The following is a 144179-nucleotide window of genomic DNA, read 5'->3' on the forward strand; positions in this document are numbered from 1 at the left end:
CTAGAGCCCGCGTGCTGCAAACTACAGATCCCACACACTCTGGAGCCCATGGGCCACAACTACAGAGCCCACGTGCCCTGGAGCCTGCCTTCCACAACTAGAGAAGAGAAAACCCACACACCACACAACTAGAGAGAAGCCCGCGCACTACAACGAAGAGCCCGCAAGCCGCAAAGACCCAACGCAGCCAAAAATAAATAAATAAATAATAAACCAAAAAGAAAAAAAGAGAGAGAGTAAAAGGGTTCCTGTTTTCTAGAAATCGGAAAGATGCCATTTTCCGTATCTTCAAAGGCTATGGGTTTTATATATGGAGAATTCCCTTTATTTATTTTAATTTATTTTATTTAACTTATTTATTTTTGGCTGCGTTGGGTCTTCGTTGCTGCGTGTGGGCTTTCTCTAGTTGTGGCGAGTGGGGGATACTCTTCCTTACAGTGCGCGGGCTTCTCAATGCAGTGGCTTCTCTTGTTGCAGAGCATGGGCTCTAGGCGCGCCAGCTTCAGTAGCTGTGGCTTGTGGTTCAGTAGTTGTGGCGCACGGGCTTAGTTGCTCCACAGCATGTGAGATCTTCCCGGACCAGGGCTTGAACCCATGTCCCCTGCACTGGCAGGTGGATTCTTTTTTTTTTTTTTTTTTTTTTTTGCACTACGCGGGCCTCTCACTGTTGTGGCCTCTCCCGTTGCAGAGCACAGGCTCCGGACACGCAGGCCCAGCAACCATGGCTCATGGGCCCAGCCACTCCGTGGCATGTGGGATCTTCCCAGACCGGGGCACGAACCCGTGTCCCCTGCATTGGCAGGCGGACTTTCAACCACTGCGCCACCAGGGAAGCCTGAGAATTCCCTTTAGATGTAAGCTATCAAGTATTAAAGCGGAAGAAGAATCTGTTTTGTTAACCACACATAGTTCTGCAGAAAACAAAAGGAGTTTTAAAGAATAAAGCCCTCTAGCAGACAAGTCTTAACATTAAAGATGCAAAGGGTTAAAACACTGGAATTAGAACACATCAGAAGAAACTTGCCACTGAGGACTTCAAGGCTACAAAATATGCTGACAAAACTGTCTGCGATATGTAGACTAAGACTTTTGCTAATTTGTTGTTGTTGTTGTTGTTGTTGTTGTTGTGGTACGCGGGCCTCTCACCGCTACGGCCTCTCCCGTTGCTGAGCACAGTCTCTGGACGCGCAGGCTCAGCGGCCATGGCTCACGGGTCCAGCCGCTCTGCGGCACGTGGGATCCTCCCGGACTGGGGCACGAACCCGCGTCCCCTGCATTGGCAGGCGGACTCCCAACCACTGCGCCACCAGGGAAGCCCTTCTGCTAATTTTTTGACATTTACATACTCATGTTACAGCATCAACTTTGGCAGAATCATTACTAATAAACTCAGAGCATTCCTGGCCCAATGGTTCCATCACAGTGGCCAGTGCACAGAATTCTCTAAAGACACTGTGTAAACTAGAACATCGAGGTCAGACACCCAAGGACCAGTGCTTGAATTTAGTAGTAGAATGCTGAAGAAGCTAGAGCCATGTCAGTTTATTCTTCTAGGGATTGTGCTTTTGTTATTGTATCTAAAAAGTCTTTCTCTAGGCCTTGTTTTCCTTTTCTATAAAATTGGGATAAAAATAGATGCTAGTAAATTGGGAATTTGGGATTAACAGATACACACAACTTTATATAAAATAGATAAACAACAAGGTCCTACTGTATAGCACAGGGAACTATATTCAATATCTTGTAATAACCTATAATGGAAATGAATCTGAAAAAGAATATATAAAAAGAATATGTATATATATATATATATATATATATATATATATAGCTGAATCACTTTGCTGTACACCTGAAACTAACACAACATTGTGACAAGACCTCGCTCAGTGGGACACTCACCCCGGAAACCCTGAGCTTCTGTAATAGAGGGGCCATGTGGAGAGGTCCTGAACATTTATAATGATGGATGGAGAGACAGACAGATACGTAGACAGATGGTAGATGATAGATAGATAGATGGATGGATAGATAGACAGATAGATGGTAGATGATGAATAGATAGATAGCTGGATGGATGGACAAATAGATAGAAATCCAGAGAGCTCCAACTATTCATATCATCCCATCCAAGGAACCAGACACGTGTGTGAAGTCCTCTCTAGATGATTCTACCCTCAGACCCTTAGAGTCACTCCAGCCATCCAGGTCTTCCCAGCTGAGATTTCAGACATCGTGAAGCTGACACAAACAACCTCTGCTGTACCTTGTCTGAATTCCAGACCCATGTAATCTGTGAGCATAGTAAAATGGTCGTTGTTTACACAACTACATTTTGGAATCATTTGTAAAGCAGCAGTGGATAACTGGAGCATATACCATTATTACCATATGAAAAAATGTGCCTATTCAAATTAATGAAATACACTGTATTTTGAAAGTAGAGCCAGTAAGATGTGCTGATGGCTTGGATGAGAGAATGATAAAAATCAAGAGATGGGAGTGGGGATGATTCCAAAATTTTTGGCCTGGGCAGTTGGATACATGGTGATACCATTTCTTGAGCTACAGAATGCTGGGGGATTGAATGAGTTTATTCTGATCATGGCACTAAAAATGTGCAACTTACGTGTAGGACAGAAAACAATTCCTGGAGAAGTCCTGACCGGGCTGCTTTGGGACCTGTGTGCCCTCAGATCTGTTCCCTGCCCTTCCCAGCTCCGTTCTGAGTCTCAGAGGGCCTGATCCTTGCAGCCCTACTGCCCAGGTTCCTGAGTCAGCTGTCTTCTGGCTGGGTTTGGCCAATAGGAGGCGGGCAGCTGATTAGAGAACTGGAAGAAGGGAAAGGCCAGGGGTTTCTCCCCATCACCCTCTCTGCCTTGGGTGGCAACTCCAGTCTCCAGCCATGATTGCATCTCTTCCTGGCTCCATCTCCAGGCCTGCCGTGATTTCAGCTTCCAGCAGGGGACTCCTGGGTTCTGATAACTCCATCCTCTCCTTTGATCCTCCACCCAGCCGAGATGTGGTAGCAGCTTCCCGCTCTAGCTGACCTCTGGGTTCTATCACCTGTCCAATCAAAACTCTCCATTTAATTCCCTCTGTTATAAATATGTAAAGCCATTTCTGTTTTGCTGGATTGCCCCTGACCGTGGCACTCTAGGCTGAGGACTCAAGTGCAAGTGTGCAGGCTCCAGTGAGTGGCAAACACCTTGCCCAGCCCCACCTGGGGCAGACTCCCAGGCTCCAAGGTGTTTACCAGACCTTCACCTTGGGATTTGCTCATTCCTGACCTCTGCACTTTTGTACCAGACATTCCCTCCATCTGTGTGCAAAATGTGGTTTCTGCATATCCAAGGCAATCCCTGCTCCAACCCCAGCTCAGAACCCGTGGCCTCCTCTAAACCTGTCACCAATGACTCACCTGTCCAGCCTCCAGCCTGTGGCCTTGGCTCAATAAAAAATCACTTGCTGACAAATCGCTCAGTATTGTATCCTGTCTCCCACCTCTGTGCTCAGCAGACTGGCCCCTCTACCATCGCTCACAACTTCCCTTTACTGAAAAATTCCTACTCAGTCTTCAAAACCTACTTCAAGTGTCCCACCTGGGGAGTAAGTAATTTCTGGCTGGTTTCCTCCCCAGACCGAGAAGCAAACTCCCATATCCCTGCTGCTGTCCCGGTTCTTGGCAAACCACACTGCAGTCATTTTACATGTCTGTCTCCCATATACAACTGCTAGCTCCTTGGAGGCGGGACTAAGACATCAGCTGTGGTCTGGGCACTGGTGGCCCTCAGGGACTCTTGGTTGGATGCTGGCTCTGGACGCATGGATGACCATGGATTTTCAGTGACTGTAGGCAAATGCCTTCAGTCTTCCCAGTGTAGTTACAAGCCTCTCTTAGGAGGTTCCTATTTCTTGTGCAGCCTGTTGGTACCTATTTTAGGGCTTTTTTCAGGCAGGAGGAAACCAATAAAATGTTGCCATCAGACATGAACATTGTGTCTATTTCCTTTAGTACCACACCTTTTCTTCCTTCCTTCCTTCTTTTCCTCTCTGCCTTCCTTTTTCCTTCCTTCCTTCCTTCCTTCCTTAGCTTTTATCTCTTCTTAATTTATTTAGTTTTACTGATTTTTATTTTTGCTAAGTTTGTATTTTGAAATAATTTTAAATGTAGAGAAAAATTACAATAATATAAAGAACTCCCATCTGTTCTTCACCCAGAATACCTAAAGGTTAACCTTTTCCCCATTTTCATTATCACTCCCTCTCTTCCTCCCCATATATATGTATTATTATATACATATAATATGTACATAGTATATAATATATATGTATTGTATGTGTATATATGTTGTATGTGTAGCTATGTATAAAATACGGATATCTTTTTTTTTTTTTTGCGGTGCGTGGGCCTCTCACTGTTGTGGCCTCTCCCGTTGCAGAGCACAGGCTCCGGACACACAGGCTCAGCGGCCATGGCTTACGGGCCCAGCCGCTCCGCGGCACGTGGGATCTTCCTGGACCAGGGCATGAACCCGTGTCCCCTGCATCGGCAGGCGGACTCTCAACCACTGCGCCACCAGGGAAGCCCCAGATATCTATTAAATAAAATACGTATATAGATTAAAAATTGTTTTTCTGAACCATTTGGGAGGGGGTACAATGCCCTTCTCTATTCCTAATCACTTCCTGTGCCTTTCCTAAGAATACAAACATTATCTTATGTAACCAAAGTACAGTATCTAAATCAGGAAGTTTAGCATTGCTACAAGACTACTATCTAATCCACAGACTGTATTCACATTTCACCAGTTGTCTCAATTATGTCCTTTCCAGGCACATTTGTTTTTCCCTTCCCAGGACCCAGTCTGGGATCACAGGCCGCCGTCCATGGTCCTGTCTCTCCAATCCTCTTTAATCAGGGCAGTCCCCTAGCCCTCCTTTGTTTTTCAGGACCTGACTTTTTTTCTTTTTCTTTTTTTTTGGCCACGCCGTGCAGCATGGGGGATCTTAGTTCCCAGACCAGGGATCGAACCCATACCCCCTGCAATGGAAACCCGGAGTCCTAACCAATGGACTGCCAGGTATTCCTAGGACCTGACATTTTTGAAGCATTCAGGCCAGTTGTTTGGTTTCCTCACAGGTTTCAAAATGCCCCCTAAGATTTCACCTCTCACCACATTGTTACCAAACCCTCTTCTTGTCCAGACTCAGGGGAGGACTCTTTGCAGGGCCTTGTAAAACCTTAAATAAACGACACGAACAAATTCCACTTTGACCGCTATCTTGTTAAAATTCCTCAAAAATGTTAACTCATTGGCCCCAAAGTATCTTAACAAAAGCCAGGCTGTACTTGTATTCCCCCTTCCTCAAAGGGTTTTATGTGCTGTTTAATGATTTTTCACAAATCGTCTTTCTTGCCCTTAAAGTTGGATTAATTGAATTTTAATTCAGTAGGATCACCCTCTAAAAAGAGCGACACTGGCTCTGCAGGTCAAGTTAGGGCCGCTCGACCTAATTAAGGCCTTTCTTGAGCAGAGTGGGATTCTGAAGGTTAGAAAGTCCAGCCATGCAGCACCCTAAACTCATCTCTATTTTGGATCATAATGAAGAAACTCCTTAAGAATTCCCGGGCGGTCCAGTGTTTAGGACTCCGTGCTTCCACAGCTGGGGGGGCATGGGTTGGATCCCTGGTTGGGGAAACAAGATCCTGTATGCTGTGCAGCGCGGCCAAGAAAAAAAAAAGGAAAGACAAAGAAAATGAAATTCCCTTTTCCTTCTCAGCTAAGGAAAACCTGGATGGCCTACGAAGGGAAGCCAACCACCAGGGCTTTCTGGGCTCCATCTGGTTGCCTCTCATATTTAAGGCTCCTGCCTTCAGTGGGCAGGGGGGCTCCTCTTATTTGTCCCCTTGCTTCCTTTAAAAATTTTTTTGAACAACTAAACATAGTTGAAATTCCCAAAATACAAAAGACTATAACAAGAAAAGTCTAGACTTTCTCTCCCGAATTCTGGCCTCAATCCCCACCGTCCATAGCTGTTTCTGGCTCAAGCCGGTTTCCAGAGGACTTGAACCCGTTTACTGTATGAATTTTACTGCATGAATCCATGAATGAGGGACCAAAGCTTGTTATTTCCTCCCAGAAGAATCCTGCCCACTATTTTCCTCATCAGCCTGGTCTGGACTTGAGTTAAAGATAGACAGATACATAGATAGATGAATAGACAGACAGACAGATGGGTAAGACAACCCATACTCAGAGTTCTATAAAACATTGTGACATCAAGTGGAGAGGACAATTATCACAGAAGTACCAGGCTAGCCTACAGCCACTCCGCTTCTAAGGCCTCTGAGAGGCTGACTGAGGCCAAATGAGGGGCTGCTAGTGACCTCAGATTCCTGATCCACAAAGCCACTCTATTCTTTTTGTTTTTTGCCATGCCACGCAGCTTGTGGGATCTTAGGTCCCTGACCAGGGATCCAAACCGGGGAACAGCAGTGAAAGCACTGAGCCCTAACCACTGGACCACCAGGGAATTCCTAGCCACTGTTGGGTTTTTCAGGGGTTTTCACACTGTTCTTGGGAAAGGCCAGAAAGGAAGAAAACACCTATTTCCTTCTCTGAGAGAGAAGGCCTGGAAAAGTCAGAGGCTCCAAGCAAGGGGCAGCCAGGTGAGGCCCTTTCCCTGAAAGGAAGGTCCTAAACCAGAGCAGGACCCTATGATCCTTGCCCCCCATGTCCTCAGCCTGCCTTTTTTTTTTTTTTTTGGCTGCACTGCACAGCGTGTGGGATCTTAGTTCCCCGACCAGTGACTGAACCTGCGCCCCCTGCATTGGAAGCATGGAGTCCTAACCACTGGACTGCCAGGGAATTCCCCAGCCTGCCTTTTGTCTATGGAAAAACTTTAGCCAAAGAATAAGTTTAATCTGAGAAGTGAGAAAATGCAGAAACAAAGGAAAACAGTCCAGCAAGACTAAATAATAATAGATTAGTCAGTAAGCAGAGTCAAGGACCTTTAGTTCCTTCTCAAGGGACTATAGATAATATTCTGAGCCATATCTATAAGCTATGGCTCAGAATATTATCTACAGCTGCCTTATAGATACTGAAACCCCCACCAGGTGGAAGAAGCTAACTACATGATGACCAGACTGTAGCCATGACATAAGCTGCCACAATTCCAAGAACTGGCCTCAAGGAAATTGTTACAAACCGACCCTGGAGCTGAAAATTAACTGTACTTAAAACAATCAAGATGATGGTGGTCAACGCACCTTATGGTCAACTAATCTATGACAAAGGAGGCAAGGATATACAATGGAGAAAAGACAGTCTCTTCAGTAAGTGGTGCTGGGAAAACTGGACAGCTACATGTAAAAGAATGAAATTAGAACATTCCCTAACACCATACACAAAAATAAACTCAAAATGGATTCGAGACCTAAATGTAAGATCGGTCACTATAAAACTCTTAGAGGAAAACATAGGAAGAACACTCTTTGGCAAATCACAGCAAGATCTTTTTTGACCCACCTCCTAGAGTAATGGAAATAAAAACAAAAATAAACAAATGGGACCTAATGAAACTTAAAAGCTTTTGCACAGCAAAGGAAACTATAATAAAGACGAAAAGACAACCTTCAGAATAGGAGAAAATATTTGCAAACGAATCAACGGACAAAGGATTAATCTCCAAAATATATAAACAGCTCATGCAGCTCAATATTAAAAAAACAAACAACCCAATCCAAAAATGGGCAGAAGACCTAAATAGACATTTCTCCTAAGAAGACATACAGATGGCCAAGAAGCACATGAAAAGCTGCTCAACATCACTAATTATTCGAGAAATGCAAATCAAAATTACAATGAGGTATCACCTCACATCAGTTAGAATGGGCATCATCAGAAAATCTACAAACAACAAATGCTGGAGAGGGTGTGGAGAAAAGGGAACCCTCTTGCACTGTTGGTGGGAATGTAAATTGATACAGCCACTATGGAGAACAGTATGGAGGTTCCTTAAAAAACTACAAATAGAATTACCATATGATCCAGCAATCCCACTACTGGGCATATACCCTGAGAAAACCATAATTCAAAAAGACACATGCACCCCAATATTCATTGCAGCACGATTTACAATAGCCAGGTCGTGGAAGCAACCTAAATGCCCATCAACAGATGAATGGATAAAGAAGATGTGGTACATATATACAATGGAATATTACTCAGCCATAAAAGGAACGAAACAGTCATTTGTAGAGACGTGGATGGATCTAGAGACTGTCATACAGAGTGAAGTAAGTCAGAAAGAGAAAAACAAATATCGTATATTAATGCATATATGTGGAACCTAGAAAAATGGTACAGATGAACCGGTTTGCAGGGCAGAAATAGAGACACAGGTGTAGAGAACAAATGTATGGACACCAAGGGGGGAGAGTGCTGGTGGTGGGGTGGTGGTGGTTGTGGTGGGATGAATTGGGAGATTGGGATTGACATATAAACACTAATATATATAAAATAGATAACTAATAAGAACCTGCTGCATTAAAAATAAATAAAATTCAAAAATTCAAAAAAAAAAAAAAAGATGATGGTGTCCAGACCACCGATGACCAATTTCAAGATGACTGTCAGAGCTGACTGTGCTGTTTCTGCATGTAGCCCCCTCCCTCACTCTATAAAAGCTCTTGCCCACTGATTGTCAGTGGGGGGAGTGGCCTTTGGACAGGAGTCTGCCTATCCCCCTAGGTTTCCGGCCTCCAAAATAAAGCAAGCTTTCCTTTCCACCAGCCTTGTCTCTTTATTGGCTTTTGAGCAGCGGGCAGCTGGACCTACTTTTGCTAACAGATTTTGGTTCCCAGCGTGTGGCTGGGCTCTCGCGATATCTGGCTCCCGCGATATCTGGCTCCCGGGTTTTGCTGAGCAGGGCAGCCGGCACGAAGACGCGTTGGGATGGCTGCGAGGAGCCTTCTGGTCGTGGCTCACTGGCCCTGCCCTGAGAGGGGTTTGGCGGGGGCATTCCTAGCGGCTGCCCAAACCAGTTGTTTCGGGGCTCCTCCCTGTTTCTCCCCTGCTTGGCACTGGCTGCCAATGTACGCTTTTCCTTGGTGAAACGGAAAGATGCCTCCGAACGAGCTGAGGAGCTCCAAGATCAAGTAAGTCCAGTGGTGCGCACCCGGCACACTTCTCTTTTGAGCGCGAAGTGCTATTGGGGCATTTTGCCAGTTGGTTCTGATGTGTGTCTGACGTCGAGGACCGTTTGTGTTGGGAAGTACACTTAGAGAAAGCTAGTTTGATAAAATACTGTTTTCAGAATTCTGACCCCGAGAGAACAAAAATATGCCTAGGAGAAAGCTTGAAGTTAACTCTCATCATGTCCTTAAAATATAAACAAAGCCCACTTTGCCTGACTGAGACTTCAGCCTTGGGTTAATTAGTAGAATTTCAAAAGGTATTTGGGTTTATTAAATATGTATCCTGTACCACATTAAAGAGAAATTATGATATGAGAAAAATGTAAGTTTTTAGAGGTTATAGAATATATTCATAAGTTTGCCAGTCAGTGAATGCTGGTATAATAGTTCAATTACTTGTTTCTTGGTTTTGTTAAGGCTTTTAAGGGTTAAAAATTGTAATATGTAATTAAAGCTACTAAAAATGATAAGGGAAGCATTTCAGTGTGTAAAGCAAGTAGGATATTTGTCGTCGGCGAGGGAAGGTATAAAGAATGGAGATATTTTTGCTGAGGAAAAATGATTATAATAATTTTGTCCTAGAGCTGTTTGTTTCTGGATGGGGGGAAAATAAGGGATAAATCATACGGATACAAAAAGTGATAAAACGTTTGTTGAAAAAGGGAACTTTGAGAGAAGAATTTTGTAAGTTGTCAGGAGCGATTAAGATTAGATTGGATTTAATTAGGTAAATAAACTTTGTTACTAATAGTAAGCTGGTACAAGACTGGAATTTGTGTTTGTTTGTTTGTTTTTTCTTGTCCACGCAGGCCCCTTGGCCCTACTACTGACTGTGGCAACGGGAGCCACGAGGTCCAAGGACTGAAAGGAGGCTTCTTTCTTTCTGCCCCTCCCACTCATGCCAGTTCTAAAAGCCCTATGTGAGTGGAGGTCCCCAAAGACCTGTTCCCACCTGCAGATGGATTAACCCCCAACTCAGGACTGCTGTCCACCCTGTGTTTCACCATATGCGGGTCAGGCATGAACAGACATGGCCGACCCCTTCTTCTTTTTTTTTTTCTCTTTTCAACTCATTTATTTATTTGTTTGTTTGTTTATTTATTTATTAATTATTTTTGGCCTCGTTGGGTCTTTGTTGCTGCATGTGGGCTTTCTCTAGTTGCGGCAAGCAGGGGCTACCCTTCGTCGTGGTGCGCGGGCTTCTCATTGCAGTGGCTTCTTGTTGTGGAGCACGGGCTCTAGAGCACAGGCTCAGTAGTTGTGGCTCATGGGCTTAGTTGCTCCGCGGCATGTGGGATCTTCCTGGACCAGGGCTCGAACCTGTGTCCCCTGCACTGGCAGGCGGATTCTTAACCACTGTGGGAAGCCGGGCCAACCCCTTCTTACCACCGTGGTACTTCTTCTGATTCCAGTAGGTTTCCTCCAACCAGCATCTTGGCCACGGCCCTGGGTCTGCAACCACTTCCCATACCTCCCAGATCCTTCCCTTTCCAGTGCTCAGTGCTAATGAAAGCCACAATCATTAAACAGCAATACAAAGTTGAGTTTCTCAATCCAGGAAGAGTTCCATTTTTAGAAAGGGAAACTTGGATGTCTTGGTGCTTTCCTTTTTGGGTTGTTTTGGGCGTGGTGTAAGGATAGGGGTATTGGAATCTCAACAGACAGGGTAGCAAGAGCAGAACATTTAAGAAACCAGGGTCTAGGCTTCTGAGGAGAGGTCCTTCAGCTGGGGGGAGGAGGTGTCAGGAACGGAAGCAATGGGCCCCCTCCTCATAAAGATGCATGTAGTCATCAAAAAATAATCAGATAAATCCAGATGGAGGAAACTTCTCCAAGACCATGGCCTGGAACCCTCAAAGCCATCAATGTCATGAGTGACCATAAAGGTTGGGGGAATGTTCTGAATTAAAGAGGACTTAGGACAACCAAATGAAATGCAGGATCCTGACGTGGAAAAACAGCAACAAAGGGCATTTTGAGGACAACTGAGAAAATTGAAATATGTACTGTGTCTTATTAAAGACAATTATTATAATAAAATTATTATGGTTTTGCAGAGAATGGCCCTCTTCTTAGAGATACAGGCTTAAGTATTCAGTGGTGAAGTATCATCCTGTCTGCAGTTTACTCTCAAAAGTTCATTTGAAAAATAGAGAGAGAAGGAGACAGAGAGAGAGAGAGAGAGAGAGAGAGAGGAGAGGTGTATGTGTGTGTAGTGTGTGTAGGGGAGAGAGAGAGAGAAAGAGAGGAAGCTAAAGCAAATGTTAGCAAAGTGCTAACTGGTGGATCTAGGGTATAAAGGTGTTCACTAAACCACTTTTTCATATTTTCCATAAATTTAATCTTTTTCAGAATAAAAGGTTGAGGGATGATAAGGTGAAAATTCAGAAATGCAATTCATAGTACTTTCCAGACAATTAATAGCAAATAAATAGTGACTCATTCTCCCTTCCTCTGAAATTACTTACACCATATGTACAGGGTCTTTGGGGGTGGGTGGGTCACAAGCGCTATGGCCTCCATGGAACCCAAAGAACCATAGTGTCTGAGAGCTGAGACTTCCCTGGCAATGACCCCTTGCCTACCTCAAATTACAGACCACTCTCCCTCTAGCAGTTGAGACCCACCGCAGTGTGACAGGAAAAAAAAAAAAACAAAACACCACAGGAACTTCTTTCCTAGTTTTATCTGTAACATGCCCCCTATGGTCCAGTCACCTGTAGTTGTCTCCTGCCCCCTCCCTCTACCTGCCCACCTGAAGTGACACTTCCTCCATGAAGTTTGTTTGAATTCTTGGGTCCTTGTCTCCCATCCTCATGTTGGCTTGGAGCTCTAGAGGCAGCTATCCAGAGAAGGTACCTTGATGGAGTTTAAATATCTGATTGACTGGACATGCAACGAGCGTTTCACATTGTGTCAGCTGGAGAAATATTTATTAATGGCTTTTGGTGAACACATTTCCCTGGTCCAATTATGACATCAAACCTTGTCCCTGACTTTCAGGTGCTTCCAATTTAGTTGTGGAGATTAGACAAACACCCTGAATAATTAGCTGAGATTGTATTCATTTTCACTATTTCTCAAAACTCAGAGGCAGGAAAATACATAAACCTTAGAATAGGATGAAAAAGATATCCATCTTTTCCCTTCAGTCACAAAGTAAAATAAGAGAAAATAAAAACAAATGAAATGAATCAATGAGATGAAATGAATCAATGGGATAAAATGAATAAAATAAAATAATAGAGAATATAAAAACAAAGCAAAATAAACGAAATTAAGTAATGAAATAAAAGTAGTAAAACAAAATGAATATGAAATGAAATAATCAAGTAAAATAACGAAGTGGAATAAGCGAAATAAAAACGAAATAAAAGGAAATAACTAAAATAATAAATAAAGCTAATACAATAAATATAAGAAAATTAGTAAAATGAAAAGGAATGTAATTAAAGAAACACTGTGGCGATCGGAGGAAACAGTATGTTGAGCCGGATCTCGTTTTTCCTCCTGCATCTCTGGGGCCCCGGGTGTCGGCCAGAGCTAACGCGTGGTGCCCTCGGATGGGGTGGCTTTCCGAGCTGGTAAACGTGGAGTCTCGCCGGGAACGAGGGGTCCCCCGGGTCGGCACTGTCTCAGGTCCTCGGGGGCTGGTTCACTGCGCCGACACTGCTACCGGCAGGTGGCGCTCTGGGCCCCCGAGGCCCGCCCGCGGGACCACCGGCCCCGCCTAACCCTTTGGACTCTTCCCTCCCCCCCGCCACCTGAGGGCTCTCGGCGGCTCCCTCGGAGGATGAGCCGCACAATGGTTACTTTGGAGCCCATGCAGTGTCACATCAAAAGCAGGGTTCTTGCCACAAGAACAGTAGTGTGAAACGGGACTGCAGGATGGTTCATACAACACCTTGATCTTCCTCGATGGAATAAATTGGGTCATATAACTTAAAGTGTAAAATAACATCTTGAAATTGGAGTAAAAAAATTCACCTGCCTGGTGCCTCAGGGGAAAGGATATTCATTCAGAGAATTCCAGAATAGCTACCTGTGGCTTTAGCGGGGACTCAGTGATGGCAGAGGACATTTGCAGGCGGCCTTCCCTCACCCAGTCTCAGAAGCCCCCAGGAAAGCCGTGCTGGGGGGAGGGGAGGGGAGCGTTGGGGGTGGGGGTGGGGACGGGGACGGGGCGCCCACATGCAAATGCAGCAGTGACAATCCGGTCGGGCGCCTCCGTACCTCCGGGAGGCCGAGGCTGGAACAAAGCGTTAGCATTTTCTACATGTGAAAAGCCCGCATTCCTGGGCGGGGAGGCCGCGAGGGCGCCGCCCCCCCTCTCTCCATTCACCCTCCGGACCACACAGAGCGGCTCTCGCGCCAATTGCTCGAAGGTTCGCTCCAGCTTTTCTTTTGACTAGAGCGATGCATACGAAATGTAGATATTTCCCTAAACGCTGGCTTTGACATTTAATGCGATCCTAAGTAGCCAGAAATGTGGACGGGATTAGGACGAGGCTTGGGGCCCACAGGGACACTTGGCCAAATCCGCCTAAATCCTCCAGGACGATTGTTTGTCACCACACGGATCCCCTTTGCCCCAAATGAGGGGACTAATGAACTTCGCTGCCTCCCCTCCCCCCCGGGCACTCCCACTCCCACCCCAGGGCCTGCACTTCGGCCCGGTTCTTCCCAGGGAGGAAGGGAAGCCGAGTGTGCAAACTGCTTGCTGTGTGTAGGTATAGGTTTGGTTACTTTAGGCTGGGCCAGCTGAGTCTGACCAGTAACCCACCCATCCTGGGTCAGTATTTAACTCACTTGATGAGGCTCAGAGGGTCAAGGATGCTGAGGCCCCGTGAACCCTGGGATTATGTTAATAAGCCATCCCCACCTTGAAAGAAGTAGTTCCTGTGACACTGCCAGACCTAGAAAGAAAGCACCCAAAGTTCTGTTCTGCAGACTTTATTGTTTATCTAGAACAATCCACACACTGTATAATGCACAGCCCTGTCTTCAAAGTATTCACAATCCAGGAAGGGGAAGGAAACAGATGACAAAGAACAGAACATAGACTGAGCCTGAAGATCTGCCAGGTTACCACGGGGCTCTGTGAAAAGCTCATCAACCCGGAACACGCCTCCAGTAAGCACATGTGGAATGAATGAAGACTTGGTTTGTAACAGGTATCTCCTTGGGAGTTAGTGTGAGACAGCCAGGATGTGTACACACTGAAACTGGAATGAAGTTCTAGGGAGTGGAGGAGACTGAAGCAAAGTCCTAGGGATGGGAAATGGTGACCATTTTTGGGAGACAGCAGATGCCAGTTTGGATAACACATGGGGTGTAAGGGAGGGATCAACAGAAGCTCAGTAGGAAAAGGGGAGCAGTTACCATGAAGAGGCCCCCAGCGGGAGTCAGGGCTGTGCTGCAGGCAGTCACAGGCCACAGGCTGAGGTGAGGAGGAGAGGGTGGGGAAGAGACCTCTTGTCATCCAAGGATGAGGGCCTGGGTGAGGCAGGTAAGAATGGGATGAGAACACAGGATGCCAGTATCTACCGAACAACTCCTACAGCCCAGACACTGGACGTATCCAGAGTGAAGGAGACAGCCGTTTACCTGGAGGAGTCCCCCTGCTCTCTACCACCCAACTCTACAGTGTCAGTGGCTCAGAAAACAGTTTCTGCTTTGGTTATCCCTTATATTATCCTGTAAAAAATTATAGAGTTCCCCTTTGTATATTTGGAGTTCATATACAGCAACAACAATGTCCAGGACCTTAAACCTCCTTCCAAGCCTGTGAGGTAGGTACTGTCAGTGTCCTCCTTTTACAGATGAAGAAACTGAGGCACAAAGGAGCAAAATAACTTGTTCCGGATCAAGCTTGTCCCAGTGAGAGAGCTGAGATTTGAAGCCAGTCCAAGAATCTGGCTCCAGGGTCCACAATGTCGTCGGTCACCTTTCTCCAGGTGGCTTCCAAGAAGGGGGCTGGATGGGAGCCTGAGAGAGGCAAGGCTGAAAGGAAGGCAGTGTCGAGGGTGACTGGGCTGAGCAGGTCCTCTGGGCAACAGGAGGGTACGTGAACTCACCTGTAGTGAATGCCCACCCGGTGCCCTTTGCATTCATCATCTCATCTTAATCTTCACACGAGGCCCTGAGGAAAGTTAGCCTCATTGTGCAAACCCATCAGAAGCCTCGAGAGCGATCAAGTCATTTGGGTTGGGTAAGGGGCAGAGCTCCCAGCTTTAGTCGATAAGGGGTTCTGCGTGGTGGGATCAGCAGTTGTGTTGTTCCGAGAGTGGGGTTGGGGTGCAGGCGGGGCAGGAGAGGCCCCTGAAGGCGCTGGCTCCGCAGGGGCATCATCTTGTGGGGTAAGGGCCTGGGCAAAATGAAAGACTACTCCAGCTCTTCTGAGGGTTCATGCCTTGCAGTTCTGGGGACACTCACAATCACGTTCTCTCTGGGTCTGTGAAGGGACCCATGTAGTGAATTTTGCCCCATTTTGCTGGTGATGGAGCCTGAACAGAAGCTAACGAGGCTCGTCTCAGAATTCACAACCCCATCAGATATGACACCACCCTTTGAGCACCTGCACCTGTTAAACTACAGAATACCATATACCATAGAAGAAAAGGTATGATCAAGGGACACAAAGGCGGGGGAGAAACTGGGACAGCTAGGAAAAACTTCAGGGACGTGGAACCTAAACCTTCTCAGTACAGTTAGGATTATCTCTGTTAGCAGACGTGGTGCTAACGGATTGGGGCAGGAAAAACAGGTGGGAGAAGCCATCTGGCTGATGGACTCCATATGACAAGTCACAGAGGTGAAGAGCTTACATGTATTGTGCCCAGATCTGCCAAGGGCCACTGTGGAAGGCAAAGCTGGGCTGCTGGGATCATAATTTGACAACACATCATATATAGAGTTCTCCATTTGGGAAAACACATCACTGGCTTCCCCGTAAGATGTGCAGGGCTGTCCCAGCACCGGCAGCTAAGGATAGCTACATGACTTGCCCTACAAAGGAGAGGGAAGCCGAGGTCTGCTGGGGGTTTCTGGGAAAACTTTGTTCCTGATGGTCTCCTGTCACGATAGGCTGCCTTTGCCCTCTTCTTGCCTTCAGTGCAGATGCAATGCTGGGACATCCTGTGACCACGGGGACAAAAGCCCAAATGCTAAAGACAGTGGTGTGAGAAAAACAGAGCTGAGTCCCTGATGGCATCACTGAGCACTAGAGCAAAGGCCACCAGCTGCCTACGTACCACCTTCTCAAGTGAGAGAAAAACTACCTTTGTTTAAATCACGGATCCATTTTGTGCTGCGTGCAGCCAAGAGTATTATTTAACACAGCAACGTGGGGCCTAATCTGCCTCATAGCTATTCCTGCTTTGCCACCAAACCAACCCGCAAGCAGGGAAAGTTCTAATTTTTTTGAGATTTCTCCAAAGATGTACTGCCCTCGAGTACAATTACAGGCCTTCTACCACCATACACTGCCCAAGACCCTGTGGGTTCCCAGCAGTTTATGAAGCATGTGGACACTGTCCAGGAAATGCCCTGGCTAAGCAATGCTGCCACCCTGCAGCACACAAGGGGGTCCCACGGTGCCGCTGCTTGTCTGGAACTTGGGAAAGCAGCACCTGCAGACTTGGACCAGCACCAATGCAGCTTACGGGTCCCACTCCCATCCCATTTGGAAAAGCCTTCGAGAGGCCCAAGGGAGCTAGGCCACCTCTGTTTCCTGTATCCTCCTGGGAAGAATCTACTCTGTATATAAAACAACTGCAACGTGGCAAAAGAGCAGTCGAGCCCTTGTGCACATCCATTCCGTGTTCAAGTGAAAGGAGAATTGCTCCCTTTCTCTGAGTCATCTGTGGGCAATGTCTAGTCACATCACAAATACTCAGTTCTTGTGTAGATCCCTAACTAAACTGTTTGATATCAGCAACAGAATGATTCAGATAAAGTTTCAGATAAATTCATGTGCTTATCCAAACACTCCCCTCTCCAGTTGTGAAACCGAGTAACCATGTAGATTCAGCGAGTGTGTTTCCCTATCTGAACTTGTTCTCCAAAGTTGGGAACTGAAGAGATGTTGACAGCAAGGGATGATCCTAAACGGCAAGCTCTGATGAATCTACCAAATGTGCTCTTGACTAGGAGTCACCCAGTTTTTCTAAAGCAAGCCTGTAGTGTGTTTTGTTTTTCCTACTTACAGTTAGTGTATCGACCCTATGGACAAATTTTGGCCATGTCAATCCTGCAACACATACCTGTCTTGGAAAGAAGCTTTTAAGTTCCTGTTTGCATTTCCAAAGGGGTTAGCAACGAACCTTGAACTCTCTGCTAACAGGGTCCAGAACCTGTGCTTCTGCCTATGGGTACAGGAGGGTGAACGAGACCAGTGCCCTCAACTCTGTTTGTCTTCATCTGTAATTTTTAAGCAAATGATTGATTCCTATCAGATCAGTCATCTCTTCTTAACTCCATTTGACTAGCCCTATGGGTTTTATTACGCATTTTCTGGCCCTTTTAGTCCTAACTAGGCGTTCAACACACCAACCTCCCCTCCCCTCCCCTCCCCTCTGATCGGCTTCTGGATTGGCTACTCATCTCCTGCTCATACCGTTCTCTCCATTTTTAAAACTTTAATACTAAATCTCAGATGCCAAAATACTCTAACCGTTGCAAGAAAGACAAAATGTATTATACAAGACTGTTCTGGTAAGAGTGTGTTTTAATTGCCTATGACATAGATATATCACATAATGGCTCAAAAATAATAGTCTAGCAAAGATGAAAGGAAAACCGATGAAAATGAGCTGTGAATCCTTAATTTGATGTAAGCTTCCGGCAAAAAAAACCAGGGATTAGAATCACTTCAAAATTGTGTCTTCAAAACTAGTATCCTTTACCATCTATCTTTTATTCATTTTGCTGTGATACAACTAAAAAGGCCTGCAAATACTCCCCTGGGTCTCAGGTAACAGTTTTCCAAGAGCAAAATATCACTTCCTCTGTACAGTGAACGCCGGCATTTGGATGGGCTGGATCGGGTGGACAGGCTGGAACACTGGCTTCTTTCTCATTTCAGAGAGTGTTTTCACTGCAGGGAGCAGCTGATTCCTTTTGATGATCTGTAAGGCCAGCTGGGTATTACCTATAAAAACACTTCCCATCACAAAAAAAGCATATAACAATACCACCACATACAAAGCAAGCCGTTAGAATCCCGCAAGGGGGTAAAAGGTGATGGAGAAAAGCAGTGGTCTGCAACCTTTGCTGTACACTGGAACCATGTAATGCCCGCTGCACCATCCCCAGAAATTCTGATATAAGAAATTTCGTGTGTGACCTGGGTGACGGGATTTTTAAAAGCTTTACACTGATTCTAAGGTGGAGCCCAGTTTGAGAACTTGTCTACAGGTGGACTGTGCAAAAGAAGGGCTCTAAGACCATGCACTAACCCTACCACACCTTTTAGGAGGACAAGGCCTGCTGGGTGCCAGGCACTTAATGCTCCTTCTTCAGCTATAAAAAGAGGGGAGCCTTGGAAGGATTTCAGCAAGGGGGTATGACTAAGAAACTCTTAAAACTTCTGTCCCCTCTCATTTCCCCCATTCAGCTCTCCTTTTCTACTGCACGCCTTCTCTTATGTAGGGCCCACAGCCTTTCTTCCAGTAAGCTACATCCTGGAGGTTGTAAATGCCCCAGAGGCATGACCTGGATTTAGGTCTGAATAAAAAATTCTCAGCAGGAACTGGCTTACTGTAAAACTCATTAACGACACCTATGTTTAAAACACTAAGGTATACAACTCAAACCCACAGCATTCTGACTCAGGTTCTCAATTAGAGTCATTTGGATGCCTAAGAGAAAGGTTAATTAGTAGAGATTAATTATAATTGTCAGAAGTTATGCTATTCTCCATTTTCACAGATAAAAGGAAATATGCTTAACCTGCAAGAAGTAGGAATTTGCAAGATACCAAAAACTCCCTCGCTACATTTTTGTTTAGCAGAACTTGATGGGTAATACCTCTTAAATTTCAAAGAGAAAAAGCAGACACCAAAAATCTCGGGCTCTTTGCAGGGCTCCAGTCCTAACTCAAGAGAAGAATCACTCACCATTCTGCAGCTCAAGGTAGACGGCCAGCAGGATGGCTTCAGGGGGCACCTCTTTAGGATGGATCATTGAGGCCGCCTTCGCTCAGAACAAAAGAGAGACCCATGAAAAACTGATAGCTTAAGATACAAACTCCAAGTAATGTCAAAAAAAAAAAAAAAGGAATGTCAACCTACCAATGACAAATTAGCAAACTTACTCAACTTCACTGGGACACTACAGTTCTGCTCAGATGGTCCTCAGCTGTCTTTGTCGTTTTTGTTTTTTTTTAAGCTACTTCATTATAACTCTTTTATTTTTTATTTAATCTAATTTAAATATTTATGTTTTTGGCTGCGCTGGGTTTTCATTGCTGCAAGCGGTCTTTCTCTGGTTGTGGCGAGTGAGGGCTACTCTTTGTTGCAGAGCATGGGCTTCTCATTGCGGTGGCTTCTCTTGTGGCAGAGCATGGGCTGTAGGCACACGAGCTTCAGTAGTTGCGGAACGCGGGCCTTAGAGCGCAGGCTCAGTAGTTGTGGCGCAGGCTCAGTAGTTGCTCTGCGGCATGTGGGATCTTCCTAGACCAGGGGTCGAACCCGTATCTCCTGCACTAGCAGGTGGATTCTTAACCACTAGACCACCACGGAAGTCCAGCTGTCTTTGTCTTGATCCCTCTCGATTAAACTAGACATGTTATTTTTAGTTAAATATTTATCTTCCCTTGCCTAATCCATAATGAGTTCTTAATAGTAGAAAGCTTTCCTTCCCTCTTGGTTTTCTTCTATCTCTTGGCTGTATTTGGTTTTGAGATGGGTGATCAGACACTCCTGACTCTACACTCCAGTCAGCCATCCAGGTCTGCTGGTAGTTCTTCACCAGACACAGTTGCACCTCTATCCAAATCTGCATGTTTATTTTTTTTTCCTAAGTAACAGTTTAGTATTGTAAGCTGCAAATTCCCAATGTCAGGAATAAGAATTCAAACTTAAAAGGCTGGAAATATAAAAAAAATATACCACTAAGCATGTTCAGGACTTCCCTGGTGGCACAGTAGTTAAGAATCCACCTGCCAATGCAGGGGACGTGGGTTCGATCCCTGGTCTGGAAAGATCCCACATGCCGCAGAGCAGCTGAGCCCACGCACCACAACTATTGAAGCCCGCGTGCCCTAGGGCCCATGCGCTGCAACCACTGAGCCCACGTTCCGCAACTACTGAAGCCTGTGTGCTGCAACTAATGAAGCCCGCGTGCCTAGAGCCCGTGCTCCGCAACAAGAGAAGCCACCATAATGAGAAGCCCGCGCACCACAACCAAGAGTAGCCCAGCTCTCCACAATTAGAGAAAGCCCGCGTGCAGCAACGAAGACCCATCGCAGCCACAAAAAAAAAAAAAAAAAAAGCATGTTCAATGTCTCCATTCTTAAGGACTGAAATAGTACAATTTAGTCAAATAAAATTGTTTAGGCAACATGCTGTCATTTCCTAGATCTGAGAGCCATAACACCAGCCTGCAGTTTTCTGATTTAGTCCTGTTCTGGTTGAAGGTGCTGAGATTGTAGGTTTATTCCCTCAGTCTGGGCCCCTCTGGGCCGCAGCCTCTTCCGCGTCTTACCATCAACTTGTATTCCCTCATCCAGGTTCAGGTGCTCATGCTTCCAGACTGCTTTGTGTCTTCCCTTAATCTAATCAGAAAGTGTCCTTTACAAATATTTATTGACCAAAGGTGGGTGTAAGACAGGGACTTACCCTGATATAAACAGCATCCAAATAACTAACAGTAATCCAAACAAATTTACTGTTAGGGAGAGAGGAAAGTGAACGTAGTATGAATACGAAGAGAGAGAAGACTTTCTTCGAATGCAGAGCTTTTGGGCAAGGGAAGCCTGTCTCTGTCCTCCAAGGGGTGGATACCTGAGAGGCAGAAAGCGGGGAGGCAAGGCAGTGCAGGCCACGGGGTGAGTGTGGGAGACATCTGGGGGACCAGAAACGGGCACAAGGTCGGGTCCGGGCAGCATTAGAAGAAATCTCAGACTAGTGGTGGTTCTCGTCCAGAGCACATGCTCCCAGGTTCCTCGTGAATGAAGCAAGGAGGCTTTTTGTTCCTCCTACCACATCACTGATATACCACAGCTCAGTTCAAAAAATGAGATTTTATACTTTTGGGCTAGCTTTAAATAGGCAAGACCACCTTTACATCATTTTGTGGATATTAAAATCTCCATTTTCCTTCCAACTGGCTAGTTAACACAGGTCATCTATTGTTCTTTGCACTGACTGCAGCCTTTTCTAAAATACAAGAACTAATGGCAACAACTTTATGAGAGAATGGTATTTTGCTTACTGGCTGTTCATAATGGTTAGTGGTGGGTAGGCAACCTAGGAAACCTCTACTTGAGCCCTTTCCAACTCTTCACACATCATTGTTCTCCCTCCCAGGCACGGTGGGCCTCCCCATTAACAAGGTCCAGCCACTGGATTAACCTAAAAACCAAGGGACCAAAACAAAACCCCCTTCAGACCCCAAACCAGGCCTGACCCCATCTGTTTCTCCCAGCGTGGCTGCCGCCATGGCCACCTGCTGCACAAGAACCTGAGCTACAGTGTACACACTGCAACTTCACATCCAAAGCCTATGTGCTGCAGGCCTTGAGGTCCAGGGGCACTTTCCAAAGGGCTGTTCAACAGCCCAGCCTTGCCACGGAGAACAGTGCAACATTTTAACTCTTCCCGTTTAACTCCTGCACTCAACTCCTAGATAAGATCAAACGTGTTCCCTGGACAGTCCATCACTTCACTTTGCTGATTTTGGATCAGAAATGCTGACCAGATGCCACTAAGTCGACTAAATATCACTCATGGTTATTTTCCACGTGGTAAATCTTCACTTCTAGACACAACAAGGTCACCTTCATAGGAAGCTGCCTTACCTCCTGAGAATAGGTTTAATTTCAGTTTCAGTTACTCTGGCAAACATATGGGGATGTGGGTTCTCTTATGTGCTGCTGGTGAATACACCATCTGGCACAAACTTTTTTTTTTCTTTTTTAATAAATTTATTTATTTATGGCTGCATTGGGTCTTAGTTGCTGCACGCGGGCTTTCTCTAGTTATGGCAAGTGGGGGCTACTCTTCGTTGCGGTGCGCAGGCTTCTTACTGCGGTGGCTTCTCTTGTGGCGGAGCACAGGCTCTAGGCACATGGGCTTCAGTGGCTCACGGGCTCTAGAGCGCAGGCTTAGCAGTTGTGGCGCATGAACTTAGTTGCTCCGCAGCATGTGGGATCTTCCCAGACCAGGGCTCGAACCTGTGTCCCCTGCATTGGCAGGCGGATTCTTAACCATTGTGCCACCAGGGAAGTCCCTGGCACAAACTTACTATATTAGAAGTCTGAAAATTCTGCATAACCCCTGACCGTGCAATTCCCTTTTTAGGAAGACATCTAACTGTAAGGTCCATGGGGGCAAGGTTGTATCATGTCCACTTATTTACTACTGTCTTATTCCCTTGGCTTAGCCCAGAAGTACATGCGCTGAATTAATACCCTTTTCTTCCCCCTAATTTTTTTTTTTTTAAACTCTTTTGGCCGTGCTGCACGGCATGGGGGATCTTAGTTCCCTGACCAGGGATCGAGCCCACGCCCCTTGCATTGGAAGCGTGGAGTCTTAACCACTGGACTGCCAGGGAAGTCCTGAATTAATATCCTTCTGAGGAATTATCCCTTTCCAATTCTGGGAAACTCCTCTGGGGCTGCCAATGGCAGTACCTGTTCTCCTACTACAGGTATGGGTCCCTGCCCATGAGCAGTCCAGGGATGGGCCGGTGACCTAAAGAGGCCCAATCAGAACCTTCCTTGAGACCTGCTGATGAGGCCCCTCTCAGTGGTAGAAATCAGAGGTCTATTTTAGTTACACATTGCCAGGAGCTTTCTTTATTGTATATGGAGTTTCTTTGGTACTGACTTTGTGAACCCTTCTTCTTAAAAGATGTATTTGTAATTTAACTTTTTGAGTGGACAGAGATTCATACGATTCAAAGCTAAAAAGCATATGAGTATCCAGTGAAAATTCTCCCATTTCAGTGCTCCATCTACACAGTACTTATCTTGCCAGCCCTACAGCCAATGTTAACAGTTTGTGGTGTGTTCATTTGGAGATCTTTTCTGCATATACAGGATTATATAAAAACTGTTTTGCATCTTGTTCTTTTCACTTAATATGTCTTGGATATGTTACCATTTTAGTATATAGGGTTTACAGCTGCATTGTGTTCAACTATATGGACACACCATTATTAATTTTTGTGAGCCCTTATTTAGATGGTTTCCAATCTTTTGAAATTTCAATGATTAAAATCTTCAGGAAAACTCTCCATTAGATGCCTAGATTCATTTGCAACAACAATCAGTTGTGTACCTTCCAAGAATATGTCTGGAGGAGTAATATTCCAATGTTTAACAAACTGATCAGAAGCCTCAAACAAAATAACAGAGCCTAGAAACTCCAAACCCTCTGCTGGCTGCCTCGCAAGATGGTCTGGCACTGGCCCAGCCTCACCTGGTGGAGACACTTCCGGGCTTTGTCATACTCGCTCCTCAGGCAGTAGGCGCTGCCCAGGTTGAACAGCATCACGGTCCGGGCTGAGTTGACGGAACTGGGGTAGCACTGAGGGGCCCGCTTCCCAGCTGGGGAGAAGACCAAACACATGTGAAGAGGCCAGGCCACGGGCCAGGGAGCAACCAACCCCCTCTACTGCCCGAAAAGCTGCCCAGAATAAAGCCTAGCTCTACTCCTCAGGCGGACAAAGGAAGGACACAGAGGCTCGAGGGTGAGTCTTTGGGAAGCCAGCCAGGCTACTTAAGTCTTTACAAAACGTCTTACTTACAGGATTCCATTGCTTCATTTTCACCTTTGTCTGATCCTACAAAGAAATGAAAATAAATCTGAAGGGGTCGGACAACAGAGTTTATTTTCTAAAAACCTAATTTTCTTTATGAAATGGAAATCTTAATATTAAAGCAATCTACCACAGTATTTCCTTTTCATGTAGTAGAGGTTCTAATAAAAGATATGAGAATGCTACCTACCACCACCACCATGGCCTGAGAAATAACCCTGAATAAAGTGAAAACTAGTCTCACTCCCTCAAAAACTTAGCCATGATTTAAAACTGACTTTTGAATGCGATACTTTTACTCTCCCCTGGATTGTGGAATCCCTCTGAAGAGAAAAATATAAGAATCAAAAACAAACTGTTCTAACACTATCAGCCTTTCAAAAGTTAGAATTTAGACCATGTGATAATCAACTCCTAGGTCTCCTCAGCAAACAATTAGTATAAAGTAAGTACAGCCAAAACCGTACAGTGCCGACCTAAAACTCCCTTCCCTTTACAACCGTGCTCTTAAATGTCCACACATCCTGAGTTACAACGGAAAGGCAGTGGAAATGGTGAATAGTTCTGATCAAATGTGTCCTCATTAACCTTGGTCCTGCTCATTTGAAGAGATCCCTAAGGAGACATCAGTGACATTCTCCGGGTTCAAATGGGTAATAGCATCAGAGATTCTGTCCAGAGAGATGAGGGCTTCTGCAGCATATAAATGGCCCAGAAACCTAAAATGAAAAAAAAAAACCAACCAGATTCCAAACTGAAAAGTAGGTCATCACAAAAATACCCAAGTATAATAGAATTTGGTGTATGTGTGTTTCACATATTTCAAGTCTTTGAATTGAAATCTAAGTTTATAACTGGATTGATTAAGAGTCATTTAAATTTTATCTCTTCAAAAATATCTTAAATATACAATAATTTTATGTTCGCTAAGTAAGAACAAATGACATATCAATTAAGAGAGCAGTTTAGGGGCTTCCCTAGTGGCACAGCAGTTAAGAATCTGCCTGCCAATGCAAGGGACACAGGTTCAAGCCCTGGCCTGGGAAGATCCCACATGCTGTGGAGCAACTAAGCCCATGCGCCACAACTACTGAGCCTGAGCTCTAGAGCCCACAAGCCACAACTACTGAGCCCACGTGCCACAACTACTGAAGCCTGCGCGCCTAGAGCCTGTGCTCCGCAACAAGAGAAGCCACGACAATGAGAAGCCCACGCACCGCAACGAAGAGTAGCCCCCACTCGCCGCAACTAGAGAAAGCCCACGCACAGCAACAAAGAAGCCTGCGCGCCTAGAGCCTGTGCTCCGCAACAAGAGAAGCCACGACAATGAGAAGCCCACGCACCGCAACGAAGAGTAGCCCCCACTCGCCGCAACTAGAGAAAGCCCACGCACAGCAACAAAGACCCAACACAGCCAAAAGAAATAAATTAAAAAAAAGAGAGAGCAGTTTAAAGTTGGCAGTAAATCAACTATATTTCAATAAAAATTTAAAATTAAAAATAAAGTTGGCAAATTTACGCTGTTCTGTTTATACAGAAAATAACATAAGAAGGTAATGAAGTTCTAAAATAAGAGGCAGATCTGAGCACGGATTCCCCGGGAGTGGAGGATCAGAATTAGGGTCCTCCAGGGAGTTCCCTGGTGGCCTAGTGGTTAGGATTCTGGGCTTTGACTGCTATACCAGGGTTCAATCCCTGGTCGGCAAACTGAGATCCCGAAAGCTGCTCAGCACAGCAAAAGAAAAGAAAGAGAGAAAGAAAGAAAAAAAAGAATTAGGGTCCTCCAGCCTCTGCTGCTGGAACAGTCAAAAGGCACCAGGACGCCAGACCAGATCTGGGTTGGATCAGCTTTACTTCTATTCCAAAGGTGTCCTCCTTTTCACATCGTCTATTTTATGTCCACTGATGTTGGGCAGATGTGCTTTCCCCAGGTTTACAACAGCCTGCTTCTTCCAGTGTCTTCCTTTGAGCCATTTTCCCCATGATCATCTGATTGATTTTTCAAATTTAAAACAGCCTCAGCCATATTACACCCTTGCTCAAAATCTTAATGACTTTTTCTACTTGAGAACAAAATAAGACAAACAAAGCTAAACTTATAGATTTAAAGCTCTCCACAATTTGGTCCCACTTTCCTGTACTTAGTCAACATTCTCACTCCCCCAAAGATTCTTCTGTTCCCACCAGACACAGTGTCCTGGGTGGGACACCCCACTGTGCTCCCTGTGGCCTTGCCTCCTGGGGTGCAAAGCCAGGCCAAAATCCAACTCCTTTTAAAGGCCAGCTCAGTTCTCACCTCCTTTAGTTGGCCTGTCCCAACTGAGTCTGTCCACATGGATCTTGGGTCCTCAAATCTTAGGCTCTTTTCAGTTTGACCATTTTCTGGGATTTATGCACATTAATCACTCAAGAGCTATTTCTTTATTAAGCAATTTCTTTCTTCTAACTAGCAGGAGCTGTAATGCCCTTCTATTTTGCTTCCCCACCAAATACCCTAAAAGAAATGACAGCTTTAAAAAAAAATCAGTAACCTCAAATGTATTTTGAAATAAGATATTTTTAAAAACTTCATTAAAGCAGTATCTATAAGCCAATAATCATTATAAAACACAAACACACAAATTCAAAGAACTACTTCAAATTGTTTTCTGTGAATTTACTTAAAAATTTTTTTAAACCAAATTAAATGCCTTCATGACACTCAGAGCCCAGAACTCCAGATGAGGTGTTCGGAAGGCAACAAGCAGCTGGGTAAAGCTGCTGTGGTATCTGGGCTGCCACGGGCAGAAAATGCTCATCCTCACTGGAAAGATAGTGGTGTGGCCAGTAATTAGAAACCAATGCTTAGGATAGAATAGTTAAGAGAATTAAAGATGAAGTTATCAGACATGGCTTGGCCAACCCCTCAGGGTTGGCTAAGAAATCATAAAATCTAAGAATTTTATTGTTTTGACGTTCAGAGGGAAGACGTTGATAAATGAGGTTAAAAACCCTCCAATAAATGCCAAGTAAAGAATCTAACTGGGATTATTTGATAATAGTGATCACAATGTCAGCCAGAGGATTAAAAAAAGCAGCAGGCTGATGTTCCTGACTGGTATTTCACGGGGCTGGGCCACGGGAAGGAGGGAAGGTGCCTGAGAGGTAACGCGACCACCCTGACCTCCAGCTCAGGACCCTCCAGGCCTGGATATTAGACAAGGTTTTCTCACAGGCAAGCAGGAGCGCTCACACTTGAATTGTGACAAAGTCTCCTATGTTCCTGGATGCTCTTTTAATTTTGTTTTTTTTTTTAACACAAAGCATGAAAAAAACAAAAAATAATAAAACACAAGGCATGTTTGGGGAACACTGACCTGAAACAACCTTAATCAATGTTAATTTTAGATGCTTGTATAAAGCAATACTTTTTTAAACAACAAAAATAATTAAACATTTATAGAATTGTTCCTCAGAGTATGATCTCACAGTTCTAAATGTTGCATGTTACAAACAAAGGGTGCTAAAAGGCAAAAGAATATATTTTGGAAATTATAACTATATACCCCCAGGATGAATGAAAAAACAACTGTCCTAATGCTATGCAGAGTACTTGTGGTCTTGGGTAAAATTTCTAGCATCAGCATCATACAAAGATTCAAAGAATGCTGCATCTTCCTCAATTTCCATAAAAGAAAAGATGATGTGTTTTAGAAAAATTTTAGAATGACAATGACACTTATATTGAAAAGGCATCTGAAGAGTTTAAATAAAACTCATGTACTCAGGAAATGGTGCAGTAGTCTGGAAAAATATTTTAAAATTCTTATTTGTCTACTTTAATTTCATTCTTCAAAGCAGATTTATCCTGTTGACCAAACTCCTTTTTGTGTGGGTCTTCTCCCTGAGGACTCGGCTTGTTTGGGAGCTAATATGTGATAACATGCTCCAGTCAGACCCAGCAGTGGACACTACAGAGCCCAAAGATTCTGCTTCCCAATGCTCAGAACGGCAAATGCCATTTCCAATAACCCTTGAGGTGCAACAAGTGAAAAAAATTTCACTACCAAACACACAATTACCAAATTAAGAAAAACTTTTTGCTTTCCCTAAGATAATTTTCCACTGGGGGAGTAAAAGAAGCAATATGCACCACAAACTAACTGAAACCCTCCAAAGAAAACAAACCAGGGACACACAGGGCAAGTCACACTTACTTCAGGGATCCTGACAGCTTGGGCTGCTGAAGAAGTTTATCTGCATGATTCAAAGCCATAAGGTTATCACCCAAAGCCAGAGCCACGTAAGCACTACAGGCAAGTATGGAGCACCTGGAACACAAAAGGCAAGGGCTGAAGACCTGAGTTACAAAGTGACAATGATGATATTTGTTAAACAGGAAAGAACTCCCTAATTATAGCTGTGGCAATCTGGACACCAGGAAAGGAGAGAGGAAGCCATGGTACTAATGGTAAGAATTAGAATGATGTGTAAACTACCATCTGAGGCTCAGTTTAGCTCTTTACCTAAATCATCTTTAGCTTCCATCCCATCTCCAACAAAATAACCAAACAGAGTTACAATATATATTTAGCCTGTAAAAAAATAATATAGTTAATGGCCTAGTGAGAACTTACTTCCATAGAACATTTCTTTCAACATCCTAGAAATGCTATGGAAGCACATTTGCGACTCTAAGAAACACAATTAACTTACTAAAAAATCCATTTAGCTCAGCTTACTGTAAAGTGTTCTCTGAAACTATTAAGAAGTCTATAGGTCTTGCTAAGCAACAGTATCAAGAGTAACTAAAAGAATTTCATTCACATAGGTACTATTATCCTAAATGAGTATTCAAGAAAAAAAAACAGGCTGAATAAATACATGTGAAGATAAAAAATTTTAAGTTACACCGATTTTGCTAGGTTGGGTTGGAAACCTAAATTTCTGTTTTGTTTTCTACTTAAGGGGCAGCTCATTTAAAACAAGTCTAGCCAAAGACTTGACACTAATAGATCATTTGAATGTTAAACAACCGCTCCACAAAGCAATCTTAAAATAAACCCTTGTCAAATAGAAATGAGGTCTGAATGGCCGACCACAAATGACCTGACTTAGATGCAGGGTTTTGAGTTATGTTTACAAATTACAATACATATGTATATCATGAAGTGCACTTGGGTTGTAATTTCAGTCTAAGGAAGAATGTAACCATCCTGGCAACAAACACAGAGTTTTCTAACACTCTGAAATCCTCTGACCAGAAATGCCCCTCTGGTAAAAGCACAGCCAGGCAAAATCAGAAGCAGCCTGCTGTTTCCTCCTTACTGGCTCACTCCTGGTTGCTGGAACCTTAGAAAATTATCTACTAAACGAAAAGCAGCCCCTCAACTCCTAACAACAAAGAAAAGTAGACGGGCACAAGGAAATTGGTATTTATGGCCTTAGGTTATGATGATAAGGGCTAGAAGATGGCCCACTGTGGGTCCTTGTTTTATATCAGTGTAGAAACTGAGATCCAAAGTGATTAAATATATTCACTCGCTTAGAGTATGTAATTAAAGTCTGGACTAACAGGCAACACTGTGGACTCTCAGTTCACAGTTCTTCCCATCCTATCACACTGCTTCTCTGTCAATTCATAAGACTGCCCTAAAAATAAAGTAGAAAGAAAAGATTACATTATGATTTCCCTAATGCATACATAACTATGCACGCATATGTAATCTGTCTTTTTAAAAAGGAAGAAAACAATTTAATTGAAACATTACAAGTTTAAATTTTGTTACTGAGCACCTAATGTAAAATCTGAACCCTGTTCATAGAAGAGAGTAATTTAAGAGCAGGCAAGTAGTGTTATTTCCAAAGGGATTTTCCTGACAAGACGACTGTCATCCTTGTGTCTCCAAGAGCTGTCTTCACTTAGCAAAGCTACCCTGTAGCCACGGCCCCGGGGGGGAGTCCTCTCCCTGATGGAAGACTCCAGGGCCCACAGAACGGAGGCACTGGCTAATTATCTCCCATTTTCAGGAGCACTTTAGTGGTTAGCTCTGTGTGGTGAGATTAGGTGACTTAATTTCCTCTTTTGGTTTATTTGTAGTTTTATTTTTAAATGGCAATAAACATTCATTCATCAGCCAGATATGCATTATGAAGACAAAGAATGACGTTTAAAGGCCTAAGTCTCCAGAGGCCCAAGACCACCACCAGCTCATGGCAGTCATACAATTTAATATCCGTTTTCATCTGTGACTTTGCCAAAGGCCAGGGTAAAACATAGCTCCTTAAAAGCAGAAGCCTGCATCTTTTGTTTCCTACACAAAGACGAGAGCAATTTCTCACCATCTGCAGTAGGTGTTTAATAGGTAATCACTGAAGACCACAGCTTTCAACATTTTAGATTTACTTCTCCAGGCACCCAGACCCCCACCTGTCCTGCTGGCAGGCCACCCTGCTGACCAGGCCAGCTCCTTCCCGGCTCCCAAACACAGGGGAGTCACCCTGCACGCTCTAGGTCCTAGAGTCTAGGACAGGCCTCACCTCGGGCAGGCTTGCTGGGAAAAGCCTGCCCCGGCCTCTCCTGACAGTAGGGGGGCTATTACTGCTCCATCCCACTGTCAAGCCCACTTTGGGTCCAGAAATCAGTCATGTAAGATTTGCAGCAGGATTCTGTTTCCCAACTATAATTATGTATAAGGTAAAAATCTTGTTTTCCTTAGCTTTTACCTCTTTCCCCATAAGATACCATAACAAATTAGAACAGGGTGAAAGATTTATACTAGTAATACAAGCCTCCTATTAAAAAATACTTGAATATGTGAATGCAAAACTTCACCACCCTCTCACTCATCCTCCTTTTCCTCTTAGAAAACAACACTCCACTCTACATAATTCCTGCAGACCAGTCACACTAGAAACACGCACGGCTCTCTCTACTGAGCCTCTGGAGAAATCACTTTACTTCTGATAGCTGCTACTTAAAATATTGACCCCCACCCACCAGCTTGCCCCACTACTTTCTTATCCTTGAGTCACTGTCCAATCTGCTTTACCAGCCACTCAGTGGATTTGACAGTTCATCAGACTGGAAGAACTATACCTCAAGGGAAAGGACATGCTAGCTTCTCCCCACCACTGCGGCGGATCTGACACAGCCCCACCCTCTCCTCCACATGCTGGAGGAGCTGGCTTTAGGTCCACAGAATGCCAACCCTTGGAAAAGAAAGGAACAAAAAGATGAAGAAGAAGAAAGAGAAATGGGGAAATAATTTTCCTTAAAGGACCAAACTACAGCAACAAGCTATGTTAAGACTGGGCATTAAAATTTGTCAAGCCATATATTCTGTGAGTGAAATGAACCAAGTGTCTGAAATAGCTCAACCCATATCAAAAGAGGCTAAAATGGGGGTAAATCCAGTCAGTCACCATCGGTCAAAGGAAAATAAATTCAAAGTAACTTCATGGCAAATGTTATTTGAAAAACTGGCTTAAAAATCCTATAAAGAATTTCTTCCAATAAACTGAACATGGTACTGGATTTTAAAATTTAAAAAAATATACAAGCTGTTCCCATTTAGCTACAAAAATCTAGAAAATGTTAAACCTGTCAACTTCCAATTCAAGAAAATTAAAAAGTTAAATTAGATAAGTTTTTCACTTCATGTCTTCTGTAAACACTTTGCTTTTTTTTTTTTTTTTTAACATTTTGCTTTCTAATAACAGTTCTGTGCAAAAAGAATCTTACTGACAAACACACCCCAAGTCCAACAGTAATATAAGCCCAGCTCAAAGAAGCTGAAGAAGTTTTCCTCCTCAACCAAATTTAGCATCTCAAGGAACCCAGTCTTACCCCTGGTGGCAAATAAAATGCAACAGTCACAGACATTGCATTTTATACATGGACAGGACCTTAAGATCATGCAATCCAATTTGACAGAAGAGGAATGAAAGGCCCAAAGGGGTTAAATGATTTGTTCAATGTCAGCAGGAGCCCTGTGGGGTTTTTCCAGAGTGGGAGACCACTGAAGAATTATTCTAACCCTGGCTTGTGATCAATGTGATCATCAGTTCAGCTGAATAGGGTCCTGGGACTCAGGTGTGAATCATGCCGATGTGAACCCAAACTGCTGATAAAGCGAAGGATATGTCACACGGGCAGGTTCCCGCTTTGGCAGAGTTTATTAGATAAAAAAGTTTCAGTAGGACCAGACCCAGCTGTAAGACTGAAATGGGGTCAAGTCTCTAGCAAGAGCAATATGAGATTCAAAAGATTATTAGCTATAAACCTGTTTTAGGAATGTCTCATGAGCTATAACAGAACCACTTGTGTAAGACCAAAAGAAATATGATTCCTTAAGTACACTAAAACTGCCTGTAATATTAATGTTATCAACCCTTTGTTTGACTCATCTTCTTTTATAAACACTGGCCCAAGGGAGGTCCCTTTTAACTGAATGGGAAATAATTCACTGAGTGTCACATCAGAGTCTAAAAGAACTAATTAAGGTTCCATAGTTTATACCTGTGGAATAACTGGGCCTAATTAAATTTGGTCTGAACATTTCCTTTTATCCATTTTGAGCCTCTTATTTAAAAAAAAGACAAACTGAAATTTCATTTTTATCTTGTATGCTTTAAGTCTGGCCCCAGTGTTATTTCCTACCCTTTTCTAGTTGTTATACTCTTTTCCAGGTTCTAGAGAAGCCTCCAATTTAGTTTTAGAAACTAAAAGTTTGCTAATATCACAATCTCAGAATGAATAACAAAGATGTCCTATATTATGCAACATATAAGACTTCGTACATATCCATGACAGTTATTAAAACACTATGCGACAATGAAAAAATTTTTTTTGGTTGCGCCACTTGGCTTTCAGGGTCATAGTTCCCCAACTGGGGATTGAACCCGGGCCACGCAGTGAAAGCACCGAGTCCTAAGCACTGGACCACCAGGGAATTCCCTAAAATGTTAATATGTGACTAATCCTATGAACTTATTTCTTTATCATAAGATACCACTAGTATGCAAAAGAATAAGTTGAATTCTTACCTCATACTGTATACAAAAATTAACTCAAAATGAATCAAAGACCTCAACTTAAGTGCTAAAATTATAAAACTCTTAGACGAAAATATAGGGGTAAACCTCACGACCTTGAATTTGGAAGAGGATTCTCAGATATGACACGAAAAGCACGACCAATAAAAGAATAAAACATAAATTGAACTTCATCAAAATGAAAAATATTTGCGATTCAAGGACACCTCCAAAAAAGTGAAAAGACAACCGACAGAATGGGAGAAAATATTTGCAAGTCATATATCTGATAAGGGTCTTGGATCTCAATACACATTTCTCTAAAGGAAGAGATACAAATGTCCAATAAGCACAGGAAAAGATGCTTGACATCATTAGTCTTCAGGGAAATGCAAATCAAAGCCACAGTGAGATACCACTTCATATCCACTACAATGTATATTCAAAAAGATGAATAACAAGTGTTGGTGAGGATGTGAAGAAACTGCAACCCTCCTACACTGCTGGTAGGATTGTAATATGGTGCAGCCACTTTACAAAACAGCCTGGTAATTCCTCAAATGATTAAACAGTTACCATAGGACCCAGCAATTCTACTTCTAGGTATACACCCAAGAAAAAGAAAAACGTATGTCTACACAAAAACTTGTACATGAATGTTTACAGCAGCATTATTCTTAATAGCCTAAAGATGGAAACAATCCAAATGTCTATCAATGAATGGACAGACAAAATGTAGTATATACATACAATGGAATATTATTCAGCAATAAAAAGGAATGAAGTACTGATACAGACTACAACTTGGATAAATCTTGAAAACACTATCCTAAGTGGAAGAGGTCAGTCATAAAAGCCCATGTATTATATGATCTCATTCATAGGAAGGTCCCAAACAGTGAAATCTATAAAGAAAGTAAGTAGATTAAGGCTGGGGAGTAGACTGGAGATAAAGGGGTCACAGCTAAAGGGTGCAAGGTTTCATTTTGAGGTGATGAAAATGTTCTAAAATTGACTGTGCTGATGACTGCATAATGCTGTGAATATACTAAAAAACACTGGATGGGGGGCTTCCCTGGTGGTGCAGTGGTTGAGAGCCCGCCTGCCGATGCAGGGGACACGGGTTCGTGCCCCGGTCCAGGAGGATCCCACGTGCCGCGGAGCGGCTGGGCCCGTGAGCCATGGCCGTTGAGCCTGCGCGTCCGGAGCCTGTGCTCCGCAACGGGAGAGGCCACAACAGCGCGAGGCCCACATACCGCAAAAAAAAAAAAAAAAAAAAACACTGGATGGTACACTTTAAATGGGTGAATTGTATGGTATGTGTGAATTATATCTCAATAAAGCTGTTTTAAAAATATAAGATATGAGTGACAGTCAATAAATGTTTGACTTAAAAAAATATATTAAAAGTACATCCTTGGGACTTCCCTGGTGGCACAGTGGTTAAGAAGCCACCTGCCAATTCAGGGGACATGGGTTTGATCCCTGGTCCGGGAAGATCCCACATGCCGTGGAACAACTAAAGCCCGTGCGCCACAACTACTGAGCCTGCGCTCTAGAGCCCGTGAGCCACAACTACTGAAGCCCACGTGCCTAGAGCCCGTGCTCCACAACAGAAGCCACTGCAACGAGAAGCCTGCGCACCGCAACAAAGAGTAGCCCCTGCTCGCCGGAACTAGAGAAAGCCCGGGCGCAGCAACGAAGACCCAATGTAGCCAAAAATAAATAAATAAATTTATTAAAAAAAAAAAAAGTACATCCTTATAACCAATCACTATATGACAATCATTATCTCCCAAATGCATGTGGCAACATTAATATTTAAATCAAAGCAAATGGCCAACATATCAATCCCACACATGCTTCTACATTCTAAGATTCATTTGGACCTTAGGCCTTTTAAAGACAAATTTTTCAGAAGAGATATTCAGCTAAATTTTGTGGCATGTGAGAAAACTGGCATAGGAACAATATTACACATTTGTAGAAACCATGTATCAACAAATACAAACACTTCAAACAGTTCTAAAACCTTAGAGGCAGCATTGTCCAACAGAAATATAATTGGGGCCATGAGTGTAATTTTATATTTTCTAGTAGACACATTAAAAAAAGCAGAAACAGGTGAAATTAATTTTAATAGATTTAAATTAATCCAATATATCATTTCAACATACAGTCAATATAAAAAATTACTGACATATATTACATTTTTTAAAGTTTTGAAATACAGTGTGTGTCCTACATCTGACCTTTCACCAGCCACGTCTCATGTGCTCAGGGGCCACATGTGATGAGTGGTTCTGGTACCGGACACTGCGGCCTTAGGGTCTAAGGAATACATGTAAAATACAAAGAAAGGTTTTTTTTGTTGTTGTCAAGAAACCAAGTTTTCCATGTCATATCACCCCATAAGTGATATATATGTAAGAGAAACTGACCATTTATCAATCATTAGTGGTTAAATTATATTTCCCCAAATAATATATTTAAAATTATATTAATTTTGAAAAATTTCAAAGTACCTTAAAATTTTTAAGTTAGGTATAATTTTTATACCTTAAAATACATCATTTTAACTGTACAGTTTGATAAGTTTGAATATACACAAGTAGCCACCAGCCCAATTAAGATACAGAATATTTCTTTCACCCGAGAAAGATTCCTTCCAGTCAGTTCCCCAACCACTGTTCACCTGATTTCTATGAACGTAAGTTAGTTTTGTATAGTTTTGCCTGTCGTATAAATAGTATAAATAAAATCATACAGCATGTACCTTATATTGAGTAAAAGAAGAAACACGAAATGTTTTGAGTTTCCTATCATGTTGACTTGTGCATCAGCAGCTTGTTCCTATTTACAGCTGAGTAGCATTCCAATACATGGAGTTGCCTGCAATATATTTTTTATTCTTTATTTTTTTTAACTTTTAAAAAAATTTTGGTTGCACTGCGGGGCATGTGGGATTTAGTTCCCTGACCAGGGATCGAACTCGTGCCTCCTGCAGTGGAAGCGTGAATTCCTGACCACTGGACTGCCAGGGAATTCCTGGCCTGTAATTTAGTTATCCATTCTCCCACTGATGCATGACTGGGCTATTTCTACTTTTTGTCTATAACAAGTAAAGCTGCTATGAAAGTTTTGTATGGACAAGTTCTCATTTCTCTTAGACAAAACCTAGAAATAGAATCTTCTATTTTAAAAATTTAAAGTCATTGCATTTATTTAACTCAAGGCTACAGAGTGTGTGTGTGTGTGTTTTCTTTTTTTTTTTTTAAAAATAAATAAATTTATTTATTTATTTTATTTTTGGTTGTGTTGGGTCTTCGTTGCTGTGCACAGCCTTTAGTTATGGTGCGCGGGGGCTACTCTTCGTTGTAGTGCGTGGGCTTCTCATTGCAGTGGCTTCTCTTGTTGCAGAGCACAGGCTCTAGGCACGTGGGCTCCCGTAGTTGTGGCACGCGAGCTCAGTAGTTGTGGCACACGGGCTTAGTTGCTCCGCGGCATGTGGGATCTTCCTGGACCAGGGCTCGAACCCGTGTCCCCTGCACTAGCAGGCGGATTCTTAACCACTGCGCCACCAGGGAAGTCCCTGTGTGTGTTTTCTTAATTGAATGAAACCAATGGCTTTGCAGAGCTTTAGCTGGTTCAGGAACTGAAGCAATATTCTCACAGTGTCATTATACATATGCTTTCCTTCATCCATTATATCGGTATCTCTAAGTTCATCTGAGCCTCACAATTAAACTATTTAGTTGATTTCTGAGACATTTTCCTGTTTGGAGGACAAATTTCTGTTTTAATTGTGAGAATATTTTTCTGAAAGCTACCTTTATTTTATTTTATTTTTTAAATTAATTAATTAGTTTATTTATTTTTGGCTGTGTTGGGTCTTTGTTGCTGCATGCAGGCCCCCTCTAGTTGCGGCGAGCAGGGGCTACTCTTCGCTGTGGTGCACGGGCTTCTCATTGCGGCGGCCCCTCTCGTTGTGGAGCATGGGCTCCAGGCGCTTGGGCTTCAGTAGTTGTGGTGCCTGGGCTCAGCAGTTGTGGCACACGGGCTCAGGTTGCTCCGCGGCATGTGGGATCCTCCCGGACTAGGGCCCGAACCCATGTCCCTTGCATGGGCAGGCAGACCCTCAACCACAGCGCCACCAGGGGAGTCCCTGTGTGTGTTTTCTTAATTGAATGAAACCAATGGCTTTGCAGAGCTTTAGGTGGTTCGGGAACTGAAGCAATATTCTCACAGTGTCATTATATATATGCTTTTCTTCGTCCATTGTATCGGTATCTCTAAGTTCATCTGAGCCTCACAATTAAACTATTCAGTTGATTTCTGAGACATTTTCCTGTTTGGAGGACACATTTCTGTTTTAATTGTGAGAATATTTTTCTGAAAGCTACCTTGATTTTAATACAGAATCTCATAATTGCTTCAGGTGTCCTATGCCTTCTGAAAACATACTTGTAACTCAGAATGAATTTTTTTGGCCCCATCTTCTTTTACATACAAATGAAAAAAAAATAGTCAAGAAGCTCTGAACCATATGCTAAGAAGTGGCCATTAGAACAGTCATGATAATTTACAGCATATTAGTTATGCTGGAAATAGGAAATGAGGTTTTGCACTGGTGTCTTGGGTATTATAGAGCAGAGGGGTCAAATATAATAGTCCATAAAAACTAAACTATACACTAGTCACACACATTTCCAGTCACATAAAAGAATTCAGGTCAGAAATGGATGAAATCTCTAAGAATTCCAGGATCTCAACGGAGAACCACTGTGCTCAGACCCCTTTCTGTAGAAGACAGCTGGCTCCTGCCAGGGAACTGCCCTTTAACACACCCAACTGCGCTGGGAGCTTTTATAGCTTTGAAAATTACGACACAAATCTTTTACGACTCCTTCCCCCACACCATTTGTCTCCACATTACCGTTACTACTGTCCTGTGGAGCGGTTCTTTTTATAAATCTACCCTAAGGCTCCTTCTGTCTTGTTCCATTTCCCTTCTCCCATCTGCTCCATAAGAAAAAAAGGTTAATATATATCAGCAAACCCATCTTTACCTCACTTTATGATGACGGAATTCCCTATGGAGACCCTTTGCCCCTTTCCACAAAAATAGGGAAGTAGTTTTATTTTCTCTGAAAACCACCAATCCTCCTACTAGGGTGTGTGGAAAGAAAACAGTTGTGAAAGGCACAAAACTCTTTGAGAGGAGGTATGCCACCCTGCACATACCCTTCTCTTTAATGCCACTTACAGAAGGTAAAGTTAAATTACACAACTCTGCAGTTGTTCAACCAGTGTGGAATCATAAACTTCTTAAATTGCATATGCATACATAAAGCAACCCTAAGATTAGTATTCATTTAAATATATTTGTAAAAATTAAGTTAACCTTAAATATCGTTTCAAATACCTTCATCATTAAGGATTCCCCTTAAAAACTGTGCACAGTGATATTCACTGCAGCATTATTTGTAATAGCCGAGACTGAAAACATTATAAATAGCTAAATATAAATCAGTGTTAAATAAACTGTCATATCCATATAATGCAATTCTATGCACCCATTAGAAAGAATGAAACAGAGCTCTGAAATAGAACAATCTCTAAAGACATATTGTCAAATGCAAAAAGTAAGGTATAGAGCAGTGTGGAACTCTGCAGCTGTAGTGTAAAATTCCCATATATACATATACTGGGATGATAATGAGAAATCTCACTGGAAGGACACATAGGAAACTGGTCAGCAGTTGCCCCTCAAGGGAGAGGAAGCAGAGGACTGGGACTGGCCAATATTCACTTCACACTGCAGAACCTTTTGTCTTCCTTGTATTTTTACCATATAAAATAACCTATTAAAGATAGATGAACCCGGAGATAGCTATAAAATGCAGGTGGCTCCATAAACAGAGAAATGCATAGAAAATATCAGGCATATTGGGGAAGAAATGGTACATTTTTTTGGGCAAATTAAAGCATTTTCCCAAATATGGTCCTGGCTGAAATTTACAATCCACCCCTTCCCATCAGCTCACTTTATACCAAACCCAGTTTAGCTTTACTTAACTTGCTCTGTTTTTACACATTTCCACTCGGATGAAAATCTAGCATAGTGAGTTTATTTTAGTTATATGGTTGGAATTTGATTTTTTTTTTTTTTTTTTGGCCGTGCCATGTGGGATGTTAGTTCCGTGACCAGGGATCGAACCTGTGCCCCTTGCAGTGGTAGGGCAGATTCCTAATCACTGGACAGCCAGGGAATCCCCAAATTTGACTGTTTTTTTTTTTTTTTTTTTTAAATTCCATTTTAGGGACTTCCCCTGTGGCGCAGTGGTTAAGAATCCTCCTGCCAATGCAGGGGACACGGGTTCAAGCTATGGTCTGGGAAGATCCCACATGCCTCAGGGCAACTAAGCTCGTGCACCACAACTACTGAGCCTGTGCTCTAGAGCCCACGAGCCACAGCTACTGAGCGTACGCGCCACAACTACTGAAGCCTGTGCACCCTAGAGCCCTCATGCCACAACTACTGAAGCCTGCACACCTAAAGCCCACGCTCCGCAACAAGAGAAGCTACCATGAGAAGCCTGCGCACCACAACGAAGAGTAGCCCCGCTCGCCACAACTAGAGAAAGCCTGTGGGCAGCAATGAAGACCCAACGCAGCCAAAAAAAAAAAAGAAGAAAAAAAATATTGCTGTGGAGTGAAATAAAATGGAATTAAGAAAAATTTTTTTAAATTATTTCTGGCTGCATTGGGTCTTCGTTGCTGTACGTGGGCTTTCTCTAGTTGTGGCGAGCGGGAGCTACTCTTTGTTGCCGTGCGCAAGCTTCTCATTGTGGTGGCTTCTCTTGTTGCGGAGCACCGGCTCTAGGCACTCAGGCTTCAGTAGTTGCAGCATGCAGGCTCAGCAGTTGCGGTGCGCAGGCTCTAGGGCGTGGGGGCTTCAGTAATTGTGGCATGTGGGCTCAGTAGCTGTGGCTTGCGGGCTCTAGAATGCAGGCTCAGTAGTTGTGGTGCATGGGCTTAGTTGCTCTGTGGCATGTGGGATCTTCCTGGACCAGGGATTGAACCTGCGTCCCCTGCATTGGCAGGCAGATTCTTAACCATTGCGTCACCAGGGAAGTCCCACAATATTCTTTTGTATGTTTTGTTTTTGCCATTGTTTCACCAGTAATTTGTCATAGTATTTTTTTATTTTCTTGCTATCTTATGACTCATACAAGAAATAAGAATTCAAGAAATTTTAATATAACTGAAGATTATTGAAAAAAACAATTACTATTGTCAAGTTTTAAAAAATCAAAACACCGCTTTCAAAACCTTATATGACCAACTCCTCCTCATTTCTAACTAAATTTGAGATTTTAGATTTTCCTCCTTATAATCAGAAGATTAATGCTTTCCTCCTGACAATAGGATACAGTGGGAATATACACATACATAAAACCCAGGAAAGAAAGGTTATTACTGCAAAGTAGGAATCTGACAGAATAAAATAGCTAAAAGGCTGCTGTTTTGCTGAACAGGGTGCCTGGAGCCCTGAGCTCATTGACAGCAATGCAGTGCCATGAACACACTGACCTGACAATACATGACCAGAAAAGGGCACATCTGCTGGCCAGTCTTTCCTCCAAAGGGATTCACTAAGATTAATGAAGTAACTTCATTTTTTAAAAGTTGGAAGAAACAGATATCCAGTAAGAAGATAAAAATCATCAGTTATCCCACTACTAGGAAGGTTCTGACATCGATCCCTCCAGACTTTTTTTTTTATGCCAACAGACATATATGTACATTATTTTATGAAAATGTAATTTTAAACTGTTTAGACACAAATCTTAGCATTTTATAGCTCTGTTCCAAGATTTATTTGGAAAGTTAAATGACGTTAATCAAATGAACTATACTATGAAAAATTACACAATTATGGATAGAGCCATACCTTATTTGTTTATATAAAATAAATTCTAGATAAAACAAAAATTTAGATGGGTGGTTGTGATAGTGTATCAGTAAAAGTGCTAGAAAACATGGCTAAATTATTTTTTAAATCTTGGAGGCAAGAAGGCCTTTCCAAACATTGCACAAAATGGAAAAAAAAAGTAAAGAAGATTGATAAATATGATACTTAATAAATGAAACTCTGCTTTACAAAATACCGGAGGGACTTCCCTGGTGGTCCAGAGGTTAAGACTCCGTGCTCCCAATGCGGGGGGCCCAGGTTCGATTCCTGGTCGGGGAACTAAGATCCTGTATACTGCAACTAAGCCTGTGCACCGCAACTACTGAGCCCGTGCACCGCAATGAAGATCCAGTGCAGCCAAAACAAAACAAAACTAAACTAAATACCAGAAACAATGTTACAAGACAAATGATAAAGGCCAATTTCTTTAATATAGAAAAACTCGTATAAAAACAAAAAGGATGAAAAACCCAATACGAAAATGGTAAATCCTACAAACAGGAGGTTCACAGAAAAAGTAATAATAGGTGATCAATAAACCTTGGCATCAGACTAAGCACCTTGAATGGACTGAAAGAAATGCAAAATTTTAAAGTGAGGTCATTTTCCACTTATCAGGGTGATCAAATTATCATAAGAAGAAAAGATGCCCCGAATCTCACCACCTAGTAGCTAATCTACTAAGTAATATAATTTTCTCCTAAGTGTTTGCCATCTGCTTTTGAGGGCAGTGCTTTTTCTTTTACCTCTGAATCCCCTGCAACTAGCACAAGAATGTTTGTTGGAAAAAACGTGAATAAACTACCTGCAATGCTACCTGCAATATATAAATGTCTTAACTATATACTCTTGTCACTTTTTGCAACTTAATAGGTGAAAAAATAAGCAACGATGGTTTTCTTTCCATTTTAATTTGCAGTCCTATTATTGAAATCATTCTTAAAAGTAATGCTGAACCATTAATCAATCCTACTTCCAAAATATGAAAAAATCATGGTCAAAATATCCCAAATTTGTTGAAAGATAAATTTACAGACTTAAGAAAGTCAGATAACCCCAAGGAAGATTAAAAACAAAGAAAATCACACTTAGGGCTTCCCTGGTGGCGCAGTGGTTGAGAGTCCGCCTGCCGATGCAGGGGACACGGGTTCGTGCCCCGGTCCGGGAAGATCCCACATGCCGCGGAGCGGCTGGGCCCGTGTGCCATGGCCGCTGAGCCTGCGCATCCGGAGCCTGTGCTCCGCAAGGGGAGAGGCCACAACAGTGAGAGGCCCACGTACGGAAAAAAAAAGAAAATCACACTTAGACTCATCATAGTCTAACTGCTGAAAAACAAAGACAATCTATGTTGACAGAAAAATGGCGCCTACAATACAATGGCTGTGATCAGACAGTGGAGGCCAGAAGATAATGCAGGGACATCCTGAAAGAGCTGACTGAAAAGAAAACAAAAACAAAACCTAAAATACTGTATTCAGTGAAAACATCCTCTAAGAATGAAGATGAGATAAAGACAATTCTAGATTTAAAAAAGAAAAAACAAACAAAAAAACACAAAACCTTAGGAAAACAAAGACCTGTACTATTAGAAATGCAGAAGGGAGATCTTCAGACGGAAGGGAAATGCTTGCTATCTTATATAAAAACTAGAATCATGAGGAAATGGTACTCATGTGGCTAAACATAAAAGACTACTCTGTTCCTTTTAACATATATATGACTGTTCAAAGCAAAAATAATGGGGCTTATAATCTACACAGACAAAAATATAACTTAACCAAACTGACACAGATGAAATAGAAAATCTGAAGAGCACTCATCGATTGAAGAACTTGAATTCATTATCGAAACTTTCCCGCAAAGAAAACCTAGGCCAGATGGTTTCACTGGTGAATTCTATCAAACGTTTGAGGAAGGAGCAATACCTATCTTATATAAACTCTTTCAGAGAACAGAGGAAGAAGCATTTCCCAACTCACTCATATGTTCAGCATAACTCTGAAACTAAAACCTAACCAAGACACCTTCAGAAAGAAAAGCATGGACCACCCTTCCTCGTGAACACAGAAGCAAATATTCCTCACAAAATATTAACAGATCCAATCCAACAATTTATAAAAAAGGAAATAAATCCTGACTAGTATGGTTTAGTCACAAGATTGAAAGGTTGGTTTAATATTTGACATTTAATCAACATAATTCATAACATTAACAAAATAAAGGAGATAAACAATGTGCTTACTTAATAGATACAATGCTAATTTTGTTCAGATACTCACTTTAAGTTTTCTAATTCCTGTTTTCTCAATGGGGAAGAAGGTGGAGCTGGAATGCATTTATCTCCATCGTGGCTTTTACTGCTAAAATAAAGACAGACTGCTAATTATGAAGCACACGAATAAACAATTAAATGTAAAATTTTGTTTCCCTATACCCACTCCCATGCAACTTTTTATGAAAAAAGTGTAAAAGAACCAAAACACTGAAAAATGCGTAGTAACTTGGTATCACTAACATGTTAAAGCTACACTGCATATGAGTTTCTTTTTCCCAGTACATGATACCGCTTTAAAAAGTCTCTAACAGAAAAAATATCTCTACTATACAAAGGAAACCACTCTAGTATTTTCACACATTTCTCATTCTTCTGTCTTTTACTAAGTAGAGTAAAGCATAACCCCTTGATGGAGGAAAAAACATTCCACAATTTTGTTTCAAATTTTCTATAATAAACATGTTTTTCTACTATAATCAAGAAAAAATGCTGAGATGGAAGACTTGAGTTTAAAGGTGCCATGTGTAAAAAGAACTCTCTACATATAATGGTGTTTGTTTTATTACTAGATAAACTCTCCCAATTTCTATAGATTGGCATAATATTTAATTGATAGTAGGAAACCAGAAATGTATAGAAATGTTCTGGAGGTCAGTGGTTTACAGTATGTTAAGAGAAAAGGCAGAAGATAGTAAGAAAAGAGAAGTTTTCGGGACTTAAGTATTTATTTTAATAAAAGTAAAAAAAAAAAAAAAAAAAAGTCATCTCTGACAGCAACCGGATTTCTTGCAGTGATTCCTCCTGGCAGTGAAAAGCTGTGACTTTCAACTTGTCTCGTTTAAGGTTCTTTCCTCACTTAGGTTGCACCTTATTTCTCTCTTCCAGAAATACTTAAACATTCATACTTTCCTTTCTTATTACTCAAAACAGAGAACTTTGGAAATTCAGGCTGCAGATTTCAGGAATTCAACTACAAGACAGAGGCTGACAAATGAAGTCCTCAAGATTTCACCAAGGGAGGTCAAAGGGGTCAGAATACCTGCAAGTGTCACTGCTTTCGCTGCTCTCTGTGTTGCCACCTAATTGATTACTATTTTTAGACCCATTTTCCTGCTTTGGATCTTGCTGTTCTTCAGGTAGCAGCAACAAGGCATTCCTGAGACAAATGGCTGCAAACTCCATACTGGCTACAGGAATGGCTGAAGACTGTCCATCACTAAAAGAACAAAACCAAGTTAGCTGAGAAAACAAAAACAATAAATAAAACTTTTCTATTATCAGGAATAAAACCAATATAACTGTAAATAAAAACTTTGCCATCTAAGAGGTAGAAATTTTAATATAAGCAGTTATGAGAGAACTCTAAAGAACCCAAATCCTAAATATTATACGGGCATACCTTGGAGATATCACAGGTTCGGTTCCAGACCACCACAATAAAGCAAAGATTGCAATAAAACAAGTCACATGAATTTTCTGGTTTCCCAGTGGATATATAAGTTATGCTTACACTACCCTGTGGTCTATTAAGTTTGCAATAGCATTATGTCTAAAAAAACAATGTACATACCTTAAAAAATACTTAATTGTTAAAAAAAAATGCTAACCATCATAAGCCTTCAGCGAGTCATAATCTTTTTGCAATAGTACCATTGATGACCACTGATCACAGATCACCATAACAAATAATTACGAAAATGTTTGAAATATTCCAAGAATTACCAGAATGTGACACAGAGACACAAAGTGAGCAGTTGTTGTTGGAAAAATGGCACCAACAGACTTGCTCTATGCAGGGTTGCCACAAACCTTGTTTGTAAAAAACAAAAAAAGGAACATCTGCAAAGCTCAATACAGCAAAGTGCAGTAAAAGGAGGTATGTCTGTGTATAAGATATAAAAAGTATAAATAATAGATTGCAAGTATATATATTAGACACCACATTGTGTCTATAGGAATGGGACTGAGGCTAGGAGCCCTGATATCCTGAAGGATATCTGCAAGGTCAATGTTAAACTAACAAAGGAGTTATAGACAAGGAAAATTGTAGTGAAGGCCAGGACAGGTACAGTCAGAACTGTAAAGAAGGGAAGAAAGTAGATTTTTCACATTTGAGCCTTGTTTTGGTTGATGTTTGCTTTTGGAAATACCTTATTTACACATTTTGAAAAAGCAGTGTTATCTGTCTTATAACTTTGTTGAGATTTTATATAACTTCCTATTGGTTTTATATATCAAACTAAGTCAGCTTTATTAGGGGGAAAAAAGTGAAAAGTAGTAACAATTTTGAAACTGTAGGAAAGTGATGCTTTAACTTGTCTTTTGAAAGAAATCTGCATTATTGTTGAAATAAATTAAGAGCAAAATATTGTGTGCCAGATACTTTTTTAAAACTTTGGGAAAACTTTTAAATGGTAGTGAACAATTTTATTTTTGGGAAAAGAAAAAAAAGGAGCAAGTTTCTTACAAAGCCTACTGCTTTAGAAATAAGAGCAACTCCAAATTGGAATCTTTGTAAAAGATAAAGATGTTCATATTTAAAAGTTGTTCAATTGGAAAGTAGTTCTACAAGTGACAGCTTTATAATACTTTTGTTTATATATGTGTTAGTACTTTTTTCTCCTGATACTAAGAATTAGCTTTAGGGACTATGAGAAAATAAAAATAACTAAATGAAAAGTATCAATGATAAACTATATAAAAAGGAAACATCAAGATGCCCTCTTCTGGACATTCTGAATAATGGCACTGAATAGACCAGGGTTTCTTAGGGCATCAACAATTTCAGCACCCATGGATGTAATAAACCAAAATCATATGTCAAATAACATACACCACATACCTATGTATAGGAGTCTATTTCTTGAAGTAGCAATAAAATCTAATTACAAAGTGGCTCCTCCTATGAAGTAATTCCTAAGCATATTTTTTATACATAACATTACTATGAAATATTATTATACACTTTCTCTTAGCAAAATACTTACTTATATACAGTATTTTGTATGGACTGTGATGCCAGAACTATTTTCCGATGATAGCCTTGACCAACAATAGACTGTACAATTCCTTTTTTACTTGGCAGACCTTTAGTTTCTTGTTCAGAAGTCTACAAAATACAAATAATTTCCAATTAATTTAATGGAATTGTAAGATGGGGTATGAAAAATAATCCAGTACCTTTTACAATTACTCTAAGAAAATTCTTAAGATCCTTAAGATTCTTAAGATCAATGTGGAGTTTTGGGTGATACAGGAAATGTCTGGTAGTGAAGAGAAGAGTACATGAGTCTGAAAGTCTGCAATATACACTACACTTTATTAGTATAAGGTCTGAGGTAGTTCTGAGGAAAAAAAGCAATTCAAGAATGACTCAAGTGGGACTCTGTGCTTCCACTGCAGGGGGTGTGGGTTCGATCCCTGGTCAGGGAACTAAGATCCCACATGCCACAAGGTGCGTCCAAAAAAAAAAGAATGACTCAACTAACAAGGTCCTACTATATAGCACAGCACAGAGAACTACATTCAGTATCCTATGATAAACCATAATGGAAAAGAATATATATAAAAAAAGAATGTATTAAAGAAAAAAAAGAATGACTCAAGCATTTACTTAGAATGATTTATTTGGACCATTCTGTGCCCCAGGCACCATGCTGCATGTGATGGGCACGTTGATGTCAGAGTAAGGAAAATAAAAGCCACAGAAACACAGTGAACAAGAGAAGGGAAGCAGCTACACTTCCTATAAAACACAGATCTTTTCCTTCTTAATTGAAAGTATTAATTAAAGTGTCAACAATATATACACACTAACAAGCTATATATGTCAAAATTAACGTGGGCACAATTCTTACCTTCTAGAAAATTAAAATTCTAAAGCCCTGTAAACATTAAACTGAAAATAGTAAAAGCTACTTACACATATACATAGTTTTTTTTTTTTTGATATTTCACTACAATACATCATCTCACTACAGGAGCTTGGTGGTGCCAATTTCCTTTATCTTCCCCCTTCACTCTAAGTCTCCAATTTACCTGCATTTTGTAAAGTCCTGCAGATTCTCATACACAGGAACAAACTGGAGCCAATTCATAGGAACTTGAAGAGATAAACTCTGCCCTGCAAAAAGTCCATCTCTAAACACAAATGTTTCTGTACTATTTATTACTTCTTGCTCCATAACTGAACTTTCATATAGTTGTACTTCCATATATGTATGACTTTTAACAAAACAAGGATTCACTTGTAGATTCATTTCAGAAAGAAAGTATTACGTAACACAAAAAATACAATAAAACTGACTGGAACTATTTTGTCTTGAGGAGGTGGCTAAGGAACATTAGTGAAAAATAAGAAAGAGTGGATATTCTGAACCATGATTGGAAGGCCTTCTCTTCTGACCTTTTTTCCTGGTGGGGTGATAAATTTGTGATGGTTTGTCCATACTCTCTTCCCTGATCCTTAAGGCTGTAGAAGCTGATCAGATGGCTAGATCTGGATGGAACTAAAAATCCACAATAATATACCATAGCTTCAATCACAGATCAGTAGCCAAAAAAGTGTGCCAGAAGTCTTTCAGTCTTTCTTTCTCTTTCTTTCCTTCCTTCCTCCCTCCCTCCCTCCCTTCATTGCTGTGTTGGGTCTTCGTTGAGGCGCGTGGGCTTCTCATTGTCGTGGCTTCTCCTGTTGCAGAGCACAGGCTCTAGGCGTGCAGGCTTCAGTAGTTGTGGCACGTGGGCTCAGTAATTGTGGCTTGCGGGCTCTAGAGCTCAGGCTCAGCAGTTGTGGCACACGGGCTTAGTTGCTCTGTGGCATGTGGGATCTTCCAGGGCTAGGGCTCGAACCCGTGTCCCTTGTATTGGTGGGCAGATTCTTAACCACTGCGCCACCAGGGAAGCCCCCAGAACAGTCTTAATGTAAAATAATGATATGTAATTAAAGTATTTGCAATTTTATAGTGTCTTGGCAGTAGGAACTGCACTCAAGAAATACGAGTTTCAGAACTCAGAAAAATAAACGGCACAGTTTCAGAAAAGTAAATGGTTCATGGTGATTTTTTTTTTTTTTTTTTTTTGCGGTACGTGGGCCTCTCACTGTTGTGGCCTCTCCCGTTGCGGAGCACAGGCTCCGGACGTGCAGACTCAGTGGCCATGGCTCACGGGCCTAACCGCTCCGCGGCATGTGGGATCTTCCCAGACCAGGGCTCGAACCCGTGTCCCCTGCACCGGCAGGCGGACTCTCAACCACTGCGCCACCAGGAAAGCCCCATGGTGATTTTTTAAGTAGCCTTCTCTCTTTTTTTTTTTAGAAGGAAGGAAATTCTACCATTTTTAATGAATGAATGAATGAATTTGGCTGCATCGGGTCTTAGCTGTGGCACGTGGGATTTCTGTTGTGGCATAGTTGCGGCACGTGGGCTTAGTTGCCCTGCACGTGAGATCTTAGTTCCCCGACCAGGAACTGAACCTGTGTCCCCTGCATTGGAAGGTGGATTCTTAGCCACTAGACCACCAGGAAGTCCTAAGTAGCCTTGCGTTGGGTCTTCGTTGCTGCGTGCAGGCTTTCTCTAGTTGCGGCAAGCGGGGGTTACTCTTCATTGCAGTATGCGAGCTTCTCATTGTGGTGGCTTCTCTTGTTGTGGACCATGGGCCCTAGGCACGTGGGCTTCAGTAGCTGTGGTGTGCGGGCTCAGTAGCTGTGGCTCGCGGGCTCGAGAGCACAGGCTCAGTAGTTGTGGCACACAGGCTTAACTGCTCCGCGGCATGTGGGATTTTCCCAGACCAGGGATTGAACCCGTGGTCCCCTGCATTGGTAGGCGGATTCTTAACCACTGCGCCACCAGGGAAGTCCCTGAGTCTATGTTTTTTATCTAGCAAATCTTTTCTTATATATCATACACTGCCCAGGTAAACATAAACCCTGCATCTGCCAGAAGAGGTCTGAAACAACATGCATCAGATAATGAGGACAAAATGACCTCTTTGGCATCACCAATTTAATAATTAAATTGGTTCTGTTTATTAAAAAATGAATTTATTTTGGAAGGTACAAACTGCTCTGTTCAGCATCCCTTTTGTCCTGAGTAAATAAATGTTACGAAATTTTATTTGGAGTTCATAATCTCTCCTGTTGGGATTTTCCTCAAGTGTATTTTGGGGTTGTTTTTACTGCCTTTTCGGTCACCTCAGGTTTTATTTTACTTTATTTTTCTCAATCCTTTTTTTTTTTTTTTTTTTGGCCGTGCTGTGCACAGCTTGCAGGATCTTAGTTTCCCAACCAGGGACTGAAACTGGGCCCTTGGTAGTGAAAGAACTGGACAGCCAGGGAGTTCCCCACCTCAGGTTTTAGAAAGAGGAGAAGCACAAAGATAAACAGATAATTATTTATAGCAAATTTCCTATTAGTAGCACAGACTGTGAGTGTTCTGGTATCCACCAAGTTATGGCAACCAAGTCATCTTTACCATCGTTTAAAAGTTACAAATTTAGAACTTTCTAGAAAAAACGGGAGGAAAAAACCGTCAGAATGAAATCCATAGAAGAAAGACAATCCTAAAAGTACTATTTCTAAAAATAAGTAATTTTAACAGAAAATGTTAAACCTTACTAAGGCCTCCAACACTGATTAAATTCATCACATTAAACAGAATAAGCAATTTCTACAGATTCTTTTGTTTTAAAAAAGTGTAAATTCTGCCTAGAGTTGTTTATCAGCTAATTTAAGAATTATCTAATAAGAATGTTGTCCCTTAAAAGGGACAATGAAATAAACCATTAAAGCCTCAAAGATAACATTCATCTCTTCCCCCAGTGGCATACTCAAATCATAAACTACTTTAAGTATCAAGTGTGAAAACTGCCAGGCAAACACACCTCTTTAATCCCTTTAGTTCCTGTAGTTGCTTTTCAGGAAGTGTTATCACCTATGGCAAGCATGCCAGCCAAAACCTCAGGATGCCATACCCCCCACCTCCACAGACCTGATGAGCCTGAGCCCCGCAACGGCGGGGGGTAGGGGGTGGCTAGGAAATGGGGTGGTACAGACATCTGGTGATTCTGATACAACCTGTCTTTCCCCTACCTCCCACTGACCCCTCCCCACTTGAGATTCAAAAGGCTTTCACCAACTGCAGTTTGGAGATAATCTAGGCATGGACACTAGTGTAAACTGGCCTATTTCTCACGGCCACCGTGGATGAACACGTGTCAGAGAGAAACAGCCTGGTAATCCACTAACTCGACAACATTTACTGAATCAAAAGTAAACCCTGCAGGCACTGGAGGAAGCACAGCATAATGTGGTTCTTTCCACACTCACTGCGTTATCAGCAGCCCTCCTTTAATCACTGGGCGCACACACCACTCTCACACCAGCTGATGGCGTGGCCCCTGCCCCAGCAGCTCGCAGACCACTGTTTCAACAGATATGACCTTCTTAATGGCTTCAACTTTTCAACGTGACTGCTGACACATGTTGCTGTGCTCACCAAGAGTTAGAAAGTGAACACATGACTTCATGAAACTAAGTTTTGTCCAACTGATAAAGAACAGAAGACCATCTTTACAAATTCCCTGAGAGTTAAAAAGGGGAGGAGATCTTTATGTTACCAAGTATTTATTGCTCTCTATGCAACAAGTGGGGGTGGGGTGGGGGTTCAAAAAGACAGAGACTCACCCCCTTATTGGCAGCAATGCAGCACTCAGCCAGCCGCAGCCAGAGGCGGGGGTTTGCATGGTAAACCTGAACAGCTTCAATCAGACACTCAAATGCAGCAAGAGGCCTTCCAATGTGAAGCAGCTGAATCCCACAGTTATACAGCAACTCATACCTCTTGTTGGTTAGTAATGTACACATGGGTCTTCCTGAAAATTTTTTGCCTGATGATAAAAAGCAGATGAGAATCATCAGATTTAAAATAACAGCTCCACTGAAAACATTTATTCCACAAAGTACTCAACTACTGCCTTTTTGACACCAATGACCCCAATCCCCAATTTGAAGTTGTAAACAGCTCTCACCACAATGATGATCTCCATCCCCAACCCCACAAATATCCTCCAGAGGCATCTCAGTTGTCTGTGCTTGTGGGGCCAGAGATGTGTCTTCTCATTACCAGCTCCTCAGGCAACAATGTTCCAGGAAGGCAAAGACCCACTCTTACTCCACTGAACCTTACACTACCTTTCCACACTTTTAGAGCCTGCAAGAAGATTCCACTCTTTTTCACTTTCAGTTCAGTTAGCCATGTTATCATTATGTGTTTTCTTAACCAGAAGCATTCAGTTAATCTTAGGGTGTTAGGGAACTTTACCACGGAAATAAAAAATTTATGCACTATACCTACAATGACTATTGTTCACTCACTTATTCTTTTTTTTTTTTTTTTTTAAATTATTTATTTATTTTTGGCTGCGTTGGGTCTTGGCTGCTGCACACGGGCTTTCCCTAGTTGCGGCGAGCGGGGGCTACTCTTCGTTGCGGTGCGCGGGCTTCTCACTGCGGTGGCTTCTCTTGTTGAGGAGCACAGGATCTAGGTGCGCAGACTCAGTTGTTGTGGCTCGTGGGCTCAGTAGTTGTGGCTCGCGGGCTCTAGAGTGCAGGCTCAGTAGTTGCGGTGCACGGGCTTAGTTGCTCCGCCGCGTGTGGGATCTTCCCGGACCAGGGATCGAACCCGTGTCCCCTGCATTGGCAGGCAGATTCCTAACCACTGTGCCACCAGGGAAGTCCCACTCACTTATTCTAACTTTTGCAGGCCATAATAAAATGAGACTAGGGAATTCCCTGGCAATCCAGTGGTTAGGACCTGGCACTTTCACTGTCGGGGCCCAGGTTTGATCCCTGGTCAGGGAACTAAGATCCCACAAGCCGAGTGGCGTGGCCACAAAAAAAAAAAAAGAAAAAGAAAAAAAGAGACTGTGATTTTGGGGATACATTTTCCATCAATTAAATAGTCTTTAAAATATTTTAAAAAGCGGAACTTCCCTGGTGGTCCAGTGGTTAAGACTCCGTGCTCCCAATGCCAGGGGCCTGGGTTCGATCGCTGGGCAGGGAACTAGATCCTGCATGCCTCAACTGAGAGCCCACACGAGGCAGCAAAGATCCCGTGTGCTGCAACTAAGACCAGGCGCAGACAAATAAATAAATACATAAATATTTTTAAAAATAAATAATTTTTTTAAAATTAAAAAAAATTTAAGTATTTTAAAAAGCTAAATAATTGCCTGATTTTAAGCATTTCAGATCAAGGATCCACATCCTATGAATATTAAAGGAATAAACTCCAGGAATTTGCTTAAAGATTGTTAGGTGCTGTCAACAGTATCACATTTGAAACCCTGAAAGGAAGCTAGAATAAAACTAGTTTGGCACAGTCAAGAAATCTCAGCAAAATATTTTGCTTTATAGCATTACCATATGGGATTACTGACTTTCAAATCCATGAAAAAGTGAATGTAGCTTAAACTTCTTTAATTATTACTCAAAGGAGCAACATCTACTAAAAATCCCCAGAGTCAAATTTTTGGGCAGGATCAGTGTTAAGTGTATGTAAGAACACATGGCATGCATTTTATAACCAGATGCTTGCTCTTTAAAATCATATTTTCCTCAAGTAGTAAAATATAAACTGTCCCGCTTTAATGGGCTTACCTGGATCAGTGCTACCTGCACTGAGCTGTGCACAGACGTTGTCGTTCTCCTGCAGAGCCTTTTTAAAGTAGAAAATTCCCAAATTGTGCTTGCTCATGGCAAAATGAATACAACCAAGATTATTCCAGAACATGCACCTCAAGCATTCACCTGAGAAAAACATACATAAGTTTATCCACACATTTTATTGTTGATACACATCATACAAGAATCAGGCTTAGCGAGCAAGAGTTAATTATATGTGCAATTCTACTCAGTCCTTACAGAACAGTTTACAAGGCATTTGAAATTTAGGAAACATCTGAAAATTCTGTAAGCTCCTTTTCTCTTAAAATCTCTTATTGAACGTTATAAATCAATCCTGCATATTGATTTTGTTAGCCTGTTTAGTTTTTTCTTCTGATTTAACTTTTAATAATCATAGGCAAATGATACAAAAATGCAAAGGACAAGAAGTATTTATTAGTAACATAATATGTATGCACTGCATCCACACAACAAAATATTATGTACAAACTGGAAGGAATGCAGCAAGCTACAGAAACAGTCAAAATATATTAAGTGAAGAATAGCAAGTGTATGTAAACAGAACATGTAAAATCCTGCTTTGCTTTGTTCAACTCTAAGTCTCCACTCTTCTTTCCGTTCACACTCCTTTAAATATGACTATGGCTGAGCATCTATCTTCCCATGTGTGTTGCGCATTTGTATTTCTTATCCTGTACACTTGCCTCTTCCTGCTCTTTACCCATTTAAAAAATTTGGTTACAGATGTTTTTCCTATTGGTTACCTGCGAGTGTGTATGTTATAGAAACCTTCTGTCACATCTGTTTCAATTATTTCCCTCCACTGCCAGTTTGTCATCTGTCTTGTGACTTGGTTCAGAGTGTGTGTGTGTGCTTATGTTTTCAATCATAAAAAGTTTTACATTTTTTTTTTTTTGCGGTACGCGGGCCTCTCACTGTTGTGGCCTCTCCCATTGCGGAGCACAGGCTCCAGACGCGCAGGCTCAGAGGCCATGGCTCACGGGCCCAGCCGCTCCGCGGCATGTGGGATCTTCCCGGACCGGGGCACGAACCCGTGTCCCCTGCATTGGCAGGTGGACTCTCAACCACTGTGCCACCAGGGAAGCCCAAAAGTTTTACATTTTTATGTGGTCAAATTTAGTAATCTTTTCTAAACTGTATGGTTCTTAGATTTTGGATAATGTTTAATTGAGGCTTCCCCACCACAAAATAAAATATTCATCCAAGTTTTCTTTTGCTGTTTTTATGATTTTATTTTTACATTATAATTCTGCATCTCTCTAGATTTTATTTTGGTGTAATGAAAGATATCCAGGTTTTTCTACATTGTTTCTTTTTCTAAATGGTTTCCCGAACATTCCAAAACAATTTACTGGTAGTTTGTCTTGTCCTCAATGATATAAAACACCCAACTAGATTGATAAAATTAATAATCAGAATATTCATTCAATGCTAAAAACTAAAGGTTGGCCTCTGATATGTTTTAAAATTAAACAATGAGAATATTTAAGAAAGAAAAAAAACTAGGCTGAGGAAAAAAGAGTAAGAAATACACTAATATGTTTTAAAGGAGGCTGCTTCTGGCGAGTGGCATTATGAACAATTTAGGAGAAATTCTATTCCCAAATCTTCTCTAATAAGCCTATTTTATCAGCAGCAAACACTGAATTTTATGTGTGGGAAGCAAATTAAAGATTTTAAAATTAATACTATGAAAAATATCAATACATTAAAGTATATAACTATATGTAAAATCTATCCTATTAGATTATCATAACTGTTGACTAGTCAACTACATGTCCTGCTCCATTTTAAAGACTGACAATATCTGAAATTCTGAAATCTGTGTCAAGACAATTCTAAGTAAAATTTCTGCAATGTATATTACCTTTTTAGTCTGAGAGACCATTCCAGTTTGGGTGTTAGAGGGTCTCTGAGGGGAAACTATGACAATAAAAACATGAAAAATAAAAATTTAACAGAATCAGAAATGGGTACTCAGAACAAATGGAGTACCCAAGAGAATTATAATGGAAAAAACGGACTTTCTCTATCCTCTGTGACTCCACTGAATTGAAGGGGTGAATGAATGCGGGAAGGTTTGAGTATGTTTGCATGTGTGTTCTGTGCATTGGTCTGAATAGAATCTCAAATGAAACAAACATTATATTAATTCTTTGCATTCTGAACTTGGTACAAAATATTTTCAATAGTTTAACCTTGGGGACTTCTCTGGTGGTCCAGTGGTTAAAGACTTCGCCTTCTAATGCAGGGGGTGTGGGTTCGATCCCTGGTTGGGGAGCCAAGATCCCACATGACTCGTGGCCAAAAACCAAAACATAAAACAGAAGCAATACTGCAGCAAATTCAATAGAGACTTTAATTAGATTTCTTTTTTAAAAAAGAAATGGTGGCGTAGCGGTTGAGAGTCCACCTGCCGATGCAGGGGACGCGGGTTCGTGCCCCAGTCCGGGAAGATCCCACATGCCGCGGAGCGGCTAGGCCCATGAGCCACGGCCGCTGAGCCTGCGCATCCGGAGCCTGCGCTCCGCGACGGGAGAGGCCACAGCAGTGACAGGCCCGCGTACCACCCAACAAAAAAAAGGGAAAATTTATTTATTTATTTATTTATTTATGGCTGTGTTGGGTCTTCATTGCTGTGTGCGGGCTTTCTCTAGTTGCGGCGAGTGAGGGTTACTCTTCATTGCGGTGCGCGAGCTTCTCATTGTGGTGGCTTCTCTTGTTGCAGAGCACAGGGTCTAGGGCACACGGACTTCAGTAGTTGTGGCACGCGGGCTCAGTAGTTGTGGCATGCAGGCTCTAGAGCGCAGGCTCAATATTTGTGGCACACAAGCTTAGCTGCTCTGCGGCATGTGGGATCTTCCTAGGGCTTGAACCTGTGTCCCCTGAATTGGCAGGCGGATTCCTAACCACTGCGCCACCATGGAAGTCCCAATAGAGATTTTATTCTTTTTTTTTTTTTTTTTTTTTTTGCGGTACACGGGCCTCTCACTGCTGTGGTCTCTCCCGTTGCGGAGCACAGGCTCCGGACGTGCAGGCTCAGCGGCCATGGCTCACGGGCCCAGCAGCTCCGCGGCATGTGGGATCTTCCCGGACCGGGGCACGAACCCGTGTCCCCTGCATCGGCAGGCAGACTCGCCACCACTGCGCCACCAGGGAAGCCCCCAATAGAGATTTTAAAAATGGTTCACATTAAAAAAAAAAAATCTTAAAAAAAAAAATAGTTTCTCATTTCTTGAATAAACTGATTTTCCTTCTTCCCCATAAAACAGCAATGATATGAACTTAAATGACAGCTACAAATTCTACCTTTCATTTTACTATTATATTATTCACTGCTTTTATGGGAGAGAAGGGAAAAGTAAAAACATTATGATCTCATTTCCTTAAAAGGACTCATTTCACAAAGCAAAAGACCAAGGACCTTATGCCCTAGACATAATTTCTAAGCTGGTATTAAAACCAAAATGATAGAAAGAGCATATGAAGTGAAAGAAAAGTAAAATAAGAAGGGAGGCTTCTTTTAAAATGGAAATGAGTAATAAAATACCAGGAATTTTCTGAAGCAGCGGTAATAAAACATTTTCATTTAAAAAATTAGCAAAAATCACTCTGAAGAGCAGTCTAGGGGAAAAAACCAAGGAACAAGGCACAAGAGTCAGGAAGAAAATACCAAAACTTCACAATTTTCTTTTACCTGTTTTCATGAATCCTGGATGCTCAGCAATGTTTGAACTATTCAACAGCTTCACAGCTTTTCGATAATTGCCTCTTAAGTACTCAAAATTGCTTTTAAGAAACAGGGAGGGTGCAGACTGTAAAGAAAACATAGGTTTCTTACAGTTTGTGCTCAGATGCCTAATGTGAGATCATAATCAGACTGTTGCACTGGCATGTGGTCAAGAGCTTACATGAGTCACTTAAGCCACGGTCACAAAAACTATGGTCTCTGAGCTTTCCATCGCTCTCACAATCTAAAACAATGAAACCTGGCAGAGAGCACTTTACAAACTGAATTATTAAAGGTCTACCTAAAAAAATACATACAACATATATGAGTAAGAATACAGTCTGCAAAATATCCACTGACTGTCTTCATCTATTACACTATTAATTGAAAGCCAATTTATCAGCAGAAACTAAGTCCTTCATTTTAATGGTTATTATAGAGACTGGTGATCCCCCTTATTTTTTAGGATATAAATACACCTCCGTTAGAACCCAAAGAAGTACAGATAATCAAATGCTTTTCCAAGTGGGGGAAAAAGTGTCATTTTATGAATGGAAAAATTCCCTAACAGAATTCCTTATTTTCAAGGGCTAATCTTGCTGTTACAAAAATCATGCTTTAGATCACAGACCACCTTTTGCTTCTCCTAAAACTTCCTCCTGAAGTTTTCCCTGATTTGGGTATGACTAACAATTATTTATCTTCCTGTTTGTCTCTCCCCTCTGACGATGGCATCCTTTAAGGAAGGGAATCATGTCTTTTCTCCCAAAAAAGGTTTGATAACGGCTGGCTGGCTACTTATACTTAAGCCTTTCCCTCTTAGCCTCAAGTCTACCCTTCAGGTCTAGGCAACAACTGTTCTCAAAAATCACTTGAGTAAAACTGACCCAGTGGCCAGTCTGGATCCTGCCTGAGATTTCTAGAGTCAATTTTCCTGAACTATTCCTTCTATAAACCGTATCTCTTTATGATTTCGCACTTTTAATTAAGTTTTCCTAAACATATCTGTCTCTTTCCTCTACTGTCTTTAAAAAAATTCCTTATTAGTGGAGGGATGGGGTGGAGGGAAATGAAGGAGTAATTATAACTCAGGTACTCTGGCGCTAATCAAACTGAAGGTATTGTCAAGCCAAAGATCATTTGGAAGGGGCAGGTTTGGGCTACAACCAAACTGTTTATCTTCAATAAATGTTTTGAGTATAATCTAAAAAAATCCTAAAGTGTCTAATAACAGTAAGTGTTTAAGTGAATTGTGATAAACCACTCAAAGAATTCTGGACAGCTATTCAAAATGGTGGTTTTGAAGGCTATATACCAAAGGGAAATGCTTGTTATAATTTTAAGTGAGAAAAGTACGATGTTAAATTATAGACACAGTATGATAACTACTTCACAACTCAGTATAAAGGGTTACAGCTGGCAGTATATATACACTATAATAGACTGTGATAAATTATTTAAAACTGAAAATACCTATTGTCCAAATAAGAAAATTTAGGACATAAAAGCTGCTAATTGAAAAAAAAAGAGAAAACTCAAGAAGAAACTTACATTCCCAGCTGTGTTCATGACAGACTTGATTTCCCTTTTGCATGCCTTCAGGGACTTCATTTGGATATACGCTCTTACTTTATACTGTCAAAGGAAAAACGTTAGTATGTAGGAACTGTAGTGGATTTACAGATGCTGAAGCAATTTTACTTTCTAGTTAAGAAAATTAAACCCAATCTGTCCACAACAGTTGTACCAGTTACTTGCAAAAGCGAGTTTAAAATTATCTTAAATAATCTATTTTTATTGTACTCTTGGAATATACTTTTAAAAACTAAAACATGGCAGGATGAAATTTATAACTAAGTTCCAAGCAAAAATCCTATTAATTCTTTTTTTTTTTTTTTTTTTGCGGTACGCGGGCCTCTCACTGCTGTGGCCTCTCCCGTTGCGGAGCACAGGCTCCAGACGCACAGGCTCAGCGGCCACGGCTCACGGGCCCAGCCGCTCCACGGCATGTGGGATCCTCCCAGACCGGGGCACGAACCCGTGTCCCCTGCATCAGCAGGCGGACTCTCAACCACTGCGCCACCAGGGAAGCCCAAAAAATCCTATTAATTCTTAACTGCATATGGCTAACTAACAATGAATTTTAAAATTCTACAAACCGATTTTTATCATCCAATACATTCCCAGGCCATTTCTCTCAATTTTCTATAGAGAAGTAAAAGAAATGATACTGCATTATCATCTTGAGCAAAATATATTTAGAAGGATAAATGTGCTTCTAAACTGTAATACTTCAAAGCCAAATAAACATACATGCCTTGAATTATTTACTGCTCTCAATGATCTATCACATTCTTCATCATTCATAACTACTAGTAAATACATGTCACATATAACTTCTCTTAAAATTTATACTACCTGATGTATCTTTGACTTCGCAGCTTCTATTAGAGCTCCACTTTCAGCTTTATGATTAGACCCATCTTTGTTGCTGTTATTACCAGTCTGTAGGGTGGTGAAACAAAGTTAATCAAAATTATTTTTGACCATAATTGAAATCACTGATTTCCAAGTGAGCTAATCTGAATCACCTAGAGAACATTTTCAAAATTCTGAATCCCAGGTCCCAGAGATTCAGGTTTAATTGTTTGGAGTGGCTCACAGATGTAGAGAACAAACTTATGGTTACCAAGCAGGGAACGGGGGGTGGGAGGAATTGGGAGACTGGGATTGACATATATACACCACTATATATAAAACAGATAACTAATGAGAACCTACTGTTTAGCACAGGGAACGCTACTCAATGCTCTGTGGTGACCTAAATGGGAAGGAAATCTAAAAAAGAGTGGATATATATGTACACGTATAACTGATTCACTTTACAGTACAGCAGAAACTAACACAACATTGTAAAGCAACTATACTCCAATAAATTAAAAAAAAATAGTTTGGAGTGGGTGACAAGAAACTCTACTTATAAGAAGCTCATAGTTTAGTATAGTGATGGGCTGGGTTTAAAAAGCCTGGATATTGGACTTCCCTGGTGGCACAGTGGTTAAGAATCCGCCTGCCAATGCAGGGGACACAGGTTCGATCCCTGGTCTGGGAAGATCCCACATGTGGTGGAGCAACTAAGCCCGTGTGCCACAGCTGCTGAGCCTGTGCTCTAGAGCCTGCGTGCCACAACTACTGAAGCCCACGTGTTCTAGAGCCCATGCTCCGCAACAAGAGAAGCCACCTCAGTGAGAAGCCCGAGCACTGCAACAAAGAGAAGCCCCCGTTCGCCGCAACTGGAGAAAGCCCGAGCGCAGCAACGAAGACCCAATGCAGCCAAAAATAAATAAATAAATTTATTTAAAAAAAAAAAAAAAAGCCTGGATATTACTTGGTCAGAACTCAGATTGTCTTTCTGCAACCCACAATAGATCATGTCATTCCCTCTTTAAAAACTTTCTCTGGGGACTTCCCTGCTGGTCCAGTGGCTAAGACTCCACACTCCCAATGCAGGGTGCCTGGGTTCTATCCCTGGTCAGGGAACTAGATCCCACATGCTACAACTAGGAATTTGCACGCAGCAACGAAGATAATGAGTGCCACAACTAAGACCCGGCGCAGCCGAATAAGTAAATAAATTAAAAAACAAAACAAAACTTTCTCTGGTATCAACACTGCCAACAACATCATACCCTAAATACCTAGCAAAGTATTCAAAGTCCTTCACGATCTGACCCATATTTGAGCTGCCAATCTCACCCCAATGATCTCCATCACATTCCTCAGGTACTCCCCAGGTCAGATTACCAGAAATCCTCCCACACACCACTCTCACTCCTTCTGTACTCTCTACTCTGCCAGGATGGTCATCCTGCTCCATCTTTCCTCTTCTGACTTGTTGAACTGTTACATCTTTCAAGGCTCAAATCAAACATCCAAACTGCTCTGAAACGTTCCCTAACCTCCTTCCTCCTTGTCATGAACAGATTTTGCTCCATCTTTCTCTTCCCACAGACGTGAGTTCCTTGAAAAGCAACAACTGCAGTGTTTTCATTTTTGTCACCTTAGTACCACCTCATAGAGCACACAGCATCTGCTGAAATGAGTTATATTTCATCAACTATTACAAGTACTGAATATAAAAATGAAATATTTTACTACACAACGGTGTTTGGGAATAATGCTAAGATTATTTAACTGAACTCTCAGATACACACACTTGTAAAAAGTAATGCTAAATGTTTATTTTTAAACCTCAAGAACTTATATAGGCAGAAAGAAATGTATTGATAATCTGTTTTCTACAAACACTCCTTTTTCAACAAAGAAGCAGGAAGAGGAAGAAAGAAGGATCATCCCTTGGCGGCCAGAAGCATAAGCAAAATGAAAAACACAAGAACGAAGATGTATTCTTAATTTACACCAAGTGTCTCCAGAACGTGGTGAAGCTTAATTGTAATAAATATGTCCTCTTTTTGAAGAACTTTAATGATGAAATTTTCCCAGATTATGGAATTTTGTTGTCTTCATTCTAATCTTCACATTCTGTAAAACTAATATCTCACACATGAAAAGATGTGAACATATATCCTTGGTCATTAGGGAAATCAAAACTATTATGAGGTACTACTTCATACCCATTAGGATGGTTACAATTTTTAAAAGACGGGTAAGGGCTAGTGAGAATGTGGAGAAACTGGAACCCTCAAAAGTTGCTGGTAGGAATATAAAATAGTGCAGCTACTTTGGAAAACAGTCTGGTAGTTCCTCCGAAAGTTAAACATAGAGTTACCAAATGATCCAGCAATTCCACTCTTAAATACACACCCAAGAGAATTGAAAACATATGCCCCCACAAAAATTTGTACATCAGTGTTCATAGAAGCATTACTTGTAACACACAAAAGAGGAAAACAACCCAACATTCATCAGCTGATGAATGGATTAAAAAATGTGGCATATCTACATAACGGAATATTATTTGGCCATAAAAAGGAATGAAATACATGAAAAAGGAATGCTACAGGCTACACATGGTAAACTGAAAATAATATACCAGAGGCCAATCACAAAAGGTCACATAGTGTATGACTGCATTTATATGAAACGTCCACAAGAGGCAAATCCACAGAGATAGAAAAGTAAACTAGTGGTGGCCAGAGGCTGAGGGAAGGAGCGAAAGGGAATCACTGCTAACAGGTACAGGGTTTCTTTCCTGAGTGATGAAATTATATAGTGGTAATGGTTGCATAATTCTGTGAGTATACTAAAAACCACTGAATGGTACACTTTAAAATGATAAATTTTGTGTATGTAAATTATATTTTAATGAAGCTGTTAAAATAATATTTAATAACCATAAATATTAATCATACTTTACACTTTACTCTGATCACCTCAGAACACTCACCTCATTCTTTCCATTTTTGTTATTGTTGCCCTGTGAAATCATTTTTTCTAGAACAGCAAGAAGATGTAAAGCTTTCTCAGCTTGGTAGGTTAATATATACAGGTCTACGAGCAAAAAACACACTGCTTGGGCAAATTTTTCTTCTGGGGGGAAAAAACATGAAAAGAAAAGTCACAATCCAAAGTGAAGCAAGTATCTCAGACCATTCCCCACAGAAAAGCTCTAAAAGCAAAGCCTGAGTCTTGACTTAAAGGAATGTTTATTACCTAGAGCTGTGGATGGAAGTGACAATGTCATTCTATTAGGCATCTCAAGGCCTCTCATATCAGGGATTCTACTGTCTGTAATTCCTTTGGCAAGATATCTACCAAATACCAGCACATGAAATGAGGAGTGTTACTTTAGATGGAAGGAAACCCTAGTTCCAGTGCCTGCTTGGCTACTTAATAGATGTGCAGCCTCTGCACATCACTTAACTACTTAGACCTCAGCTGGCTGACCTGTAAAATGGGGAGAATACTTCACATGCCTGAAGGCAGGGGGTGGACCAGGCAATCCCCTGAGGTTCCTTCTAACTCTAAAAAGGTCTATGACTCTAGGAAAAAGACTTCCTTTCTAGTCACAGAGATGAGGAAAAGAAACAGGGTGATTACAGACACAAAAGAAACAAGGTGTGGACTGGAGTATACCAGAAAATTGGAACAGCCAAGAGGAAAATATAAAGACAAGAACTTCAAAGGAAGAAGAGCCCAGCGAAGAGAGGAGGGTTAATCTGGTATATGACATAACACTATTTTCCTTTCCTTTCAAAAGAGAAGATAAATGGAAAGGGTCTAAAAGAAGGCTGCTATAATCAAGAACTGAACATTTCAAAAGCCCTTAAGAGCCTCCTAACAAGTCTTCCTGATTCCATTCTCGCTCTTACACAGCAGTCAGAGTAGAATCCATTTAGAACTAAAGTCAGTGCAGTTGACGTGCAAAGGTCACACATCTCCAAGGGCTGCCCACCACACCTGAAAAAGAGTGAGTCCTTCCCTAGGCTAAAATGCTAACCCTGTGCTCCCACCTCGCTCCAGTCACCACGGCACTCCTGCTGCTCCTCTCACGTGCCAGGACCACGCTCACCACAGGGCCTCTGCACACACTATTACCTCTGGCTGTGATGCTTTCCCCCAGCTGCATGGCTCACCTCTTCTCTTCATTCAAGCCTCTCTCAAATACTGTCTTATCCCAGGCCTTCCTCAATTACCTTATCTAAAAATAACATCCCCAGTCAATCCTCTTACCCAATTTTAGCCTTTCTTTGCAGCATTTAACTACCTCGCCATATGTATTTATCGTATTGCCTCTTTCTGCCATTAGAACATAAGCTTAATGAGGGTAAAGACTTTCTCTGTTTCATTCACTGTATTATCTTCAGACCCTAGAACAGTGTCTGCTCCATAGGGTATGCTCAATAAATTTATGTTGTATGAAGAGCCAAGTAATAAAGTTAAAAAAAAAAAAAGGTTTTCAAAGAAGGAGGAAAAGTGGATCTAAAAACTGACTAGTTGGTTGCTATATTCTGCTCAGCCATAGTAAAGATGAACTTCATTTCATTAACTGTTCTGGAAATTCTAAAAACCAGCTTTCTAGCAAAAAGCACATCTGTGCCATCCTAGAAGTATAACTGATTTCCAGCTTTACAGGGGAAAGGAACTGGTCTCTAGCACACAATCCTTCACCACTGATGTCTCCTGCCTAGTCTGTCAGCCACTGCACCCTCAGGGCTGAGGGGCAGAAGAGCACCCAGAAAAGGTCTCCCTGGAGCCACAGTGAGAGCTCTCCAGCCAGCCGTCAGCACAAGGGACCCTGGGACCTTCCCAAAGCACCAGAGCAAGTACAGACCACCACCCGTCCTGTGGTGACCATAACAGCAATAAGGGGTTTATAAATCAGGAATTCCCCCCAGTGTTTTGAATTTAAAAGAAAGGAGCCATGGAGAAAAAGAAAATTGAAATCTGATTGCTTGCAGGCTGGAAACCAACGGCCCTCTCAAACATTTCCTGAGTCCAGCTTTGCTGCTTTATTTGCTCCCTCTTCTTTCTTTGCCCTTACTTGTCTCACTACTCTCACTTGAGGCTAGTAATTGTAAGCTAGTTAACAAAAAAGCTAATTGTGTTCTATACTATCTACTCTATGATTACCCACAAAAATTTCAATTAGGCAATATACAAAATAAAATACTACATTGTCCCCTAACATTCCAAAACACTCCTTCCTTAATACACTACTTAAGAAAGAAAGGATCAAGTACACTGAGGTAGTGTTTAAACATCAAAGAAAAAAAAAATCAGTAAATCTTTTCAATTAGAAATAGCATTTCTAACGGTTATCAGCAAAAACTGGGGTGGGGGTAACTGGGATATTAAAGGAAAACCTGGATTCATCTAAAAGTGATATAATTTTTATTTTTTCTAACCATTAAGAAAACTCGACACAGCTTGTTTTCTTTCTTTGAACACTCACATGTAATTCTGATTCAGGTTATTATCTAGATAAAAGTATCAGAGACCTTCACAGGTATGAGAAGATAGGCAAATTTCTGATTTGACAGATAACATACCAAAAGGTTCTATGAACTGATAAAGTTTTTCACCAATGGATATGGCTTCTGTATACTGCCGGAGATGATACAGGATGACTGCTTGATTGTAATACAACATACTGTTTTCAACATCATCTAATCCATCCATTTCTTCAACGGCCGAATGCACCTATTAAACAATCAACAGGGATTATGTTCTAACAGTACTAAAGAGCAAAAGTGAAAGAATCTAAATGAATAAACAGGAACACAGGCCAACATTTCTTACTCTAAAATTTTCCACATTTTTAACAGGACCTCTAGATTTTAATTACTCTCACATACTAAAAATTACTTCATTCATATAAAATTCTGCTAAGTAAAACATTCTGATGGGACTTTATTAAGTACCTCGCCCAAGGCAAGGCGAGTCTCTTCCTTGCCACTGTGAAGGTATCCTCAATGCTTTCTAAAAGCCAGTGTGGCTTCTGAGTTGGATTCCCACTTTCCAGCCTCACGTAGCAAGAGGCTACATAAGGAGTGGGCAAAACTCAAAACGACCTTCCCTATGAGGATGTTATGAGGTACATATACATAAGCTTGATTCCATTTTATAAAAACCAAAGTAAATTTAAACATTAACAAATAATACTATTTAACTATGTGCCAGGCCTGCTACATTAAACCCTTAACAGAGAATACCTCATTTAATCCTTCTCATACCTCAAGGACATAGATATTATCATTTCCTTTTTATAAATAAGGAAACAAGCGAAAAATAGCTTAATTATCTTGCCTGACGTCATATGGCTAGAAAGTATATTTTCTGATTTTCCTATTATGTTCAGGTTTTATTCTCACAATTTAAAAAAAAAAAGATTTTTCAAAGTAATGAACAACAAAAATACACTTTGTCACACATGGTGGTGAAAATCAGCTTTTAATGGCTTTACTAGAACCCTAACATCCACATCCAATACCAAAAGAAGAAAAGTCACAACACTTAGCATTTTAAAGCTAATGACTATCTGTATACCCACTTTCTGTAACAGGCTTTTAAATTTTTATCAAGTTTTACAACCATTCTGTAATCCCATGGAACACATTAAAATGGAATTCTACCTGTATTAAAATTTATCTTTCTTTGCCACCACAAAGACTGCAATAAATTAATGAGGAATGTTAAGTAATTAATTCTAAGACTGACATTTTCCTAAATTAAGCAGTGGAATTTTGACATACAGTTGGCCCTCTGTATCCACAGGTTCCACATCTGTGGATTCAACCAACCACAGATTGAAAACACTTGGGGGAAAAAATTCCATAAAGTTCCTAAAAGCAAAATTTGAATTTGCTGTGCGCTGGCAACTATTTACATAGCATTTACATTGTATTAGGTATTATAAATAATCTAGAGATGATTTAAAGTATACAGGAAGATAGGAAGATGCGTGTAGGTTATATCAAAATATTATGCCATTTTATATAAGGGACTTGAACTGTGGATTTTGCTACCGCGGTTGGGGGGGTTCCCGGAATCAAACCCCCGTGGACCTCCAGGTTCAACTGTACAGGGACTTAACAACCTTGGTCTAGCTAATGATAAGAAACAGAAAGTTCATGATACATAGTGAGTTGTAATCAGACTTCTGCAGATTTCAATCACCCATGTGGTGAGCCTGACAGGAGGGTTCAATTGTTAACAATTGGTCCTAGCTAGCTAATAGCATGTGCATCTCAATGAGTTTGGGGTCTTTATAATTTTCACTTATCAAGTCTCTATCTTCAAGTGATTAAAAATAGTCTCTTTAAATAGAGAAAACTCAATTTCCAAAGAAAGATAACACTTCTAGGTAGTTATGCAATGAAGAGAGAATAAGCTAAGAAAGGGATAATTCTCAGCCAGAAAAAGGGGCTTTGGACAAATTAAGGAGTTTTGGTTTCAGCAAAGGTTGAACTTATTCACCAAAATAATCTAGTAATTGCTCCAGCCAGAACAAAAACTACTCACTAAATGAGATAAAAAGTCACTGAAAGTGGAATAGATTGACAAGGTGTGTCACTATGCCCAGAACATGTGACTGAACGGAAGTATGATTTACAGAAAGCAAGGAGACACAAGTACAAACACTTGTAGGAAACTCAAGAGAGTTGGAAGGCACTGGGGCTGTGTGTGTGTGTGTGTTAGTTACTGAACAAATCTTATTAAGAATAAAGGCTGGGACTTCCCTGGTGGTGCAGTGGTTAAGAATTCGCCTGCCAATGCAGGGGACACAGGTTTGATCCCTGGTCCAGGAAGATCCCACATGCCGCGGAGCAACTAAGCCCATATGCCGTAACTACTGAGGCCACACGCCTAGAGCCTGTGCTCCACAACAAGAGAAGCCACCGCAATGAGAAGCCCACACACCACAACAAAGAATAGCCCCCGCCTGGTGCAACTGGAGAAAGCCCACAAGCAGCAACAAATGCAGCCAAAAATTAAAAAAAAAAAAAAAAAAAGAATAAAGGCTGATGAAAGGATTTCAAAAAACAGTTGTCTTGGCTTAACAGGAAGTTTGCAGGAGCCTCTTATTCTTTATTTTTTTTAAACTAATTAATTATTTTATTTATTTTTGGACGCACTGGGTCTCCATTGCTGCGTGCAGGGTTTCTCTAGTTGTGGCAAGCGGGGGCTACTCTTCGTTGCGGTGCATGGGCTTCTCATTGTGGTGGCTTCTCTTATAGTGGAGCATGGGCTCTAGGTGCATGGGCTTCAGTAGTTGTGGCACGCAGGCTTAGTAAGTTGTGGCTCTCCGGCTCTACAGAGCAGGTTCAGTAGTTGTGGCACACGGGCTTACTTGCTCTGCGGGATGTGGGATCTTCCTGGACCAGGGATCGAACCCATGTCCCCTACACTGGCAGGCGGATTCTTAACCACTGTGCCACCAGGGAAGTCCCCAGGAGCCTCTTATTCTAAAAAAAGTTTTCAGGATGAACTTGTACTCAAAGCCCAAATTAATGTCCCCTGCAATAAACTGTCTATGGGGTTGTAGGGCACAAGTACTAGACATCAGCAAACATCATCTTTCCTTTGATTCTGGAGCTCCAGATAAATCATGGTTAATAAGACTAGAGCAATGATGTAATGTGATGACATACACATTTACAAAGACTGAGGCAGTTATGAGAAGAGGCTCAAGAGTCAGAAGGTCTGGTTCAAATCCTGCTTCTCCCCTTCCTAGCTGTAAAAATTAAAATTAGTAGGCCCTCTAAACCTCAGTTTAAAATTGAGATAGGGGACTTCCCTGCTGGTCCACTGGTTAAGAATCAGCCTTCCAGTGCAAGGGAAACGGGTTCAATCCCTGGTCGGGAAACTAAGATCCCACATGCCGAGGGGCAACTAAAACCTCACGCTGCAACTACTGAAGCCGCGTGCTCTGGAGCCTGTGCACCACAACTAGAGAGCCCATGTGCTGCAAGTAGAAAGCCTGTGTGCCGCAAGGAAAGATCCCGCATACTGCAACCAAGATCCTGCATGCCACAACTAAGACCCAATGCAGCCAAATAAATAAATCCAATATAAAAAAAAATAAAAATTGAGATAACAAATACCTACCACAAGGGTTGAATGTGAGGATTATATGAGATATGACATAAAAAGCACTTAATATGAAATATGGAATCAAGTAATAACCATTTAATAAATGTTGGCTATTATTCTCCTTCTCATTGATGAATTTTAATAGGGTTGGAAAATTACTTTACTCCTATAAAGTCATGAAGAGCCTGAAGGGGTCTCTTATTTCTAACCATGTCACATTTTAGGTAATGCTTCCACAGTATGGTGGTACTCTTGAATCTAGGACGGGGGCTCAAAAAGGTCTCAAGACCTTGTACAGCATGAAGCAGTAACTAAAAACACAAACAGAACTGGGTTCATGTAGCTCTTATTACTTAAAAGCTTTGTGTCTTTCGACAATTTATCCAAGCCATCTGTACCTCAGCTTTCCCATCTGTAAAATGAGAAAAAATATAGTAGCTACTTCACAGGACTACTGGGAAGAATAAGTGAGATGTCCTATACGAGGTTCTTAGTTACGTAAGGTCTTGTTACACAGTAAGCGCTAAAGGTCTGCTATTAGCCCTCTTGAATATCAAAGGTCTACCCTTGTGATGCTGTTATGCCCAATGACCAAGGCAAGTCCCAAACCATATATAAATCAGAATATCTTCTATTTGATCAGTTAATCATCTCCTAATCCGAAATGCTAAAACAGTTTGACATTATTATTAATGATCAGATCTTTGCAGTTATAAATAAGATAAAATCTCGGCAGCTACTCTTCTCATATATTTCTATTTTAATTCTTTCTCAAAACTCCAAAGCTCATTCAAATTTTGTGTATTAGCTTATTCTGTTCAAGTTCAAAACCCCATAGAAAGACTTCCCTGGTGGCGCAGTGGTTAAGAATCCGCCTGCCAATGCAGGGGACACGGGTTTGAGCCCTGGTCTGGGAAGATTGCACGTGCCGCGGAGCAACTAAGCCCGTGCGCCACAACTACTGAGCCTGCATTCTAGAGCCCGCAAGCCACAACTACTGAGCCCATGTGCCACAACTACTGAAGCCTGAGCGCCTAGAGCCTATGCTCTGCAACAAGAGAAGCCACGACAATGAGAAGCCTGTGCACCTCAACAAAGAGTAGCCCCCACTTGCCTCAACTAGAGAAAGCCTGTGCGCAGCAACAAAGACCCAATGCAGCCAAAAAAAAAAAACCAATAGAAAAAAAAATCACACAACATACCTTTCATTTCCTGGAATAAGAATTTTATACAAATAAAATTAATACCAACAAATGTTTTATATTAGAAATTATGCTATTAATATCAGATAGGAAGTGAAATTAATTTTACTTAACTAACTTTATTTCACAATCTAGAGAGCACCACAATATTTTTATAATGAAATTCATTTATGTGTCACCTGATTCTTCAGCTGGTTAAGTGTCTGTCTTAAACTATCTGTTGTTGTCTGGTTACTTTTGAAAAACTCAGCTACTGCTGTATTCAAAATTATTTTATAATCGTCTTTGTTTATATCTTGTAGGCAGGCAAGATGTTGCAGACAGACATCATAATTTCCAGCCTAAAACAAAAACAAACAAAATTACATACCAACTTTAAGAACTATACATTCATTTCCAAATATATTTCATTGATCTTTACTTAAAAATTCTTACAAAGACAGATATAATTCCCCTAAATATACTAATTAAAGTCACTAGTTGAAGTAAGAGTCATGCCAATTAAGAAACTGTGATATGTCAATTATATCTCAATAAAACTGAAAAAAAAATTGTGGATATTTATTTCCTAAGAATGAAACTCTAACAGTGATACATGTGCATTATATCTACAAGACACACACACACACATATATGGGTATGTAATATACCTATATATAATATATATTATAATCAGATATAATATATATTAGTACATATTGCTAGCAAGGTATAATAGCCAAGGCTAGCCAAGAAAGGTAATATGATTAATTACTCCAAATTTTAATTTCTAGTATACTTGGAATACCCAAGTATCAAGTTCTTCCACTTACATGTATGTAACTTGATAATCAAATAATGTTTTCTTTCATATCGTTTAATGTCAGAAAAGTTAAAGTTTTGACAATAAACTTTTGGGGTTCCATTTTAAAGTACAGTCAAGGAAGAGAACTGAAGAGAGCAGTAAAATGAAAAGACTGACTCACATATTTACAAATCTAAATTTAAGAGACTTAAAAACAACATTATGACAGTTAAAATATGTTTATGGAAACACAAAAATTTGGGAATGGCTCAAATTACTCCCATTCCTTTCACCATATTTAAACTCTATAATTTAAAAAAAAATTTTAAACCTAAACCTACTCTATAAACTTAAAACTCTTGAATTAGTACAGAACAAAAATTATAAATTAAAAAATTCACTGTGAAAATATTCATGCTTGACAGTTACTAAAAATGGAACAGATTAAGAGAAACCACTTCTTACTGTGAAAGCCTGGAAAGCACTGGTGGACAACTCCTTCTCTTGATCAGTGATCCCAGAGGACTGACCTGTCCCTTCATGTTTCTCTGATCCCTGATCTGCAAACACACAAGTTTTATAGTTCTTTAGAAATAACAGTAATGCAGTGAATGTGTCCCTAGTTTTCTTCTTAATTGTCTTCTTCCTAATGAAGTTGCCAAAGTTAGACCTCTCTCAACCACAATGGCTATTAGTGTCATAAGTGAGGAAGAAGCCATTCCTTCGAAAACTTAAGAAATGTTTCCTTTTGCTGTGGAAATCCTTATGTAAGGATTACAGCTCTGTCCGTCAGGTCATTCAGGCTGAGAATATTGTGTTCTCTTAAAAATATTAGATCTGTCCCCCAGCCATATACCAAAAATCCTACATATTCAAGAAAATATGCCAGGCCCTGCAGACACAAGGAGATTATAAATACATATACAATGCCTTCAAAAAGTTTATAATCCAGTTGGAACACAGCAACATTTAACAATGAGAAAACTACATTGATAAGAACTCATAGGTAATTTCCAGGCAAAGAAATCCAAAAGCCAAGATTAATACATTTAAAAAGCTTCCTTGGGACTTCCCTGGTGGTCCAGTGGTTAAGAAACCTCCTTCCAATGCAGGGAACATGGGTTCAATCCCTGGTTGGGGAACTAAGATCTCACATGCTGCAGGGCAACTAAGCCCGCACCCCACAACTAGAGAGCCCATACGCTGCAACTACTGAACCCACGCGCTCTGGAGCCCGCGTGCCACAACTAGAGAAGCCTGCATGCCACAACTAGAGAGAAGCCCATGCGCCCAACGAAGAGCCCGTGCACCACAATGAAAAGATCCTGTGTGCTGCAACTAAGACCCGACACAGCCAAAAAAAAAATTTTTTTTTAAAAGCTTCCTTAACAGAACTGTCAATGTACATCCTAATGTTCACAATTTCTACCCAATTTACTTTTAAAAATTAGACTTTCTCCCGCTGTGGAGCACAGGCTCCGGACGTGCAGGCTCAGCGGCCACGGCTCACGGGCCAAGCCGCTCCGCGGCATGTGGGATCCTCCCGGACCGGGGCACGAACCCGTGTCCCCTGCATCGGCAGGCGGACTCTCAACCACTGCGCCACCAGGGAAGCCCAAAATTAGACTTTTTAAATTTAAAAAATAAACATAAAAATCTCAGCTGAACCAAGTCTTAAACTACTCAAGGACAACACCTGTTGGGTCTGAGCGTAAACTGGTTAAGACCTCCTGGTAAGGAATTGCCAATACCTGTCTATGTAAATGGCCTTGACCAAACAATCCCACTTCTAGGTATTCACTCTACAAATACACAAAGATGCTCACTGCAGCACTATTTATAAAAGTGAATGTCTAGAAATAACACAACTAGAGATATCCTTAAATATCCCTCAGTTAAGAAATTGCTAACTATATATTCCAATTTAAAAAAAATTGCTAACTGAAGCATGGTATAGGAATACAATGGCACACTAAACAACTGTTAAAGAAGTTGAGCCTACATGTGTTGACATGGAAAAATATCTTCAACATCTTAAAGGAACAGATTGCAAACAGTTTTTTTTTTTAATTAATTAATTTTTGGCTGCATTGGGTCTTCGTTGCTGCAGGCAGGCTTTCTCTAGTTGCGGGAAGTGGGGGCTACTCTTCATTGCGGTGTGCGGGCTTCTCATTGCAGTGGCTTCTCTTGTTGTGGGGCATGGGCTCTAGGAGCGTGGGCTCAGTAGTTGTGGCTAGCGGGCTCAGTAGCTGTGGTGCACGGGTTTAGTTGCTCCGCGGCATGTGGGATCTTCCCGGACCAGGGATCGAACCCGTGTCCCCTGCATTGGCAGGTAGATTCCTTCCTTCCTTCCTTATTTATTTATTTTTGGCTGAGTTGGGTCTTTGTTGCTGCGCACGGGCTTTCTCTAGTTGTGGCGAGCGTGGGCTACTCTTCATTGAGGTGCGCGGGCTTCTCATTGCAGTGGCTTCTCTTGCTGTGGAGCACAGGCTCTAGGTGTGAGGGCTTCAGTAGTTGGGGCTCACGGACTCTGGAGCGCAGCTCAGTAGTTGTGGCGCACGGGCTTAGTTGCTCCGCGGCATGTGGGATCTTCCTAGACCAGGGCTCGAAGCCGCGTCCCCTGCATTGGCAGGCAGACTCTTAACCACTGCGCCACCAGGGAAGTCCTGCAAACAGTATTATACAACTGAACTTCATGTTTTGTAAAGATATATACATAGATATGTACTTCTGAATATGTACAGAATAAACTTTGGAAGGATATACATCAAACTCGGTGATTACCTTCAGGGAGTGGGATGGAAGAGGGAGAGATTTTACTTCCCTTCCTATTCTTCTCAATCGTGAAACTGAGCAGGACCCTGTCTGTGGGGCCCTCCTGAATAGAAAAACCCTTCCAAACACCCCTCCCACCCCATTTTCTTCTTTGTAGAAAAAAGCTTCAGGCTCCTAGACCTTTCCTGAGTACCAAAGGGCAGATTCAAACAGTAATTAGAGAAGGGAGGGAATGCAGAAACAAAGGTGGAGCAGTCAAGAAACAATAGTGCAGAGTACTGGTTCCTCCTCAAGGAATATATATAACACATCTCTTGAGTTCTTCTGCAGGAACTAAGGCCCCCACACAGGTGGAGGATAGTAACTTCAGGCTGAGCACAAGATTCCTGGACACCACCTTGTTACCTCACTACCAACCAATCAGAAGAAAGCCACACACCCTGCAGCCCTCACCCCAAATTTTGCCTATTAAAAACTTTTTTCCAAAAACCATCAGGGAGTTTGGGTTTTTTAAATACAAGCCACCCAATCTCCTTGCTCGGCCCTGCAGTAAACCTTTCCCTGCTCCAAACTCTGACATTTCGGTTTGTTTGGCCTCACTGTGCTTCAGGCACATAAACTTGCATTTGACAACACTTGTTTAAATTTTTATAATTTACATGGGTTACTTTTTTTTTTTTAAGTTTTAGTTTTAAATGCCTGCCTAAAACTAATACAAGGTTTTAGAATTCAGATAAGGGGTTAAGTTTTAGTTTTAAATGCCTGCCTAAAACTAATACAAGGTTTTAGAATTCAGATAAGGGGTTACCTCCAGGAGTCTAGTGACTGCAAGATGCATGGGGTGGAGAGTGGGGGGTGCTTCTGGGTGTGTGAGAATTCATTAAACTGTATGTACACTTATGATGTGAGCATTTTTTGATAACTGCCTAGAAACCTGTTTTCCAGGATCATTTCAACGAATGAGCCCTCAGTAGAGCTGACTTTGGGAAGCCCTGGCCTGGCACATATAAGCAGTAAGCAAAGACCCCCAATTTCCCTCTGTCAAGATGACATCATGGTATAATGAAAACATATGTCTTGGAATCAGTCACATCTTCAGTCTGGTCTCCCCTTGACCATCTAACTCTCTTAACTAAATATGAGCTTCCTTCCCCCTTTCCTTTGACAGAACAACTAAGGATTCCACTGTGGTTTTTTTTGTTTGTTTTTTTAAATAAAATACTTATTTCTGCACTTTAAACATACAAATAAACAATGAAATTAGATTTAGTGTGAACAGCTCCACAGATCACTGCAAAACCCCTATTATTACAATACTCTTGAGAATCACCACTTACACTTAAAAACAAAATATAACTTGTGCTTAAGTGAACTTATCTAAGACTTAGATCTGCCCTACAAAAAAAACAGTATTCTGGTATTTGGGGTTTTTTGGGGTGTTTTTGTTTTTTTAGAGGTAAATTTTATTCACAGTGGGTTTTTAAAATATTTTATTTATTTATTTATTTATTTATTTATATTTTTGCCTGCGTTGGGTCTCAGTTGCAGCATGCGAGATCTTTATTGTGGCCTGTGGGATCTTTTCACTGCAGCACATGAGCTCCTCTCTAGTTGTGGTGTGCGGGTTTTCTCTTCTCTAGTTGTGGTGCACGGCCTCTAGGGTGCATGAGCTCTGTAGTTGTGGCGCGCGGGCTCCAGAGCATGAGTGTTCTGTAGTTTGAGGCACGCAGGCTCTCTGGTTGAGGTGTGCAGGCTCAGTAGTTATGGCGTGTGGGCTTAGTTGCCCCGCAGCATGTGGGATCTTAGTTCCCTGACCAGGGATCAAACCTGCGTCCCTTGCATTGCAGGACGGATTCTTTACCACTGGACCACCAGTGAAGTCCCTAGCATTGGGGTTTATTAGAAGTGTTACCTCTGATAATTAAAGTTAGATAAATTAGTATTTCATTTCCACTTTTGCATACAAATAAATAAGAATTGATTCGTAACAGGGAGGACAAAAACTAATAGTTGAAGCTAATAGTTTAATAGTTTAAACCAGTGAGAGAGCTCATTGGTTTAAGAGGACCCTGTCAAACAGCTTTTTCTTTAGAAAGCCAATAACAGTGAGTTACTGTTAACTCAACTGTTTACACAACACACTTGCTTTGCAAAACTTTCAGGTGCACGATAACAGTAAGGACCATTTTCTTTAAAATGTGTAAAAATGGGGACACAGCATTTCAGGACCCCAGAAAGCCAGGTATGAGTTTAGATTGAGACAGAACCTCAACTCTAGGTATATTCACCCTAAAATTTTAACAATGAACGTAAATTCTTTGAAATTTTTTAGGAAACCTAAAGTGTTTAAAAACTTTATCTCCCCTCATAAAGAAGTACACTAAATTTAAACCAAATGCCCAAAATTCTTAGTTTGCCATCAAGTTATCTCCATAGCTTCTTCTAAAATATAGCCTCTCTAAATTAGATGACATTCTTTAATGGGACTTCTTGGCCCAACTGTCATTTATAAATTGTGATTATAAATACAAGGCAGAGGGAAACACCCAACAATTCACCAAGGCACTGAAGAGTTTAAGCTTCTACTTTCCACCAGAAGCAGATTGGCTTATGTGGCCACTGCTATCATTATTCTCTAGGAACTGTAAAAGTCTCCTAAAATCTTCCAAATAAGGAAAGAAGCCAACTTTAATAAGCTAGACTCTAAGGATGACAAGAGTCTCTGAAATAGACATTTTAGAGAACTGAGCTCAGTAAACAGCCTTTTACATGTTAACCAGCTATTATTTTACCTACATTCTTTTACTTCAAGATAAAACTAGGGGGAAAAAAACCCACTCCAAAAGGATTACTATTCCTATTTTCCTTATCTTTCTGCACTTTTCAAGTTTTCTGCAAGGAACAGGTATTATTTTCACAATCAGTCTTTAAAACATTCATTTTCTTGGTAACTACTGACTTCTTACCAGAAAGAGGCTGCACATAATTCCACAACGTGTCTTTATTTGTCCAAAAATAGTCTCTATTGCCAACTGAAAGAGTATATGACCATTCATCCATAAGCCTGACCTTCCTTCTACTCTGGCCAAATGAACAGGGCTGACCATCTAGGCGAACAGAGCTCTTCGGCACACAGACCTTGACGCTTTTTAAGCCAACAGGCTTCATTTCTAACCAAACAGTTAGGTTTAAACTAAGTAGAAAAGAAACACACTGCTTTTCCAAAACTGGAAAAAGTCAGTTAATGGAAAGCCCAGACACATTCCAACACAGAATGTTAACAATTCAAATTTGATTGGAGGGGCTTCCCTGGTGGCAGTGGTTAAGAATCCACCTGCCAATGCGGGGGACATGGGTTTGAGCCCTGGTCCGGGAAGATCTCATGTGCTGGGGAGCAACTAGGCCCGTGCGTCACAACTACTGAGCCTGTGCGCTAGAGCCCGTGAGCCACGACTACTGAGCCCGTGAGCCACGACTACTGAGCCTGTGAGCCACAACTACTGAAGCCCACGCGCCTACAGCCCATGCTCCACAACAAGAGAAGCCACTGCAATGAGAAGCCCACACACCACAATGAAGAGTAGCCCCCTCTCGCTGCAACTAGAGAAAGCCCATGCACAGCAAGGAAGACCCAACACAGCCAAAAATAAACAAATAAAACAAATAAATTTATTTAAAAAAAATCTGATTGGAGGATCTTCCACACAAGCAACACTTTTCAAAATACAGCTCCAATGATGTTCAAGAAAAGAAAAATTTCCCCAAAGTAACAGAAATGCAGGCCTAAGGAAATCTACTGCTACTCTCGCAAAATAGTGTTGATGCCTTTGTGAAGGAAAAGTTTAAATGAGGATGCCATTTCAAAGAAAAAGAATTCAGGTTTACTAAAGCCACCATCCAGCTAAGGTTCACACACCTCACGTGTGGTTTTCTATCACATGACCAAGTACACCTGCCTTAGCAAAGCCCTACATACGATGGCCGATTTCTCCACAGCTCAGAGGACTAACATGTGACCAGCAATGCTATAGACTTGAGCACCCTGTCCAGCAGTGCAGAAACAAAGAACAGAATACCAAACTTCAAGAATATCAGCACACTTTGGGAAAGACAGGCAAAGCAGAACGCTACCAGTGCTGATGACTGTTTTTATTTTCATATCTGAGAGTAGTTTTTATGCATGGAGAAGAGATTTACTCTAGTTTTCAAATATTAACACTTATTAATTTACAAGTTCAAAATGACTAGATTTTCCTCAAACTTTTATATTCAACGTCGACATCTTACTCTATTTGGAGTTTTCATTTTAAAGGGCTGTGATAAATGTTTGATTTCACTTACACCTTCAAACAAAATTACAACTACCTTAAATAATTTAATATATTCCATTTTAACTGCAACCTTAAAACATTTTTTTTTTTTTTTTTGCGGTACACGGGCCTCTCACTGTTGCGGCCTCTCCCGTTGCGGAGCACAGGCTCCGGACACGCAGGCTCAGCAGCCATGGCTCACGGGCCCAGCCGCTCTGCGGCATGTGGGATCCTCCCGGACCGGGGCACAAACCTGTGTCCCCTGCATCGGCAGGCAGACTCTCAACCACTGCGCCACCAGGGAAGCCCCTTCCTACCATTTTTACAGTCATCCTGGCTCAAAATTTCAAAGCCATCTTCAAGTACTCTTCTCCCGATTTCGTATTACTCATCTGGTCTTGTCTTTCCCATATTCATAATGTCATCAACCTTTTCCTATTAAGCCTACTACTGCCATCCTCATAGTCCAAATTCTCAGATAAATTCAAATCTAGGATTTTGCATCCTAACTCCAGCCACTTTCTCCTTTCAAATAACTATCAAAAGTAAAGTCAAATAAATCACCCTAAAATATTGCTGGTGTTTCACACCACTTTTATGTTACATAGGGACATGAACCTTGGAACTTTCAACTGCCCCTTCAATGTTTATCTTTGAATCACAAAGGGAGGATGGGATCAGGGCGGATGGGAACCCCCTCCCTTTATGATTTGGTTGAAATACAAATCAGGGTGTGAGAACTGCTGGCTGATCAATCACTAAGAAGCCACGTAACCCAGAAGCACAGGTAAATTAATTCTCCAGGAGAAGAAAACTGGAAACAGGAAATGGGAGAAAGCTGGACAAATAAATCATCCCTTCTTTCTCTCTCATATGGACTATTCTGAAGTGTAATTTCTCCTCCAAAACCTTACAGAAAAGTCCCATATGCAAATGACCTGCTACGTCTCTTCACAGGTCACGGTGGAACAGTAGCTAGGGCTGTAGTGTAGTTCATCTTCCTTTGCCTTCCTTCTCTCCCTCACCTTCACTATCCTGGGCTTGCACCTTCCAAAAAGTGAACACCTTAATCGAGTTCTGCTTCCCAGAGGATGTGGGCTAAAACATACACCTCACCTCAGCTGATCCTCACAAGCTGTAACCTGGGGAGGTAAATAAATTAGAAAGCTATTAGGAATAAATAAGAAGATTATTAGGGCCCCCATTTTACAAATGAAGAAACTGAGGCTTAACTCAGAACCTTTCCCAAGGAGCAAGGACACTGTTCAAATGTCACCTCTAAGAGAGCCCTTCCTTCTCTAACCAATCCACTCAAAGTAGGGTCCCTGCTCTCAGTTATCCTCTATCCTTTTACTCGTTTTTTCTTTTCTTCACAATATTTATCACAGCTTGAAATCCGAATTACTTCTTACTTTGTTTACGTTTATCTGCCTTTCATACTACATTACAAGCTCCTCATGGACAGAGACTTCGCAGTGTCTGGCAGAGCAGGCTATTGGTGAATATTTAATGGATAAATTAATATCACAACATTAGCTGGTCTCAGCTAGTTTCTGAGCTTCTAGTCTTGTTTCATTTAAATCCATCCTTGGACTTCCCTGGTGGTCCAGTGGTTAAGACTCCACGCTTCCACTGCAGGGGGCACAGGTTTGATCCCTGATCGAGGAACTAAGATCTAAAGGCCAAGAGGTAAGGCCAAAAAAAAAAAAAAAAATCCATTCTCTACCACAGTCAGTGTGATCAGGTCACTTACCTTCTTAAGTCCTTTCATGGGCCTCTTTCTTACCTAATGAAGTACAAGCTCCATGAAAAGGGTCTTGGGCTCAGGAGCTTGGAGTTGAAGCAGCATATAAACTAGATTTTGAATGAGAAGCATGTTCACCAGATACAGAAGAGAAAGAAGGGCGTTACCGCTCAGAATCTCAAAAGAACATGATACTTTCTAAGAATCATTTCTGGTGTGAAGAGCTAGATGTGATGATATAGAAGTATCAGATGGAAAAAGATTGTGAAGAGCCTCACAAATGACATTAAGGAGTGAGGCTCTGATGAACAAAAAATGGCACAGTCTTAGAAAGTTTATAGGCAAGGAATGGTATGATCTAAATAGTGTTTTAGAAATAAAGTGAAAATGCAGCAGTGAGAATGGACTAGATAGGAAGAGACAAAACCATTCAGAAGGATGCTCAATGTGAAACAGACCACATCAAGAGATAAAGGCCAGATGTATACGTATAGCTGATTCACTTTGCTGTACAGCAGAAACTAACACAACATTGTAAAGCAACTATACTCCAATAAAAGAAAAAAAAAGAGAGAGATTAAAGGCCAGAACAACAGCACTTGAAATGGGGATGTAGAGGAGGAGTGGAGAGATTCATGGGGGCCACACTAAACACGCATCTACTTAATACAAATTCAACCTTATTATCTAGGTAGGAAGTTTCCTACATTGTGGCCTATAAGCATAAACCAATCAAAGAAATAGGCCCCTAAATCACTCTGGACCTTATTCTTCTACTACATATATTACATAGCTCTTCCCAAATGGGAGTGCCACTATAATAGGGCTGACTCTAACAGACTGAATAGCAGGTCTTCAAAAGCAGGAAGTGTATCATATCCATTTCTTTAATATCCAAGGCAGTGCCTGGCACTCAATTTTTATGAACGAATGAATAAGTAGAAGAATGCTTTATGACTGAGGTAGGACTTGAAAATGACATAGGTTTTAGGCCTAAAAAGGTCATTCCAGGCAAGTGCAATGGTATGGGTGAATAGAAATGGTAAACCTGGGGGAGAGACAATGTCGTAAACTAAGATGGAATATGTTGGTCCTCTTGGTCCAGCCTTGGATAGGCCATGCTTATTCCCTGCCTGGAACTTTCTCCCACCCATCCCTCCTCATTCAGTATGGCTCACCCCTTCATTTCATTGGGGTGTCTGCTCAAATATCACCTCACCAGAGGCTTTCCCTGACCAGTCTACCTAAAATTCTCTAGCGCCCTCTAAAGGTTTAGCCTCACTTTCTAAACCTTTTCTCTTGTTTTTCTTCTTAGTAAGATTACTGACGAGATGCTCTGACAATTTCATTCATCTGTACCTGTATTAGGCTTGGCTCACTTTAATTTCAAATCAAGTTCGTCAGTTATTGAGATCAGGACCTAATAAAAAACTTAGAGCACATTGAGATTTTCTTTTCCTTTTTAAAAAAAATTAATTTTACTGTAAAAAGTCTAACTGTTGACCACTTCTAAGTTCTGTCATTTAAGTTCCTTCCAACAAAACCTGGATGGATGCCAGAGAGAACATTATTTTCTTACAGGAAATATACGCCAGACCGTCCCAGAGTAGGCAGGAAAGAATTTTATATTCCTCAATGGAGAAGATTCTAGGAATGGAGCAGTAATCCATAAAGAAAATCGTCGAGATTAAACTTGAGGGGAAAAGAGGTTCGAAACGCAAGATATTATAGAGAGCACAGCTCGAAGTGATACACGATAATGTTATGCCTATTTCAATAAGTTGTTTTTACAAAGCTAATTACACAAGACGTCGCTGACCACAGGCAGGCTGATGTGACCGAAACCACCCAGATGAGTCCTAGCCCGAGCCGGGGGCATCAAGGTAGCCGCATCTCCGGGGTGAACTTTCCTTGCTCTGCCTTCCTCAGTGGGAAGTCGAAAAGTCTGTGAAGCGGCCACCTAGATTTAAGCTTTTTAAACCAGAGATATTCCGGAGAGGCGGGCAAAGGCGGCCAGAAGCAGCTTCATACTGCACTTGGTAAGAAACTATCGGGCCTTGGGCCCAAAGACTCACAGTAGCGACGGCCGAGGGAGGGGATGGGGGAGAGAAATGCACGCCCCAATTAGAGTCGCCCCGGAGTCCCCACCCCTCGTCCCCACCCGGGGCCCCGCCACCGCAGCATAGGGTCTGCCCGCCCCCGCGGGTCGCGCCGCCCCAGCGCGCGAGGCGCGGGCGCCTCACCTGCAGGCTTGTCTGCGGCCATCTTCCCGCCTCGGCTCGGGTCCTTCCCCGCAGGTGGCGTGGCCTCCACTCCAGCTGCCCGGCTGACCGTTATCCTGGACCTCGGAGGACGACCCTGAGCCCACCCCGGCTCCGGGCCCCTGGGTTAAGGCCTGGGGAGTGGGCAGACGGCGGGCTGAGGAAGTGACGAAGACTAGTTTGCGTAGTCTAGCAACAGTAGCAGCGTCTCCGCCCCGGGCGGCGCCACTACCTCCAGCCATGCACGGTTTCCGTCCTGCCGCGTCCCCTGACACACTACTTCCGGGGGCCGCGGCCGGCGTGGGAACTGCAGCTGGCCCCGCCCCACGCTGGCGTCCCCGGCGGACCGCCCCCTGCGGCGTGAGCGCGCGCGCCCGGCCGGACGTGCGCTCACCCGCGCGTCTGCGCGTGTGTTGGGTGGGCTGGGTGGAGTTGCGCGCTGCTTCCGTGTGCTTATCCTGGTTAGAATTCTCGGGTATCCGAGCTCTTGTCCCTCATTTTACATAAAACCACAGTAACTACACCTGACATCTATGTGGTAAGCATTGAGCCTTGCACTTGGCTTGTACACTTTTTTTTTTTTTTTTTTTTTGCCGTGTGTGGGCCTCTCACTGTTGTGGCCTCTCCCGTTGCGGAGCACAGGCTCCGGACGCGCAGGCTCAGCGGCCACGGCTCGCGGGCCCAGCTGCTCCGCGGCATGTGGGATCTTCCCGGACCGGGGCACGAACCCGTGTTCCCTGCATCGGCAGGCGGACTCTCAACCACTGCGCCACCAGGGAAGCCCTGGCTGGTACACTTTTAATGATTTCTCACAGCTCTGTGAGAAGGCACAGTTGGAATTCCCCGTTTGAAAACAAAACGAAACGTTTTATTTTAGAGGTTTTAGATTTACAGGAAAATTGCAAAATGATACATGGAGCTCTTGTATACTCTTCACCTAGTTCCCCCTGTTGTGATCATCTTGAATAATTATTACATTACTGTGGTACATCCGTCACATCTAAGAAACAACTTTGGTTGGTACATTACTATTAACTAAATTCAACATTTAAAAAATGAAAAAAACTTTTTTCAGTCAATGTCGCTTTTCTGTTCCAGCATCTTGTCCAAGGTACCACATTAAATTATTCATGTCTCCTTAGGCTTCTTTTTTTTTTTTTTTTTTTTTTTGCGCCCTGCTGCGCCGCTTGCAGAATCGCAGAATCTTAGCTCTCCGACCAGGGATCGAACCTGGGCCAGCATCCAAGTCCTAACCACTGGACCGCTAGGGAATTCCCTCCTTAGGCTATTCTAGTCTGTAATCACTCCTCAGATTTTCCTTGTTCCTGATGACTTTAACAGCTTTGAAGAATACTGGTCAAGATTTTTGAAGAATGGACCTGGATTTGGGTGTATCCAGTGTTTTTCATGGTTAGACTAGGGTTACAGGTTTTTAGGAGAAAGACCACAGAGGTGACTTGCCATTCTCATCACATCAAATCAAGAGTAGGAGCTAACAGAATGACTTACTGATGATGTTGACCTTGATCACCTGGCTCAGGTAGTGTTTGCCAAGCTTCTCCGCTCTTAAGTCACCTCCACACACCACTCTTTGGAATCATTAAATGTAGCTCACAGTCGAATGGTGGGGGTTGTTAAGCTCTGCCTCCTGCCATGGGGAGTCTGTGCATAAATTATCTTCTCTAAGGGAGATTCGTCTCTTCTCCATTTAGTTACTTATTCAATTATATATTTATGTCCTTATGGACTCATGGATGTTTATTTATTTATTTTTTTAAATTGAAGTATAGTTGATTTACAATGTTGTGTTAGTTTCTGGTGTACAGAAAAGTGATTCAGTTATCCATATATTCTTTTTCATATTCTTTTCCATTATGGTTTATTACATGATGTTGAATATAGTTCCCTGTACTATACAGTAGGGCCTTGCTGTTTATCTATTTTATACATAATAGTTTGTATCTGCTAATCCCAAACTCCTAATTTATCCCTCCTCTGCTATCCCCTTTGGTAACCATAACTTTGTTTTCTATGTCTGTGTGTATGTTTCTGTTTTGTAAATAACTTCATTTATGTCATATTTTAGATTCCACATATAAGTGATATCATATGATATTTGTCTTTCTCTGACTCACTTCACTTAGTATGACAATCTCTAGGTCCATCCTTGTTGCTGCAAATGGCATTATTTCATTCTTTTTATGGCTGAATATTATTCCATCGCATATATACACCACATCTTCTTTACATGGACATTTATTTTATATTGTGGTTATAATCCAATACTACATTATTTTCTTGCTCAAATTGTTTCAGCTTTGCTAATTGGGAACCTTTTCAGGTTTGCTCCTATGTCCCTTTGACATGGTTGCTCATGTTTTTAAAAAACCTTCTAAAAACTTCATATTAACATATACACAGAAAATGCACAAAGCATAAGCACAGTTTTTTGAATTTTCATCAACTAAACATATCCACATAACTAGCACCCAGAGGAAGGACAACACATTACCTGCATGCAGAAGGCCCCTTCATGTCTCCTCCCATCCCTGCACAAGGGTAGTTACTAACCGATGGCTAACACCATTGGATTGAGTTTTAAACTCAATAAAAATGGATCACAATATATTTTCTTTAGAGTCTAGCTTCTTTTGCTCAACCTTACAAGATTCATCCATGTCACTGAGTGAAATTAGTTTCTCATTGTTATGTAATGTTCCATTATGAGAATGTACCGTAATTTGTGTATTCATTTTATTGTTGAGTATTTGGGTATTTTGTCTATATTGAATAAGCCCAATATGAATATTCTAGTATGCCTTTTTTTTTTTTTTTTTTGTGGTACGCGGGGCTCTCACTGTTGTGGCCTCTCCCGTTGCGGAGCACAGGCTCAGCGGCCATGGCTCACGGGCCCAGCCGCTCCGCGGCATGTGGGATCTTCTTGGACCGGGGCACGAACCCATGTCCCCTGCATCGTCAGGTGGACTCTCAACCACTGTGCCACCAGGGAAGCCCCTCTAGTAGTCTTTGATGAGTATGTTAGAGCCCACATAAAAAGACACCTGCAGTGTTTACTGATCTTGCCACTGTAAGGAGCCTCTCAATAAAAAAGGAATTAAAAGGAAATTGAGAGAATTTGGGCTTTTCCTGGATGATTTTAAAGAGGGATTAGGGAAGTTGAGGGGTTGGCAATTTTGGATTGGAGGCAGTCGGGAAACAGACAATTCAGTGATTGTCTTAGTTTTTATCTAGTAGTTTCTATCTAGGAGGCAGGAGGATTAAAGCAAGGCTAGAAAGTTGTCATTGGTCAAGGAGCTGCATCAGTCATGTTAGAAGAAGGAGGTGTTCCCCCATTTTTGTGCTTATGGAGGGCTTCATTTCTGTCTTGTCCCAAACACAATTATGGTGTAACCTTCTCTGTGAGTGTAGTGTATGTCCCGCTGGGAGTGTTCTGCTAGCAGAATTGTTTTTCTCTTAGTCTCCAGGCTTGTCAGCAGAGCCATTTTTCACTTTCTCACATGTGGTCCCACCTGTTGGACTTTATCCATTTCACGGATATGGAAAATGAGGTGTTAACCCATTTTCCCAAGTAACAAGACTAGTAAGCAACTATTATCTTAACTGTTAACATTCAGCTTTAAAGGTTCTAGAATTCACCTATGTGGAAAACATCTTGGGTCTCTTCTCTCACCTTTCCATATTGGCAGCTCTCCCTCGTTTACAGGGAGGGAGAAGAGTTAATTCAGACGTGGGAGGTGTGGGATTTGCCCGGTGGCGCATTGATTAAGAATCCACCTGCCAATGCAGGGGACACGGGCTCGAGCCCTGGTCCGGGAAGATCCCGCATGCCGCAGAGCAACTAAGCCCGTGCGCCACAACTACTGAAGCCTGCGGGCCTAGAGCCCTTGCTCTGCAACAAGAGAAGCCACCGCAATGAGAAGCCTGTGCACCGCAACAAAGAGTAGTCCCCTCTCGCCACAACTAGAGGAAGCTCGCACGCAGCAACGAAGACCCAATGCAGCCAAAAATAAATACATAAATAAATAAAAATTTATTTAAAAAAAAAGAAGTGGGAGGTGGAAAATCTCAGTGGGACTCTGCTTGGTCACCAGCCATGGCGAGTCAGTTAGCATCCAGCTAGTGATGGTACCAGCTAGTGATGGTACCACTGTGTACCCACAGTGCCTCAAACCCAATGTGGTCCTTGCCACTTGTGGAAGACTGTCTCCAAGAATGGTTGTCACCAGTCCCTCCCATCCCAATATGAACATTGATGCTCTTCCCCTCCCTTTGAATATGAGTTGTGACTTGCTCCAACCAACAGAATGCAGAAGTGATGCTGAGCCAGTTTTGGTTCTAGCCCTTGAAAGGCATGGCAGTGTCCACTTTTCCTCCCTTGTACTCAGCAACCATGCTGTAAGGCTCTAAGACTGTCCTGCTGGAGCGAGACCATGAGAAGGGGAGCCAATATGTCCCAACTGACAACCAGCACCAAGGTTCCAGACATAAGAATGAAGCCTTTTTGAACCTTCTAGCCCAATCCAGCTGCCAGCTCAATGCAGTCACATGAGTGATCCTAGCTAACATCATATGAAGCAGAAAAACTGCTCAGGGACTTCCCTGGTGGTGCAGTGGTTAGGAGTCCACCTGCCAATGCAGGGAACACAGGTTCGATCCGTGGTCCGGGAAGATCCCACATGCTGCAGAGCAACTAAGCCCGTGCACCACAACTACTGAGCCCACATACTGCAGCTACTGAAGCCCGCGTGCCTAGAGCCTGTGCTCCACAACAAGAGAAGCCACCGTAATGAGAAGTAGCCCCCACTGGCCACAACTAAAGAAAGTCCGCACGCAGCAATGAAGACCCAATGCAGCCAAAAAAAAAAAAAAAAGAAAAGAGAAACTGCTCAGTCAACTCCCAGAATGGTGAAAAATAATAAATTATTGTTATTGGACAATGACTAATTTAAAAAATTGAGATATAAGCACATACCATGCAATTCACCATTTTAAAGTATGTAATTCCATGGTTTTTAATATATTCACAAAGTTGTGCAGACATTACCAATATCTAACTCTGTGTCAAACCAGCAAAGTAGAGTGGGGGTTTTGGGGTTTTTTTTTCTTTTTTTGGCCATAACTTGTGGCATGCAGGATCTTTCCCCACCAGGGATCAAACTGGTGCCCCCTGCCGTGGAAGCATGGAGTCTTAACCACTGGAGCACCGGTCCTGTGTTTTTTTTTTTTTTTTTTTTTTGAAATGACTCATTGGTGCCTTCTCCTTGAGGACATTTCCAATTTACAAGTGAAGAAAAAATATGTATGTTAAACATATTTTTATTACTCTCTAAAACCTGAATTCAGAAAGATTATTCAACTATAAATAATAGGAAAATTGAGTAGTTAAAATTTTATCATCATCATGATGAGATATTTCAGAACACAGAAAAGTACAGATATATTATGACAAGTTTATTTACCACTCAGATTTGACAAATGTCAACGTTCACCACATTTGCTTCAGATCTTTCTTTTGAAAACTGTTACTGGTACAGATGAGTCCAATTTATATTCCCTTCCTGATTGCATTTCCCTTACTCTCTTCCCAGAGGTAGCCACTTCTCTGAAGATGGTATGTGTCCTTGTAGTCCATGTTTAAAACATGATATACCCATAAACAACATTTATTATTATTCATTCAACTTTAAATATCACACTGACAGTATCATTCTGAAACTTGCTTTTTAATATTTTTATTTAAAAAAATTAAAAAGGGACTTCCCTGGTGGTGCAGTGGTTAAGACTCTGCACTCCCAATGCAGGGGGCATGGGTTTGATCCCTGGTCAGGGGACTAGATCCTGCATGCCTCAACTAAGAGCCTGCATACTGCAACTAAAAGATCCTGAACATGGCAACAAAGATCCCGCGTGCTGCAGCTAAGACCCGGCACAGACAAATAAGTAAGTAAATAAATAAATATTTTAAAAATAAAAATAAAATAAAATGTTTTTTAAAAAATTATAAATTAAAAAAATTTTTTTTTTTTGCCACACCATGAGGCTTGTGGGATCTTAGTTCCCCAACCAGGGATTGAACCCTGGCCACGGCAGTGAAAGCGCCAAGTCCTAACCCCTGGACTGCCTGCGAATTCCCTGAAACTTGCTTTTTCAACTCAATGCTACATTTTTGAGATTGAAGTATATATTCATAATATATCATATTTATTTTAAATATATAATATATTTATATAAACATATTATAAATGTATTATATATATATTAAACAACATATATAGTTTATAGTATTCCACTAAATGATGATTACTTAGGTATACTTTTGTAGCATGATCCCTACATAAAAGTCTCATAGGGACTTCCCTGGCAGTTCAGTGGTTAAGACTCCTCACTTCCAACGCACGGGGCTTGGGTTCAGTCCCTGGTCGGAGAACTAAGATCCCACATGCCTCGCAGTGCAGCCAAAAAAGAAAAGTCTCATAAATAATAAAGGCATTAAATATCTCACTGATGAGAAATCTGCAGGTAGACTGTTCCATTGCTAAGTCAGTGACTCAGCAATGTCAAGATGCAATTTGGCATCCCTGGGATTCTATCTTCCTCTTGTGGTCCCAAGATAATGGCCATAGCTCTGAGCATCATACCCTTGCCTGTCGCGGTATCCAAAGGAAGTGGAGGAAGGGGGAAAAGAATTTTCCTTTTCCAGCCTTATTCTCTAACAAATAGGTACCACATTTCATCAAACCCAAGATCCTATCAATTTACTACTAAAAATAAAGAGTGTTGATAATTAAACTGACTTAATGCTTTCTTATCCCTTAGAATTTATGTTTAAATAAATAGCTCTTTGAGACCTAGACATAAAATTTTTTAAATTACATATTACTCCTGAGTATACAAAACAAGAAAATAGAAATGAACTAAATTGTTTAAGGTATTTTCAGAATGTCTTCCCACCAGAGTTCCACTCTAAATTACTTTTCAATTCAGTGCCTTCCCTGTCTGTGTTCATCACCTTCTGTGCCCTCAGGAACACTGGCAGGACAGCAATCTCCTCACAGAATCACCACTGTTGTCTCAAGAAGGCCCATTCTGCAGGTTTTAATTCTGGCACTTTCTGGATCTTACCAGAAGTCACGAATGGTAGGTTTTCAGATCAAGTGTGCACACACATGGGGAACGACAAACACACCATAGCAGCCATCTGGCAGAGATTGTGAGAAGCCTGATAATTTCAGAAACAAAAGAAAGAGTGTGTGTCTTAGAATCAATGAAGTACAGTGAATCTTTCCCATAAGTCTCTCACCAAAATCTCCCCTTAGTTCTCCTCGGTGAAGTTGGTTGCCTGCCCACCACTGGATCAATTACTGGCAAAAGAGATTCCAACTTATGCCTTGGATTCATCACAATGCATCCATAAAACATTTATGTGGGGGATAAATAAAATCAGGATTTTATTAAACAGGAGGAGCAGGAACGGACTGCTGAAAGGACAGTCCCTTATCACTTTATCACTGTTTGTCTCTTATTGACAGACTCATTTCCAATATTCATTTCACAAACACAGCTGCAGAACCACCCTTGGACATGTGCACTGTTACGAGAGCTTCTCTAGGATACATACTATAAGGTGGAATTTATTTGAAAGTATAACAAATCCTATGTGTCTATCCCCTAGCTTCATTTCGTCATAGACTTACTTCGTCTCCCCTGTCCCCTTCTTATGCTTTTGTTGCTGGAATATTTTAAAGCAAGTCCCACACATCATACCATTCACTTCTAAACACTTCAGTATGCGCCCCAAAGGGAATATCCAAATACTTTCTTGCATAACCACAATGCCATTATCACATCTAACACAATTCAAAATAATTCCTTAGTATCATTCAATTACCAAGCCATACTCAAATTTCCTCTATTGTATAAAAATACTCCTTCTGTAATTTCTGTTTAGAATCAGGATCAAACAAGATCTCTTTTATTTGGTTATGTCTCTTGTGTTTCTTATAAGTCTTTTAAGTCCTATGTTTCTCTTAATCTAGAACAGTCCCCTACCCTTTTATTTTTTCTTTCATTGACTGGTTGATGAAATTAGAGTCCAATATAAGATCCCTCCTTTGAGATCTGGTATATTGCTTCCTTGTGGACTACATCCTTTATGCTCAATATTTCCTGTGGACTGGAGATCAGTTTTAAAGGCCTGATTATATTATGATTCAAAAAAACTTTTCCCTGAGAATCTTTCCTAGGTGGTGCTGTGTACTTTTTGCATCACTGTCTGGAGGCATGTTATACTTTCTGTCTCATTTTTAGTGACATTAAGATTGATCCTTGGGTTCGGATAGTGACAGTCTGATTTTTTTTTTTTTTGCTGCGTTGGGTCTTCGTTGCTGTGCGCAGGCTTTTCTCTAGTTGGGGCGAGCGGGGGGCTACTCTTCGTTGCAGTGCACGGGCTTCTCATTGCGGTGGCTTCTCTTGTTGCGGAGCATGGGCTCTAGGCATGTGGGCTTCAGTAGTGCAGCACCTGGGCTCAGTAGTTGTAGCACCTGGGCTCAGTAGTTGTGGCGCACATGCTTAGTTGCTCTGTGGCATGTGGGATCTTCCCGGACCAGGGCTTGAACCCATGTCCTCTGCATTGGCAGGTGGATTCTTAACCACTGCACCACCAGGGAAGTCCCTGACAATCTGATTTTTATACATTTCCTACCAGCCTTTCTCCTAGTGGTTTCTGAAGCACTAATGACCACTGCCTTAATCAGTTATTTCACTAATAGTTGAAATAATTTTCGACTTTCGACACTCCTGCCTCTGTTAACTAGAATCAGGGCTGAGAGCCTCCGTGAATTTTATACACTAGGCATCTCCCTTGCCTTACCTTAGTCCTAGCCCTAGCTAGACTTCTTCTGCACTGAAAAACTTTCCCTTGTCCACAGTGATATTTGGTTACACTGAAATTCAGTTTATATCGGAAAGGTAGGATGAATGCTTAGTTCTTTCCCTATAATTATTGATGTTCCGAGGAGTAAGGTGATGTCCCAACAATCTCTAGGACTATTTCTTTTCTAAAAAATTATTCTGAACTCATATATTTTTTATATGTTCAATATGTTTTAATCAACTGCAGTCCTTATCTTTTTGAAATAAAAATTATTCCATGTGTGGACTTCCCTGGTGGCGCAGTGGTTAAAAATCCGCCAGCCAACGCAGGGGACACAGGTTCGAGCTCTGGTCGGGGAAGATCCCACATGCTACGGAGCAGCTAAACCCGTGCACCACGACTACTGAGCCTGTGCTCTAGAGCCCATGAGCCACAACTACTGAGCCCGAGTGCCACAACTACTGAAGCCCGTGCGCCTAGAGCCCATGCTTCACAACAAGAGAAGCCACTGCAATGAGTAACCTGCACACCGCAAGGAAGAGTAGCCCCTGCTCGCAGCAACTAGAGAAAAGCCCGCGTGCAGCAAGGAAGACCCAATGCAGCCAAAAATTAAAAAAAAAAAAAAAAGGCATTCTCAGAGAACTGTAGCCCTATCCTCACCTGCACTCCCCATTCCCATTATCTTCTCTTTTTACCCTTTTCCACCCACCCACCCCTGGTAATCAACTTCTTAAGTTCTGAGAACTGCAGTTTCCCCTCACCTTTTAGAAATATGTAAAATGTGAACATTTCTGAAGTAGAGACTCTTAGCCACCTACCCCAAATGAGTTCATCTTCCAAAGTCATACAGTCAGTGGTGGGGGGAGGGATAAATTGGGAGATTGGGATTGACATATACACACTGATATGTATAAAATAGATAACTAAAAAGGACCTACTGTATAGCACAGGGAACTCTGCTCAATACTATGTAATGAGCTGTATGGGAATAGAATTTTAAAAAAGAGTGGATATTTGTGTATGTATAACTGATTCACTTTGCTGAACAGCAGAAGGTAACACAACATTGTAAATCAACTATAGTCCAATAAAAAAATAAAGCATTGAATATTAAAAAAAAGTCACACAATCTATAATTTTCACTTATCAAAGGCTCCCTTCTCCTACTCTCCCTGGCAGCTAGGTGTAGCCACAGGACTACTGCTTTAAAAGGTTTTTGCATGTCTTCTTTTTCTCTTTTTTCTTTTTCTTCCAATTCTCCATCCTGCTGCCTAGAATGTAAATGTGATGGCTGGAGCTCTAACAGCTATCTTAGATCCTGAAGACAAGAGTCTGAGGGATAGAGGAGTGGAAAGCTTAAAGAGCCTGCATTCCTGATGATATCGTAGATGCTCCATACCAGTTCCAGACTGCATTTGTCTGTGTGTTGCATGCAAGGCTTATTCATTGATTTTTGGTTTTTTAAAAATGTATTTATTTTATTTATTTATTTTTGGCTGCGTTGGGTCTTCACTGCTGCGAACGGGCTTTCTCTAGTTGCGGCGAACAGGGGCTACTCTTTGTTGCAGTGCGCAGGCTTCTCATTGCAGTGGCTTTTCTTGCCACAGAGCACAAGCTCTAGGCACGCGGGCTTCAGTACTTGTGGCAAGTGGGCTCAGTAGTTGTGGCTCGCGGGCTCTAGAGCACAGGCTCAGTAGTTGTGGCGCACAGGCTTAGTTGTTCCATGGCATGTGGGATCTTCCCGGCAAGGGCTTGAACCCTTGTCCCCTGCATTGGCAGGCAGATTCTTAACCACTGCACCACCAGGGAAGCCCCTATTCACTGTTAATTTGGGTGTTATATCACATAAAGCTGAAACTAATCTTTTTTTAAATTAATTAATTAATTTGCTTGCGCTGGGTCTTAGTTGTGGCAAGCGGGCTCCTTAGTTGCAGCTCTTGGGCTCCTTAGTTGCAGCTCGAGGGCTCCTTAGTTGTGGCATGCAAACTCTTAGTTGCAGCATGCATGTGGGATCTAGTTCCCTGACCAGGGATCGAACCCGGGCCCCCTGCATTCGGAGCGTAGAGTCGTAACCACTGTGCCACCAGGGAAGTCCCTGAAACTAATCTTTTTTTTTTTTTTTTTTTTTTTGCGGTACGCGGGCCTCTCACTGTCGTGGCCTCTCCCGCTGCGGAGCACAGGCTCCGGACGCGCAGTCTCAGCGGCCATGGCTCACGGGCCCAGCCGCTCCACGGCATGTGGGATCCTCCCGGATCGGGGCACGAACCTGTGTCCCCTGCATCGGCAGGCGGACTCTCAACCACTGCGCCACCAGGGAAGCCCCTTGAAACTAATCTTAACTGCTTCCGTTTCTAAATGAAACTAAGCAAATAGATCTGATTTTATTTTTGCTTGTGTCATTTAAATTTATTATTTCATTATTTACGGTCCCACGTAAGTCCTGTAATAACTCAGAATGAAACCGTAAGTTTGCATTAGAAATTTTGGTATTGTGATGTCGTCAGGGCTAATATTGATATATGGTTAGTGTTCATGCATATGGTTATGCTGGTTGTTTACAGATGACTCCAGTACTGAATAAAAAGTGCCTATGCCATATTTGCTACTAAATATTTCAAAAGTCACCCCAAATAAGAATTGCATTCACTGATTTGCACATTTAACAAATAGTTATGGAATGTACTGTGCTGAAGTATCAGTTCAATGGAGAATGAAAATGAACACAGACCCTGTCTATTTACAAACCAATGAGGCTATAGATATTAACAAAGAGTTGTATGTATGTATATACATTTGATTGTATATATTTGTTATTATGTTATATAATATGTTATGACAAATGAGAGGTAGAAGGAGCAGAAAGATGCGATGCTGAGTTTTTTGTGGGATGTGACCTAGCCCGGGAGTCAGAAGGCTCAGAGAAAGCCTCAAGAAGCTAGATCTGAAGGTAGAAATTAACAAGGTAAAGGGAAGAACAGGTACAAAGGCCCTGTGGTGAGAGGGATCCTGCTGAGTGTGAGGGATGAACATATGTTCAGTGTGGCTTGAGCAGAGAGAACGAGGGGCAATGGGAGGTCCCCGGGGCAGGGAGGAGCCAGACTGTTCCTGGTCGCACAGGCCATGTTAAAGAGTGCTGTTTGTTTCTTTTCCCACAAGGATCACTGTTTTTTATCACTTGATGTCCAATGTTTTGAAAAACATTATTTTTCATATGTTTTTGAAATATATTTTCTCTACCTTTTCCTCTAATGGTTACTTAGTATTTCATGGTATAGATGTGTCTTGATTTATACAACCAATCCTCCACGGTGATCACTGAGATATTTTCTAATTTTTTGCTATTTCATAGTGTTACAACCAACATCTTTACACATGCACCTTCTCTTCCATTGCATGATAGCTGTGCAGACACAATTTGTCAATAGAAGGGGATGATGGAAGAAAAGTCAAATGCAGACACCCTTTAGGTAAATTAAACAAGACTTCTCTCTTATGGTCATTTTTCTTTCCAGAACCTGCTGTCTCTCACTCCAGGCCAGCCGCCTTCGGGAAAGCCCAGTTTACTAGGTAGGTTAGTACCTGTAAACCCCTGTTATGAATTGTTTCAAGTTCCTTCTTTGTGTGTAGGACTGCTCGGCCATTGCCAGTTAAGAGGCAAAGTTAGGCAACTGTTTTATTTATTTTTGTTTTTATTTTATTTTTAAATTTTGGCCACACCGCGAGGCATGTGGAATCTTTGGGAATCTTAATTCCCAAACCAGGGATCGAACCCGCGCCCCCTGCATTGGAAGGCAGAACCCTAACCACTGGACCACCAGGAAAGTCCCTAGGCAACTGTTTTAAATGTCCCTGAACCTTCTATGATGAAGAGGAGGCCGTTCTGACCACAGCACATAGGAGTTTCTAGAGCCTCACTTCCTCACCCGGGTTTGTCAGCTGTATTGATGAGTGTCAGTACCTGGCTCCGAGGGAAGGAAAGCCAAGCCCAGTCACCCCCTTGGGTAAATCAAACAGGTTTTACATACCTAGGGGATCCATAAGGAAGCGAGCAGTCAGAAAACAAATCAATCAGCAGCAATCTTTGGGATGGAAAGAAGTGCAAGCTTCAGAACCTAAACAATCTCACCATAAATGTGCGTGTGCTGGTGGTGGGGTGAGGTGCAGATGGGAACGTCTGAGTCTCCAGGGTCACATTCAGCCTCCAGGAAGCTCAACTGCCCCCTCCTGGGCCCAGACTGCTGTGTGTATGTATCAACCTGGTATGTGCTGGGCCAGGTGACCCTCACCAATCCTGGGGCTAAACACTATGGGGTTTCACTGTGGGGCACCATTTACATACCCTCAGCATGACTGATCATCACCCTGCCCGACCTCAGGTAAGCCGCCTGGTCTACAACGTTCCTGAACTCAGAGCTGTGGACATAGAACATGGCTCAGTGCATTGGAGTCTCTGGGATCGTCCAGCAGATCCTTAGACCAGATGAACGGCCTGGCTGCAGGCATACAGGTTCAAAAGCTAGAAGCATCTTTCACCATCCATTCTTGGGAAATGCCTCTTACAACCTTTGCCCATTTCCACAGCCACTGCTGCACCTTTTCCAAGACCTCATCATATTAAGCCTCAGAATTGGCCTTGGACATGGCCTTCGTGGTCCTTGGCTCTCCACACACCTCCCACATATGTGGCTCTCATTACATGTGTATTAGCGTGAGTTTAGACCTTTGGGATTTGTGTACATACCTACACCCCTAACTTGAAAACATAAATTTCCCACATCCGCTAGGTGACACCCCATTACAAGTTATACATTTAGGCTCAGCATTTTAAGACTGCTTGCTTTGAGAATATGTGATCTGACCAAGATAATAGCTCCCTTTGGACTGTCAAGTTTAAACATGGTGGGTTCAGTTCCAGTATGAATTTCAAGAGCTTGACTGAACGATATACACAAGTAACTATATAGAGAGACTGGTTGTGATCTCTCACTCTGCTCCTCCATTCAGTCTGTATCTGTTGAAAGGATGTATCTGTTGCATGGATTAGCCACTGTCTTTATATAGAAACATCTCCTCTATGACTTGTTTCTCTCCGGAGTACCAGAGACCCTGGTGCACGCCAATCTCAAGTCTCTCCTCAGTCCAGCTGGTTTAGTCTCATAGCTTTGCCAACTGGGAGTATGTCTTCCACCTTTGCCCTTTCATTTATCAATAAAACAGGAGGAAGAACAATAGGGCCACAAATCCCTTTCCTTAGGCAGTACAAGGAGGCCAAGGCCATGCTATTTATAGCAAGTAATGCAAACGGAAATAAATCAAGATATTTTCTCTTGTGGGTAACTTTGTTCTGGCTCCTGGCTACTGTTTAACTTCCTTTGGTGATTGTAGCCGTATTTTATAAACGCTGCCAGCAGCTGGACCTCGCTCAATTGCAGCAAATGCTGGGAAATCAGACCCAGCTCTCTCTATATATACCTTGTCCTGTGCACTTGCAAATGGACAAGGCTTGCTATCTGATTTCCTGTCCTGACAATTTTGCTTTACTTCATGTCCCTACCATTAAAAAAAAATTTTTTTAATTGAAGTATAGTTGATTTACAATATTATATTAGTTTCAGGTGTATGATATAGTGATTTAAAATTTTTATAGCTTATATTCTATTTAAAGTTATTATAAAATACTGGCTATATTCCCTGTGCTATACAATATATCCTTGTGGCTTATGTATTTTATAAATAGTAGTTTGTATCTCTTAATCTCCTACCCCTTCTTGCCTCGCTCTCTCTCACCTCTCCCCACTGGTAAAAACCACTAGTTTGTTCTCTGTATCTGTGAGTCTGCTTCTGTTTAGTTATATTGATGAGTTTGTTTTATTTTTTGGATTTCACATATACGTGGTGACATACAGTATTTGTCTTTCTCTGTCTGACTTATTTCACTGAGGATAATGTCCTCCAGATCCATTCATATTGTTGCAAATGGCAGAATTTCATTCTTTTTTATGGCTGAGTAGTATTCTATTGTATATATATATACCAGATCTTCTTTATCCATTCATCTGTTTATAGACACTTGTGTTGCTTCCATATCTTGGCTATACTGCTGCTATGAACATTGGGGTGCATGTATCTTTTCGAATTAGTGTTTTCATTTTTTTGGATATATACTCAGGAGTGGAATTGCTGGATCGTATGGTAGTTCTTATTTATTTATTTATTTAGGCCGCACTGTGCAGCATGCAGGATCTTAGTTCCCTGACCAGGGATCGAACCCATGTCCCCTGCAATGGAAGCTCGGAGTCTTAACCACTGGACTGCCAGGGAAGTCCCTGGTAGTTATATTTTAGCTTTTGAGGAACCTCCATGCTGTTTTCCGCAGTGGCTGCACCAATTTACATTCCCACTAACAGTGTACAAGATTTTCAAGTTTTCTCTACATTTGTTATTTATGGTCTTTTTGATGATAGCTGTTCTGACAGGTATGAGGTGATATCTCATTGTGGTTTTGATTTGCATTTCATGTCCCTACCATTCTTTTTTTTTTTTTTTTTTTTTGTGGTACGCGGGCCTCTCACTGTTGTGGCCTCTCCCGTTGCGGAGCACAGGCTCCGGATGCACAGGCGCAGCAGCCATGGCTCACGGGCCCAGCCGCTCCGCAGCATGTGGGATCTTCCCGGACCGGGGCACGAACCCGTGTCCCCTGCATTGGCAGGCGGACTCTCAACCACTGCGCCACCAGGGAAGCCCCCTACCATTCTTGATTTCAGCCTGCAGTATGTGTCAAGGCTCTGTTTGTACTGTACACTGGCCACTCTGTGAAGGACTTTGCCCCCAGCAGGGTATTATAGGAGGCAGAGGACTTTAAAGTAGGGAAAGGGGAGGGAAGGATTGACAGGTCAGTTTCAGTGAGAGATAGCAGTCCTGCTAACAACTGTGGGCAACCCCTGCTGGTTTGTATTCTGTTTAACTATTTTGAGAGAAAACAGAAAGTGAGAAACCAGCAAGGTGTGAAAAGATACTGAGGGCTAACCTACTGTTGGTTTGTGGGATTAAAATCAATTCTTGTTTTCTGATCATAAACCTCAGGTTTATCTGTAGATAGTAATTCATATACACAATGCAGCAATGATATAAGGCTTTGGGTTTATCCAGAGTTGGCAAATAAAATGACAGTGGTTGAGCTTAGCTATGTGAAGTCACCAGGCAAACTAGACTGTCACCCTGACCCAGAGTAAGATGGAGGCTGGTTAACTGATGATATTAGGAAATGAAAAGGAAGAGGTCAATGGGAGGGGTTAGAGTCCATGTAGAAATAAACGAACACAGTGACAGAAGGAGGCTATGAGAAGGTCAGAAGCACAGGTCCAGCACTGCCTGGAGAAGCCAGTGCTTCCAACATGATTGTCCTTCTTTGTGGCAAACATATTATAATGACTGCTATTTTCATCGAGGCTTCCTTTTCTTTTTCTTTTTAAAAATCATTTATTGGGCTTCCCTGGTGGCGTAGTGGTTGAGAGTCCACCTGCCGATGCAGGGGACACGGGTTCGTGCCCCGGTCCGGGAAGATCCCACATGCCGCGGAGCGGCTGGGCCCGTGAGCCATGGCCACTGAGCCTTCGCGTCTGGAGCCTGTGCTCCACAACAGAAGAGGCCACAACAGTGAGAGGCCCACGTACCGCAAACAAACAAACAAAAAATCATTTATTTATTTTTTATTGAGGCATAATTTTTTTTTTAATTAAAATTTTCTTTTTTAATTTTTGGCTGTACGGCACAGCTTGTAGGATCTTAGTTCCCCAACCAGGGATTGAACCTGGGCCACGGCAGTGAAAGCACCAAGTCATAACTACTGGACCACCAGGGAACTCCACTGAGGCATAGTTGATTTACGATATTAAATAAGTTTCAGGTGTACAACATAGTGATTCACAATTTTTACAGGTTACGTTCCATTTATAGTTATTATAAAATATTGGCTATGTTCCCTGTGCTGTACGATATATCCCTGAAGCTTATTTATTTTAAACACAGTAGCTTGTATCTCTTAATCCCCATACCCGTATCTTGCCCCTCCCCCTTCCCTCTCTCCACTGGTAACCACTAGTTCGTTCTCCATATCTGCGAGTCTGTTTGGGCCTCCTTTTCTTTATCTGTGAAATAAGGAGGTTAAACTAGACAATGTAGGGGAAACTGTGAAAATCATTGAAATGGAGCAAAATGATTACTGGGTGTCTTCAGTGGAAAAATAGGCAGACTTTATCTGCACACACCCTGCTGGGTCATCTAATTCTATGGAGTATCTGAGCCCTTCCTTGTCTTTGAGCTCTTCTGTAAATTCATAAACTGTAGATAACCGATGGCAATGCAAATGATTCTTGTCCATAGGCATGCAAGTAAAGTTTGATAGGTAGAAATGCAATTGAATTCTTTCTCTCCCTGCGTTCTTACAATTGTGTATCAATTTGTAAGTTCATTATTACCGATTGCTTATATATGTGGTTCTTTGTATTATCCTTTGACCCAATTATAATATCTTATTAGCCCTCTAATTTGTTAACGAGTTAAATAAAATCTTTGACCTATTATTATTTTATATTTTTATGAGTGTCACGATTTTACCATGTTTAAAATACTATCCTTTACCAACAATTGCTCAAAAATCCAATGATCACAAAACTATTTGGTAGAAAACCATAGTTTTTTTAGGAGGATACTGTGGTGAAAGTGATGAATTGCTTAATTTAGGCTGTGGTTATAATTATACACCAGAAAGATATAGATTAAAAAGATCAAATGCTTGCTATACACCTGAAACTAACACAACATTGTATAGATTAAAAAGATCTAATGCTTGCTATACACCTGAAACTAACACAACATTGTAAATCAACTATACTTCAATTTTTAAAAAAAGGTCAAATACTAGAGAGTAGTGGATTTACCAAATACCCCAGGTGTATGCCTGAGTCATGTAGAAGCTAATTGGTTCAAGGTGTTTTCTGAACAGAAATTTTATTGGCCAGGCTTGTACCTGAGATCATTCAGAGTAGAGACTCTTCCAGCCTTTGCCTCGGCTATACTTTGGTAAATATGCCTTTGTCATGTGCCATCTGTGTCCACCTGGGGCTTTCTGTTGACAGAAACAGCTACAGCTCACTACACTGGGGTGGTTTCAAGCAAGACCATTGTGCAAGAAATGATAGTGGAGTAAGATTTGGAGTGGGCAGCCTTGAGAGGAAATGTACATATGGGAGAAGGAATTCTGGAAGGGATCTTCACAAATCAGTCAACACTTGTACAGACCTAACTGTAAACCAGGTATGAGCTTTTTCTTTATCCAAACCTGGTCCTAGGAAACTCTCCACGAGGTCATGGTGTGGCTTGATGGAGGGGCGGCAATGCAACAGGAGTGGGTGTCAAAGGAGAAGTAGCTGTTGAATAAGTCCTAGCCATATGCTTATACACCTTGCATATGCCTTTTAGACCTGCTCCAATCTGCTCTCATGTGTACGTGCACCACCACCCTCTGAGGATACAATGCTGCTGCACACGCCTGACCTCATGGCTTGGCAGATCAGAGAGCACCCAGTCTATAGAGTTACCAGATTTCTCACAGCCAAGAATCTGGTCCTATCAGGACTTAGTAACAAACCAGAAACTTTTTCTCAAAAGTAGAAGTTAATAGCAGAAGAGGGCATGGCTTTGCTCCAAAATTGTACCTATTTAGACTATGATTTTCCTACTGGGGCTTTGTCTGGTATTTTTTTTTTTTTTTTTTTTTTTTTTTTTTTTTTTGCTGTACGCGGGCCTCTCACTGTTGTGGCCTCTCCCGTTGCGGAGCACAGGCTCCAGACGCGCAAGCTCAGCGGCCATGGCTCACGGGCCCAGCCGCTCCGCGGCACGTGGGATCTTCCCGGACCGGGGCTCGAACCCATGTCCCCTGCATGGGCAGGCAGACTCAACCACTGCGCCACCAGGGAAGCCCTGGTATTTTTATTTACCAAAAACATTCAAGTGCTATGCTGTGTCAAAAGACCCAAGTGGCAGGGTGGCTTGTACCGCAGCCTGGATTCACTGCAGAGTTTTATTGCTCTGGGACCCCACTTAAAACTGGCTTCTTTAAGGCAAGTGGGCTGGAGCAGCACATTCAAAGGTGGTATAATTTTGCCTTCAAAATCCAAAGAAGCTAAAACTATAAAACTCTTAGGAGTGGGCTTCCCTGGTGGCGCAGTGGTTGAGAATCCGCCTGCCGATGCAGGGGACACGGGTTTGTGCCCCGGTTCGGGAAGACCCCATATGCCGTGGAGCGGCTGGCTGGGTCCGTGAGCCATGGCCGCTGAGCCTGCACGTCCGGAGCCTGTGTTCCGCAACGGGAGAGGCCACAACAGTGAGAGGCCCGCGTACCGCAAAAAAAAAAAAAAAAAAAAAAAAAAGTCTTAGGAGAAAACATGGGTATAAATCTTTGTGACCTTGGATTAGGCAATGGTTTCTTACATAGATATGTGGTTTAAGATATGACACTTAAAGCACAGCAACCAAAGAAGAAACAGATACATTGGACTTCATCAAAATTAAAAACTTTTGTGCATCAAAAGACAGTATCAAGAAAATTAAAAGATCACTCACAGAGTGAGAGGAAATATTTGCAATTACGTATCTGGTAAAAGTCTAGTATCCAGAATATAAAAAGAACGCTTACAACTCAACCATAAAAAGACAACCCAATTTAAAAATGGACAAAGGATCTGAACAGAAGTTCCTCCAAAGATATCCAAATGACCAATAAGCACATGAAAAGATGCTCAAAGTCATCAGTCATTAGAGATGCAAGTCAAACCATGAGATACCATTTCACACCCACTAGGATGGCTATAATAAAAAAGATGGGCAATAGAAAATGTTGGTGAGGATGTGGAGAAATTGGAACATACATTGTTGTTGGAAATGTGAAATAGTGTAGCCACTTCCAAAAGCAGTTCAAAAACTTAAAACCCAGCAGTTCCGCTCCTAGATAGATCACCCAAGAGAAGTGAAAACAAATGTTCCCACAAATACTTTATATATAAATGTTCATAGCAGCATTGTTCATAATATCCGAAAAAAAAAAGGAAACAACCTGTCAACTGATGCATGGATAAACAAAATGTGGTATATCTTATACAGTGTAACATCATTTGGCCATAAAAAGGAGAAAAGTACTGACACATGCTACAACATGAAAACATGCTAAGTGAAAGAAGCCAGTCGCAAAAGACCACATACTCTATGATTCTGTTCATACGAAATGTCCAGAATAGGCAAATCCATAGATAGAGAAAGTAGATCAGTGGTTGCAGGGCTGGGAGGAGGGGGATGGGGAGTGACTGCTAATGAGTTTGAGAGTTTCTTTGGGGGATGATGGAAATGTCCTGGAATCAGAGAGTAATGAGGATTGCAAACCTCTGAGAATAAACTAAAATCCACTCAATTGTACTTCGTTCTTCTTTAATCTGAAAACAGTTCTTCAATCTGTGTTTGTCTTCTATGACATTGATGCCTTTGAAGAATATAGGCCAGTTATTCTATAAACTGTCCTTCCATTTGAGCTTGTCTGCAGTTCCTTCATGTTTAGATTCAGGTCATGCATTTTGGGGCAGACATGATGTTGTCTTCCTCAGTGCCTTATTTCAGGAGGCACCTGCTGTCAGTTTTCCTGGTGTCACTTTGTCTCAATACTGGTGATGTGAACTTGTATTGAGTGATAAAGCTGCTGTCTGGCAGGTCTTGCCACTGTCAGGTTACTATTTGCCCCTTTACAATCAATATGTAATTTGTGGGGAGGTACTCTGACACAATGTAAAAAACCTATTCCTCGTGAAACTCTATCACTAGCTTTAGCATCCATTCACGATTTTCTGAATCCTCTAAGGTTTTGTTTTGTTTTGTTTTGTTTTTTAGTTTAATTTATTTTGGCTGTGTTGGGTTTTTGTTGCTGCGTGTGGGCTTTCTCTAGTTGCGGTGAGTGGGGGCTGCTCTTCGTTGCGGTGCGTGGGCTTCTCATTGTGGTGGCTTCTCTTGTTGCAGAGCATGGGCCCTAGGGTGTGGGGGCTTCGGTAGTTGTGGTGTGCAGGCTCAGTAGTTGTGGCGCACGGGCTTAGTTGCTCTGCGGCACGTGGGATCTTCCCGGACCAGGGATTGAACCCGTGACCCCTGCATTGGCAGGTGGTGAATCCTCTAAGGTTTAAAATGACTTGTTTCTACTCAGACTAGAGGCTGTTGAAATAATTGTTGTTTTACTCCTAAATGAATACCAATTCCTCTACAGAAGGGTTTTTTTGTTTGTTTGTTTTTAAAAGTCTTGATACTCTCCTGATCACAAGAAAGGCATCCAGGCAGAGAAAAAGTTTGACACAAAGAATTAAAAAAACAGCAGGGTGCTTTCCTTTTTCTCTTCTGTTTTCAAATGCAACCTCTGTGTCTAGACATGGAAATAAACACACAGTTGTTCAGTGTAATTTTATCTATTGTTTAGGGGGCTGAATCAGGCTGGTGGGCAGGACTCACTAATGAAGAGGTTAACACTATTTTTTCCTTCCCACTCAGTGCCCATTGGAACAAGTACAGCTTTGGAAACGTAAAATAATGTTTTCGATGTCTTATTAAGCCCATCATTTAATTTCCTTTTTTGGTAGTCCTGGTGATGATGGGTGCAGATATTGGGGAAGCCAGTGGCTCAGGAGACATTCTGGAAATAAAATGCTACAGGAACAAGTGATCAGACTCCACTGATGAATATCTCAGCACACTCTCAGCACACTGCTTCCTGGCTACAAACAACCTCAACTTCAGTTTTCTAAGCCTCAGTTTCCTTATCTGAAAAGTGGGAGGGGATAATAATAGTACCCAACTAATTGTTTAAGCTAAATGAGATAATACACGTGAAGCACTTGGTATGGGGTTGGCACCTAATTAAGTACTCTGTAATGTTTGTTATTATTATCATTATTCAGTGGTCTTAACTGGGCAGGGGTTATTGCAGTGACTGCTTTAGGAGGAAGACTAAGTTGCCAGGCTGGATGCTCAATCCTAAAATCCTAATACCACTGCCTACTAATTTCATCAGTGTAGCCTCAGCCTGTTCGGGCTTTGAAGGGCTTTGAAGGGCTTTGTAGCTCCAGGTGTTGCCAATTAAAAGGCAAAGGCCTGAGGACATGTTCACCTCCTGTGCTGCCTTAGAGAGCAGAGCCCTGGGAGGGACAGAAATGCAGGCAGGAGAGCTCCAGCTCTAGAAGGATGGTAAGGGAGTGTCTGTAGCATCAAAATATCTGGGTTTAAATCTCACCTCCCAGGAATAAGTGGTGTGAGTTTCATTACTGTTTATTTTTTTTACTGGAGTATAGTTGATTTACAATGTTGTGTTAATTTCTGCTACACAGCACAGTGACTCAGTTATATATATATATATACATATATATATACTTATATATATATATACACATATATATACATATATATATATATATATGGGAAGCTAGTGGCTCAGGAGACATTCATGGCCGTGTGTGTGTGTGTGTGTGTGTGTGTGTGTGTTTTCATATTCTTTTCCATATGGTTTATCCCAGGACATTGAATATAGTTCCCTGTGCTATACGGTAGGACCTTGTTGTTTATCAATTCTATATATAATAGTTTGCATCTGCTAACCCCAAACTCCCAGTCCATCCTTCCCTTACCTTCCTCCCCCTTGGCAACCACAAGTCTGTTCTCTATGTCTGTGAGTCTGTTTCTGCTTTGTAGATAGGTTCATTTGTGTTATATTTTAGATTCCACCTATAAGTGATATCATATGGCACTTGTCTTTCTCTTTCTGACTTACTTAGTATGATAATCTCTACTTGCATCCATGTTGCTGCAAATGGCATTACTTTGTTCTTTTTTATGGCTGAGTAGTATTCCATTGCATATATGTACCACATCTTCTTTATCCATTCATCTGTTGATGGACATTTAGGTTGTTTCCATGTGTTGGCTATTGCGAATAGTGCTGCTATGAACATAGGGGTGCATGTATCTTTTTGAATTATAGTTTTGTCTGGATAAATGCCCAAGATTATATATATCCTGGGATTGCTGGGTCATATGGTAACTCTAGTTTTCTGAGGAACCTCTGTACTGTTCTCCATAGTGGACGCACCAACTTACATTCCCACCAACAGTGTAGGAGGGTTCCCTTCTCTCCACATCCTCTCCAGCATTTATTATTTGTAGACTTTTAAAAAATTATTTATTTATTTATTTATTTATTTTTGGCTGCGTTGGGTCTTTGTTGCTGCATGCGGGCTTTCTCTAGTTGGCAGCAAGAGGGCTTCAGCTTCAGTGGGCTTTGTTGTGGTGCATGTGCTTCTCATTACGGTGGCTTCTCTTGTTGCGGAGCACAGGCTCTAGGAATGCAGGCTTCAGTAGTTGTGGCGCGTGGGCTCAGTAGCTGTGGCTTGCAGGCTCTAGCGCACAGGCTCAGTAGTTGTGGTGCATGGGCTCAGTTGCCACAGCATGTGGGATCTTCCCGGACCAAGGCTCGAACCCATGTCCCCTGCATTGGCAGGTGGATTCTTAACCACTGCACCAGCGGGGAAGTCCCTGTAGACCTTTTTTTTTTTTTTTTAATTGTGTTGCATTCTTTCTTTTTTTTAAATTAATTAATTAATTTTTGGCTGTGTTGGGTCTTTGTTTCTGTGCGAGGGCTTTCTCTAGTTGCGGCAAGTGGGGGCCACTCTTCATCGTGGTGCGCAGGCCTCTCACTATCACTGACTCTCTTGTTGCAGAGCACAGGCTCCAGACGCGCAGGCTCAGTAGTTGTGGCTCACGGGCCTAGTTGCTCCGCAGCATGTGGGATCTTCCCAGACCAGGGCTCGAACCAGTGTCCGCTGCATTGGCAGGCAGATTCTCAACCACTGCGCCACCAGGGAAGCGCCCCCTGTAGACTTTTTAATGATGGCCATTCTGACTGGTGTGAGATGATACCTCATTGTAGTTTTGATTTGCATTTCTCTAATAATTAGTGACATGGAGCATCTTTTCATGTGCCTATTGACACATGACACTGCCTATATGTCTTCTTTGGAGAAATGTCTGTTTAGATCTTCTGCCCATTTTTTTTTTTTTTTTTGGTCAGGGATCAATCTCTTTATTCACAACTGCATTTCAGGAAAAGGCAAACTTCGCCCGCTGCCCTTTGATGAGGCATAGCCTCTGCCCCCACCGGGCGTCTCCATGGAGCTCTGCACCCCTTGGGGACCTTCCCGGAATCCCCAGCACGTGGGAGCCCCAAGGGATGACGGCCAGGGAGTAAGGCGAGGTTGGCATCACAGAAGAAAAACCAGGTGGCTCTTGAACCCCATTCTCTCTGGCCTCACACCACAGTCCAGAGCGCCAGGCAGCCCACAACACAACTTACTGTACAGAACACCCAAGGGCTCCAAGTCCAGGAAGAATCAAATGCAGAGAGCCAAGGAAAGCTCTCCCACATTTCTGTCCACAATAGCCAGTGCTGTGAGGACAGACGGCCAGCCAGAGGCCTCTGGTTGGCACCGTTCTGCTCATTTTTTTGATTGGGTTGTTTGATTTTGGTGTTGAGTTGTATGAGCTATTTGTATATTTTGGAAATTAAGCCCTTATCAGTCGCATTGTTTGCAGATATTTTCTCCCATTCTGTAGGTTGGCTTTTCGTTTTGTTTATGGTTTCCTTTGCTGTGCAAAAGCTTGTAAGTTTGATTAGGTCCCATTTGTTTATTTTTGTTTTTATTTCTATTGCCTTGGGAGACCTAAGAAAACATTGGTACAATTTATGTCAGAGAATGCTTTGAGTTTCATTATTTATATCATTCTTTGGTTCATCAGTTTCCCCATTTGTAAAAAAAAGAATAATATTAATAATAGTATTTATTATATGTTGCCCTGTGGGATACTTGAAAAAGGCAACAGGTTCTGGCTTTGTTAACTCGCCAGAAGCTGGACGCACACAGTTTTCCCTCCCATCCAAGGAGCGTGGCTGGACTGGATTGTGCATGTGTGCAACATGGAACTAGATTATTACCAGAGGTAGGTGGTCTTGGTGGATATAAAACAGATTTGGGTTAATCTGGACCAAGGATCAGAAATCCCAAGTGGCCTTGATAATAATGGCCAGTATTTTTTTTATACCCCTTACCCTGTGCCGGGCAGTTTAAATACTTTACAGAACCAACTCATGACTCTTTACCAAAAACCTATGAGGTAGGTTGTGTTTTGATCTCTGTCTTAGAGACTTGAAGTCTCAGGCACAGAGAGGTCACAGCTAGTAAGGGGTGGGGCCGATTCAAACTCAGGCAAGTTCATGCTTTTCATCAAAATATCCAGAAACACAGGGTAGAACCCAATGTCACTAAAGAGCGAGATCATCACAGACAGTCATCAGACACTTATGTCTTGGTTTACGGAGCCAGGACCTTGCTCCAGGGGCGTTGCATCCTGGGAATTCACCGCTGCCTCGGGGAGTTTGTCCAAGCGGGAGCCTCTGTGCAGATATAACACATCATTGCTCTCTCTGCGGAGGTTTGTACATGCAGGGGACAAAACTCCTTGGTGCTTTTTATAAAAAATAAAAGCCTTGAAAATCCATAACTTTGAGTACATTCTCAGGGTGAAAACAAGTTCACCTCAATTTGCTAAGTCTGTCAACCCCAGGCAGTGGCTGCCCCGGTTTCCCCCTCCCCACCCATCTTTTCTTCCAGAGGTTGCTGCAGGCACTTGCTGAGAGCAAGTGTAGCCTGACTGCACCTTGCCTCGACTGCCCTGAGCCTCTCTTTCTTTCTGCTCCGGAGGGCAGCTGTGTGGGGCTCCGCTGTGTTTTGTGTTTCCACTCCCACAGCGTGAATACTTAGATTGTGTCCAATTATCTGTCAACACAAACTATACTATGATAAACGGTCTCATCCTGGTTCCCACATGGGCCAAGATGAAAAATCCTTTGGGACATATAACCAGGGATATATTCTGTGGCCCAGGGTGTGTATATTCTTATGTCACTAAGAAATGCCCGATTGCTCTTCAGAGCATCTGCACCACTCCTGCCAGCGGGGCCTGCAGGACCCTATGCCCCTAATCCCAGCCAACACGTGGCATTATCCATCATTCTAATTTTTGCTGGTCTAAAAAGTGTAAAGTGAACTCTCAATGCTGTTTCCTTTTGTATTTCTCTAGTTACTAGTGAGTCTGAGCATCCCAGCATAGGCCTTTTTGCTTTGTCTCCTATTAAATGCTCATTTTCCCATGGAGTTCCTTCTTGTTGATTTGCAAGAGTCTCTTGTACATCCTAGATATTAGTCAGCTATCAGTTTTAGACATTACAACTGTCTTCTCCTGTCTTTGTTATGTTAACTTTTTCCGTAGTGTTCTTCATTGAACACAAATAGGTCGTCAGTTTTATCAATTTTTTCCTATGGCGTGAGCTTTTTTTTTTTTTTTTTTTGCGGTACGCGGGCCTCTCACTGCCGTGGCCTCTCCCGTTGCGGAGCACAGGCTCTGGATGCCCAGGCTCAGCGGCCATGGCTCACGGGCCCAGCCGCTCCACGGCACGTGGGATCTTCCCAGACTGGGGCACGAACCCGTGTCCCCTGCATCGGCAGGCAGACTCTCAACCACTGTGCCACCAGGGAAGCCCATGGCGTGTGCTTTTGAGTTTCATTGTAGTCCTTCTCAACATAGACAGTCTCTCACATTTTCTCATTTTAAATTTATATGTTTATCTTCCCATGTAGGTCTTTAATCTGTCTGGAGCTCACTTTTGTGCGTGGTGTTAGGTAGGGATCCAGTTTTTTTTCCTCTAAAACGTGAGCCTTTTTTTTCAGGACCTTTCATTAAATAACTACTCTTTTCCCATTGCTTTGTGGTGCCAGAAGGTACCATGTTTGTCCTGTGCCTTCTTGAGATTAGACAAACCAGAAGAAGGCAGAACCTAGTGGGGGACAGTGGGGAGAGATGCTGCTGTTTGGACTCCAGATATTTCTACATCCAGAAACCCTAACCCTGCCTTGTTTTTGCTTTACTTTTTGTCATTTGCAACTGAAGTGACTATTACAACCATGATGCCTTAATCTAGCTTCTATCTAGGAGCGCATACCCTCTTGACTAAGGCTGCCTGGGTTCCAATCCCAGCTCCACTACTAAGTGGCTGTGTGACTTTTTTTTTTTTTTTAATCTTTTCTGGCTACACGTTAATGCAACACAAAACAATCTCTTCCAAACTTTACTGAGGTGGCTGACCACGTCCACGACCAAATCTGCCTCTAAACTGGAATTTGGCTGCTGACCCAGCCCCGGCCTCGGCTTTCTTGTAGGCACCAGAGGGCACAGCGCTTCATCTGTAGGTGTCTCTGTCGGCTTCCCCTCTTGTGAGTCTTGCAGGTCGCTCTCCTTCCAGACCTTTGGGCCGTGGCCTGCCAGTCTCAGGACGACTGCGGCCCAGGTTAGCAGGCACGATCTCAGGGGGCAGGTGGAGGTAATCCCGGAGATAATGGATACCCTCGTTGGTTAGGTACCAGTAGAAATGTCTCCAGGCAAACTGTTCCTTCATGTAGCCTCATGATTTGAGAGACTGCGTGGCCTTCATGACGTGAAGATTGGGCACATTCTTGTCTGCCAGCTCGGGGTGCTTAGGCATGTGGCTGTCCTTCTTGGCTACCATCACGCCCTCCTTAAAAAGGAGCTCATAAATGGCAATCCGGTTCTTCTTGGGCATCAATATCGCGACGGCTGCTGTGTCCGGGGTCGGACCTGGAAAGGAAGGGGTATCGGCTGTGTGACTTTGTTACAAGTGACACGATCTTTCTGAGCTTCAGTTCCTCCATCTGATAAAATCAGGGTAGTAATAGTACTTAATTCATAGGATTATGGTGAGGATTAGATGAAATAATACTTTAAAGCAGAACAGCGCCTGGAATGTAGTAAATAATAAACGTTACTCACTTGCATAATCCTATGTTCCCAATTAGCTGTGAGTAAATCGTGTATGATTTTGATCTATCTGGTTATATTCTAATTACACCTGAGAGGCCATTTAGGAAGTCATTTAGAAAATTAATTTTGGGGGCATACAAATAAATTACCTCCTAATCGATCTATTTAAAAATTCCTTTTCAGGAATTCCCTGGTGATCCAGTGGTTAAGGTTCCGCACTTCCGCTGCAGGGGGCGTGGGTGTGATTCCTGGTTGGGGTTCGGGGTTGGGGAACTGGGATCCCGCATGCCACACCAAGCGAGGCCAATAAAAAGAAAGTCCTTTTCCTGCACTGCCTTCTTGGGAACTGTTGACAGTCGCCGTCACTAGGTGGCGCCTGAGTGGATTCCGGGAGCGTGAAACAATGGGCCTTAAAGCAGCAGTCCCCAGTTTTTTGGCACCAGAGACCGGTTTCGTGGAAGACAGTTTTTCCACAGTCCCGGGTGTGTGGGGGGGATGGTTCCGACGGTGATACGAGCGATGGTTCAGGCAGTAAGACCGATGGGGAGCAACGGGGAGCGGCAGATGAAGCTTTGCTCGCTCCCCCGCCTCTCAGCTCCTGCTGTGTGGCTGGGTTCCTAAGAGGTACCGGTCCGCGGCCCGGGGGTTGAGGACCCCTGCCTTAAAGAGCATCTGAGCCAGGGTCAGCTCACCATGTGCCAGACGGATTCATAGGTGAGGTTAATTTGGCCTGCAAGGAATTCACAAAACGTTTTAAAGTGCATCTGCTAAGATTCAAAAATCAGGAGATTCCATATAAAAACCCGACTTCCAGTGCCTGGATACATAGGAAAGCCTGGCAACCTGGGACCTGCAGTGGTGCTTCCTTGAGGGTGGGTGGGCTCCTCCAGTCCAGCACAGCCCCATTTGTTCCTGTCATTTGTCCCTCCCTGGCTCCTCTAGGCATTTGAGTTTCTAACCCCTAATTATCCCAATCCTTCCCTTTGCATATTGGAGGCTGAGGTCCTACAGAGAAGGGAAGGGCTGGAACTGGAATCTTACCCGACAGACCAAGGCTCTTTTTTTTTCTTTCTGGCTGTCTCTCAAGGCTTGTGTGAGTTTAGTTCCCTAACCAGGGCTTGAACCCGGGCCCATCAGTGAAAGCATGGAGTCCTAACCACTGGACCACCAGGGAAGTCCCCAGGGCTCTTTTTTATACTCATGTTGTTTCTTTTACACTTGGTTGTTTTCAGAGACTGGCTGAAGCTAAAAAGTGGGTAAGACATTGTGGAAGAACTGAAATTTGGGAATTTAGGGGCACCAGTTAGATGATTAAAATAAGGTGTGAGGGGACTTCCCCAGTGGCGCAGTGGTTAAGAATCTGCCTGCCAATGCAGGGGACACGGGTTCAAGCCCTGGTCCAGGAAGATCCCACACGTGGTGGAACAACTAAGCCCGTGCGCCACAACTACTGAGCCTGTGCTCTAGAGCCCGCGAGCCACAACTACTGAAGCCCATGCACCTAGAGCCCGTGCTCCGCAACAAGAGAAGCCACCACGATGAGAAGCCCGTGCACCACAACGAAGAAGAGTAGGCCTTGCTCACCACAACTAGAGAAAGCCCGCATACAGCAGTGAAGACCCAACGCAGCCAAAATAAATTAATAAATCAATTAATTAAAAAAATAAGATGTGGGAAAAAGTAGAGGTCAGTAGGATTCTTTTTGTTTTCTTTGTGGAAAATAACTTCATTGGTTTTGGGGAAAATAATATATTTTTAGTGCAAAAGATTCAAACAATACAGAAAGATACAAAGAAGAGGGTAAAGATTTCCCTAAATTCAATCAGATTGCTATCCAGCCCACCTATATAGAAATTCTATATAGAAATTCTGGAGCTGCCAGTGCATGTTTCAAATTTTCCTAAATGAGAACATACAAATTGTTTTGTAAACTGATTTTTCCACCAATAGAATTCCTAGAATATCTGTCCCTAGTTTATAAATACAGACTTTAGAAATGAATAAATAAATCTCACCTTCAAGAACACCCTCAGCAGACTTTCCTGGTGGTGCAGTGGTTAAGAATCCGCCTGCCGATGCAGGATACACGGGTTCAAGCCCTGGTCCAGGAAGATCCCACATGCCGCAGAGCAACTAAGCCCGTGTGCCACAACTACTGAGCCTGCGCTCTAGAGCCCGCGAGCCACAACTACTGAGCCCACGTGCCACAACTACTGAAGCCCGCGCGCCTAGAGCCCATGCTCCACAACAAGAGAAGCCACCACAATGAGAAGCCTGTGCACTGCAGCGAAGGGTAGCCCCCGTTCGCCGCAACTAGAGAAAGCCCGCGAACAGCAATGAAGACACAATGCAGACAAAAATAAAAAAATAATAAATTAATTAATTAAATAAAAAAAAAAGAACACCCTCAGCGTCATCAGGACAAGCCAGTCATTTAATCAGACTTTGCTCCATCTGATTGATGACTGGAAAGATGGGGAACAGCTAATCAGAACCCAGCGTGCACATTCTGAAGTCTGTATGATTGCTCACAGTAGACCCTAATAGGAACAATATATATATATATATTTTTAACATCTTTATTGGAGTATATTTGCTTTACAATGGTGTGTTAGTTTCTGCTGTATAACAAAGTGAATCAGCTATACATATACATATATCCCCATATTCCTCCCTCTTGCGTCTCCCTCCCACCCTCCCTATCCCACCCCTCTAGGTGGTCACAAAGCACTGAGCTGATCTCCCTGTGCTATGCGACTGCTTCCCACTAGCTATCTATTTTACATTTGGTAGTGTATATATGTCCATGCCACTCTCTCACTTCATCCCAGCTTACCCTTCCCCCTCCCCGTGTCCTCAAGTCCATTCTCTACATCTGCATCTTTATCCCTGTTCTGCCCCTAGGTTCTTCAGAACCATTTCTTTTTTTTTTTGATGACCATATTAGTCAGGTTTTTGCTGTAATAATATTACGTAGTAATCAGCTTCCAAATGTCAGTGATTTATAACTACAAATGTTTATTTTTCTCTCTCTGGTCTGCACACAGCATGTGGGTGGCCAGGCTTCCCCTGACCTTAGATTTGGGTCTGCTCCACCTGTTTCTCATTCCAGGACCCAGGCTGAAGGGGCAATGGCTATGCAGGGCATTCTCTCCTCATGGCAAATGAGCAGTAGGTCAAGCCAAATTTCACAAATTCATGTAGAGTCTCTGATCAGACATGACATTTGTTACGTTCACCCACATTCTCTAGACCAAACCCAAAGTGAGTGAGTTAGAGAAGTGTGCTCTGTCTGTAGTAAGCCATGGCGAGGATGGGGAGGGAAGAAAGAGTCATGAACAAAAACATTATCTACCACAGGGACCAAGCAGGATGGGAGATAAAATGAAACTTAGACTAAGACCTATTGTTAAGCCTTATAAATGCAGTTTGAACCCACACGGCTTGAGAACCGCAACTGCTTCATCTAGTGTGTCCCTTAATCAAAGAACCTTTGTCCTCAAAGACTCTTACTGAAGGCTCCTCTCTGATCGCACTCACTCTGCCATTATATTTTATATGCTTTATGCTTCTGTATAGTATATGCTTTTTATGCTATTTAAAGTTAGGAAGACCTCACTTGGGACTTTAAAAAAAGGAAAAGGTTAAACTGCCCTATCAATTTTTGATTGCTATTTTGTCCTTTCCCTTTCCCTGCCAAAGTTACACCGATCAGCAAAAATAAATTTTCCTGTGAGTAAAAACAAGGAGTATTGCTGCCAGGCAACAAATGAGAGAGCACTATTTTTATGTTTTTTGGAAGGTGTAGCATCTTGCTCCACTGTTTCCATGGAGAATCCCAATTGTCAAGTTTAATCAAATGCTGGAAAATGGAAATTTATGCAAAGAGACTAGCTTAGTAAGCAATTACCTTTGCTAAGTGACAACTAGGAGAAATATTTCGATGAAACCTCTTACCACAAATCAAGCATTATCCCTTGGTATCAGTTGACTCAAATGAACACTTTCATGTGTGTCAACTGCTTTTCTAAAGCTATTGCAATAATATTTCAACAAAATCACAAATTGCATGCACACCACTTCCAGTATAAATCACCATGGATGTTTGGAGCACATATGAACTGCATCAGAATACAGTAAGGAATATATAAAGAATGGTTGTAAACAGGGAATTCCCTGGCAGTCTGGTGGTTAGGACTTGGCACTTTCAGTGCCGTAGGCCCAGGTTCAATCCCTGGTTGGGGAGCTAAGATCCCGCAAGCTGCGCGGTATGGCCAAAAAATAAAAAAAGAATGGTTGTAAACAAAGGTGTCTCTTTTGTTAGCGTGGTAATGTATCAGTTTCTAAAGTTCTTCCCAATAAATTAATAAGAGAAAATACTCAATGTAATTCAGAACAAGTAAAGGAAATGGAGGGAGGGTGGAGTTCAGAGACAAGTCCTATCAGATATTAAAACATACAACCTTTCCAACAGTGACGACCTTCCCACGAGAACATGCCTCTTGCAAAGGATTTCCTTCATCCCTCTCCAGAAGAGAGGATGAAACACAAGAAGAAGTGCTTGATGCAGAGCCCCAGTTCCTATTTCATGGATGTGAAATGCCCGAGATGCTATAAAATCACCACTGTCTTTAGCCATGCACAAACAGTAGTTTTGTGTGTTGGCTGCTCTACTGTCCTCTGCCAGCCTACAAGAGGAAAAGCAAGGCTTACAGAAGGTTGCTCCTTCAGACAGAAGCAGCACTAAAATCACCCTGAATCAAGATGAATGGGAAACCATCCCAATAAACACATTTTGGATACAAAAAAAATATTAAAACATGCAGGATAACCAAACATAAAATAGCTAGCTAGTGGGAAGCAGCCGCATAGCACAGGGAGATCAGCTCAGTGCTTTGTGACCACCTAGAGGGGTGGGATAGGGAGGGTGGGAGGGAGGGAGAAACAAGAGGGAAGAGATATGGGAACATATGTATATGTATAACTGATACACTTTGTTATAAAGAAGAAACTAACACACCATTGTAAAGCAATTATACTCCAATAAGGATGTTAAAAAACAAAACAAACAAAACATGCAGGATAAAAAAGAAAGGTATCGTTCTGATGAAAGAATAGGCAGCTAAATGGAATAGAATAGGGAGGTATGATAAAGCATATGATCTATTTCTATGGTATATACCCCAAATAATCAAAAATTAGGACTTGAACAAATATTTGCACACCAAAGTTCATAGCAGCATTGTTCACAATAGCCAAAAGGTGGAAACAACCCAACATCCATCAACAGATGAATGGATAAACAAAACATGGTATGTACATACCATAGAATATTATTCAGCCTTAAAAAGGAAGGAAGTTCTGACACATGCTGCAGATGAACTTTGAGGACATTATGCTAAGTGAAATAAGTGAGACATAAAAGGACCTGAATATAATTTTAAAGATCCTAAATGCTGCTGCTGTGCTATTGCATATTTATTATAATTATGGGCTTTGTTTTTCTCTTCTCCAGTCAAGTTCTGCTCCTGACAAACTGAAGACTTTTCTCTCGTGTTAGAGTTAAGTGATGTTTAGAAGGTGAGGTCAGATAATTATCTGAACTGTTTCAAAACTGGGGAGAGTTATGCTGACTGGGACACAGAATCCAATATACCTATTAGAAATATACATGAACTAAAAAACAAAACAAAACAAACAAACAAAATGGAACCCAAGAAGTTGTGTGAGGGGTCCTGTCCCTGTGAAATGAAAAGGAGGGGTGGTCTAATACCAGCCCAGGCAGCTGGCTATGAACCACAGTGCTTTGGGGAGAGGAAGTTCCAAGAATAGAACCTCCAACTGCAGGCAGCCCTCCTTACCGCCGGGAAGCCATGAGTAAGGGGAATCTACATCAAGGTCAGAGTCCTTCTTATGGGAGTCAGTGAAGGCCAGTCACAGGCAGCAGTCAACACAAAACATGCTGGTCATTCAAGAAGAATGACCCTGTGTGAACAACACATGGCACAATAGCCCAGAGCAGAAAGTGGAAACTTGGATGTCCAGAGGGATCCACTGATGGAGTAAAAGGAAGGGCTCAGGACTTGACTAAGGTGGGACCAGAAGGAACCAGCCCTAGATCTCCCTCTACAACACTCCCTGCCACACGTGATGGTCCAGGTTCCACTCTAAAGAAAAACAGAAAACTGAGACAGAGTACTAGGTTGTCTCAAAATATACGCACCATAGGCTCACTGGAGTGATTTTATGAAAGACCCAGAGGGACTCAAATGGCTTTCCTAGACAATCTGCCATTATTCTACCTGCTGGCTTCTTCTTGGGCTAACAGATGAACACTGAAGGCTGAGTGTTAGTGAGTTAGCCGTTGACACCACTTTCTGAGGATCAGTTTGACCAACTTGTTTTCCTAAAGTTGAGTTGGGATTCAGTCAGGGGGTGGGAGTTTTAAAGGGCAAGGAGGAGAAGGCAGGGCAAGGAAAAGAGAGGGAGGGTAGAAAGATCTTCAGAGAAGGAGGTGTGAGAATAGGACCAGGAAGGAAGTTAGGAAGAAGAAAAGGCAAAATGGGCAATGGAAAGGGAGGGGTGAAAGAAGAAAAGTGTACCCACAAGGTTTTTGTTCAAATGGACCTGCCTTACAGCCCTCACACAGCAAGAATATCATTCAAACCTTGACTTTGTGTCCACCATGTTAGACTTGCCATAGTGTCTAAAATTATGTCTAAACTATAGAAAATGGATTTCTGTGTCTTCTATTTAGACATATATTTCAGCCCATAAATGTACTGTTTTCACTTCTATGATACCAAAAAACTAAAACTAAAATCTTGTTTGACTTAATTTTTTTCTCAGGAACTAAGTATGTTTCCACAAAGACCCAGATACATCTCTTTCTGTTTAGAGGAATAATGCCTTGTTTGGAGAAATGGCATTATTCCAAATAATGTCATCATGGCTGGAGGCACCCATAATGGTCCAGGAACAGTCACAAACCTGGCTAAAAGCAGAAATTGGAGCCATTTTGCACCAGGAACTCTGTTCTGAAGTGCCCGGTGCCAGGCCTCTGCACTCAGTACCCGTGAGCAAGTGATGCTAGACTAAGCACAAAGGAAAAGAAAAAGGCTTCCAGCAGAAGTGGAAATTTTTGTCAATCCGATGAACAAAAATATTGTTTTAATATTGCTTTCCCTGATAACTGCTACACAGCTTTAAGAGAGTTCCTGGTACCTGAAGTCCAGCTCCTACTGGGACTAATTCCATCCAGACAACTCCAAAGTGGAAAGATACACCAGAAATACAGCTACACGTGGAACAACTCCTACAGAACACCTACTGTACGCTGGCAGAAGACCTCAGACCTCCCAAAAGGCAAGAAACTCCCCACGTACCTGGGTGGAGCAAAGCGGAGAGATTCCCGCACAGAGGATCGGTGCCAACCAGCACTCACCAGCCCGAGAGGCTTGTCTGCTCGCCCGCCGGGGCGGGCGGCGCTGGGAGCTGAGGCTCGGGCTTCAGTCAGAGCGCAGGGAGAGGACTGGGGTTGGCGGCGTGAACACAGCCTGAAGGGGCTAATGCGCCACAGCTAGCCGGGAGGGAGTCCGGGAAAAAGTTTGGACCTGCCGAGGAGGCAAGAGACTTTTTCTTCCCTCTTTGTTTCCTGGTGCCCGAGGAGAGGGGATTAAGAGCGCTGCTTGGAGGAGCTCCAGAGACCGGCGCGAGCCGCGGCTGAAAGCGCGGACCCCAGAGACGGGCGTGGGACGCTGGTGCTGCTGTCGCCGCTGCGAGGCCTGTGTGCGAGCGCAGGTCACTGTCCACGCCCCCCTTCCGAGGAGCCTGTGCAGGCCATCACTGCCGGGGTCCCGGGATCCAGGGACGGCTTCCCTGGGAGAACGCACGGCGCGCCTCGGGCCGGTGCAACGTCATGCCGGCCTCTGCCGCTGCAGGCTCCACCCGCACTCCGTGCCCCTCCCTTCCCCCCGGCCTGAGGGAGCCAGAGTCCCCGAAGCGGCTGCTCCTTTAACCCTGTCCTGTCTGAGCGAAGAACAGACGCCCTCCGGCGACCTACACGGAGAGGTGGGACCAAATCCAAAGCTGAGACCCGGGAGCTGTGAGAACAAAGAAGAGAAAGGGAAATCTCTCCCAGCAGCCTCAGAAGCAGCGGATTAAAGCTCCACAATCAACTTGATGTACCCTGCATCTGTGGAATACATGAATAGACAACGAATCATCCCAAATTGAGGAGCCAGGAGTCAGTGCTGTGCCTCTGAGGTGGGAGAGCCAACTTCAGGACACTGGTCCACAAGAGACCTCCCAGCTCCACATAATATCAAACGGCGAAAATCTTCCAGAGATCTCCATCTCAACACCAGCACCCAGCTTCACTCAACGACCAGCAAGCTACAGTGCTGGACACCCTATGCCAAACAACTAGCAAGACAGGAACACAACGCCACCCATTAGCACAGAGGCTGCCTAAAATCATAAAAAGTCCACAGACACCCCAAAATACACCACCAGATGTGGACCTGTCCACCAGAAAGACAAGATCCAGCCTCATCCACCAGAACACAGGCACTAGTCCCCTCCACCAGGAAGCCTACACAACCCACTGAACCAACCTTAGCCACTGGGGACAGACACCAAAAACAACAGGAACTAAGAACCTGCAGCCTGCAAAAAGGAGACTCCAAACACAGTAAGATAAGCAAAATGAGAAGACAGAAAAACACACAGCAGGAGAAGGAGCAAGATAAAAACCCACCAAACCTAACAAATGAAGAGGAAATAGGCAGTCTACCTGAAAAAGAATTCAGAATAATGATAGTAAAGATGATCCAAGATTCTATTTCCAAGATCCAAAATCTTGGAAGTAGAATACATAAAATGCAAGAAACAGTTAACAAGGACCTAGAAGAACTAAAGATGAACTAAGGATCGATTAAAAACACAATAAATGAAATGAAAAATACTCTAGATGGGATCAATAGCAGAATAACTGAGGCAGAAGAACAGATAAGTGAGGTGGAAGATAAAATAGTGGAAATAACTGATGCAGAGCAAAATAAAGAAAAAATAATGAAAAAAGAATGAAAGAATGAAAATAAAGAAAAGAATGAAAAAAGAATGAAAAGAGGACAGTCTCAGAGACCTCTGGGACAACATTAAACACACCAACATTCAAATTATAGGGGTTCCAGAAGAAGAAGAGAAAAAGAAAGGGACTGAGAAAATATTTGAAGAGATTATAGTTGAAAACTTCCCTAATATAGGAAAGGAAATAGTTAATCAAGTCCAGGAGGCACAGAGAGTCCCATACAGAATAAATCCAAGGAGAAATATGCCAAGACACATATTAATCAAACTGTCAAAAATTAAACACAAAGAAATCATATTAAAAGCAGCAAGGGAAAAAAAACAAATAACACACAAGGGAATCCCCATCAGGTTAACAGCTGATCTCTCAGCAGAAACTCTACAAGCCAGAAGGGAGTGGCAGGACATAATTAAAGTGATGAAGGAGAAAAACCTGCAACCAAGATTACTCTACCCAGCAAGGATCTCATTCAGATTTGATGGAGAAATTAAAACCTTTACAGACAAGCAAAAGCTGAGAGAGTTCAGCACCACCAAACCAGCTTTACAACAAATGCTAAAGGAACTTCTCTAGGCAAGAAACACAACAGAAGGAAAAGACCTACAATAACGAACCCAAAACAATTAAGGAAATGGGAATAGGAACATACATATCAATAATTACCTTAAATGTAAATGGACTAAATGCTCCCACCAAAAGACACAGATTGGCTGAATGGATACAAAAACAAGACCCATATATATGCTGTCTACAAGAGACCCACTTCAGACCTAGAGACACATACAGATTGAAAGTAAGGGGATGGAAAAAGATATTCCATGCAAATGGAAATCAAAAGAAAGCTGGAGTAGCAATTCTTATATCAGACAAAATAGACTTTAAAATAAAGACTAGTAGAAGAGACAAAGAAGGACACTACATAATGATCAAGGGATCGATCCAAGAAGAAGATATAACAATTGTAAATATTTATGCACCCAACATAGGAGCACCTCAATACATAAGGCAAATACTAACAGCCATAAAAGGGGAAATCGACAGTAACACACTCATAGTAGGGGACTTTAACACCCCACTTTCACCAATGGACAGATCATCCAAAATGAAAATAAATAAGGAAACACAAGCTTTAAATGATACATTAAACAAGATGGACTTAGTTGATATTTATAGGACATTCCATCCAAAAACAACAGAATACACATTTTTCTCAAGTGCTCATGGAACATTCTCCAGGATAGAGCATATGTTGGGTCACAAATCAAGCCTTGGTAAATTTAAGAAAATTGAAATTGTATCAAGTATCTTTTCCGACCACAATGCTATGAGACTAGATATCAATTACAGGAAAAGAGCTGTAAAAAATACAAACACATGGAGGCTAAACAATACACTACTCAATAACGAAGTGATCACTGAAGAAATCAAAGAGGAAATAAAAAAATACCTAGAAACAAATGACAATGGAGACACGACGACCCAAAACCTATGGGACGCAGCAAAAGCAGTTCTAAGGGGGAAGTTATAGCAATACAATCCCACCTTAAGAAACAGGAAACATCTCGAGTAAACAACCTGACCCTGCACCTAAAGCAATTAGATAAAGAAGAACAAAAATCCTCCAAAGTTAGCAGAAGGAAAGAAATCATAAAGATCAGATCAGAAATAAATGAAAAAGGGCTTCCCTGGTGGCGCAGTGGTTGAGAGTCCGCCTGCCGATGCAGGGGACACGGGTTCGTGCCCCAGTCCGGGAAGATCCCACATGCCGCGGAGCAGCTGGGCCCGTGAGCCATGGCCACTGAGCCTGTGCTCCGCAATGGGAAGAGGCCACAAGAGTGAGAGGCCCGTGTACCACACACACACACAAAAAAAGTGAACTGTAGAAATAAATGCAAAAGAAATGAAGGAAATGATAGCAAAGATCAATAAAACTAAAAGCTAGTTCTTTGAGAAGATAAACAAAATTGATAAACCATTAGCCAGACTCATCAAGAAAAAAAGGGAGAAGACTCAAATCAATAGAATTAGAAATGAAAAAGGAGAAGTAACAACTGACACTGCAGAAATACAAAAGATCATGAGAGATTACTACAAGAAACTCTATGCCAATAAAATGGACAACCTGGAAGAAATGGACAAATTCTTAGAAATGCACAACCTGCCAAGACTGAATCAGGAAGAAATAGAAAATATGAATAGACCAATCACAAGCACTGAAATTGAAACTGTGATTAAAAATCTTCCATCAAACAAAAGCCCAGGACCAGATGGCTTCACAGGTGAATTCTATCAAACATTTAGAGAAGAGCTAACACCTATCCTTCTCAAACTCTTCCAAAATATAGCAGAGGGAGGAGCACTCCCAAACTCATTCTACGAGGCCACCATCACCTTGATACCAAAACCAGGCAAGGATGTCACAAAGAAAGAAAACTACAGGCCAATATCACGGATGAACATAGATGCAAAAATCCTCAACAAAATACTAGCAAACAGAATCCAACAGCACATTAAAAGGATCACACACCGTGATCAAGTGGGGTTTATTCCAGGAATGCAAGGATTCTTCAATATACCCAAATCAATCAATGTGATACACCATATTAACAAATTGAAGAAGAAAAACCATATGATCATCTAAATAGATGCAGGGAAAGCTTTCGACAAAATTCAACACCCATTTATGATAAAAACCCTGCAGAAAGTAGGCATAGAGGGAACTTTCCTCAACATAATAAAGGCCATATATGACAAACCCACAGCCAACATTGTCCTCAATGGTGAACAACTGAAACCATTTCCACTAAGATCAGGAACAAGACAAGGCTGCCCACTCTCACCACTCTTATTCAACTTAGTTTGGGAAGTCTTAGCCACAGCAATCAGAGAAGAAAAGGAAATAAAAGGAATCCAACTTGGAAAAGAAGAAGTAAAGCTGTCACTGTTTGCAGATGACATGATACTATACATAGAGAATCCTAAAGATGCTACCAGAAAACTACTAGAGCTAATCAATGAATTTGGTAAAGTAGCAGGATACAAATTTAATGCACAGAAATCTCTGGCATTCCTGTACACTAATGATGAAAAATCTGAAAGTGAAATCAAGAAAACACTCCCATTTACCATTGCAACAAAAAGAATAAAATATCTAGGAATAAACCTACCTAAGGAGACAAAAGACCTGTATGCAGAAAATTATAAGACACTGATGAAAGAAATTAAAGATGATACAAATAGATGGAGAGATATACCATGCTCCTGGATTGGAAGAATCAATATTGTGAAAATGACTCTACTACCGAAAGCAATCTACAGATTCAATGCAATCCCTATCAAACTACCACTGGCATTTTTCACAGAACTAGAACAAAAAATTTCAAAATTTGTTTGGAAAAACAAAAGACCCCGAATAGCCAAAGCAATCTTGAGAACGAAAAACGGAGCTGGAGGAATCAGGCTCCCTGACTTCAGACTATACTACAAAACTACAGTAATCAAGACAGTGTGGTACTGGCACAAAAACAGAAAGATAGATCAATGGAACAGGATAGAAAGCCCAGAGATAAACCCACGCACATATGGCCAACTTATCTTTGATAAAGGAGGCAGGAATGTACAGTGGAGAAAGGACAGCCTCTTCAATAAGTGGTGCTGGGAAAACTGGACAGGGACATGTAAAAGTATGAGATTAGATCATTCCCTAACACCATACACAAAAATAAGCTCAAAATGGATTAAAGACCTAAATGTAAGGCCAGAAACTATCAAACTCTTAGAGGAAAACATAGGCAGAACACTCTATGACATAAATCACAGCAAGATCCTTTTGGACTCACCTCCTAGAGAAATGGAAATAAAAACAAAGATAAACAAATGGGACCTAATGAAACTTCAAAGCTTTTGCACAGCAAAGGAAACCATAAACAAGACCAAAAAACAACCCTCAGAATGGGAGAAAATATTTGCAAATGAAGCAACTGACAAAGGATTAATCTCCAAAACTTACAAGCAGCTCATGCAGCTCAATAGCAATAAAACAAACAACCCAATCCAAAAATGGGCAGAAGACCTAAATAGACATTTCTCCAAAGAAGATATACAGACTGCCAACAAACACATGAAAGAATGCTCAACATCACTAATCATTAGAGAAATGCAAATCAAAACTACAATGAGATATCATCTCACACCAGTCAGAATGGCCATCATCAAAAAATCTAGAAACAATAAATGCTGGAGAGGGTGTGGAGAAAAGGGAACACTCTTGCACTGCTGGTGGGAATGCGAATTGGTACAGCCGCTATGGAGAACAGTATGGAGGTTCCTTAAAAAACTAAAAATAGAACTACCATATGACCCAGCAATCCCACTACTAGGCATATACCCTGAGAAAACCATAATTCAAAAAGCGACATGTACCAAAATGTTCATTGCAGCTCTATTCACAATAGCCCGGAGAGGGAAACAACCTAAGTGTCCATCATCAGATGAATGGATAAAGAAGATGTGGCACATATATACAATGGAATATTACTCAGCCATAAAAAGAAATGAAACTGAGCTATTTGTAATGAGGTGGATAGACCTAGAGTCTGTCATACAGAGTGAAGTAAGTCAGAAAGAGAAAGACAAATACCGTATGCTAACACATATATATGGAATTTAAGAAAAAAAAATGTCATGAAGAGCCTAGGGGTAAAACAGGAATAAAGACACAGACCTACTTGAGAATGGACTTGAGGATATGGGGAGGGGGAAGGGTAAGCTGTGACAAAGCGAAAGAGAGGCATGGACATATATACAGTACCAAACGTAAGGTAGATAGATAGTGGGAAGCAGCCGCAGAGCACAGGGAGATCAGCTCGGTGCTTTGTGACCGCCTGGAGGGGTGGGATAGGGAGGGTGGGAGGGAGGGAGATGCAAGAGGGAAGGGATGGGGGAACAGATGTATATGTATGACTGATTCACTTTGTTATAAAGCAGAAACTAAAAAAAATAAAAAATAAAATAAAGCAGAAATTGGCTTTAGAGCTAAAAGGAAATACTTGCCCTGAAGAGCCAGAATCATCTTGAAAAAGAAAAACAAAGTTGAAGGATTCAAACTTCCTGATTTCAAAACAAACTACAAAGCTACAGTAACCAAAGTAGTGTGGTATTGGTATAAGGATAGACAACAGACCAACGGAAAAGAGAGTCCAGAAATAAACCTACATGTTTATGGCCAACTGATTTTTGACAAAGTTATAAAGACCATTCAATGGAGGAAAGAAGATTCTCTTCAACAAAGGGTGCTGGGGGGAGTTCCCTGGAGGTCCAGTGGTTAGGTCTTGGTGCTTTCACTTCTGGGGCCTAGGTTCAATCCCTAATCAGGGAACTAAGATCCTGCAAGATGAAGCATGGCCAAAACAAAACAAAACAAAAACTAAAAAATAAAACAAAGGGTGCTGGGACAACTGGTTATCCACATGCAAAAGAATGACTCTGGGTCCCTACCTCACACCATATGCAAAATTATCTCAAAGTGAATCCACAATCTAAATATAAGAGCTAAACTTTAAGACCCTTATAAGAAACATAGGCTGAGTTTTCATGACCTTGGATTTGGCAATGAATTCTTTTTTTGGCTGCGTTGGGTCTTCGTTGCTGTGCATGGGCTTTCTCTGTTTGCGGCGAGTGAGGGCTACTCTTAATTGCAGTGTGCAGGCTTCTCATTGTGGTGGCTTCTCTTGTTGCGGAGCATGGGCTCTAGGCACACAGGCTTCATTAGTTGCGGCACACAGGCCCTAGAGCTTGAGGGCTTCAGTAGTTGTGGCACGTGGGCTCAGTAGTTGTGGCTCATGGACTTAGTTGTTCCACAGCATGTGGAATCTTCCTGGACCAGGGATCGAACCTGTGTCCCCTGCATTGGCAGGCGGATACTTAATTAACCACTGCGCCACCAGGGAAGTCCCTGGTAATGGATTCTTAAATATGACATCAAAAGCATGAGCAACAACAAAATAGATAAATTGGATTCATCAAAATTAAAAACATTGTGCATCAAAGGACATTATCAAGAAAATGAAAAGACAACCTAGAGAATGGGAGAGATTATTTATTTATTTATTTTTGGCTGCATTGGGTCTTTCTTGCTGCACATGGGCTTTCTCTAGTTGCGGTGAGCGGGGTCTCCTCATTGAAAGGCTTCTCTTGTTGTGGAGCCAGGCTCTAGGCACATGGGCTTCAGTAGTTGTGACGCATGGGCTTAGTTGCTCCACAGCATGTGGGATCTTCCTGGACCAGGGCTTGAACCCATGTCCCCTGCATTGGCAGGCGGATTCTTAACCACTGCACCACCAGGGAAATCCCAGGAGAAAATATTTTGTGATAAGGGGTTAGTATCCAGAATATATAAAGAACTCTTATAATTCAACAATAAGAATACCATCCAATTTTGAAATGGGCAAAGGACTTGGGTAGACATTCCTCCAAAGAAGATGTACAAACAGCCAACAAGCACATGAAATGATACTTATTAGTAATCTGGGAAATGCAAATCAAAAAAATGTATAAATACACATTTCCATCTCTTTATGTTTTGGAGGGTTGAAAACTGTCTTCTATTATTTGTTCATATGTCAGATGAATGCGTTTCCAAAACAACTGGAGCACAATCACAACTAGTCAATCAAGCAAATCAAGAAATTCAGTCCTAAGACTTTGTTTCAATTACTATGGTTGGGCGAGCAAAGATGAGTTAGAGGTAGTGCTGGAGATTACAAGATGAGGGAGATGCGGATGGATGGAGATTGAGGAAAGAGCCTAATAAAATAAGGAGCATCAGCAAAGCAAGGTCTCAACCGCCCCCACTCCCATCTCCGCCTCATTTTTGGAGGGAGACAACCCATGCAGATCCAGGGACTCTAATGTTATTTTAATGTTCATATAATCTTTTCTTAAAATTTTGTTTATTTTATTTATTTTTGGCTGTGTCGGGTCTTAGTTGTGGCATGTGGGATCTTTTGTTGCGGCCCGCGGGCTTCTCTCTAGTTGTGGCATGTGGGCTCCAGGGCACATGGGCTCTGTAGTTGTGGTGTGTGGGTTCCAGAGTGCGTGGGCTCTGTAGTTTGCAGCACACAGGCTCTCTAGTTGAGGCGTGCAAGCTCAGTAGTTGTGGCACGTGGGCTTAGTTGCCCCATGGCATGAGGGATCTTAGTTCCCTGCCCAGGAATCGAGCCCACATCCCCTGCATTGTAAGGTGGATTCTTTACCACTGGACCACCAGGGAAGTCCCAATGTTCATATAATCTTTACCAGAGTGTTTTTTTCCTGTCTTCTCTGACTACTACATAAGTATAACCAGGTAAGCCAGTTCTCCACCCAGAACCATTAGGGACGAGGCAGCCTCGAGTCATCTTGGAAAAGAAATAAACATATGATTCAAGCTAGATGAGAGCCATACTTGCCTCTGGGCAAAATATAAGAGAATATGGCTTAGATGAGATTAGAAACAAAAGATCAGAATAAGCACTTCTTTAATCTCTTATGAGAATAGGAATTTCAAGCCTCTCTCTGGAACTTTCTACCTGGCCTGGTCAGCTATATATATATACACATCAAAAAAATAAAATCATATTAAAAAGTTCAAAATCACCCTTCCTTGTCCTTCCATCCTATTCTCTAGGAGCAACTGCATTTAATACTTTAATTTGTTTGTTCTTTTATTGGAGCAGGTTTCTAAATAATTACATTAATATTTTATTTATCAAATTTTGACATAATTTATGGCTTTCTGAATCAGTCAGTTTTAAGTCAGAGAAATAAAACCCTCACCATTTAGTAGAGAAAATGTAATAAAAAGTTTGGAACAGTAGTTCTCAACTGGGGGTGATTTTGCTCGCCAGGGAACATCTGACAATGTTCTGACAATGTCTGGAGAAATTTTTGTTGTCAAAACTGTGTGGAGGGGCTTCCCTGGTGGCGCAGTGGTTGAGAGTCCGCCTGCCGATGCAGGGGACACGGGTTCGTGCCCTGGTCTGGGAAGATCCCACATGCCGCGGAGCGGCTGGGCCCGTGAACCATGGCTGCTGAGCCTGCACGTCCGGAGCCTGTGCTCCGCAATGGGAGAGGTCACAGCAGTGAGAGGCCCGCGTACAGCAAAAAAAAAAAAAAAAAAAAAAAAACTGTGTGGAGGCTACTGGTATCTAATGGGTATATGTATGTGGGTATATATATATATATACATATATATATGTATTTGGCCATTCTATTACCAGGTATAATCAAGAGAGAGGCTCAAAATACTTATTCTCATAAGAATATTATATATAATATTCTTATATATAATATATAGATATATAATGTAATATATCTTATATTAATATATAATATAAATTATACATTATATATAAATATATATATATAATGTTATATATATAGAGAGAGGTGTCTGCCAGATTTTAGTTACATTTATATTTAGGTCACTGAGACTAGATATCTTTACTCATTAATGCTGTCAATCATAATTTAATGAGCAGTGTTTATTCACGTTGTAAATGTTAATCATAGTTATGTTTCTTTTCTTGTACAACTTTCTGTTCTTTCTTGGAATTAACAGTAGCCTCTTTTTTTGTTTGCTTACTTTTCTGTGCATTTATCATTAATTATTCTCAAATTCCCCATTAGGTCTATAAGACTTCTTTGATATATGTTTTTTTTTTTTTTTTTTTTTTTTTTTTTTTTTTTTTTTTTTTTGCGGTACGCGGGCCTCTCACTGTTGTGGCCTCTCCCGTTGCGGAGCACAGGCTCCGGACGCGCAGGCTCAGCGGCCATGGCTCACGGGCCCAGCCGCTCCATGGCATGTGGTATCTTCCCCGACCGGGGCACGAACCCGTGTCCCCCGCATCGGCAGGCGGACTCTCAACCACTGCGCCACCAGGGAAGCCGATATATGTTTTTTTTGATGCATTCCTTCAAGTGCATTAGAAAGTCTATTAGTTTCTTTTCTTTTTTTTTTCAGTTATCTCCTTCCTGTAAATCTTTCTCCTTTAGTGTCAGTCCTTTGACTATATCTGTAAGTTTCATTATCTTTTTCTTTTTGAAAAATGGTTTATTTTTGTAAAGGAGCTGTTATTATCCTCTAGAACTAATCAGAGAAGTGATGAAACACTTAACACTTTGCCTCCTCCAATAAAACCTAAGTAGGGTTATTAGATGGATCAGCAGGAGAAGAGTTAGAAGTGATTGTCTGAAAAAATTCTATACCAGGCTAAGGACAGTTTTGACACTTGAACCACCGAAAGAAAGTTAAGTATTCTCCTTGTAGTTGAGTAGGGAGGCCAAGATGAAGTTAAAGTGGTAATTAATGGCCTAAGAGGATGAGATGAAAAGGTACTTAATTTGAAGGCATTTTTATTTCTCTTTATTATTGTTCTATATTGTTCCGCCTTATTTTATCTCATAATTAAGAACTGCTAGTTATGTTGACAAAGAGTTATGCTTTTGTAGGAAAGCGTATAAGAGGCTTGAGGTACATTTCTGTTTCATTCTGATAATTCGTGTGCTGGATCTTGGGGCAAGCTGCATCATTCACCTGGTGAAGGCTGATACTTTATTTATTTATTTTTAAATTTTATTGGAGTATAGTTGATTTACAATGTTCATTTACAATGTGTTAGTTTCAGGTGTACAGCAAAGTGATTCAGTTATACATATACATATATTCATTTTTTTCCAGATTCTTTTTCCATATAGGTTATTACAGAGTGTTGAGTTCCCTGTGCTATTCAGTAGGTCCTTATATATAATAGTGTATGTAGGTTAATCCCAAGCTCCTAATTTATCCCTCCCCACCATGTTTCCCCTTTGGTAACCATAAATTTTTTTTGAAATCTATGAATCTGTTCCTGGTTTTTTTTTTTTTTTTTTTTTTTTGCAGTACGAGGGCCTCTCACTGTTGTGGCCTCTCCCGTTGCGGAGCACAGGCTCCGGACACGCAGGCTCAGCAGCCATGGCTCACGGGCCCAGCCGCTCCGCGGCATGTGGGATCTTCCCAGACCGGGGCACGAACCCGTGTCCCCTGCATCGGCAGGCGGACTCTCAACCACTGCGCCACCAGGGAAGCCCTGTTCCTGTTTTGTAAATAAGTTCATTTATATCATTTAAAAAAAAAATCAGATTCCACGTGTGAGTTCATCATATATGTGTCTTTCTCTGTCTGACTTACTTCACTTAGTATGATCATCTCTAGGTCTATCCATGATGATGCTGCCAGTGGCATTATTTCATTCTTTTTTATGGCTAAGTCATATTCCACTGTGTATATGTATCACGTCTTCTTTATCCATTCCTCTGTCGATGGACATTTTGGTTGCTTCCAGGACTTGGCTATTGTAAATAGTGCTGCAGTGAACATTGGGGTGCATGTGTCTTTTTGAATTATGGTTTTCTCTGGATATATGCCCAGGAGTGAGATTGACGGATCATACAGTAGCTCTACTTTTCATTTTTTGTTTTTTTTGTTTTTTTTGCGGCACGCGGGCCTCTCACTGTTGTGGCCTCTCCCGTTGCGGAGCACAGGCTCCGGACGCGCAGGCTCAGCGGCCGTGGCTCACGGGCCCAGCCGCTCTGCGGCACGTGTGATCTTCGCGGACCGGGGCACAAACCTGTGTCCCCTGCATTGGCAGGCGGACTCCCAACCACTGCGCCACCAGGGAAGCCCTACTTTCATTTTTTAAAGGACCTCCACACTGTTCTCCACAGTGGCTGTTACCAATTTACATTCCCACCAACAATGTAGGAGGGTTCCCTTTTCTCCATGCCCTCTCCAGCATTTATTGTTTGTAGACATTTTGATGATGGCCAATCTGATCAGTGTGAGATGACACCTCATTGTAGTTTTTTTTTAAATAACTTTCTTTTTAAGAGTGTTAAGATCTTTATTATTTATTTATTTATTTTTGGCTGTGCCATGTGGCATGCGGGATCTTAGTTCCCTGATCAGGGATCGAATCCGTGCCCCCTGCAATGGAAGTGCGTAGCCTCAGCCACTCGACCACCAGGGAAGTCCCCTCATTGTAGTTTTGATTTGCATTTCTCTGATAATTAGTAATGTTGAGCATCTTTTCATGTGCTTTTGGGCCATCTGTATGTCTTTTGAGAAATGTCTGTTTAGATCTTCTGCCCATTTTTTGATTCGGTTGTCATTATCTACTTCTTTTAAATAAATTTTTACCTCTTCTTACTCTGTCTGTTGGTGTCTCTCTGTTCATTACATTATTTTCCCCAATGAGACAGTCACACAATAATTAATCCCTTTCATCTGATCTGTTTCAGAATTAATATTCCAGGATTATTACCTCAGTCTACAGATGGGAAACCCTGGATTTAGTGAATCAAATCCAACTACCTTGCCTTTATTTTTATGGTTGTAGTAGACACTGCTGGTGCCCTGTCCTGATCCCGTTTACTGTGCTAGCGCCTCTCTTCCCAGCTATTCTAAGTGTTTGCTGATACTGGCTCAAGCTTATACCCGTCTCTGGAGATTTATCCTTGGCCAGGGGGAGCCTCCTTATTGGGAAATGCCTGGGAAGTGCTATTTCCCCTCAGGGCATCAGGCAGCCAATGACTGACTGATACGAGGAAACAAAAACTGTCCCCTTGCCTCAAAGGGGACAACCCTGTGGTGACATTCACACTCCAGAACTGGGATCAGGCTGAAGTTAGACCTCAGCTGAAACCTCATCTTTGTTTAGCCTCTTCCCCTGCTTCCCTTACCTTTTTACAAGTTTCTCCTGAAAGCACGACTTCAGGGTGTCACTTGTATAACAATCTCTGTCTCGGTCTCTGCTTCTGGGAACCCAACCTAAGACAATGGTGAATGTTTTCTGGCTTCTTAGCATTCATCCTCCCTTCTTTACAGCACCAGAGTTTCTTCTTGGGAAATGACTTTCCCATCACCCTATTGTGGACAGTCTTGACTTGACTAAAGCTAGGTACCTGCCCTTCCATCTTGGAAACTGAAGGGGTTTGTGGAGGGTCCTTCCAGTAGATTCTTCCTCTCACTGCCTCAGGACAGCAGGTTCAGGCTTTTGACCTAAACTCTGCCAATGTGACATTCTCTCCAGGGATTATGAATCTTGAGTGAGCAATACAAAGATATTTGAAGTTCACTTTTCTCATCATGGGCTCCTGCTAGCCTGTTTCTCCTTCTCGACCTTTCTGTGGTTCCTGCCTCTTAACTTCCAGCACCTTGATTCCCACCCACTCCCAAGCCATTTGGTTATCCTTTTGTGAATTATCCCAATCCTTCCAGTAGTTTCCCTTTTGTGTAAGGTCTCTCACTCAGGTTCTCTTGTTTATAAGCAAAAGAATCATTAGCGATGCAGTTACCTTAGTCACTTTTTTTTTTTTTTTTTTTTTTTTTGCGGTACACGGGCCTCTCACTGTTGTGACCTCTCCCGTTGCGGAGCACAGGCTCCGGACGTGCAGGCTCCAGATGCGCAGGCTCAACAGCCATGGCTCACGGGCCCAGCCGCTCTGCGGCACGTGGGATCCTCCCAGACCAGGGCACAAACCCGCGTCCCCTGAAACGGCAAGCGGACTCTCAACCACTGCGCCACCAGGAAAGCCCCCTTAGTCACTTTTATCTAAGTGCAGAGAGGAAAAGGATCTGGGACCACATCACTAATTCAGAAGAGGGGAGACTTAAGGCTTCTGAGCTTGCTGAGTAAGAGCCTACCTGGACAACTCTTCTTGCTCCAACGAAGAGGTAGGAGTTTGCAAAGCATCTTTCAACTGAGTAAATTATACTTTGATCTTAGGTGAGATTCTGAATTCATTTCTTCTCTTAGAAAGCTAGTGTCTGGGGACTTCCCTAGTGGTGCAGTGGTTAAGAATCCACCTGCCAATGCAGGGGACACTGGTTTGAGCCCTGGTCCGGGAAGATCCTACATGCCGTGGAGCAGCTAAGCCCATGCACCACAACTACTGAGCCTGCGTTCTAGAGCCCGCGAGCCACAACTACTGAGCCCACATGCCAAAACTACTGAAGCCCGTGCGCCTAGAATGCTCCGCAACAAGAGAAGCTACCGCAATGAGAAGCCCGCGAACCACAACAAAGTGTAGCCCCCGCTCACTGTAACTAGAGAAAGCCTGCGCTCATCAACAAAGACCCAATGCGGCCAAAAAAGAAAAAGAAAAAAACTGGTATCTGGCTTTCAGCTGCAAAACATACATCTCTGGCTAAAACCTCCTCTCAGTTGGCATTTTTACTTTTCTTACATGTTAATGCATTTTTCCTTTTCTTTTCTTATATGTTCATGTAACAGTCCTAAAAACAGAGCAACTCAACTGCATTAAGAGAGCTGTACTTCCTAAAAATATCTTCTGTAGGAAAAGAGACTTTCTTATGAGTGGAATTCTTCCCCCTAAATTGTTCAGTTCTGGGATTGTACAGAAGGAAGTGACCTCAACAGAAAAACCAAAATAGATACACTTGATTCCAGAGGAATCTAAAGACAACCCTCTGTTCTGAGTTACCAGGCAACTGTTTCTCTAAGGATGCTGTCATTTTGATTTTATAGAATAATAGGGTGCCTGAATTTCTGCCTCAAGAGATTTTAGGATAATAATGAGTTCATCTTTTATTATTTAAAAAAAAGTATAAGGAGAAATCTCTCTCTTGCTTGGCACACGTTTCACTCTTTTTTCTTTCAGTTTCTTTGTTGTGTGTCTTCAAAGCAAACAGGTTTTCATCTGTTTGGGATTTTTTAAAAATTTATTTTATTTAAGTATAGTTGATTTACAATGTTGTGTTAATTTCTGCTGTACAGCAAAGTGACTCATGTATGTGTATATATATATATACATATATATATACACACACATTCTTTTTCATATTCCTTTCCATTATGGTTTATCATGGGATGTTAAATATAGTTCCCTGTGCTATACAGTAGGACCCTGCTGTTTATCCATTCTGTATTTAATAGTTTGTATCTGCTAGTCTGTTTGGGATGTTTTTGTTGGGTCCTGCTGAGAGTAGACATGGATGGAAGACCACTCAAGATGTTGATTTTTAGATGCTTCAGATTCTCATTTTATGGTTACTAAGTTGTTTTATCCACAAGGAACAAAAGAAAAAATTGCACATAAACATCGCCTAAAACAATAGTCCTGGGAAGCTCAGCCTTAGGCCTAGAAGCAAGGTCACTGCACACAGGTAAACAAACTATTATTGGATAAAGAGCTGGACAAAGAAACAGGCACATAGCTGAGTCTTTTTGTCAGTATTTGAAAAAAAAAATCCTTGCAGAAACACAGTTGTTTGTTCAGGTACTTGTGTATTAATCTCAGAATAGAGTTTTCTAAAAAATTCCATGGCTAATTTTCCAGTTTCTTTTTGTCTGTACCATGATTTGTTAATTTTTATTCATTTGTTTCTTAGTGAAAGCATAAATTGTGCAAAGATCTCTGCTGGATATGAGTGACTCCAGCGGAAGAGTCCACAGTCCCAGGCTTCAAGGCATCTACTGTCTAGAAATGGGAAGAGACAGGCCAACAACTCTTGAGCAATGATACAGAATGGAAACTAATGAAACAGAAAGGGAATGTAGGAGAAGGATGTCAGGGGAACCAAGCCTAGCTAGGCTTGAAAAGGTGCAGCCTAAGGGGCTCCAGGAGGCCATGCATTGGGAACCCCAGCAGAGGCCACACTTCAGAAGAGTGTAGTCAGCAAGTCCCTGCTGCCTGCAAGGAGTGACCTCCAAACCGTCCCCTCCTCCAGGTGTCATTCACTCCAAATTCCAAACTCTAGGAGAAAGGACCCAGCTGATCCAGAGGTCCAAGCCCTCTGTCTGTGTTGGGCTAATCAGGGAGGACCTTCCTTTTAGGTAGCTGCCGAGACTTTCCGCTAAGACCACACATGTGGGGCGTCCCCCAAACAGAGAGCAGCAAATAGGAAGGTGAGGTTAGAGTCTAGAAACAAAGGGAAAGAGCCAAGCGTCCACTGCATGTATTATTTATCTTTGAATCTCAAAATCTAGGCAGAGTCTAGACACAGTGAAGACAATTCTTAATGTTATTAGGGGAGAAATTATCTATAGAAGATTGGAAGTAAAATCATCTACCCCAACCCTTTTATTTTAGAGTTAAGGGAACTAATGCCTTAGATGAATGTGGTCTACTGACATCGAGCCAGTTGAAGAGACTGGATTGCTATTCACTGTCTCATTCTCTGGTTGCCATACCCTGCATTGTTTTTAGGGTTGACATACAGCTGGCACACACTTGATTAGCTGTACTGGTTGTCAAAATGTTGAAATACTTCTGAACAAGTTGGTAAGCAGCCACTGCCCTGATCCCACTGGTACAGACAATGTCAGGGCTCCATCCTCCACCTGACTCTCTGGGTGGTTTCACCTCCAGCACCTGTTACTCTCCAGCAGCTGCTCAGCCAAGGCACAGAGAGCCAGATGTGCTTGGGGAGGAGATCCCTGCCCAACGTGGTCATGAAACAGTGACCAAGAAGTGCTGAGATAACAAGCGGCTGGCTCCCTTGCCTTTGGTTGGGAGAAATCTGCAGCATAGCTTCAATCCAGAACTTCATTTGTTTATTAGTGAAAGCCTAAACTGTGCAAAGTTCTCTGCTAGACATGAGTCTATTCCAGTGAAAGGGTCCACATTCCCAGGCTGTGACATCTGGGATGAGGCATCCCTGAAGGCGTCTGTGATGGTTAATTTTAAGCGTCAACTTGACTGAGACACAGGGTGCCCAGATATTTGGTTGAACCTTATCCTGGGTGTGTCCAGATGGGATTAGGATTTGAATTGGTAGACTGAGCAAAGCAGGTGGCCCTCCCCAATGTGAGTGGGCCTCACACAATCTGCTGAGGACCTGAATAGAACAAAGGAAGGGCAAACAAAGAGACAGAGGAAGGGAGAATTTGATTTCTGTCTGATTGCTGGAGCTAAGACATCAGTCTTCTCCTGTCAAGGACTGGGCCTTACACCATCAGTGGTCTTTGTTTCCAGGCCTCCAGATTTTGACTAGAAGTTATATCACCCATTCTCCTGAATCTCAGGTCTTCAGATTGACTGCAACTGTCTTTTCTGGGTCTCCAGCTTGCAGGCAGCAGATGGTGGGACTTCTCAGTTTCCATAATCATGTTAGCCAATTCCATATCTATATATATGGAATCATATATGTGTATATATATTCATTCCTCCATCAGTTTCCAGGAGCCCTCGCATATACCAAAATCTGAAGATTCTCAAGTCCCATAGACAGCCCTGTGTTTCTGCATCTGTGGATTCACCCAACCCCTGATTGTGTAGTACTATATATATTTATTGAAAAAAAATCTGCATATAAGTGGACCCATGCCATTCAAACCCATGTTGTTCAAGGGTCAGCTGTACATGTGTTTTCCATTGGTTCTGTTTCTCTGGAGAACCCCAATATAGCACCCTTGCTTGGCTTCCTCTCGTCACCTGTCTTGCTTCATCCACTTTCTTAATGGCTTTCCCTGGGAACATTTCCTTAATAAATCACTTCCATGTAAATCTGCATCTCGGAATCTACTTCCAGGGCACCTGAACTTCTAGGAAATTTCCCCAAAGCCCCACCTTTCCAGGGCCACCCTGGCCCCTTCCATAGTATGTCCCATACCTCCCCATGACCTAGTAACTACAGGGTTAATGCCTGACCCAGCAAGGACCCTCCTGGACCTTATTTCTAGCCTACAACCAGCATTGGTTGGACTAGTCATTGCCTGGGTCATAGCAGTTGTTAAATATTTTGAATATAACCCTGAACCTATTGAAATGTTACGGCTACAAAATATAGAAGCTAACGAGTGTCTGCTCTACTCACAAAATCTTTCAGTTTCTGGGAAGACTCAAATATGTCAGGGCAGGTTCAAGCCACATGAGCTGGCCATTCTGGCCATGGCTGATTGGACCAGGGATAGACACTGCACCCAAGCTGAGCTAATGAGTTTCTCTCTTCAGAAACTTGACCTGAAAGACACAGCAGTTGGGACTTGTTGGGGCTGAGTCACCATAATGACATCATTGCCCAAAGGGGAAGGTCCATGAATTCCTGGTTCTGCCCTATCCAGGGTTTGGATGTTTAACTCTTCCAGTAATAGCTTTCCAATAAGTTCCCATTTTTGCTTACATTTGCTAGAGTAGCTATTTCTTGTAACCAGAAGTCTCTTAACTAATATCCTATATTAGCATGTGGAATGACTCGTTTGTCTTGTTCACAGCCTCCAGCACCTAGCATAGTGTCCAGCATGGGTTAGACACTCAAGAAGTATTTGCTGCCTCAATAAACAGCTCTCTGTAGGAACGAGAAGAGCACCTAGAATCTATCTATCTATCTATCTATCTATCTGATTTGGATAAATATATAGGGTTGAAAATGAGGAAATTTCATCCACATTGCTTGAGTATCTATGGTCTCTGGAGGAAAAACAAATTTACATGCCTCTTGCTTTTGCTCGTATTTTTTTCTTCATTAAAGTTTCCTCCTAACTAATTAGCCTATCTCATGGTCTATCTTTATTTCTTAAATGGAAAACATTTAATATGCTAATTAGTGTCACATAGCTTTAAGGTAAAAATCTTTTTATAATTTTTATTTTTATTTTTTGGCTGCGTCGGGTCTTAGTTGCAGCATGCAGGATCTCCGTTGCAGTGCTCGGGCTTCTCTTTAGTTGTGGCTTGCATGCTCAGTAGTTGTGGCACGTGGGTTTAGTTGCCCCGCGGCATGTGGGATCTTAGTTCCCCGACCAGGGATCGAACCCACGTCCCCTGCATTGGAAGGCGGATTCTTAACCACTGGACTACCAGGGAAGTCCCTAAGGTAAAAATCTTAATTCAACATGAATTTAGGAGGTTTCTGAAATACATATCATGTTGGTGAATACATATTCCCAGCTAGTGAAGTAAACCATTTGGGCACCATCTTTGATGTCCCTATGTCACTATTACTTACTCCATTGATTGCCTTTCTTTAACAGCTCTAAACTCTACACCTCCCACTGCCCAGTTTTGATCTCTTAAGTTAGAAAGGGTAGCAACTGCAGTTTAGGAATTTTGCTTAAATGAAGAGAAAGTGTGCTCATGATAAAGTCTTTTTTTACACTGGTAAAACAAACTAGCTCTATAAGTATGGAGAAATAAATTTTGGGATATAAGGTAATGAATGAATCATACAGCTGTATGCTCTCCCCAGGCATCTTGAGAGAGAATTCTAGAAATTTCATTTCTAGAAATCAGGTTGTCGCCATCATCATAGAAAATCACCTCAGCCGAAGGCTGTTCTCTGACACAAAACAACTGGTTTTGCTGGTGGCGGCTTCTGTTGAATCATCAGTAAAAGTTAGACAACATGTGGGTGTAAACTGCAACAGTCAAAACAAGCAGAAACCCAGAGAAAGAAATCTAGGTTGTTCTCTCTCCTGCCTGTCAGCAGAGCAGTCTCTAGTTATTGCAAAGCAATTTGAAGGTTTGAGCAAACAGAATAAGTCCTTTGAAGGACTTGCAGGTATTGCTGCTTAATGAGGATGTCTGGGAAAACCAGAGGCTTGGAAATGGGGCATGTAGACTCAAAGAAAATGCTTTTGTGTGTGTAGGAGCAGAAAATGGACTCGAACCTATAAGAACTGTGAAATGTTTTCATTTTCTGCCGTTGGAGAAGGATCTGTGTGTGGCAAAGGTGTCACATGAACTTAATAATAGAAAACAGTCTATGAAAGACACCTTCACATCAGAGGGTGTGACAGCTCATGAGAAAGAAGCCTTCTCTTCATGACTCCAGAGCATTACCTCATTTTGCCCTGGGGTGGCTCAAATGTACCCATCAAAGCAGAGCAGCCATCTGAACGCTGGGAGCACGCCCACGAACACTGCTGTTTATTAACTTGGGACCTGTGAAGACAAAGCAACGTCCTCACTTGGAACATGGAAAAGCTGAAGACATCGGGCTCTTGCTTAGGCCTCTTGATTCCACCCTTGCAATAGTGAGACCAGGTACCGGTTACTGAGGGCTTAGATGTGCTGGGCACTCAGCTGGGCCATCCTACACACTGTGTCTCAAAATCTCCCGGACAATTCAGTGGGGCAGGCATGAACCCCACCCCCTTCTTTACAAATGAGGGAACTGAGTCTCAGAGAGGTAAAGTGACTTGCCCAGGACCACCCAGTGGGTGGAGAGCTCTATCTGTCCCCAAAGCCCAGGGTCTTTGCTGCACGGAAATGCCCGGAAAAATTGAGGGTTGCTTGCTGCCTCTCAGAGTTGCAGGAAGATGTCCATCGCTTCTCTCTCATCTTCTTTGCTACTTAGTAGCATTTCCTGGCTAAGTGTGGTCCCCAGACCAGCAGCATCAGCATCTTCTGGAGGCATCTTAGACATGCAGAAACTAAGGCTTCCCCCCAACCCCAGACCTGCCCTCCAAAGTGGGAGGAGAACTGATCACCTTCCTCACTGTACATTCATTTCAGGCCTTTGATAATGTGCTAATTATCCTGTGAGTTACCTCAGAGCCACTCTGAGAAACAGTTTCTATGTGCTTCAACAAATCTTTGACTTTCAAAGTGTGTTCCTTCAACAAAAAAGGGGTATTACTTCTGCTGATCTCTTGCCAGAACAGAAATCTCCATCAAACAAGCAGGGGAAAGAAGCAAGGGAAGCACTCCAAAAGGTTCTCTGATAAGGCTGTGGGCAGCTGCATTTACCAGCACCTGGGTATTACCAGGTAAGGCTAAATATTAACACCTAAGAAGATTAGTGGAGATTGCAGGAGGGGGACTCTCATTGGGTTAAAGGTCATTTGCTCTCAAATCTCTTGCTGGGGAGGAGCCTCACAGTGGAAGTGACAAGGCAGGAGGCCAGGAGAAAGGGCACAGTTATGGGGACGAGGCTTAAAGGGATTTCTCTTCTAGAGGGGAAGTGGATGACCATGGGAAGGGCTTCTTGTGGCTCCAGGTTTTTGGATAGAACAAGGGGTTACTAGGCAAAGGAAATTAGTCAACAAGGGAGATAAGAAGAGAAGGACTAAACTTAAAATACAGCCAAGAGGTCGGCAAATAGAAGAAAGTAGTAATTCAAGACAGAAGAGAGAGAAGAAATTCTTCACCCATGGAACCATACTGGAATCACCGTATTTTGCGATTTTTTTGAGATTCCAACTTCTGGTCCCTTGGAAGTCTAAAGCCCTCCCAAAGATTTCTTCAGATTACCAGGAGCTTATTTTCTTATGGTTCTATCAAGTTTATGGTTTGCACATCTTTCTAATGCTTAAGTCCCTCCTATGAAACTCCATGCAGTGATTATGTGCAGCATAATACATGTTTTTCTTTTTGTTTTTTGCGGTACACGGGCCTCTCGCTGTTGTGGCCTCTCCCGTTGCGGAGCACAGGCTTCGGATGCGCAGGCTCAGCGGCCATGGCTCACGGGCCCAGCCACTCCGCGACATGTGGGATCTTCCCGGACCTGGGCACGAACCCATGTCCCCTGCATCGGCAGGCGGACTCTCAACCACTGCACCATCAAGGAAGCCCTACATGTTTTTCTTATTCAATGCATAGAATGATTCTTCCCAGAAGGAATTATATCCTGATTATTTTATGGATAAAGAAGGTAATGTTGGCTCAGAGAAGTATAGAAATTAGGCCAAAGAAATACAGCTAGCAAGCTGAGGAGCCAGGATTTGAATTCATATCCATGTGACTCACTGGTGGCCGCCAGTAACCCATGCCTCCTGGTGTTCATGCCCTGTGTGTTCCCTTCCCCTTGCGTCTGGGCTGGGCCTGTGACTTGCTGTAGCCAACAGAATACAGGCAGAGTTCCAGACACAAGCTCCTGGGAGCCCTGCAGTCATGCAGGAAGACTGACCACCCTGCTGGAGAGACCATGTGGAGAGGAAAAGCTCTGAGACCACATGGAAGAGAAGCCAGGCACCTGGCAGCCAGAGTAAGCTAAAGCCCCAGACATGTGATCCCAATGTAACCATTCCTGTTCGCCACCAGCCTTGCCAGTGCTCTGAGCTGAGGCATTGGACGTGGTGGACATTATGCTTCAACAGACATCAGGTGGAGCAGAGATGATGGGGCTGAGCCTGCTCAAATCCCTGACCCACAGAACTGTTGAAAAATGCTAAAAATGGTTGCCTTAAGTCAGTGAGTTTTGGGTAGTTTGTTGTGTAGCAATAAGTCACCAAGACACACGCTGCTGTCCTGTGGCTGAGGAGAAAGAGACAGTGATGAACTCATGAGGTCTTTGAATAAGAGGCAGGGAGAGGCAGGGAAAGAGTGGGTTAAACACGATTGTCAGGGTGGAGAGAGGAAAAAAAAGGGCATAATTATGCAGACATTTAAGTAGGGGAAACAAGAAGTAAAGGAATCCTTAGGTTACCTTTACCAGCCAGCATTTCTGCTCTAGAGCAAATCCTCACAATAGAATTCATGCAAAGAAAATAAAAAGGCAAGATAAGACTATTTTCAACTGGAAGGTAATAGACCAAAGTGTTTAGGGTGGCTGTCTCTGGGTGGTGGGATTGCAAATAATGCTTTGTTAGTCTTGCATATTTTCCAATTTTTCCATATTTTCTACAATAACCTCTTAAAATTTAACTTAAAAAAATTTAATATCAAACAAGCAAAAGTACATGCATTTATTCCTGTCCTGCCCCTAGGTTCATTAGAACCTTTTTTTTTTTTTCCAGATTCCATATATATGTGTTAGCTTACAGTATTTGTTTTTCTCTTTCTGACTTACTTCACTCTGTATGACAGACTCTAGGTACATCCACCTCACTACAAATAGTTCAATTTAATTTCTTTTTATGGCTGAGTAAAATTTCATTGCATATATGTGCCACATCTCCTTTATCCATTCATCTGTCAATGGACACTTAGGTTGCTTCCATGTCCTGGCTATTATAAATAGTGCTGCAATGAACATTGTGGTACATGTCTCTTTTTGAATTATGGTTTTCCAGGGTATATGCCCAGTAGTGGGATTGCTGGGTCATATGGTAGTTCTATGTTTAATTTTTTAAGGAACCTCCATACTGTTCTCCATAGTGGCTGTATCAGTTTACATTCCCGCCAACAGTGCAAGAGGGTTCTCTTTTCTCCACACCCTCTCCAGCATTTACTGTTTGTAGATTTTTTTTTTTTTTTTTTTTTTGCGGTACGCGGGCCTCTCACTGTTGTGGCCTCTCCCATTGCGGAGCACAGGCTCCGGACGCGCAGGCTCAGTGGCCATGGCTCACGGGCCTAGCCGCTCCGCGGCATGTGGGATCTTCCCAGACTGGGGCACGAACCCGTGTCCCCTGCATCGGCAGGAGGACTCTCAACCACTGCGCCACCAGGGGAGCCCTGTTTGTAGATTTTTTGATGCTGGCCATTCTGACCGGTGTGAAGTGATACCTCATTGTAGTTTTGATTTGCATTTCTCTAATGATTAGTGATGTTGAGCATCCTTTCCTGTGTCTGTCGGCAATCTGTATATCTTCTTTGGAGAAATGTCTATTTAGGTCTTCTGCCCATTTTTGGATTGGGTTGTTTGTTTTTTTGATATTGAGCTTCATGAGCTGCTTGTATATAGAGAATGGACTTGAGGACACAGGGAGGGGGAAGGGTAAGCTGGGATGGAGTGAGAGAGTGGCACTGACATATATACACTACCAAATGTAAAATAGATAGCTAGTGGGAAGCAGCATAGGGGTCTTAGTTTCTGCAGAAGAACTCCAAGATATGCACCAGGTTGTTAAGTATATCCCTTTAGGAGGAGCTAGGAGTCCTATAACTCTGTTGTCCTGATCATTAACTGCTTGAGCTTGCTCTTTGGAACTTGGGGAAGGCCTAGGAGACTAAAGCCTTTTTTCTATGAACAAGAAATGGGGGACACGGAAGGACTTTTTTACCTGGGAAGGCCCCACAGGGTCCTGCTTGGTTTCAATCCTCCATTTTCTTTGCTATTCCTCAATCCTAAAGGAACAGGGTTTTAGATAGAGAGATTAATCATAAACTCAAGAGAACTCGGTTTTAGGGGGACTCGGTTTCACAGGCACCATTCAAGTACTGGTAAGAGGAAAGAGAATAATAAAGAGAGGGTTCCTGCCCTTTTTAGAGCACATATTCTAGTAAAGGGCAATGGCTGATCAAAAACAAAGAAAGAAATAAAATAATATCCAATAATAAAAAGTACTATGGAAAAAACCACATAAGGTATGGGCAGTATGGCTGAGTGTATTTTCCAAAAATTGGCTGCAGTAATATCTTCCATTCCACATGGCTCATCTAGATTCTTATCACTCACCTATCAAAAGGTAGAGTGTATTTTCCTTACCCTTGAATTGAAGTGGATTGGTGATTTACCTGTAACCAACAGAACACAGCAGAAGTAATGTCATGTAATTTCCAAGACTAGGTCGTAAAAGGCAATGAAGTTTCCCCTGTTTGCTGGAATACTTTCTTGAGACTGTCAGCTGCCATGGAAGCAGTCCAACTGCCCTGAAGCTGCCACACTATGAGGAAGCTCAAACTAGCACACAAAGAGAAACCACATGGAGAGGTGCTGAAACTGTAAGAGAAAGAGGTGCCCAGCCAGCCCGCAAGTGTTCCAGCCCACAGCCTGTCCCCTCCAGCCACCATCTGATAGCTAGCCTGAACGGTGAGAGACAGCCAGCCTTGGAAAAATCTAGAGGTGAAGTGGTCCAGGCAGAGGAAACAGCAAGTGAAAAAGACCTGAGTTAAGAATGAGATTCACACCAAAAGACAAAGACAAGAATTTCCACATTAACTTTATTCACAATAGCCCCAAACTGGAAAAAACCCAAAAGTCCATCAACAGAAAAATGAATGAACTGGTATTAATCATACAATGGAGTACCATTGGGTCATTAATGCAATCAGTTTACTATGCTTACATTCCCAGTTCCTCAAAATCATACTGCGATTTTTCGTTGCTTCATACATCTTATATATTTGTTTTCTAATGTTTCTAATTGGTTCTCTTTTGCTGTTGAAAGAAGAAATATATGCTTTCTTTACTACATGACTAATATCATTTAGCTTCTTCTTCCTTTTTCTTATTGTTTGAAATGTATTCCATGTTTCTTAAAAATATTCTTGTGAGAGCTCACTGAGTCTTTGATCTAAGGTGAACTGGTTGTGTTCAGGCTGCTTGAACAGCTGAGAAGCTGGAGTTTCTTTTCATAGCACTCCTTGGGGAGTTCCACTGTGTCCTAAATACCACATCTTCCTTTGGCAGGAAGGATCATTGACAGGCAAAATTTCTAAACTCTTTCATGTCTGATAATAAGTTAGATACCTTAATCTTTTTTTTTTCTTTTTTTGGCTGCGCTGGGTCATCATTTTGGTGCACGGGTTCTTCTTTGTTGTGGCGTGCAGGCTTAGTTGCCCTGCGGCATGTGGGATCTTAGTTTCCCGACCAGGGGTCAAACCTGAGTCCCCTGCATTGGAAGGTGGATTCTTAACCACTGGACCACCAGGGAAGTCCCTGGATGCTTTAATTTTTTCCTTTATTTGTGACCTGTTGTTTCTTACCTTCCTAGGAAGATTGAGGGTCTTCTCTTAATCCATGATGTTCTGAAGTTTCCCTTTGGTACCTAGACTTGGGCTTAAAAAAAAAACAACTTATTAGACCAGGAACTCAGAAGGCTCTTTCAAAGTACGGGCATATATCTTTGTAGGAAATTTTGTTCCATAGTTCTTTCATAATTTCCTTCCTTTGGTTTCCACTTTCTCTGTTTACTGACTTCCTACTATTTAGATGTTGAACTTCCTAGGGTGGTCTTCTATCTTCATTACCTCTTCTATTTTCCATTTCTTTGATTTTATTCCATTTCCTGGAAGAGTTCCTTTTCTTTCAAACTCTCTGTTGAATTTTTTATATCTGCCATTATACTTCCAAAGATTTTTCTTGTGCTGTTGACTGTTTCCGCCCCCCCCCCCACAGTATTCTGTTCTTGTTTTATAAATATAATAGCTTCTCAAATCTCTTTGAAGTCACTTAAGTTTTTTTGTTTTTAAATTATGCTTCCTTCTGTTCTCTAGTTTATCTCCATTTCCTCTGGGATTAATTGTACCTTTGACTTGGTCTTTCTTTTTCATGTTTCAAATTTTCTTAATGTTTTTGGTAGCCCTTTGTTAACTGTACATACCCAAGAGTAAGAGACTGGATAGATTTTTCAAGATATTTGGTACTGAATCCTTCTGCTGGTGTATATGTCATGCTCTTTCTTTTGGTCCTCAACTGAGAGGTGAAGTGGGCAGGCCTTATTTATTGGCAGACTTTGCTCTAGAATGAACAAGAAGGGAGTAGGCCTTGAGATGATAAGATCTCAAGATTCCAGAATAAGGACAGCTTCATTCTGGGAGCCCTCCAGGCAGTTAAGTCAGTTTCTTTAGGGTCTCTGCCAGATTGTTAACAGGATGGTTCCCAATGAATCAAACCTCCCTGTGTCCATGCCTTTTTAACAATGGCTTTGCAGCTCCTCCATCAAAAGATGAAGTCTATTTCTTACCTGTTAAACCTGGTCTGGCCCTGTGACTTGCTTTGGCTAACTGAATGCAGCAGAAGTAATGCTATGCATGTTCTGGGGCCTCAGTCTCAAAAGGCCTGAAGGCCTCCAGGTTCTCTCTCTTGGAAGCATGAGCTAGACTACTGAAGTGATGAGAGACCATGC

General features: G+C 42.1%; 2 protein-coding genes and 1 pseudogene across 4 annotated transcripts; 1 reads left to right on the forward strand and 2 right to left on the reverse strand.

The window, feature by feature from the left end:
• Nucleotides 1-18083: 18083 nt before the first annotated feature.
• On the reverse strand, nucleotides 18084-81762 carry CNOT10 (CCR4-NOT transcription complex subunit 10; the record flags this gene model as incomplete). 2 transcript variants are annotated; one of them, XM_079713722.1, is made up of 19 exons in its annotated part: nucleotides 18084-18356; nucleotides 19324-19399; nucleotides 23851-23978; nucleotides 24179-24214; nucleotides 24779-24909; nucleotides 28387-28500; nucleotides 43463-43543; nucleotides 44498-44674; nucleotides 46446-46567; nucleotides 51137-51339; nucleotides 53111-53260; nucleotides 56856-56973; nucleotides 58440-58523; nucleotides 59307-59393; nucleotides 62296-62438; nucleotides 64901-65051; nucleotides 69826-69987; nucleotides 70896-70990; nucleotides 81591-81762. In XM_079713722.1, 19 exons carry the CDS (start codon nucleotides 81760-81762, stop codon nucleotides 18205-18207), a joined length of 2382 nt encoding a protein of 793 aa, XP_079569848.1. In that variant the 3' UTR covers nucleotides 18084-18204. The 2 variants fall into 2 exon arrangements, with proteins under 2 accessions (XP_079569848.1, XP_079569847.1); XM_079713721.1 differs by lacking the exon at nucleotides 81591-81762 and adding an exon at nucleotides 76172-76373.
• Nucleotides 81763-108623: 26861 nt separating this feature from the next.
• Nucleotides 108624-109164, reverse strand: LOC307059445 (small ribosomal subunit protein eS10-like; annotated as a pseudogene). Its single transcript has one exon. The product of its transcript is annotated as a small ribosomal subunit protein eS10-like (transcript).
• A 4713-nt stretch (nucleotides 109165-113877) lies between these two features.
• On the forward strand, nucleotides 113878-114129 carry LOC307059634 (small ribosomal subunit protein eS27-like; the record flags this gene model as incomplete). Its single annotated transcript, XM_079713745.1, has 1 exon — nucleotides 113878-114129. The coding sequence occupies one exon, from the start codon at nucleotides 113878-113880 to the stop codon at nucleotides 114127-114129; it is 252 nt and encodes an 83-aa protein (XP_079569871.1).
• Between the last annotated feature and the right edge of the window lie 30050 nt (nucleotides 114130-144179).

The sequence above is a fragment of the Hyperoodon ampullatus genome (assembly GCF_949752795.1).
Source record: "Hyperoodon ampullatus genome assembly, chromosome: 10".
Classification (NCBI taxonomy): Eukaryota; Metazoa; Chordata; class Mammalia; order Artiodactyla; family Ziphiidae; genus Hyperoodon; species Hyperoodon ampullatus.